The sequence below is a fragment of the Erpetoichthys calabaricus genome, chromosome 14, assembly GCF_900747795.2.
Source record: "Erpetoichthys calabaricus chromosome 14, fErpCal1.3, whole genome shotgun sequence".
Taxonomy (NCBI): domain Eukaryota; kingdom Metazoa; phylum Chordata; class Cladistia; order Polypteriformes; family Polypteridae; genus Erpetoichthys; species Erpetoichthys calabaricus.
This window is the reverse complement of record NC_041407.2, coordinates 97,067,304-97,211,482: the sequence shown is the minus strand read 5'-3', so window position 1 is coordinate 97,211,482 and position 144,179 is coordinate 97,067,304. Positions and strand designations below refer to the sequence as shown.

The following is a 144,179-nucleotide window of genomic DNA, read 5'->3' as shown; positions in this document are numbered from 1 at the left end:
GAGCATTTGGGCACAAGGCAGGATCTTGAGCGGTAGTTCAGTCCTGGGAGCTGCTAGTTTTTTTTGTTCCAACCAATTTTCATTTTACCTCAAAGTAACTTCATTTTTTAGTTCACTTATCTTTTTAATTTTTTCTACATCTCATATATGGAGGAAGTATTGTTTTCGTAAAAAAAAAGGATTTGGTTATGGCATCACAGTTGTTGGGTAAATACATTAAAAAATGTGAAATGTGGGTATTACACATTCAAAGGCCTCTATGTACCAATTTGGTTTAATATAAAACATAACCTTAAAGGATAGGTTCAGTATTATTCAGTCAGTTATTTCTTCACAAACATGGTATATATGCAGTTGCCAGACAAAATTGTGTTAGAAAATTGGGCATTTTCTATCAATTACAAAGTAAAAAAATCCTTCCTGTATGTAGCTTTACACAAAGGGCCCAATGGGGCACTGCCGAAAAATAATAGCTGAAAAGTTATCAAATATGTCTAAGACAGTTGTCAAACATTGATCTTTGTCTTGCGATTACACACACATTGTAAAATACTACATACATGTCGTTGTTGACCAAAAAAAAACCCACCAATATTATGAGAGTCAGCCATTTTAAAAAAATGCACACCACCTTTGCGTTTGTCTTTTTCATCAATAATCTTACACTCCCTGTGGAAGAAATTAATTTTGGAAATATATGAAAGAAAGAAGGAAATTTGATCCTCAACTAGGACCTCTTTGAGCCAGGAACCAGATAGGAAGAAAGTTGTTCATTTGTTTTTAATTTCTCTTCATGAGGAGGGAGCATCCCGTTACAGCAGTCTACTAAGCGACATTGCCCTGGACTGAGGTTGCCACAAAATGATCACAGAGCAAAGACAGAGAGTCATTCTTATAGATAACTGAATTTGTATAACAGTGCTGAAATAGTGCTTACTCTTATTGGTTCCTTGCTTGCATACACTGTGGTTGGTTCAGTAGCTTATACACCCAAATAAAAGTCTCATTTCTACTACATTCCTGTTCTGAAACATCTCTTAAGTTCAGCTGTTATTCTTTAATGGAAAACTGCGTACAAAACAGCTGGCAAGTCATACTGTGTACATGATACTTACTCACTTCTTAAACCATTGATGGGATTTTATTTGTTTACCAAATTATTGCATTATTCTCTTTGGGTTAATTCTGAGACAAATGCTATATATTTCTTTTTAATGTGTACTGCATTCAAAGCACTTCATTAACAAAAAGCTACGTTTTCCCTTGATGGTTCCCTTTATTCTCTCACTGGTGTGTTTTCCTCTCTAAAGACCAATCACAGTAAGCTTTCTGTGCCAGGAGGTTTGTTTTGCTTTGCTTTGGATCCACGTTTATGTAAGAATTTGCACTAGCAAACTGAAAACAAATCCTTACCATGAGAAAAAAAGTACCAGGAATATGTGATAAAATGATGATTTCTAGATTCCTTTTGTTGTCCCAAACACATTGGAAAAACTGAAGGCATGTTTTCTTATATTAAAACTATTGCTACTTCATTGGTAAGTGTTTGGGCTTTTATTTTCCAGTGGTGACCCCATGCTTCATTAACCTCCATTACAAAGCGCCAGTGCAGGCAGATAATTTTTAAAATTTAGATAGATAGATAGATAGATAGATAGATAGATAGATAGATAGATAGATAGATAGATAGATAGATAGATAGATACTTTATTAATCCCAGGGGGAAATTCACATACTCCAGCAGCAAAAAATATTAAATTAAAGAGTAATAAAAAATGCAGGTAAAAAACAGACAATAACTTGAATAATGTTCAATGTTTTCCCCCTCTGGTGGAATTGAAGAGTCGCATAGTTTGGGGGAGGAATGATCTTCTCAGTCTGTCAGTGGAGCAGGACAGTGACAGCAGTCTGTTGCTGAAACTGCTCCTCTGTCTGGAGATGACACTGTTTAGCAAATGCTTAACTTTAGAACATGATTTTGGGTGGCAAATGCATATATACAGTACCATTTTTGTGAGTGATTTCAACTTGGAAAAATACCAAATGTTCAGTTTAATCAAAAACACAGCATACAATTTAGTTTGTACATATAAATATGCATATGCTATAGAGATTTTTTTTAAGTATGTGCTTTAGTTCTTAGTCTTATCTAGTTTCAGAATTAGTGAGTCATATAACATAAAATTCTCATTTTTTTAAATTAGCTTTTTACTTGCTCACAAAGTATTGTTTTCAGGAAAAAAAAATCAACTTTTTTTTTCCAATACATTTTGATATCCCTAACAAAAATTTTGTGCATACAGTAACTTGAGACAGAATAGACCAATTCTTGAGAAATATGGCGGACAAGTTGCATCCATTAGACTTCAGAACTGATCAGGTTTTCTATCTACAATGGACAAACCAATGCCTAGTGTTATGCAAAATTAGGCATGCACATTTATTTATTTTTTAATTTTATTGAATTTATTAAAATCAAATAACATTCCATACACATAACTCGAGTTTTACAAAAAGAAGAAAAAAGAAAAAGGTTCCAAATAAATCAACCCCCACCCCTGAGAAGGATGAGCGAGATAAGCCTACGCGGCAATAGTGTAGTAAAGGCCATTCCAGCTTGTCCTTCTCCACTTTAAGCCCCCACTGTGAGCCCACCAAACACAGCTGTTAGTAGGTTAGGAGGGATTGTGACACCAAGGCTGTCTGAAAGGCATTTAAAGAAGTTGGTCCAGAATGATGTTCATTTGGTGCAGGCCCAAAACATGTGGCCCAGTGAGGCTGGAGCTTGATTGCAGCGTTTGCAGATTGGATTTTGCCCTGGAAACATTTTGGACAATTTTAAACCAGGCAGATGCGCTTGATATATTATTTTAAGTTGAATAATTCTATGCTTTGCGCATATGGAGCTCAAGTGATTTCTGTGCACTACTACTTTCCACTCCTTTTCTGAAATATTGAGTGAGAGATCCTTTGTGCACTTTTCTCTTGGATCTTTGAAAGGGAGGGACTGAAAACTAGTTTTATATATTACAGAAATGCTGTATGAGTCCTCGCGACTGAGCAATATTTTTTCTGGTATAGAGGTAGGTGGGAGGTGAGGAAAATTGGGCAGGTTCTGTTTAACAAAGTTTCTAATTTGAAGGTAGTGAAAGAAATGTGTTGCTGGTAAGTTAAATTTGGACTGTAATTATTCGTAGGATGCAAAGACGTTGTCTGTGTACAGATCTCTAAGTGATTTAATCCCGGATGTTTTCCAGGCATTAAAAACTGCGTATGTTTGAGAGGGTGGGAAAAGTTGGTTATCATGTAGAGGTGCCACAGATAAAAGCTTCTCTGTCTTAAAATACTTCCTACATTGGTTCCACATTCTGATTGAGTGAAGCACAATTGGGTTGTTAGTATATTGGTGATAACTTGTATTTATTGGGGTAGAAAGCAAGGAATATAAAGAAGTACTGCAGGATTTTATTTCTATTGCGGACCGAGCCTGTGCACATTTAAAGAGTTCAGAAGTAAGATATTTGTGTATTGCTTTTGGTATAAATGAGCCCCAGTCTCATTTCTTGACACATTTCTGCTGATTGATTTGTTGGCTGAAAGTCCTCAGTATTAGTGTGTCAGAGAGAAGATGTGCAACATTGTTCATAATGACATTCAGTTTTCTTTTAATTTTCTCCATTGCTACAACCTCCTGATAGTCCAGATCGCATCCCATAACTGTGGTTGCCCTTTTAATTAACTTGTTGATTCAATGGGACTCTCTTGAAGTGATTAAAATATGAAAAATTAACTTGCATCATTCAATTACTTTGATAAATGCACACCAGATACTGTAGTATTTTTGTGAATATGGAGAAAGTCACGTGCTGATCAGAAAATATAGATATTTTAATTCTCTATTCAGAAAAATACAGTAATGATTTAAACTGTATGAAATCTAGAAATATTTTTATTTTTGCCATAGCTTTAAATGCTGCACAATCTTTTGTTGTTTTCCTATTAATGCACCCTTTCTGTGGGATTTGCTGTCATAATTGTATCCTAACAATTAATGACGAACAGAGTAGACACAGGGACAAATGACAAAGGCTGCAGCTCCCTTGGTGTCAAACTCATAAGTAAAGAATGGCTTAAATAACGAGAACACCTGGAAAAGTGGAATTTAAATCTCAATGATGAGGATGAAGATGAAAATATTAAAAACCAAGATAAAAAAACACACAATTATCCCCATGTAATACAGTATATACTTAAATGGGAGTGAGCCAGTTCTGAATTACTAATCCCTTAGATTGGTCTTAATGGACACCTTTTTGAGCCAAGAAATAAAGCAAATGGTTTGTGGAATTTAAATAGGACTACTCATAGAAAATTTGAAGAGTACAGTGAAATTCTTTCTTGCATGTCTCACCAGCAAGCAACATGTATTCATATTTATCTTGGATCATGGATAGTGCCATGATAAAGAAGAATACTAAGAATACAGAATATTTTATCTAACTGAAAGCACACTTACATTGAAGGAATCACCTCACCTTTTATGGCAGTTATTCATGTTGGCCAGAATGTCTGCCAAACTGTCTTCAAAGCAGCACAGCTATGGGGCTGCTTATTTCAGCTCGGACAGTTGGTTTGCAGAAAAGTGCAAGAATTTAATTCAGTGGACACTTACAAAAATGAGAGCAATTTTTGCATGCACATTGAAATGTTATTAGCTTCAACTGCTATACCTTGTATAGTACTGTACTTCCCCATCAGAACTGGAGACATCCAAATCAAGATACTGTATGTCCAGCTTTAATCGCCACCTGCAACAATTAATACCAACGTATGAACAGATAGTGATTTTAGACTTAAGAGATTAAACAGTACATGGTTACCCTTTTATTTTCATGGCTGTGTGTTTTGTGTTTCTTCTAGTGTTATATGTTTTGTTTTGCAATATTTTCTTTTATAATTTAATCTTTCCGGTAAATCAGTACTCATATCATTGTTCATGAGAGGCATGTATATCATAGTTTAAATTATATTTATATGTGTATTATGTTTATAATGGAAAACGTATTGCCAAGGTGGGTTTACCTTACCTTAGATTAGGTTTTAAAATGCTTAAAAATGATTGACCGCATTTGTTCCACTCACTCTTCTTGGTGTACTTTCTGCATCTTTTGCACAAATCCAGTTTTCAGACTCATTGAGTTCAGTGGCTTAGTGAAGGTGAATTCTTTTGATCGATAAATATTAAACTGATGGGGTCTTAAAAGCCTTATTTGCTGCATGTAGTAATAGGCTGAGCAACAGGAAAGTCATTGTTAAATTGTTATGCCAACACTTATTTTTTTTTTTTTTAATAATTTAGTAAATTTTCATTTATTTTCACTGAGCAGTATATTCAGTACTGTGTGTATGGTTAAAGAGAGAGTGCTTCATATTTCCAAAGGGGAAGTTTAGGTTAAACAGAACAAGCTTGAGCAACATAGAAATACAGTAACGGCACACTGAATATACTTGACTTGATCATTCCTAGTTTTCCTCCTCTTTCTCTGTACGTTTACCATTCGTTTGTTCAGAGGTTAATGCACTTGCTGCTTCCTGAGCAGCTCCTCTTTTCTCCACCCTAGCGGCCCCCTTCTTCTCTTTTTTCGCCGGCATCTTTTTGCGTTAAAACTGATTAAATCAGTGTTTGTGTTGCAATTACTTAGTACATTTTCCTTAATTTTTCACTTAAGCTGGCACTTAAGTCTTCAATCTGCCTCAAGAATGATTTAAGATATGAAGAGGTAGGGGAAGTGACGGTGAAGGTGGTAGGGATGAGAACGGCGCCCTGCCGAGAGTTGATTCTACAATAAAATAAAAAATAGAATAACCTTGGAGGTCAATCATCACCCCGGAAGCGGATAGTAGATGTCACGTAGTATATGTGTACCAAATTTCAGGTCAATAGGTCAAACGGTTTGCAAGCTACAGGTGATTTAAGATCCTGGACAGGCGAACAGACAGCCACGGTAGCGTATTATATAAGAAGATCATAACGAACAACATCATCAACCCACCTAAACAATACACAAGAATTTAAAAAAAAGAAACACTTCCAAACTTGGCTAATCATAGAACGGTCCCAGTGAGGCATTATAAAGACATATTGCCACTTGGGTGTGAAGGAGCCCAAGCAGTGTTTCTTGACACACTACTGCTGTATAATTTGTTGCCTAAATGTATCTCATGATAGTGTGTCACAGAGAGGATGTGCAGCATTGTTCATAATGGCCATCAGTTTTGTCTCCATTATCTCCTCTGCTACTACCTCCAGGGGGTTTTAAGTTTGTCTCTTAACTGAGCCTGCCTCCTTTGATGGGCTGACCAGTTCAGCTTGCCTATGATGTGGAACCTACCAAGTACATGTAGCTAGTTCACCACATCCACCTGAATAGTGCCCGGACGTGGAGGCTCTCTGGTGCTGCTAAAATCAGTAGCCTCTTTCTTGGTTTGTGCTGATGTTGAGTTGCAGGTTATGCTCTTTCCACAAAGAAACAGTAGTTCTCCACCTGACTCCTATACTCCGTTTCACCCTCCCAGTCAACACACATCCCTTTAGAACAGAATTGTCAAGAGAATTTCTGCATGTTGGATGACCAGGCATTATATTTAAAATTTGTGGTATACATCAGGAACAGAAAAGAAGACAGGATTGTTCCTTATGGTGCTCCAGTGTCACTCACATCTGTATCAGAGACACAGTCCTTGATCCTCATAATGTCCACCATCTAGGACACCATAGGCTCACCATATTTTTTTTCTGTATGCATGAGCCTGTGTGCTTATGGGTGCTTCCTTATTATTGTTGCGTAGCTGAAACATCTACAGGGCTTTAGGCTTGTTGAGCAACAGTGTTAACATATGCAGTGTTGCGTTATGTAGGATGAAGTTCTGTTTATTCTAGTTTGTTACAGATGCAGTCTCTGGCATATTTATTGTAAGTTGAAAATGCCGTGGGTCTTATTAGTATTATAATCATGTGTCACTGCCTCTGCAAAACTCGTTCTGGCACTGCTCCTTTTCAGAAAGCAACAGCTTACCCAAATGAGCGAAAGGTAACTCCTCTGCTCAACTGAGCAATGTGCCTCTGAATTCTTACCGCAGCTGCACAGATCATATTATGCAATGACAGACTTTCTCAGTCAGCCTTTGTATGAGTAAGTGTGTCCTACTGGTGTCCCATTCAGGGTTGTTTCCCACCTTGTATACAGTGCTGCCAGGGTAGACATCACTGTTTCACTACTCTAAACTGGAAATTTAGCAGCCATAGTGTCTCCCGGTATTGACATTTTTTTTTGCTATAGAGCAGAGGTTTCAACCTTGGTCCTTAGCACTCCCCTGTGGATTTCATCTCATCTTGTTTTTATTAAAGCCATTTCCTTTTTCTTTTTTAACGGGGTAGTGGATTTTTTTGACACCAGTATACAGTCAGATATAGGTTCAGTTTTTATGTCTTTTTTTTTTTTTGCAAGGAACCTGTCAGAGGGTGAGGAGTTTCTCCATAGATTATGCATGGACAATTTTCTGTTATTTTTCTTAGTGAAGGTGAACACAAGACTGATGACCCACTGTTAGTTCCACCCAACCCTGCTCAGTATTCATTCATTGCTGCTTTGACACACAACATTCTAAAATTCACCAAATCCAGTACGGGTAGGGTCTCAGGAGACCATAGCCTATTTCTGGCAGCAGTGTGTGCAAAGCAAGAACCAAATCTGTTACTCTGTTGTAGACTCCACTTACTTGCACTAGCTTACAGAACTGCCAAATAACCAAACACACATGCATGTTCTGAATGCAAGCGGTAAATCAGAGTATCAGGAATAAGGCCTACTTAATGTTGTGTGAGGATACTCCCGTTAAACCTAAATTGTAAATCTGTAAGAATATGTGAGGAAAAAAACACATCGATATACTGTATGGAGAACCTGCAACTGTACATAGTTGCATCATGACAATTTCATTCCAAGATGCTGGATCCATGAGACAGAAGCATTGACTACCTTGCCACACAGAATATAAACTTATAAATCAAATACAATGACAAAGAAAAGTGAAAGAGGTGTAGATAACCGATCTGGTCTGTTTGAGAATTCCTAAACATTTACCTACATTTGTCAGTAAAGTCAGAGGAGTGTTTCTCCACATATTTATGTTGTTTTCAGAATGCAAAGCTAAGTCAGATAATTCTTTGGAGGTGAGAAGTATTAGGAAATGACTTCTGTTTAATATATTCATTAAAATGAAAAAGTAGCAACAGCTGTACCTGACAGCCAGGGTGGGAAAATAACTAATGAAACAATGAGCAGAGGAGAAAAAAAGGCATGTGCACAGTTCTCATTATCAGCATTAGAGGGCGCTCACAAACTTACAAACCCAGCCAGCCTCGGGGATTTGAATGGTGTGAAGGGTGTTTCTCCTTTTCATCACAATTTTTATTACATTTTGTAAAAGCTGTGGCAGCACTGGTATAACACTGATAAAGCATACGTGCATGAGCAAAATTAGGCACATTATTGTGCAACAGCAAAAGGAAACAAAATAGGATGAGCTTTCTTCAGGCTGAAAAATCAGAGGGGCAGCCTAATGGTTGGTCTGTGTGGTGATAGCACATTCTCCCCATGCTTGTGTCGATGATTCTGTGTTCTGCTGATTTCCTCCCACTCCTCAAAGCCATGAAGGTAAGGACAAATGGCAAGTTTCAATCGAGTAAAGTCAGTCAGGCAGTCATTTTACAACCTGCTATATCCTAACACAGGGTCACGGGGGTGTGCTGGAGCCAATCCCAGCCAACACAGGGCGGAAGGCAGGAATAAATCCCGGGCAGAGTGGCAGCCCACCGCACACACACCCATAAACCAAGCACACACTAGGAACGATTTAGGATTGCCAATGCACCTAGCCTGCAGTTCTTTGGACTGTGGGAGGAAACTGGAGCACCCGGAGGAAACTCATGCAGACACGGAAAGAACATGCAAACTCCGCACGGGGAGCACCTGGGAAGTGAACCCATTTGTCCTTACTGCGAGGCAGCAGCACTACCACTGCGCCACTGTGCTGCCCATCGAGTAGAGTGAATGTGACAAATGTCTTTTGTTTGTCTGCTGCTCCTGGGATATGCACTAATTTCCCATGACCCCCATTTTGATAGGTAGGAACAGAAAATGGATGGATGGAGAGACCTTCCCATCCCTTTCATACTTAAAACAATCTTTTTATAAAATGAAAACCTGAGGTATGATAATAATTTAAACAAGCAAGGCAGGGATAATTCAAAATGGTTTACAAGAGAATAGTCAAGACAACAAGGGGTCATTACAAAAACTGGAAACGTTACCAAAAACCAGAGGTCAAAACAAGCACAAAAACTGGTACTAAGCGTGGGCTGAAAACATAAAAAATTAAAAAACAAAAAACAAATTACCAGGAGAACTACATTTCCTAAGCTAAACAAACTGTCTGTCCTATATTTGAAACAACAAAGTTCAGACACTGATGTGTCCGTGGCTTGGCCTTACAAAGTTTACCACCACGATGTCACAAGCAGATAACTACAGCACACCCCCTAGCAACATAAAAGAAATGTAACTAAACAATGTCAAAAGCAAAATGCTAAAAAATAAAGACCTAAAGAAATAGTAAAAAATGATTTTATTTAACTTCTGACAATCCCATAATCAGAAGAACAGAGCACTGTGGGTTTACTTTTATAAGCAATACAAAAATTGTTTTGTCATCTTCTAATAGACAGGTCTGTTTTTTTTACTTTCTTGTATATGAAGTATGGGGAAAGTATTGTAATCGTCCAAGAATTCAACCTTGAGATTTGGATGAATCTAAATGTTTTAGACCTCTGAAAATGCCGTTTTGGAATTATGTCTGTGTGTGTGTGTGTGTGTGTGTAAACGCGATAACTTGAGTACCCTTTCACTTAGGTCAACCAAATTTTGCATACACGTATTTGGTACAAAACGTAAATTTCTGTCAACTTTTGAGCTATTTCCGCTAACCTGAAATGGTACTTTTTAATTCATGCAGCTGCAGAGTCTGATTTATTCAATTTTACTTTTACAATAATTGTTCAATATATTATTAATTTGATTTGATTTGTTGTTGATGGTTCTTTAAATTACATAATATAAAAATATAATCATTTTCTTGCAGTTTACTCCTCAAATATCCATCCCCATTTCTGAGCATATGAGAAAGTCGAGGGGAGAGCACTCCCAATTTTTTTTCTTTTCCTTTCTTGCAGAGCGGACTCCCCACATTATATTTTGGTAGTGATGACTAATAAAGAGCTGAGACCAGTGAACAATGATGAGGAAGACAGAGCTGATATAACTCCATCCATCCATCCAAGTTCCAACCCGCTGAATCCGAACACAGGGTCACGGGGGTCTGCCAGAGCCAATCCCAGCCAACACAGGGCACAAGGCAGGAATCAATCCCGGGCAGGGTGCCAACCCACCGCAGGACACACACAAACACACCCACACACCAAGCACACACTAGGGCCAATTTAGAATCGCCAATCCACCTAACCTGCATGTCTTTGGACTGTGGGAGGAAACCGGAGCGCCCAGAGGAAACCCACGCAGACACGGGGAGAACATGCAAACTCCACGCAGGGAGGACCCGGGAAGCGAACCCAGGTCCCCAGATCTTCCAACTGCGAGGCAGTAGCGCTACCCACTGTGCCACCCTGATATAACTCCACCTGTACCCAAATAAGTAAGCAACTGATGGTAAAATGTATTTAAAATAAATAATAAGATACATCTTAACATGCAAGCTGAGGAAAACATTTATATACAAGTGTATAAAATGCACAGTTTAAGTCTATTTTGACGTGTGAGCAAAGTGTGTAAATGCTTAAGAAATTTGACAAGCAAGAGGAGATCATATAGTCTATCAGCTTGTTTGTTTAGTCAATAGCTAAATTGTCCCAATATCTCATTCAGATACTTCTTAAAGGTTGTGGAGGTTTCTTCTTTAACTATATTGGTTAGTAGTTTGTTCTACCTTCCCACAACTCTGAGTAAAGCAGTGTATCTGACTTCAGTCCTAAATGCACTTCCCCTTAATTTCCACTGATGTCCTTGAGTAAGTGACTCAGTGCTAAGTTGACAGAATTCTGCTGGATCATCTTTATCAATACCTTTGAGAGTTTTGAAGACCTAAATATGGATATGGAGTCGAGTTCAACATCTTGAAATGATATCTGATTAGAGTATTTGTTAAAACAAAAGCTACTGCTACTAGATTCCTCCAGGACTGAGACAGGTCTGTAGTTGGACTGTTACTTTTTAATTTGTATTACTGATCGGGTGGCACGGTTTCACAGTACTAGCAGTACTATCTTGCACCAATAATACCTGGGTTTGCTCCTCAGGTGCTCCTTGTGTTGAGTTGGTGTGTTCTCCCTGTGTCTGTGTGGGTTTCTTCCGCATGCTCCTGTTTCTTCCCATAGTCCAAAGACATGCATATTGGGTGAGTTGCTGTTGCTAAATTTACCTGTGTGTGTTCACCCTGTGATGGACTGGAGTGCTATCCAGGTGATGTTCATGCTTTGCACCAAATAGGCTGTAGCTTCCCCGTGACCCTGCTTAGGATAAATGCGCTTGAAGATGGATGAATGGATTATATTAATGACATTGATTCTTGTATATGTAGTAGGCTTTTAAAATTCACAAACACTAACATTGAAGACCGATCAGATACAAAGAAGGCAGCAAAACTAGTTAAAGACTTGGGCAATCTTCAGAACTGGTTAATCACTTGGAAAATGCAGTTTAATTTAGAATGTGCAAAGTGTTATACACACGTGAAAAGAACAATCATTATACCGTAAATACATGATGGGTGACACTGGCCTACAACAAGAAATTTGGAAAAAGATTTAGGGGTTTCAGTTGACACAACATTCTCATAACGCAACTAAAAAGAAAAATAAAATGCTAGGTTATATTGTAAAAAAAAAAAAAAAAAAAGAGCCTCTCACATACTGTATATCCACAAAATGAGGTGCTATAGGTGTTCTTAAATAGAGAGTCACAGCACCAGTACCCAGGGTCAAAGTAGCCAGCATCTGCTGCATGGTGCATACAGGTAGGCTGAGAGGCCTGGACCTTTGGAAGGGTGTGCCAGGATTTTGAGGTGAAGTGCTCATAAGAGCCACCAGGAGGTGCTGTTTGGTTGCAGTTGCAAAAAAAAAAAAAAAAACGTTCTGTACCTGCCGTAAATATGGTGGCCATGTTGCATCTGTGTGCATTTGTGGTCACCAAGCTCCGAAAAAAGATACAGAAGATGAGCAAAGAAGAGCAGCCAAGTGTATGCCCAGAATAAACGTTTATACTGTACTGTGGTAGGGTAATGGAATTAAACCTTGTTAGTCTTGAGCAGAAGAACCAATTGAGGTCTTCAGAATTATCAAATGCATAGATATCAGAGTAGGCTGGCACTATTGACATGAAACACTCTGCATTGACATAAAATACCAAAGAATTGTAAAACAATTCAAAAAACAGAATTGATCAGCCACCCTCCAAGCCCATGACAAACACCCACCAAATCCCAACTAAACCTACAAAAGATGGCAAAAATGAGATGCCTTAACCTGTCGGAAGAGGAGATGGTAAAAGTGCTTGCCCCCATTTCTCGAGTGGGAGAAGAAAAAACAACAGGAGTTAACATTTGGAGTACTTGTCTCCCAGAAAACAGGTACTGTATAAATGTCCCAAGGATTGATCATGTGCGCATTTGACAGTAGAGGTCTTTGGCCAGCCCCATGGCATAATGTATGTGGGAGAGTAAGAGATAATAGATCTGAATATATTGACAATTTGGGTTTTTAGAGGACAGATATTACTTTTTTAAATAGGAGGAAAGCTTAATGGTATGGGTCAAGCTGTCAAACTGAGGTTATTGGTAACACTTTGTAAGCTTCTTTGCATATCTGCATATTGTGCTGCCAAAAGCTTTAAGATAAAAGAGAGTGAATGAGAAAATTTAAATAAAGGATGGGACAAGTTGCAGAAGATATACATTGCATATTTTGATAACAAATCTTAGCTGGAGTTAGAAAAAGGTGGAAGAGGGAATACCAAAGCTAGAATGTTCTGAGCCCTGAGTCAGATGAAATGTCACCAAGTGTTACAATTTCACAGTTTAATGAAAGGGAATATCGAGAAACCTCGCAGCTCTAAGTTGCCTCATTCAGTTGCCATACCAGCGTGACTAAACCACAGTCTACTAGAAGAAAATCATGTCCAGCTTGGCTCATTAATTCCCCTGCGACAAGCTGCCAGTATAACAGTGCTTTGACCCATGGATCTGCATTTACATAAGTATGTGCTGATACATTTTAGTTAGGAGTGAAGATGATGATTGTTTAAGAAGGTTTAACTTATTGATCGTGAGTAATGTACTGTGTTTTCAGCCAGCACAGTTGCTCCAATACAATAAAGAAAACATATTTTTTTCCAATATTCATAAACATTTACTTCAGCACCCCCTAGTCTGTAACACATATCACATACACTAATGTATTCAAACCTACTCAATCCATTTTTGAGGTACAGAAGGCCTTAGCCACTTACACATGTACTCACTCACTTATAGGAACAATTTGGAACCTCCAAATACATTAACAGTCGTATCCTGGACTTGGGTGATAACACTGCACCAAGATGGAAACCCACTCATGCATGGAGCGAACATGCTCACTCCACACTAGGGTTTCGCGGTATACCAGTGCTAGAAAAGTACTGAAAAACCCCAAATTTAAAATGGCGTGGTACCCATATTTCGGCTCTCCTCTCAATTCACCACCCCATTACTCACCCCTCAAAAGCTTCAGCTTTTTTCCAGACCTGAATGCTAAGCTACCATCACTGACCAATACATGTAAACCAAGCTGAAATAAGATCTGGAGTGCTCAGTGACTGGATTATCTGATGGCTAGCAACCCATAGGCTATTATTAGGGAGAACTACTATCTCCTTTGCTATCTCTGGTTGGTGCACCACCCCATTTGACCTTTCACTTTCATTAGTAATCCAGAGCAGTAGCATTTACAGTAAAGCAATGAAAAGTAGAGGCACAATGCCAGACTACATCACCTGTCAAGTACAAACAGAAATACAGAAACAACAGCAAAATGAAAGTGGAAAATATGTACAGTATTATACAGGGTGGCCCACGAAAAAGTAGCCCACGTTACTATAGTATTACTGGCGGCCTTCCGTAAAGAAAGAAAGAACTTCTGTATTGCGCGCTTTGCTGGGACACCAGCGGCAGGAAACTTTGCAGCAAAAATGTCCCGCGTTTCCTTAATGGAACCCGTGAGAACGTACGCCTCCACTATCGCGATTCTTTGTGGAATGGGATACATGTCGCTCCGCTCGTACTCACGTTCGCACCTCTACTGTTCCTTCAACCCGCCAATATGATGCCTCCTTTGTCGCCGTTTCCCCAGACTAACAGGACCCGGGGACGGGGAAGCGTGACGCAAGCCGCCAACGCGGCGTCCCCCAATAAACTCGGTGGAAGGGTTGGGTTGACAAGGTGCTACGGGGAAGGATTCACTCGGCGCGCCACTCTGGCAGGAAGGCGGGCTACTTTTTCGTGGGCCACCCTGTATATGATAGTGTCACAGTCTTAAACCACTTAATCCAAGTTCAGGTGTCATGGTGGGTCTAGACCCTGTCCTGGCAGAAATGACTGTAAGATAATGCCCACTCATACAGAAATGACACAGGGACCAGTGTGGAGAATTGAAAGCATAAGAGTGCATGGAAAATGGTGTGAACATGGAAATTCCACACAGTGACCAGATCCATGAAGTGGTTGCATTGCCTGCTGTGCCACTGTGCTGCTTATATTATGATTAAATTCTATCAATCAGATAATTGGCTGAGGGCTTTAATAATCCTGTTCATCTTTCTAAGGCAATGAGTGTCCCAAACAGAAGGCAGCTTGTTGTCATTAATATTCTGGGCCACCATCACCACCCTCTACTGTGCTTTACGATGTTGAGCTGAGTAGGTGCTGTACCAGGATGTGATACATCCAGTGATGACTGACTCCACTGTGCACCTGTAGAGGTTTGTGAGAACAAATGGAGAAATGTGAGCTGTCCTTAGTTGGCTGAGGAAGCAGACACCTGTGAGCCTTTTTGACAAGGGCTAAAATGTGTTGTCCCTGTTTGATAGTCACTCTAGGAATTTCAAGCTTCTCACTCTTCCAACAATATCCCCTTTGATGCAGTTAAAAATGTGGTTCGCCTTCTGCTTTCCATCTATGACCAGCTCCTAGTTTTTGCTGAAGTGAAGTCTTGAGATTTGTTCCTGGAACCATTGAGTCAGCAGGTAGACCTTTTTTCTATAATTTATCTTATCTTTGTAGGTAATTAGGCCTACAGTATGATAGTGGTTTCATCAAAAAATATAATGATGGAATTGTGGCTGTTTCTGGCCACACAGTCACAGGTGAACATCTTGTTCAGAGTGCTGTTTTCCATTACCACTCAGGCCCAGCCTTGGTTATGTCTACTGCAGACAGTGTAGTGGTTAAGGCTTTGGACTTCAGCACCTGAGGCTGTGGGTTCAAATCCTGCTTCGGGCACTGTGTGACCATGAGCAAGTCACCTGATCTGCTTGTACTCCAATTAGAAAACCAGAAGAAATGTAACTAATTGTATCATAAATGTAAGTTGCTTTGGATAAAGGTGTCAGCCAAATGAATAAATGCTTAAGTGTTAACTATGCAGTCCAGTTAGCTCTACAAATCTATCTTACTAAACCACAGTTAATTTATGCATGGCGGGCGCACCAAGGCGCATGCGCACTGCGGCCTTGGCGCCCGCCCCAGAGTCAAACGCATATATGCGCACTGCGGCCTTGGCGCCTGCCCCAGAGTCCAAAGCAGCGGCATCCCAAAACGCGGCGGCGCCCGCCCCAGAGTCAAACGCAGCGGCTTCCCAGAGTCAGTAGGGGGTGCCCAAAACCAAATAACACAACGTGCTGCGCCGTGGCGCCCGCCCCAGAATCAAACGCAGCGGCTTCCCAAAACACGGTGACTTCCCAGAGTCAGTAGGTGGTGCCCAAACAACATGGATAAAAACAATGAATGAAGATGCCCACACAAAGAAACCATTTTAGTTCAAATGGGGTTATTGAATTAAATGGAAACTTTACCATGCCTACGACCTGTGAACTAAACCTGAGGTAAAGTGTGCACGCCGGGTTGTACAGCCGCCCGGACGCGACCGGCCACACCACCGCATTTACGACGACACAGCCATAAAAAAACAAAAACGAGACTGCATGAAGAAAAACAATAACAGAAGCGCGTTGAAATGAACTGTCCCAGGACGCACCCAGCCTCCATGATATTTCATCACGCACCGGCTTCCCCCATGTGAATGGCCCATACTGCTTTCGCGTGTGTTGACAAATATTGCATCGGATTGGAACAGTGCACCCTGAGCCAAATCACCACCGCAAATGTGCCCAAATGTACGTGTTACATCTAGATAACGCAGTATATCAACCACAGAGCTAATAATGAGAAACGTAGCTGAAGTCATAAACAATCACCCATTAGCAAACTCTATAAAAATGCTACATGAGGTTGAATGAGAAGCCAATACAAAAGCAGAGGCGGACGGTGTGGCACCAACTACAATTGCCTTAGTGCTAATAAAGGACAAAGAACATGATCCTTGACGATACAATATTCCCATCGTTAATGAAGTGGCGATTGTGTTTCAAAGTGATGACGGTGAGCCTCCGTTTCACCGCGATATTGTCATGCATTTATGTCCTGATGGAAACAAGGCGCCTACAACGCGCTTCTGAAACACCACAACCACATGAGTCACAGCTCCAAAAAGAAACCGCTTTAGTACAAATATGTTTATTTAATTAAATGACATTTCCCAGGACGCACCCACCCTCCATGAGGTGATTGCCATTCTTGGATTTGCGATTCTTTCGAGAATCGCGGGCTTGCTGGTGGTACACTAACTTGATGTTACTGCAACCAAACAGCACCTCCTGGTGACTCTTATGAGCACTACACCTCAAAATACCTGGTACCCTCTTCCAAAGGTTTGGGCCTACCTGTATGCACCATGCAGCAAATGTTGGGTACTGGTGCTGTGACTCTCTATTTAAGGACACCTCATTTTGTGGATATACATTATGTGAGAGTCTGTCTTCTTCATGGCCTTCTAACATAGAAGGGTCTGTCGGGAGAAAAGAGGGGTGTATAAAAGGCGTATTATTGCCCATCTTTTTTTTTTTGTGCCCAGTGTATCCCATCCTGAGTTGAAGGTCAGCTGAATTTACACAGTCTGTTACAGAAAAAAGAGAACTGCTTTGTTGCGAGTGTGTGTGTGAGCGTTTTGTCCTGCCCTGTTATTTCTGTGAATATTGAGGGATAAAAAGACGGAAGTCAAGGATTGTCAGGAAAATTGTGCTGCAGGCACAACAGCCCACCCCCCCATACTAGGCTTTATTATCGTACTCCTTTTGGTGCCTTTATTGAATCACAGATACAATCAAATGAATGTTAAAGGCCGGGCGGGAGAACTTTGTGTGCCCATTTGTGAATGACAGGGCTTGTTGCCATAGAGACAAGGGGCAGCAGAGAGACAGAGACTGTGGTGAGATGGTGTCTGGCTAAGCAGAAATGCCTTGCAAAAGCCTGACCTTCCCTTTTGCCCTGGAAATGGCCCCATCCCTGCGTTCACTTACTTTCAAACAACAGGCCATGTGGAGTAAAGCTTTAGGTACGGGAGAAAAAAAAAAATTAGGCAATGGCAGGTCATTTTTGTTGCTGGCTCCAGTGAAGGGCATTTCCGGTGTGTGTGTGTGTGTGTGTGTGTCCGTCCAACATTGCTTCTGGCTGCTCCCGTTACTGGCTCAAATTAGTAGACCATCCCCACCTTTGGCTAGATTACTAAAAATCCCTTTTTTGCAAAGTGCTGTGAAAGTGCAAGGTGACCAAGGGGGCGACAGGGTTAACAGCTAGCAAAGCTTAGATTTGTAGGTCGTCCTCTAAGGTCTTTAGGCAGAGATCGCTTGTTTGTCAGCCCGCTGGCACCTCTTCCTGTTTTTCAGCTGCCTGCATCAGTCATGTGAGGAGGATGTAGCTGCGGCTCGACAGCTAAAGCGGGGGACTTCATTTCCTCCTTTTTTATCCCAGCAAATAATTGATGGGGGCTAAAAATAGACGGCACACTTGCAGCCACTACGATGAAGCCCTGAGTTTGAGAACCTGCACACAAGTTTCATTACATGAAACAGCTACTGCTATCACTTTAAAGACTAACTTCAGGACTCTGTTGTTCTTGTACGCCCCAGAGCTATCTATCGGGCTCACCCCTTGCCAGTCGTAGATGTAAGGCCATACTTCTTCTCTGTGCTGGGCTGTTAAGGCCCTTTTTTTCCAATTCTATCAATAAGGTGGGACCGGAGTGCGCAAGATGACAGAACCATGTCCTACTTCTGGTTCAGCCCCTGAATGACTCCATACACACAGTCTTCCTTAAACTGCACCTGAATACAAATTCAAAGTGTTTTACAGAAAACATATGACGATTTCTACGTTTCTTCCACTGCAAAACTGATATTTAAAGTGACTCGCTTGGGGTCAAACACTTAGGTGAGTGACGGGGATTGAAATGGCAGCCCTTAGCTTTACGTCCAGTCACCTTTCCCACTAGGCCATTCTAACTGATTAATTTATTCTGTGATTCCCAAAAAGAAAATCTCCAGAAAAAAAGTTCTGCACCATTTCTTTCTCTGCAAGATGCCATATAATTTCTGAAGAACCCCAGTTGGGGTGTGCATAAAGAAAAAGTTGGGCGTCTTGATAGGATGACAGTCACTGTAAGAGGAGATGCATGTCATTTTTTTTCCCATGATGATACAGGGCAGGTGGCTTAGCTGTTGCCTGATCCTTTATGAAGAGAAATACAGACTAAAGGAGGACACGCCAGAGGTGGCACATCTCCATTCTACTTGAGAACACACGGTCATGTGAAAGAATGTCTGGCAGCATACTGTCCCATAGACAATACAGGCAGCAGAGAAATCAACTTGAAGACCTGTGCTCATATTTATCAAATGTCTTAGAATTGAATTGACATGATTGAAGTGTTTAAAATTATGAAGGAAATTAGTCCGGTGGTTCGATACTGTTACTTTAAAATGAGTTCATCAAGAACATGTGGACACAGTTGGAAACTTGTTAAAGGTATAAATTTCCCACAAACATTAGGAAGATTTTCTTTACACAGAGAGCCACAGACACTTGGAATAAGCTACCAAGTAGCGTGACAAACAGTAAGACTTGAGGAACTTTCAAAACTTGACTTGATGGTTTTTTGGAAGAATTAAGTGGATAGGACTGGTGAGCTTTGTTGGGCTGAATGGCCAGCACTCGTCTAAATTGTTCTAATGTACTCCTAGGAATTGCACTAGAAGTCTGAGTCGTACACCTGAGTATCACTTAAGAAGTAGTTATGAAGCATCCTACATCTGCTTCCAGCATGGAGTATGAGTTCACATTTGAGATTTTTGTGCCATTTTAGACCCATTTTCCTACTCTGAGATGTTTGATAAATATGGGCACTGGGCTTTTTTTTAGGCATGTAGAATGCTCCTGGGTGAAGCGTTAATAGAGGCTACCTAGAGTATTACTGACCTGCTGTCCTCAAAGTTAAGGGAATGCCTCCTCTTACCCTCAAAGTGATTCAGGGGCAGGGGAGTGAACCTAAAAATGCTTTAAGGCCAGAAACAAAATAAGTATAGAGCTGAGAAGAGTTGAAGGCAAACACTTGAAGGCCAGAGTTTAGAGAATAATGACGCATTCTTAGTTTGCGATGGGGTAAGTCGACCCACGCAATTGAGACCAAAGCTCATACACAATGGCCCAAGGTTTAAGAGTTCATTCAATTGTAGACTTATTTTTTTCCCAGTTCTACTGAACTTTGCCCCCTTTGTTTATCCTGTTCTTTCCCTCCATATACCATAAAATATATATGTAGGGGATGTATTGTGACCAAGTCAAAATTTTGACTTTGAGTATTCACATGTTTTAGGCATTCTGCAGCATAGCTTCAGAGTGCCATCTGGCTGGTGTGTCAGGATAACTCAAAATGGAATCATTCAAACTCCTCAATCTGTGTTAAACCTGGAACGGTTAGGAGAACTGCAAGGTATTAGAAGCCTTTGAACCAATTGACTGGCTTAAATGTTAGTATTTTTGCAGACATTTCTGTTTTAACCACAGCACACCTGGGGAGGGAGAATATACACGAGTCTTCCATTTTATTTAACATTTTCAAATATTATGGCACCATTTTTTATGTCTTGACTTGCCTGATGTTTTACAGTGGAAAGGATGGCAGCACCTCCATTACCTTCCTTCCAAGCTTTATTACTTTGTTTCACACTAAATGCCCATAAGACACTGCTTCACATTTAAATTGCTATATATAAGCTCCTGGTTGATGACCTGTACCATTTTTGCATAACATAAGATAGAAAATGAAGTGGAAAGCAGAATGATGGTACATTCATAAGGCATATAAACCAAAATCTGAAACTCCTAACTGTCATTTAATGGGCTGCAGGAAATTTCATATTGCATCTGTGACATACAGTGCTCAGCATAAATGAGTACACCCCACTACATTTGTCAGAAAACCTTTAGTTTCCTTTCAGTATCAACATTGTCTATGAGGTACTGTACTACAAAATACTCCCACAAATGTGGGCCATTGATTGCAAATAAGATTTGTTAATTTGCACACTCAAAAAAGTGATTATCCTAACAAATTCATTCAAGCCCATGTAGCACGGAGTGGTGGCTCTGAGGCTAAGGATCTGCGCTGGTATCCCGAAGGTTGCTGGTTCGAATCCCCGTCAGTGCCAAAAGAGATCCTACTCTGCTGGGCCCTTGAGCAAGGCCCTTAACCTGTAATTGCTCCAGGGGGCGCTGTACAATGGCTGACCCTGCGCTCTGACCCCAAGGGGTATGCGAAAAAAAAAAACTAACAAACACTGTTGTAACTCGCTTTGGATAAGAGCGTCTGCTAAATGATGTAAATGTAAATGTAGCAAAAATGAGTACACCCCAATTATAGTCTTCGGAGAAAAGCCACACTTAAGACTACAAAAGTCCAATTAACAGGTATTCAACCACAGGTGAGTCTAATGATTCATTTAAGAGGTGTCCAGCAGACAGGTGACTATAAAAGGACATTACTTAACAAAGAAAAGCCCTTCCCGTTTCATGCTGTCAGCAATGGCTCCACATGGAAGAGAAATGTCAAAAAAATCTGAGAAAGGAAATCATTACTTTGCACAAAAAAGGTGAGGGCTACAAGAAGATCAGCAAAGCTTTACATATCAGTCAAAATACTGTAGCAAAAGTGATCCAAAAATTTAAGAAAGATGGAAGTGCAACCATCTTACAGAGACGTCCAGGCTGTCCACGGAAGTTAACATCTCGACAGGAGCGTCTTCTGATGAGAAGGGTTGAAGAAAATCGCCATGCAAGTTCACTGCAGTTAGCTAAAGCAGTAGAAAGCCAAACTGGAGTGACCGTTTCCCGTGACACAATACGGCGCACACTGCAGAGGAATGGCATGCATGGGTATCGTCCACGAAGGAAGCCTCTCCTAAAGCCCATGCACAAAAAAGCACGCCTAGAATTTGCTAAGGCCCATGCTGAAAAAGATGAAGACTACTGGGACTCTATACTCTGGAGTGATGAGACAAAGATCACTGTTTTTGGAACCAATGGTTTCAAAACTGTATGGCGTCGTAAAGGTGAGGATTTCAAAGAAAAATGCATGGTGCCTACAGTGAAACATGGTGGTGGCAGTGTCCTTATGTGGGGCTGCATGAGTGCTGCTGGTGTTGGGGAGCTGCATTTCATTGATGGTATCATGAACTCAACAATGTACTTCTCTATACTGAAGGAGAAGATGCTGCCATCACTCCGTGCACTTGGTCGTCATGCACTTTTCCAACATGACAATGATCCAAAACATACATCTAAAGCTACTGTTGCATTTCTGAAGAAGAACGGGGTGAAGGTGATTGAATGGCCAAGTATGTCTCCTGATCTGAACCCAATCGAACACCTGTGGGGAATTCTGAAGCAACAAGTTGAGCATCACTCTCCATCCAGCATCCAGGCTCTAAAAGAGTTTATTCTTGAAGAATGGAAAAAGATAGATGTTGCAATATGTCGCCAACTTGTTCATTCCATGCCTAGAAGACTTGGTGCTGTCCTTAAGAACCACGGTGGTCATACAAAATACTAGATGTAGTAGTTTTTGTTGCGGGGTGTATTCATTTTTGCTTCAACCAATTTGAGTGAAACTGAAGATTTTGTGATCAAAGTTATATTATTAACCTTAATTTCATGTTATGGAGTTTAACAAGTGTTCAATACAACTCAGCCTTGTGAAAATTTTGGACATTGTTCTTTTGTTCATTGAGCTACTGATTAAATTCGTACTTTTTAAAGGGGGTGAACTCATTTATGCTGAGCACTGTAGTATATTTACAAAAAAAGAGTATATTGGAATGAGAATTTTTGACAAAGAGCAGATTAATAAACCAGAAGAACATAAGAATTTTGACAGTTGAGGAGAGACCATTCAGTCCTTCAAGCCCATTTGTTTAGCTAATAGCTAAGCCGTACCAATATCTCATCCAGATTCTTCTTAAAGTTTGTCAAGGTTTCTGCTTTGAGACCGTGTTTGTAATTGTTGAATTGCTGACAGACATGTACATTCCCTGCAATTGAGCATGACACATACTAAGCTAACCGTGGGAATAGGAAAGTGTCCTTTGGCTCCAGTTAGGTCTGCCTCTGTTATGGAGTCCCTGCTGCTCGGGAAGCTGCCATTCATTTTGCAGTTGGAGTATCTATACTCCGGTGGGCTCTTCAGGTTGGTGGGGTTTTGCAGTATGTAGATGTGGGACTGTTGCAAATGGAGCACCAATGTTTTTTGTCAGCGGCAGCTCTCTAAAAGAGTCCAGTAACATTTGCTTATACTGTGTCTAAAGAATAAACAGAAATTGAGCTTTATAGATGTACATACAGTATATGGGTGACATGTTTTATTTGTTTACAAGATCAGGACAAATTACAGTTGTTCGCACTTGCTTTTACCTTGCCACAAAGATGGGCAAAGTGACTCTCAGTCAGAGGGGTGAGGAACTGAACCAGCAGCCCTCTGGTTTACAGTCCAGCGCGCCACTACACCATACTGTCAGGTTTTAAAAATAAGGTTGTGTTTTGGAAAATGTGTTTGAAAAAGTATCTACAGTCATGGAGGACTAGGGGTGACATCATTAGATGAGACAATACCCTAAATAACTCAGGAAAGGGAAGAGAAAGTAATTATTAGGAAATAGGAAGCATTCTTTCTATCGCAATATAGCAAATGTCAAAAGCACCAGTTTGGAGTCCCTTACATTTTTTGTTTTTTTAGCTGATGCCTTTGACTAAGTAGATGACAAATCACAAGTGCAATGTAAAATTGGGCATATTTTTCTGTAGTTGGAACATTGACAGGTATAGAGTCTCTCTCAGGGTCACACTGCAAGTGAATGTTGAAGACTGAATTGGAGGCCTGGTGTTCTACAGTCCAATGATTTAGCTACCGCTGAATTCCACCGTTTGGGCCAGTGACGGGCAGCATCAGTTTATTTTGCTGACAGTTTTAGGAACACATACCAAGATGACAACATCATGTCACATTTTCTCTTACCCACTTAATCTGGTTCATTATTACAGGGGAGTTGGAGCCTATTGGACAATATCATGGACACACGAGAAACCAGCTCTGGAGCACCAGCCCTTTGTCGGGTATACAAACTCACACACTCACATTACAGAACTGCCAGATTAACCTCATCTGTTACTGCGATTGGCTGCACCAAACCCGTTTACCTTAATCTGAATTAAGTGAGTTTTTGGGATGTGGGAGGCAAACTGGATTATAAGGAGGAAAATCCACACATGCTGAATTTAGGATATTTTAATATTTTTCTATTATAAAAAAAAATCTTAGCAGAGAGACGAGACGTGATCTTCTCAGAAGACAATTTGACATCCCGCAAGAGACACTTCAACATCCCGCGAAACAAGGCAGTGAGACAGAAGGGCAGCTGCTGTACAGACTTTTAAACAATGGACATGCAGCGCGAGAAGCAGAACACGCACCTCGGCAGCAGCAGCACAAAACCAGCAGCTGATCCGTCCGCATCTCCTTAGCGTGCGTTCAGCTTCCCCCCTTCACAATGCGAGGGGAGAGACGCGAAGTGGCAGGAGTGTAGCGCGCCTCCGGGAGGGTGGAGCAAAGCGAACGAGAACTGATCATCTCGGAGAGACACTTTGACGACACGCGAGACTAGACATTACAACCTTAGGAAGCAAAACCCGTGAGACGGTAACTTTTGCACATTATGCCGTACTTACAAAAAATTTAAAACAAGTTCACGGACATCTAACCTCACAGTTGTTGGAATGCTTTTGGCAGACACACTTCATGCTCTCCCAGCTCTTAAAACAATGACAAGCACAACACGTAGCTCGCCAGCAGCAAGACAGCAGCTGATCCAACCGTTCATGGATAATAATATACATTTGAGAATAGTGACAGATTTGAGAAAATAATGTTTTCTTTTTGTTTTGTTTATATTTTATGGTCATGATAGAAGCATCATGATTGTTATCATTTTGGAGTGCTTGGCTGCCATAAAGCTACAGTATGTGTTGGAAGGCAAGTGGTACACATCCTTTGTTATATCATGGTAGCCACATTATAATAGATCACCTTGCTGTTAGGGAGATGTCCAAACCTTGAAAAATAAAGGCTTTATTAGAGACTCCTGTTCTTAAGCAATTGTAATTTTTATGTTTTAGCTTCATCTTGGAATTTGTTTCCTATCTTTGTTTTTGTTTTTTTGTATATCCGATGATGGCAGTAGTGTGAGAATATCCCTTAGTTACAGCCCCAATATTCTTCAATTTAAAAAAACTGGTCCATCTGGACTTTAAAGGAAAGTTCTAGATAGTTATGACAACTACTGTATATTATATAGCAGCCCAGTGTTAGGGTCACAGATTTGTCATCCTGGATTTGAATCCCACAGCCAGCCACTGTCCATGTTCTTGCAATATGCTTTGTTAGATTTGTATCTTAAAGAGTATGAGTGGCATATGATCAGTCATTATTAATAAAGTGTTACTCGGAAACCAGGTGCCCTGCCCGGGACTTGTTCCTGCCTTGCGATTGGCTGTAGCAGACCTCCACACCACCACCAATGAGACCCTGTGTTAGGATACAGCGGGTTGGACAATGACTGACTGACTGACTAATTGGAACCATCACTGGTGCAGGGGTTAGTCTTGCTATCTTGGTGATCCAGCATCCTGGGTTCAAGTTTCACGTTCAGTTTCCCTCAGTGTTTACATTTTTCTCTCACGGTTAACTGTTGATTGTCTTTGATGTGTTTGTTACTACCAGCCTGTCTGCAGCTGCTTGATGCTGCTGCCACAGGATCTGGACCCCCATGAAGCAGGTTTGAGAATTTTATTAAACGGTAACAGTGTACTGCACAAAAATTCAAAAACAGCCCCCCGACTATGTGCCCACTAAAAGCCTGCAGGCCTTGAGGGTGCATTGCAGATTGAAAGAACGCACACACTCACAAAGACATGGGGACAGTTTAGAATCAGCAATTAATGGCACAGCTTTCAGATGTGGAAGTAAAGCGAGTACTCAGAGGAAAACCCACACAGACACAGGGAGAATGTGCAAACTTCACACAGATGCAGAACGGTCGTGGGATATAAACTCAGATCTCTATAGCTGTGAGGCGATAGCACTAACATTCTTGGTTACCAATACATTTTGGCATTTGGAACATTTCTGTATTGCCGCGACTCATACTTATTGACAACTTTTATGGTTGTAGTCCGTATAGCGTCCAGACCCAGGTTGTGATTCTTGATGCAATACATAAAAATCAAACTGATGCGGTAATGTTCTCTGTTTTGACGCAGATTAGGAAAATATATACCCCTGCACCCCCAATCCCTTCAAAAAGAGAGACGGCACATCATTTTTAGAATTTTTACTCATTTATTTTAGAAAGAAAAAAAAAACAAGGGCAGGTGTACAATTTGAAGCCTTCTTTTGTTGTAGGTCAGCAGGACTGAAGGTTTGAAAAACAAAACATAAAAATAAAAACACGGACCATCGCCCAAATCAAACTCGGTGTTTTTTTTGTTTTTTTTTAATTCCTTATTTTTGGCATCACTGGACACCAGCACTACAAGCCAGCACAACCCAGCCTCTACCCGAAAACTTAAATGTAAATTAAGAAAATAAATCATTTCAACACCTTTTTTTTTTTTTTAATAATATAAAGGTCCCACCCCACCCACTTTCCAGTAATACACTCAAATAACAGCAGGAACTTTTTTGTCACTTCTATTCACACAGCCAGGCCGTAAAATACTATCTACGTTACACGTTTAGAACGTGAAGACAACGACGAAAAAATATAAATATATACACATATATTAATTTTCAGGAGCAAAATGCTAAACTCGAGTGCAACTTGCATGAATAGCTGGCAGCGGAGCCACATCTTGGTGCCTGGCCACCTCAGGATCAGTGTGTCCAGCTTCTAGTAAAAGCAGAAAACAAAGAAGAAAGGTACCTGTGACTTCAAAGTCCACATGGCATGGACAGAACCATTAACATGAGCCAACAGAGAAAAAAATTGAAAACAAAAAAACACCAGCTTTGCCCATATTTTGCCAGCTTCATTCAGTTAGTTGTTCAGTTCATCCTCAAGGCGGTAATAAAAAGCAGTAAAGCAACAGCATAAAGGTAAATCAGCCTGCAACCACCTCTGACTGATGAAAGGTGGGCACATCTAGGGACAGTCCTTCTGCTCTGGTCTGTGCCATCAGGGCAGCTGGGGAGGCTTTTTATAATCTGAGAGAAATTTCATTGTGTGGCATGAAGTCTCAGATCTTTGTGATTCTCATTTGGCAAAAAAGAAGCCCAAATGTTTTCTTATTAGCTGACAGGTGGGTGGGTGCAGCAGGAGGACATTCAACTACACAGCAATTTGAAATTTAAACATGATGCTCCAGTTCAGACAGGGAAGAATAAAAATGAAAAAATAAGAAAAAAAGACTGGGCAGCATAAAACAGTCCCCTGTCATCCACCCTACCAGACAGGCTTCGGCTTTACCATGGCAGCTCCCACGTGCCAGCTTTCAAGTCTTCCAGTTTGGCTCAACCCTGCTTTTCCAGTATTTTGTTCCCCTCGAGTTAAAGAAGTTTGTTTTCATTTCCTCTATTATTATTATCTTGAATAAAAAACAAACGGGGATGGGGTTGTTTTAGGAAAACCCATTTCCAGTGCATATGCTTCAAGGATAAGGGGTAAGGAGAGGGCTGGACTGGGCTTTCGCTCAATCCTTGTTATAACATTGAACAAAAAAAAAACGGCATAAGGTGCGCTTGCCAGTTTCAGCACCACGGGTCACAGGGTCGGTCGCAGATGCTGTCCACAAGAGGCAACTGCCGTCGCCCGTTAGCTTCCCCGCATGTTGGGTCTGCTGTGGTCCCTTCACAAGAGGCAGCAAGTCCTGAAATGAATGAAAACAAACATATACACAAATTGACATTAGAGTAGCAGGGCCTCATCTTTTCAGTACCACTGCCTTGCTTTAGAGTGGGCGTGTGGGCATACACTCACACACACACTGTACACCCACCTTTCAGAATACCAGCAGACTGAAGGAAATCGCCTCGCTTAAGATCCTCCACTTCCTCAGTGAAATGAGGCTTTTTAAAAGGCATTTACTGAATTCATTTACATAAATTCAAGTCCTAAATGCACTCAGAAGGAGCCTCAATTACCAAGAGGCTATTTGAAAAACAAATGTGAACAGATGGTAAAAAAAAAAAAAAAAAGTGTAAGACGACTGTTTAAATGAACAATGTTTTGGCACACTGGAATATTCAGTAAAAGAAGTGGCCTATCCACAAGACTGCAAAGAGACAGATCCCACCCTAATTCCAGTGAAGTCACTTCAGATGACAAATAATGTTGCAATATTGGACATTAAGAAAATGAAAAACTGTTCCGGCCAAAAAAATGTATACATTAATATCTGGTATAGTAGCCCCAAATAAGAATGTGTGTGTAAGTAAGATCCTAAGGGATTGTCGCCTGATCTAGGGTTGGGTTCTGACTATGATGCCCACACCATCCTAAATTAAATGAAGTGGGTTCGAATATGTCATCATATCCAGTAGGAGTACTAGCTCCCTGAGTTTCCAGGTCTTAAATAAACTAATTAACTTTCCAGGCAAGTTTGTCAGACGAATTAGACAATTTTCCACCCCAAACGGAGGATAAATAAAATCGGGAGTGCTCTCTCCTCGACATTCTCGTATACCCAGGTATGGGGATGGATATTTGAGGAGTAAACCAAAAGACAATGATTATATTTTTATATTATGTACATTAAAGAACCAACAACAACAAATGAAATCAAATTAATAATATACTGAGCAATTATTATAAAAGTAAAGCTGAATAAATCGGACTCTGCAGCTGCATGACTAAAAAGTAAAGTACCACTTCCGGTTAACGGAAATAGCCCAAAAGTTGATAGAAATCTACGTTGTGTACCTAATACTTACAGTATAAGTGAAAGCGTACTCAAGTTATAGTGTTTACACACACACACATAGACATAATTCCAAAAATGGTATTTTTGGACTCAGGGAGATCTAAAACTGATCTAAAATGGAGTTTTTGGAGGATTCCAATACTTTCCCTATACAAGAAAGTCAGGGATGTCTAAAACGTCGAGATTCATCAAAATCTCAACATCAAATTTTTGGACAATTACAATAAAATAAAATGTAAAACTCTATGAAAATAAGCACTTAGCTTTTTATAGCTGAAAGAAGCTCATAGAGAAAGTTTCACATACTTCTTCTATTGATAAACTTCCCAACGTACTTTGTTTTGTAGTATTTAGAGGTCTTTATGGTCGTGCTGAAAAAGTGGGGAATGAAAAAGTAACATATTCAGTAGGCATGAGAAAATATTTTGTTGTATTGACTTCCACGATACAGAATACTGGTATTACAAACTGTCAGCTTGTATTGACTATTGAAATATGACGGAAAATGAAACACAAAGGCAAACGGAAAAGTCTTTCGACGAAATCAGGAGGTTTAAAAATCCGATTGAAAAACTATACACTTGCACTTAAAGAAAACTGATATTCCCTGTCTGTATAATGATGGGAAGGTTGAAGCTTTCAGCGCACAACATAGAGACTGCGGAAACATGAAAGTGGGCTGGGACTGCAGGTTATGCGTTTTGCACCCACACTTAATTTAGTGAGTAGCATTCTCTGATGAGTATGGCCAATAGCCACATTGTTTCCCAGATGCACCTCTGAATCCACGGACTTGATTTCAAACTGATCGGGACTGCCAAAGCTCACACTTAACGTTTTAGAGCAGGTTTCACTATATACTCAAGCTATAGTTTCTGCAGATATCATGAGCTAAGGATGTGAGAACGAGTGCTTGTGACATCAATGCATTTTTCACTGATACTGATCTAGAAATAGGAGTAGATTTCAGCATGGAGGAATCATACAGCAGTGGATCATACAACAGCAATCCTGTAGCATGGCGGAGGATGAAAGCAGCCAACTTCATAGTGCTTCTTTTCAGGTCTCTCCCAGCTACCCAGTGAGTGAATGAATTCAGCTGCTAGGGGATATTGTGAGGAAGTCACAAGCTTCATGCTGAATGTCGATATTCATTTTTCGTAAAAGGAATTGTGATATTAAAAAAGGTCTTTATAGGTTTAGTCAGGAACCACAGTTAACAAAGTCAGTAAGGCATTCAAGCAATTATTAAAAGGGCAGCCGCTGTTGAAGCAATGTTTTATATTAAATCAAAAAAACAAAAAGATAAAATATAAATTTTAATAGTTTTGCACTTCAGTAACTTTATATTATAGACTTTTTAGAACATTAGAACAATCTAGATGAGACAGGCCATTCAGCCCAACAAAGCTTGACAATACTATCCACCTTAATTCCTCCAAAATAGCATCAAGTCAAGTTTTGAAGGTCCCTAAAGTTCTACTGTCTACTACACTACTTGGTCATTTATTCCATTGTGTATGTGGTTCTCTGTGTAAAGAAAATTTTCCTGTGTTTGTATGAAATTTGCCCTTAATAGGTTTCCAACTGTGTCCCGGTGTTCTTGATGAACTCATTTTAAAGTCACAGTCCCATGTAATAGGTTTACGGGGTCTTTGCTGTCACACATACAGTGTGCAGTGGAAGTTTTACTTGCATGTGGTAATCCAACATGCAGCTTGTCTCACGTTACTGCAGTGCAAATATTGTGTTAATATTTAAGATTATTTTATTCAAAAAAGAAAAATTTTACAAAAAACATCCTATGTTAAAACTTTTGTATTTGCGCGCTGATTTTATGAATGTCTTATAATATGAGTAGCACTAAACATATTACTGCACTTCTTTTATGAAAATTTCATATCGTGGGAATACTGTAGCGTGAAGCCTGAATCGCAATAGGAATTGTATTGCAGGCTAAGTGTATTGTCTCATGCCTAATATTTATTCATCCCTTGTTATCTGATTCTATTCTATATCAGAGTACAGGTCAGAAAATGAAAAAATGGGAGATCAGTAATCTATTTGCTATTATATTAAATAAGAAAGTAACAATTTGGTCATAGCCCATAAGAAAACTCTTGACCAGTTGCCCCCAATATTGCAACAACACTCTAAAACACCCATATAACCATTAGCTCTTGATTTCTCCGTGATAGAAAACAGTTCATTCATCTATTACCTAATTAAGCAACTGCTAATGAGGCCATTAACAGGAATATTTCTCCACATTTGCCTTTGTTTGGGATATGAGAGAAAAAAAACAGGCCTTCACCTCACTTGTGTGCACACCACCTGGCCAACCAGCATGGCAGATTCATCTCAAGGTGCAATGTTTTATGCAGTTTATCGGGGAAGGGGTTTGGGGGCAGAAAATGCATAACAGTTTTCAACTGTTATAACTTTTTGGGGACTATTTTGCAAGATTTTATGGATGTTTAATGATGAATGCATGACATAGCAAAGAGGACAAAATGACACAAGACTATGTTTATAAAAGCACAACTTTCAAATTTTTTTTTTCAAAGGTGCATTGGATGAAATTTGTCTTATAAAAAAGTTTGGAAACCAAATTTGTGGTAGAGTGAATTGTCAGGTAAAGAAAAGTCAGATAAAGAGGGATGCTGTATGTATCCTTTCTTATTAGCAAGGGTATTCAGTTTCTGTCCTTACATAATTTAAAAAGGCCCTCCAGCCTGTTAGAATTCCACTGATGTTGCTAGAAGCATCTAGCCTTCCCCAAAGCTGTTACAATTGCATGCATGGTTATAGGTCTGTCCAGAATATATCGAATGACTATATTCACAGATGATAGCAACACATCAAAACATTGCAAGAAATGGCAAAAAATGGTTATGCTCACAGACAACAGCAACACACTGAAACACTGAATTCTGCAGTTACTTTATATCGAGCAGTGTAACATAAGGGGTAAGGACATCTTTTTGGTGACAATATAGCAATATACTGTATGGAGCAGGAACTGACAGAGACTGTCTGTCTCTCACTCTTCTTACAGGCTTTGTAGTGACCCATTATGATTAGCAAAATGGCACACGGAGGTTTTTTATTTGTTACGATAGGTGTTTACCTTTTTACCAACATATCTTTAGCTGAGACCTTGATCTACAAAAAAAGACAGAAAATGAATTGCTTCTGTCATTGAAGAGAGTATGCAATCTATAGCTCTTCTACCTTAAAGCAAGCAAACATCTTGCAAGTGAGAATTTGTACAAATCCTTTAAGATGACTAAATGGAGGTCAAGTTGGTTGGCAAATTCTTGCCCCACTTGATGTAAGATCAGAGCACCCTGGAAGAAGTGAACCACATTTGTACAAAATGGAAGAGTTACTTTCTTGAGCAAAATCAGACTTGTATGAGGAGTCAGTGGGCTACTGGGTAGCACCATAGCAAAATGCTGGCAATTGGCCTAATTTTCATACTGCACACCTATGTTCTTCTGGGAATTTATACAGCAAAAATTGCATAAGAGCATCATGGCCTACATTACAGCCAGCAGGGGCTCCATAATACCATCTGTCTTACTTAGGGGGTGATGCCACACCTGTTAGGCCAGATATGCTAAAGAGGATTGGTAAATGTGGCACTAAAAGCTCCATTCCAAAGTTCTTCACAATATCATTGAAGACTACTTGCTCTGGTGCATCGTGGGGCAATGAAGCATATTTCCAGTTTAATTTATAATGAGACTTGAGGAGAGAAAATGTGATGTGAGAAACCAACAAACACACTTGAGTACATCAAAAGTGCATCTGGAGAAACAGGAGGGCCAAATTCTTCAGGACATTGAAGGTTAAATAGTGACATCATTCCTACAGAAAAATAGTGGACTTCAAGAGGAAGTTAACTAGAGATATGCTTCTTTATCCAAAATCTAGTTGAAAGCAACAAGTTATAAAGCTGCAAGAAATCTTGAGATATATTAGCCATTGACAATTCAATCCAGCTTAATATGTAAAGGTTAAGATGTTTCTGCAAAAACAGGCGTACATACTTCTACCTGCATGGGTCAGGTACCACTACGTTTGAGGTTCTGCGTCTGATTCTGGGCTCAAAGCGGCCTGGGCCTCCTTTAGGGACAGGGTGATCTCCTCCTCGGGGTCATAGTAGTAGAACTTACGCAAGTAAGTGAGCAGTGGCCTGTTTAAAAAAATAAGAGAGAGACAAATTAGTTCAGGCAACAGCAGCAGAGCAGAACCCTACTGTGCTGTGACTCAGGCTCTTATTGTCACTATGTCTATATCAAAAATGCTAACTGCCCACCCCCAATAAATACACTCATCCGATTAAAAAAAAGGAAAAAAAAAAGAGTATATTTTATATATTGTACATTATTGAATAAACTCTTTTCAGCAAAGTACTGGACCAAACAACACCCATTTGTTCCTTTTGTATATTTATACTAGCCAAAGTACTCAGAGTTTTTGTCCAGGTATATTTGTAGGATAGGTTATGAAAGGGAAGTGAAGGTTTAAGTGTTTTTTAAATGGTGACCCAGTTTTTATTGCTAGCTGCCCCATTCATCATCCACACTGCCTCTCTATCAATGTCTCTGCTCTTGTAAGTCCAATTGGATTCCAGAATTGTGGCAACTCCTTGTGGGTTGTAACCATGAATGCTGTCATGTCTGACTCTTCCTTGTAGTTCAAGTGGACAGTTCATAGTGATTAAATTATGAAGAAGATCCGACAAAGCAGAAGTTAAACAACAATTCATTGGTTCTCTTTTGTGTTGTGCTGTACTTTCACTCTCAATCGAGCCTCACCCAATATCCCCCTGCAGAAGCACACAATACTCATTTTTAGAAGCAGCATGCAGCATTGCCCAGGTAAGAAATATTAAGCTCTGGTCATTTTGTCTGTGAGTCTGGCTTGTCAGTTTGGTTGCTTTACTTGCTCTTAGCCAACAGGTGGCACTGATGTACAAACTTTAGCATACTTTTGGGGGGTGGGGTGTCACTGGGACTTTGGGTTTCCAAAGTAGTCTATCTTGTCTGTATGGTTCCAGACTAGCATCTATACAAGATTTTGTCCAGATTAGTCAAAGGGTATAGGAATGAGACAGATATTCTATTCACCTTAATAACAGGAAAAGTGTCTGCATGTCTGTCCGATTGCTGCGTCTCTGTCATTCTAGTGGATGGTGCATCTCTGACATTAACACTGCTTTTATGAATCCCACATCAAAATGGCATATAACAGACGTATGTGCACTGCAAATGTTAATACTGAGGTCTACATTGACTACTTAGATTTCAACCCCTCTTATATGGGTAGCATAGATAGATAGATAGATAGATAGATAGATAGATAGATAGATAGATAGATAGATAGATAGATAGATAGATAGATAGATAGATAGATAGATAGATAGATAGATAGATAGATAGATAGATAGATAGATAGATAGATAGATAGATAGATAGATAGATAGATAGATAGTTTTTATCTATCTATCTATCTACAGTATATGTTAGAATTACTAAATTACTACTAAAGTTGCACCAATCATGCTTTTTGTGGCTGATATCATCTCTGACTTCTTTGACAGATTCCAAGGTTTTGTGCTATCAGTAAATATCCCGTGACAACTGAGATCAATAAAGGAGAGCTAAAATTTAGCATATACACAATGACTAATACATTGAAAATCATATGCTTTCTACAATTTCAATCTGTAAATAGCATCTTTCCATCCATTTTCTTGCATGTGTGGCCTAATTGTAGGATGCCAGAACTGACCTTGGAAGAATTGGCGCTAAACACCTATGTGAAGTTATTATTGCTACTAGGGGGCTCTGCCCCCTGCTCGCTTCGCTCGCCCACCTCCGGGTTTGGTTTACCGGATATACAATTTAAAGAGATTGTTATTTTCAAAGGAATTGTTACATATTGATAAACATTTTCACTTTTACTTTAAAACTTTTGTAAAAACAATACTGTCTATCTATCTACTGTACTTGCCCTTTATTTCCAGCCCTGGGCATGGTTAAATCTCTTTCTCACAGGACGTATAACGCTGCTTGCGTTGTGAAGTGGGGGGGGGGGGGGTATCTGAACGCATGCTAAGGGGAAGCGGTTGGACCAGCTGCTGGCTTGTTGCTGCTGCTGGTGAGCTGCATATTCTGATTGTTGCACTGCACGTCGATCATTTAAAAGCCTGTACAGCAGCTGTCCTTTTGCCACTTCACGTCTCTGCCACTCGCATTGTGAAAGGTTTGGCTGAACGCATGCTAAGGAGAAGCAGTCAGGTCATCTGCTGGCTTGCTGCTGCTGGCGAGCTGCGTCTTCTGCTTGTCGCTTGTTGTTATTTTAAGAGCTGGATGCACATGAAGCGTGTCTGCCAAAAGCATTCCAACAACTGCTAGGTTAGATGTCCGTGAACTTGTTTTAAATGATGTCTCACCGTCTTGTCTCGCGTGACGTTAAAGTGTCTCTCGCGGGATGTCAAATTGTCTTCCAAGAAGATCACGTCTCATCTCTCTTCAAATATTTTTTTTTTATAATAGATTTATTTAGCAGAAGCATTTATCCAAAGCAACTAACAAAGCAAGCAATAATACACACAAGAATGATTAGAAGGTGCAAGCATCAAAAGCAAAACAGAATGAGATTACCGAGCAAGAAGTAGTACTACCACCTAATTATACCTGCAGCTAGATTAAGACAAAGAATCAGCATCTCGTGCTCTTTGTCAGTACAACAGCAACTATCCCTTTAGAAGGGAAACTAAGCATTTACAAAATATTTGATGAAATGGTGTATTTTTAAAAGATGCCTGAACATGAGTATGATGGGTGCAGTTTGAATAGACAAAGGGGCACCATTCTACAGCTTTGGAGCAAGAATAAAGAAGGATTGTCCAGCCTTAGCATGTCTGGCAAGAGGAAGGATGGTCATCAGACGGGCAGATGCACATCAGAGACTTTTTGGAAGGTCATATGGAGAGACTAAAGACTGCAAATACCGAGGAGCAGAAACATTCCGAGAACTATAGGTCAAGACCAGAGTTTTGAACTGGATCCTTGCAGCATCAGGAAACCAGTGCGGAGACTGAAGTAGAGGAATAGTAGGAGTGACACGAGGAACAGAGAAAACCAGTCAAGCTGCTGCAGTGCAATGTGAAAGGGCTGGAGAGGGTCCGATAGAAAAAAGTTTTTTTTTTGACTGTGTTAGGAATTGAACTTCAGGCCTCAGCTTGGACACACAGCATCAAACCGACAATGAAGGTCCATAGTTATCAGCAAGTTGATGCTGGAATGCACTGTATATTTCATTTAAGTTCACTTGACTGCGTACATGCTATCTTTTATTATTTGAAACTGCTTTATCCAATACAATGATGAGTTGTTTTAATTTCCTCTCGTTGTGGTTGGAATCGAGCCTTTTCTTTTTCAAATCGCTGGCTGAAAAGGCCACAGCCGCCTTCAGCATGTCAAGGGACTTTTTCATCCAGTTATATTGATTTGTATCCTTCTGTGTTTGCGGCTTTAGGTTCTTACTTTTTGCTTTCACAATGCTAATTTTCAAAGCAAACTTTTCTTGCTTATACGTGTGTATAACCGTTACTTGCATGGGTCACATGACCTTGCAGTGTTACGCTGTAATGGACAGCGAGAGCATGTTTTTTAAAATGAAGAAGATGTGCGTTCTGTGTTGTGCTGATGATTGATGTATTTCAGTAAAGCTCACCCCAGACCGCAGTTCTAACTTTATTTTTCTTTCGCAAGCAGCAATAAGACTAAAGATCAGTTGAAAACAAACAAATCACAAGCATGCTGCTGCAAACTGCTTCAAAACAGCAACAAGTTAATAATTTTTATTAAAACACACCTTCATGATTGAAAACATCTTAGGACAAATCAGATACTTTAAGCTGCTTTAGAGTCATCCTACATCTGGCCTTCTGCCTCATGTGACATGGTGGGCCTGTGTCAGCAAACAAAGACTTGGGGCACACATAGCACCATACATGAACCACTACTTAGGGAATGCTCATTCTGTTCATCTAAACACACCCAAACCGGCCCGTCAACCAGCATTAAACATTAACCAGCTATTTTCACAGGATCAAAGTAACAAACAAATGTGGCCTCCCCTGAGCTTAGCAGCTTTTGCAATAAAAACCAAGTGCAAATGAACCACATTTCAGTAAGTATTAATTCTTATTTTACACACTGTCCATTCATATGTATTCCCATAATGTACAGTATTTATTTGTGCTTGCCTCTTACCAATCATTAATCATTAGCATAATAAATGTTTATAAAAAAGAACAGTAGCACCACAATGAATCCTCTCAAAAACATTTCTGCTGTTATGGTTAACAGTTTTTATTATTTTTTTTGTGGCTTCCCCATAATTAATATTTAGGGGTTTTGGAACTCAAGGATGTTTTTCATTTTATGACTATCTGGAAAAGTTAGTAAATGTTTAGCATGACGCTGTGCTGCCGTCTCTATTTTGCAGTGGGTGCCGTCATTTCAGAGCAAAGGCTTCAGGTGTTTCCATGGCGATCGTTCTTCCCTGCCACAGGAGCAAGAATATACAAGTTGACGTGTGCATTTCCGCAGAATCTGAGATTGAAAAATAATTCCTTGTGTAGAGTACTGATGAAAAATCTTCTTAAATTGTCTTCATGTGGTTAGAATTCTGTTCTGGTTATTACAATAATTTTTGTGATTTGGTTATCAAATTAATTCTGACATCTGATCAATTTGATCTTCGGCATTGACCTTAACTTGTGTGGTTCTTGACTGCACTCACCTTCCGGTCCTTATCACTGAAACTATGCAGTCTCAATTCAAACCAGTAAAATAATGCACGGATAAACTGTACCTATGATGCTATGCTTTTTTAACGGTATAGACCACCAGGTCAGGATACACTTTGTTTTCTTTTCTTTACAGTTTGAGCACAGCCAGTTTAAGTGACTTGTACAAGGTCACAGAATGAGGCAAAGTCAGGAACTGAAGTGGTAAACTGGGGTTTAAAAATAGCCAGGATTGGCGACTTTCGCTTTCTCTGGAGACTCTGGACCTGTAATCATCTAGTTCAGGGGTGAGCAACATCGATCCCGGGGGGGCCACAGTGCCTGCATGTTTTTCTTCCAACTCAGTTGCTTAATTAGAAACCAATCCTTGCCAATAACAAGTCTTATTTAACTTCATGGCTTGTTAGTTTTATAACTCAGCAATGTCAGGTCATTCTTATATCACAGACTTTTTCCTTACTAAGGATATCATCCAAATGATTTGAAGCCTACAACGGGGGAGTAATTCTCAGTGTTTCAATTTTTTCTCTTCAGTTTGTTTCTAAGTATTTTATTAAACCAAATCATGCATGAGGAATACACTCAGGTGTGTATGAAAACAAGTGAGATGAACAACTGCTAGGTCCTTTGTCATTTGCATCTTATTGCTAATAAGGGGCCATGAAAACAGTAAATGCACTGTTTAAGACCAAAATAAGTGATAATGATTTGAAATCTTAACAAGTGAGACAACTAAAATGAAGCAGAAAAATGTCACGTGAATATCAGCAATAATTAAGTTCTTATTAAGTTAAACATCTGGGTTGGAACAAAAACCTGTAGCCACTGCAGCCCTCCAGTCCAGAACTGACGTTTTTTTTCACCATTACTCTAGTTTATTTACTTCATGACCATTGGGGTGGGAGCCACTCCATGAGAGAGTACCAAATTCTCACATGATATACGAGGGGGAGTCAAGCTAAAGTTAGAAAATGGGATTTATCAGTAAATGGATCAAACTTTAACAAAGCTGATCATGTCATTTCTCAATGTGATCTCCACCCTTTTCAATGCACTTGCGCCACCTGTCTGGATTCCAGCAGAATAAAAGGTTTTGTCTTGTCCTCGCAACCACTCATGCACCTGAGTTATTGTCAAACACTCCATGCCGAAGGGGACTACATTCACTAGTGCAGGTTACTGTGACTTGCTGGAGACCAATGTGAAGCCTGCTATTCGATCCAAGTGGTGGGGACCTTTAATGAAACACACTGCTAAGAACACCAAGGCCTGTCTGGAGAAACTGAAGTTTGACATATTGCCACCTCCTCCTCATTCGTCAGATTTGGCACTGGGCGATTTCCACCTTTTTTGACCACTAAAAAAACATCTGGGTGGTCGTCGATTCAAGACGGATGATGACGTGAAGAAAGCGGTGCACAAATGATGGCGAGGACAAGAAAAAACCTTTTATTCTGCTGGAATCCAGGCACTTCCAGGCAGATGGCGCAAGTGCTTTGAGAAGGGTGGAGACGACATTGAGAAATGACATGATCAGGTTTGTTAAGGTTTGTTCCATTTTCTTATGAAGCCCATGTTCTAACTTTAGCTTGACTCCCCCTCGTAACATTTACAAACCCACTCAGTCTAACTTATGATCACCCCTTGTATCGATTATAACAGGGGTCGCCAACTCTGGTCCTGGAGGACCACTGAGGCTGCAGGTTTTCATTCTAACCCTTTTTTTTTAATGAGTGCCCTGTTTGTGCTGCTAATTAACTTCTTGTCAATTCATTTTAATTGATTTGCTTTTTTAAGATTTGTTTCCCTGAATTTCTTCATCGTTCCTCTGAATTGCTTCATTTCTTTCCTTAAATGGCACCCAAACAGAAATGAAATGTGAAGTGATGGAGCCAACAGAAGACCAACTAAGTCAAGGCAAGAAACTCCAACAAATTTCACTCCAACCAGCTGCTTAATGAGGTGCCGATTCTTGTCTTTAATTAAACCCGCTCTTTAATTCCATGGCTTGTTGCTGCTCTTGTGGTGCATTTGCAGACATTTCCAAAATTGTTGATTTTCTCTTACTAAGAGCACTGTTAAAATGTTTTGGGCATTCCTGAGACCTTCATCTTATTTTCAGATACTGTATGATGGACACCAGTTGTTTTGGCTAATTTTATATCTCATTATTGTTTAGCTGCTAGTTGAGAAAAAGAAACAATTAAGGGGGCTGAGTCTTCAAGAGCAAGTCAATTACAATTAGTTCAAAAGAAGTTAATTAACAGCAAAAATAGGTCACTTATTAAGAAAAGGGTTGGAATGAAAATCTGCAGCCACGGTGGTCCTCCAGGACAGGAGTTGGCAACCCCTGGATTATAAGGCAGGGTAGCCATCCTGCACAGGGCACTAGTCCACTGCAAGGCCTACTCATACATGCACAATTGGAGTTCTCCACTTAGTCTTACAGGGTTGTGTTGAAGAAAACATGATGAGAACCGCAAGAAAAGCCTGTAAAATCTACGTAAATTATATATACAGTATATGTATCACATTGAGCATTTTCAATAGTGAAACTCCAAGTATCAATTCTTTTGATGCAAAAAACATGACTCCCAAATAACTATCGTGTAAGATGAATGTAAAGTGACAACTTTTTTGTGTAGTTTTAAATTAGATTGTTTTTAGTTTTTCTGGGGGTCTTTGTTCGAGCTGCTAAGGGAAAAAAGGATGTGGTTAAACCATGAGGTTAGTGAGGGGAAAGATATGTCAAGCCTATGCTGTTTGCAGATTCTGAGATATACCCATACAATGATAAAGATGGTACAGCAAGGAAGCGGTAATGCAGTTGACGTAAGATAAGTGATGTGGAGCAGACTCAAAATACCAGCTATACACACCATGAACACAAAAACAGGCGGCCATTAAGGCACTCTTAAATGCGTGTGAATTATGTCATTTTATAGAACAAAGCCAAAGGGAGCAGAAAAATGTTTTACTGGTGCAGCTGCCTGATGAAAGTGGACTGGGCACTTATCCTGGCTCTGCCTTGTGTTGAGCTTGCACTTTCTTCTTGGGTCTCACTCAAGGTATTGAATTTTACATCCCAAAGACGTGTTTTGGCTTGAATGGCAATTCATAATTGTGTGTGAGTGAATGTGCCCTGCGATGGAAGTGGCACACCATCTAGGGCACGGGTGTCAAACTCCAGGCCTGGAGGGCCGCAGTGGCTGCAGGTTTTCATTCTAACCCTTTTCCTAATCAGTGTCCAGTTTTCACAGCTAATTAACTCCTTTTCCCTTCATTTTAATTGCCCCGATTTTAAGGATTCAGTCCTCTGCATTAATTCATTTCTTCATTAAATGGCAGCCAAACAGAAATGAGATGTGAAACAAGCCATCAGATCACCAGCTAAACTGGAATATCAAACTCCAACCAGTTCCTTAATGAGAAGCCAATTCTTGTTGTTAAGTATACCCATCATTTAATTCCACGGCTCATTGCTGCTCTCATTCTGCCACAGCAGAGATTTCCAAAACTGTTGATTTTCTGTTTTTTCCAAGAATGGCGTCAAAATGTTTTGGTGACCTCGGAGATCAACCTTACTGAGACCCTCACCTTTCTTTATGTTCAAATAATGTGGTTAAGCTGGTGACGTGGCAGCTTGTTTTGTGTCTCATTATTGTTTGGCTCTTAATTAAGGAAAAAGAAACAACTAAGGGGTCTGAGTCAAGTTAATTAAAACAAAGGCAAAAGAAGTTAATTAGCAGCAAACAACTGGTCACTGATGAAGAAGATGGTTAGAATGAAAACATTCAGGACTGGAGTTCGACACCCCTGGTCTAGGGTTTCCGATATTAAAGATTTCAGACTTGATGAACAGCATAAGCAGAAAAAGTGTGGATATGGTAGGAAACTGTTATAGAAAAGCAAGATATGTTTTTAATAATAAAATTAGAATATCATTAATTGAGGGTACAGTAGACTCCCCGCAAAGTCGCGGTTCAGAGTTTGTGGCCTTAGTCATTCGCAGATTTTTCCTTACAACCTAACTAATAATTGTTAGCGGAAACCGCAAATATCCGCCACAATTTTATGGCCTTTTTTTTGTGGCAATACTGTACTGTAGAGGCTAGGGATCTGCACTGGCATTCGGAAGGTTGCTGGTTCAAATCCTGTAAATGCCAATAGGGACTCTGCTCTGTTGGGCCCTTGAGCAAGGCCCTTAACCTGCAATTGCTGAGTGCTTTGAGTAGTGAGAAAAGCTCTATATAAATGCAAAGAATTATTTTATTATTAGAGAGAACAGGAAGCAACCGTAGAAGTAAATGCGGCTTGGGATGGTGAAAGTAGCTAATAGAATTTGAAACTGCAACTCCCAGCAGTCCCTGCAGTGGCTCTGATTGGTCTTCTGCTGAGGGTGCAGGGGCTGTTGGGGTCAAAGGATGTCAGCGCGGCTTTTAAAAAGGGGGCCGATGACCAAAAGCAAAATTTTGTAATTTGTGTTTCAAGTTCCTGTCTGTCTGCCTTCTGTTGGGTTACCTGTACTTATTTGTTTTGTCCTGGATCATTTCGTGGTTGTCATCTGGATTGTCTGCTGTCTGTCTGTGTACATGAGGACTGTAAGTGGATTCATAGCCATCCTGCGAAGAAAGGAGTGCTCCTGAACCCATCTTCACCATTTCAGGAACTAGCGGTAGGACTATCTTTATATTCCCATTCAACGTGCGGATCTCTGGACTATCTATTTTCATCACTACATTTCATCCATTGCTGTTTTTTATGGACTTTACTGTGTGTGTTTTGTTGGTGCTTTGTTATATTTAATGTGTAATCGCCGTAAAGGGAACAGGGGTGGTATCGTTGTTTTTGTTTTACATTCTTGGTTTGCTTTGTTTTTGTTTCTGTTTGTGAGTGTGTGCGGGTCGGGCCAAGGCTGGGTGTGTCCCTGGAATCTCCACCATAAAAATAAATAAATCACCGTCTTCTCAACGGTGTGAATCTTAGCAGCACCGGACCGCTACAGCGTTATCCATTTCTCCTTGCTGCTGATTGACTGCTACCCTGTGATACATCTCCAGCTGAGTGTTCTTGTGTTTTACGTTTTGTTCTTCTTAAAGCCCCAAGATGCTGTCGAAACGCCCCGCACCTTCAAAGGCTTCTGGCAATGAAAACGCGCTTGCATGAATTACAGTACATACAGCGTTAACATCTGTATTTTATATTCTAGCACTGCAGGAGACATAGCAGTACAGTACTGTGCAGTAGACGGGTTTACCTTTACATTCATTTTTTTAGGTAATGTTATTAAGCTGAATTTGAAACGAAATTAAAGTGTTTTGGGGGCATATTTCGGGTTTAAACTATAAAAATAGGCATTTTTTTAACCACATCCAAAATTCAGTTTTTCACAATTCGCGGGTGCTCTAGATCAGTGTTTCCCAACCTCAGTCCTGGGGGCACACTGTGACTGCAGGTTTTTGTTCCAACCAGCTTCTGTTTTTAATTGGACTCCTGGGCTAATTAAGTGATGTGTTACTTCCCAAGTTCTGTGTTTTGGGAATAATATAGAAATTAGAAAACTAAGTTTGGTAAAAAAATAAATAAATATATATATTAAAATGTACCAAGCACTTATATGGGAATAATGTGTTTTTCTCTTTTTAACAATATTTTCATCGTGATTTTCACTCTACTTTTCTAGGTGTTCTAATTGTTTAGTTATTTACTACTTAGTGGGTCTGATGCTAAAGTACTTGCAGCCTTTGATTATTCCGTGTTGTTTGCTAGCGTGTCTGCTCTGCTAGTTTTTAAATAATAATAATAAAACATTTTATTTATAGATAAAACTAAAACTAAAATACAAAAATTAAAATCAGACAGAGCAATTGTAATCAAAGAGAAAAAGTAATCTTAAACAAATGAGTTTTAAGTTTAGATTTGAAAAGTGAAAATGATTCAATATTTCTAAGCTCAGATGGTAGCGAGTTCCAAAGCTGGGCAGCAGAGCAACTGAATGCTCTGCTCCCCGTAGTGGTAAGACGGATGAAGGGGACAGTCAAGTGGATGGAGGATGAGGATCTAAGGGTATGGGAGGGAATGGCATCATGGAGGAGGAGGTCAGACAGATATGGAGGGGCGAGGTTGTGGATAGCCTTAAAAGTTAGTAGGAGAATTTTGAATTGAATGCGGAACTTAATTGGAAGCCAATGAAGCTGCTGCAAAACGGGAGTGATATGGTGAATAGAGCTGAATATGCTGAATTCTAGACCAGTTGAAGCTTATAAAGAGATCTGTGAGAAAGACCAAAGAAAAGGGAACTGCAATAATCCAGACAAGAAGTGACAAGGCTATGAACAAGGATAGCAGTGGTGTGGGGAGCGAGGGAGGGGCGAATACGATTAATGTTACGCAGACCGGGAAATGTTATTGATATGGGACTGAAAGGATAAAGTACCGTCAAGGATGACAGCCAGACTCTTAACCTGTGGGGAAGGGGAGACAGAGGAATTATCAATAACAAATGAAAAATGATCAGTTTTGGATAATGTTGATTTTGTACCAATGAGGAGAACCTCAGTTTTGTCACTATTTAATTTAAGAAAATTTGAAGAAAACCAGGATTTGATTTCTGCTATGCAATCAATAAGTGAGGAGGATGGAAAGGAAACAGTAGGTTTGCTAGTGAGATAGAGCTGGGTGTCATCAGCATAACAGTGGAAGCTAATGTTATATTTATGAAAGATATTACCAAGGGGAAGGAGGTAAATAATGAAAAAGAGGGGCCCCAGGACAGAGCCCACCTGAAGTAACAGTTGGGATGTGAAAATTTTAAGCTGAACAAACGGAGTGTGGCCTGAGAGGTAGGATCTGAACCAATCTAGTGGAGTGGGGGTAATGCCAATCAACAACAAGAACAACATTTATTTCTATAGCACATTTTCATACAAATAATGCAGCTCAAAGTGTGTTACATGATGAAGAAAGAGACAAAAGACAAAATAAATAAGAATTAAAATAAGGGAACACTAATTAACATAGAATAAAAGTAAGGTCCGATGGCCAGGGAGGACAGAAAAAACAAAAAAACTCCAGAGGGCTGGAGAAAAAAATAAAATCTGCAGGGGTTCCAGGCCACGAGACCACCCAGCCCCCTCTAGGCATAATTGAAGATAATCTATTGAGAAGAGTAGTGTGACAAATAGTGTCAAAGGCTGCACTCAGATCAAGGAGGATGAGAATAGGAATTAAACCAGAATCAGCTGCCATAAGGAGGTCATTAGTCATTTATATAAGTGCCGTTTCTGTACTGCGGAGGGGACGAAAACCAGACTGGAACTGTTCATACAGATTATTTTGAGATAAATGAGAATGAAGTTGAATAGCCACTATTTTTTCAAGAATTTTGGAAATGAAGGGTAGAATAGAAATAGGACGAAAATTACTGAAATTAGTAGGATCGGCACCAGGTTTTTTCAGTATTGGGGCTATTGCAGCAGTTTTAAAAGATGAAGGAACAGTTCCAGTAGTGAGAGAAGAGTTGGATTATAGCAGAAATAAGAGGGACCAGAGAGGGGAGGCAGGCTTTGACCAGAACTGTAGGGAGGGGGTCCAGTTGACAGGTGCATGGCTTAGATTTACTGACAAGATCTGAGATTTCTGAGAAAGTACGAAGCTGAAAAGAGGAAAATGAGTGAGTTGGTGGGTGAATTTCAAATGAAGTACTGGAGGAATCCGTACAGAGAGACTGGTGAATCTCCTGGATTTTTTCATTAAAAAAGGACATAAGGGAATTGCAAAAATCAGTTGAGTAAAGGTGAGAAGGTAAAGAATCTGGGGGTTGTGTGATATTATTAAGCAGTGAAAACAATGACTTGGTGTTGCCTTCATTGGAAGAAATAATGTGAGTATAATAGTTAGATTTAGTTTGGGCAATACAGTCCTTGTAATAAAGTATATGGTTTTTGTACATCTCTTTGTGAACAAAGAGTCCAGTTGTTTTTTTTTTTACAACTGTTCAAGTTGCCGGCCTTTGGCTTTCAAAAGCCGAAGTTCAGGTGTGAACCAGGGAGCAGAAAAGGAGAAAGAAACAGATCTAGTTTTTAATGGAGCGACAGAGTTAAGAATACCATTAAGTCCAGTGTTATAGTCTGAGACCAGTTCTTTAGGAGTGGATAAATTATGAATGTCCGTAAGGGAATCAATACTAGAGGAAAGGGAGTCTAAGCTAATATTCTTAATATTACGGAAAGACATGAGACGGGAAAGCTTAGTATTGGAAAGTGCAAGTTTAACATTGAATGAAATAAGAAAATGATCAGTTATGGGGAGGTTATCTGCAGTAGAATCAAGCGATTAATTAAGCATTTAAATCTATAGCAAAAGCAGAAATATTTCTAAATGTCATATAAATGTAAAAATCATGCTGCTGTGCTTTTCTGAATGTAGAATAAAAGAAAAATAATACCAGATAATTAAATGAGATCAGTGCTATCAGGTGTTGTTACTGATTAGGAATCTGGTTGGAACAAAAACCTGCAGCCACAGGGGGTCCCCAGGACCGAGTTTGGGAAACACTGATCTAGGAATGTAACCCCCGTGAATTTCGGGGGTGTACTGTATTTCTAAGGAAAGATGAAGGTAAGAAGGTAAAATAAAGATTCAAACTCCAAATCCACCTCCAACCTACAGTAAGTTATCAGTCCATACAAAACAACAAGAAATAAATGCTAAAATTAAATATGCATAAACTCTTATTTTGACTTTCGTCATCTTGGCCTGATATAACAATATTAAAGCTAAACCCAGAAAACACACCATTTCCTATAATCACTGGTAGCCATCTCCCCACAATGGTTTTACATTTCTGTCTGTAAAGATATAAAGATCTTCCACGACTCCTCACACCTTGCACAACCTCCTTTAATCTGGTAGAGGTCTTAGTCACTTTAAGACCAGGACTACCGGATTTCATGATAAGGATAACCCACAAGCTGAAAGATGCATGAACTTAACAACCTGACCTTCGTGTCTTCTTTGCTATTTTTATTGATACATTTAAGTTTGGTTTTGTGAAACTGGTAGATTGGAGTAGTGATTACTGTTGTGTTTATATTGTACACTTGCGCTGGCGTTTTATTTATATAAAGTTCTTCAAATGAAATTCCAAGAATCTGATGATGTTATGCCAATATGGAAGCATGTTAGAGCCACAGGGAAGAAAGAAAAGACACAAAGAATTAAAAAAAAAAAAAAATAAATAACCAAAACTTTTGGCACCCAGTGACTTGATATCATGATTAAAGTCAAACATTCTACCATAACAATGAAATTTCGACTATAATCCCATAGCTAATTTTGTGATTAAGGACGAAATGCTAAGATTAAATGTGATCCCATGGTTCGTAAACCTTGTGACCTGCAGAAACAGAAGAAAATAACTCCCATAAATACGAATGTGACAATGCATCCAAATCCATGCAACGGTTAAAAGGTGGATTTGTGAATGTTACACATCAGTTGAAATTGTTAAAATTTATGCCACACCTTTGTTTCCTCAAGATTCTCTACCATCATTCAATGTCTTGATTCACAGTGCTGTGTTCATATGAAACACCATTCACCTTCAAAACCACCACTGTGACAGCTTTGTAAAATCTGTGGATAAGTTCCACATATGCATATTCCACGTCTCTGTCTGTGTGGCGTTGTTCTGGTAACATCTCTCAAACTTGAAATTGTTGAGATAAAATAGTTTACAGCAACTTTCAGATCCAACCACAAGACATAACCACTGAAGCTATCAGTGCAACTGTGAACTACAAACTCGTATGGCTTCAGTTTATTATAAGAGTCCATATACCACAGCACCTTTGCACCTTGGCTGTGAGAGCACCTTTTTCTCTGCCATCATGTCCACCTAAACTCCAAGTCTTCAGGGTCAATCAGCTCGATCAACTGTCTCACCATGCCTTGTATAACAACATGCCTTCTTTGGATGGCTTACTGGTCTTACCACGATACCCCTGCATTTGTCCTTTAGTGGCATTTAGTGATTTATGAAATCAGCTACAAGATTAAAGTTGAACTTTTCAGTAATGACTCACAAAATGAACAATGAGTCAAAATTGAGATTTTTTTTCTCTTCCCCGTGCTCTTAATACATGTCCCTATGCCAGAAAATTAACAATATACAGATAAAGCTTCAAGTAATATAATGATTTAAAACTCAGTATACAGATAATTTGTGTGAAATATATAATCTTAAATTGGTATTATGTAAATTAAACAATGGCTCAAAATAATTGCAGATTTAAATTGAGCAAAATGTGAAACATCCTTCAACTCTATCATAAAGAGGATATTTGCTCAGATTTAGACTTAAGTGGATGTAGATGTAAAAACATTAACATTTTTTAATCCTTGACTACATTCAGGCGTTTTTTTATATCCAAGTATTTACCCGTTCATTTTTCTAAACCATTATAGGGTCACAGGTACTTTAGACTCTGCCCGAATTATTGTGTGTGAGGCACTACACTACAGGTCACAACTACATTCTTTGGGACACTAACTCTTTCAGGGCGGATGTTGACTTTTGTCAAATGGAAGAGTTGACAATGGTAATCAACTGTAAACTGTGACAAAACCCACCATTACATTTTATTTGGACTCTCATTGCTAGAAGGAAAGTTAGATTCATTGGTTTGACCGAGATTCCCTGCACTCTCGTGAGTAGCAAGGCGCACACAACGGCAAAAATGGCACTGACATCTGGCAAGAGATCAAAGCGAATGTGTAAAGCAAAATACTCCGTGGACGACGTTGTTGCCCGTTATCTCTGAACTGGACTATGACTTGTCAGACTCAGGTTTTTGATACAAGCAATCAAAGATGAATGTCAGGTTCCAGCTTCAGCTGATCAGTCCCCAGCTAGTTGTGGTACTGACAATGTTCGCCAGGGACAGCCACAGCATGCAGCAACAGATGTTTTATGTTGACTTCTGAGTGAAACCATTGCTTTTTGGAAAAAATATTCAGCCCTCAAAGAGTTAAAGTTACCAATCATTTTGACAACATGTTTTTGGACTGGCTTGGGCAATGCAGCAAAAACATAAGACGATATTTAAAATACCACATTTGAAAAAGGCTATTCAAAATCCAAAGAGTTATGAAATAACACTTTTTATTCAAGATTAATAAAAATAAAGAGACCATCCAAGTACCTAATTCCAGTCATCAGTGATTAGGCTTTTATAGTATCTCAAATTCTAAGCCAGAATGAAATTACTACAGATAGATGGATGTAAATGGCACTGTATGATAGACAGACAGACACACACGAAGGTCAGTCTATCCACACTGCCTGGCTTTTGGGCTCTGCGGTGCAATGCCATTCCTGAAGGAGCTCTTTTTCTGTCCAGTTGCTGAATCGTTAAAAGTTAGCTTCATATCTTTCCCTAGTGCTAGAGGACCCGTGACACTGTCTATATTGGCTAGTTGTCCTAATTAGACAGACCTGTCCCTAAAGACCAGTCTAACATGTTGCATGGTTACAGTGAGCAGCAGAAATTAGCTAAGATGTTTGGCAAAAACACAGTCAAAGAGCCGGCAGACAGCCCCAGGTTAAATTCAAATATCTTTTGTCTTAACAGAAAGAGCAAACTAAATCTGAATAAGAAAAACCTTCGAAAGCAGTAATCTGTTTTCAAAACAGGAGATTGCTGAAGGAATTTTTCTTTTTCTAATTACACAACCTTTCCATTTTATTGAATAGAGTTTAGACGTGCTCTCTACATGGCACCACCCATTTATTTAATGTGCCACGCTCTGGTGTATGCATACCTGCATCCAGCATCTGCTTGAAGATAATTCTGAAACTCTTCTTACTGCCAGGTTAACTGATGTAAAACATTTTCGTTTCTAGAGTTCTCAGTTATGTGATGGTTACATGTGTGCCTTTTGTCTGATCAGACACTGCGACAACACCTGTAACAATTTCTTTAAAGAGTAGCGTGGTGGCAAAGCGGTTAGTGATGCCTCCTGAAAGCAAACTGTAGATGGACTTTGCATGTTCTCTCTGTGTTTGTCTAGATTTTTCTCTAGATATTCCATTTTTTAATCCCTCATTCCCAAAGACATGCATGATTTCTTAGCTGGGAACTGTAAATTCACAACAGTGTGTGTGTGTGTGTGTGTGTGTGTGTGTGTGGACTATGCAATGGTCTGATACCTTGTCTGGCATTTTTTCCTGCTATGATAAGCACCAGCCCCCCAACAACCCAGAATTCAATTATGCAAGCTATGAAACTGTATGTAGATATGTCATCAATTGTAACTCAGATGTTGTAAGTCTCCTTGGATAAAGGTATCAGCCAAATCTACTCTACAGTGATCCCTCGCTATATCGCGCTTCGCCTTTCGCGGCTTCACTCTATCGCGGATTTTATATGTAAGCATATTTAAATATATATCGCGGATTTTTTGCTGGTTCGCGGATTTCTGAGGACAATGGGTCTTTTAATTTCTGGTACATGCTTCCTCAGTTGGTTTGCCCAGTTGATTTCATACAAGGGATGCTATTGACAGATGGCTGAGAAGCTACCCAACTTACTTTTCTTTCTCTCTCTCTCTCTCTCTTGCACTGACTTTCTCTGATCCTGACGTAGGGGGTGTGAGCAGGGGGGCTGTTCGCACACCTAGACGATACGGACGCTCGTCTAAAAATGCTGAAAGATTATCTTCACATTGCTATCTTTTGTGCAGCTGCTTCCTGAAACGACATGCTGCACGGTGCTTCGCATACTTAAAAGCTCGAAGGGCACGTATTGATTTTTCACTGTTTATTTTCCTCTGTCTCTCTCTCTCTCTCTCTCTCTCTCTCTCTGCTCCTGACGGAGGGGGTGTGAGCTGCCGCCTTCAACAGCTTTGTACCGGCGGTGCTTCGTATACTTAAAAGCCAAACAGCCCTATTGATTTGTTTGCTTTCCTCTCTGTTTCTGACAGCCTGTGCTCCTGACGCGCACTCCTTTGAAGAGGAAGATATGTTTGCATTCTTTTAATTGTGAGACAGAACTGTCATCTCTGTCTTGTCATGGAGCACAGTTTAAACTTTTGAAAAAGAGACAAATGTTTGTTTGCAGTGTTTGAATAACGTTCCTGTCTCTCTACAACCTCCTGTGTTTCTGTGCAAATCTGTGACCCAAGCATGACAATATAAAAATAACCATATAAACATATGGTTTCTACTTTGCGGATTTTCTTATTTCGCGGGTGGCTCTGGAACGCAACCCCCGCGATGGAGGAGGGATTACTGTATATATCTATAAAATCCTAAGCCTAAAAGTGCAACGATTTTGTGCAACGTTTTTATGTCACGCTTTATTTTAAAACCTACATATATATGTTTGGTACCATTCTTTTCAGAATTTATCGAACTTTAATGTGATGTTATTAGATTTTCAGATTCTTATTCCGTTTTTAAATTATAAACTAGAGACTTTGTGCCAATAGATTTAACCAGGCCCAGGGCTGGAAATAAAAGACAAAGAGTAGATGACAAAGACAGCTGCTGTACAGACGTTTAAATGTTCGAAGCGCCACATGAGATGCAGATCATGTGGCACTGCAGCAGCAGCAAGCCAGCAGCTAATCGAGTAAAGAGGAGGTAAAAAAAAAAACTGCATTTGTTTCCCATTGTATCACCGTTTAAGAGGGGGTTTCAGAGGAGCAACCGCGTCTCCTTGGGGTACGTTCAGCCCCCCTCTTCACAACGTGAGCAAAGCGAGCAGGGGTGAACCCCCTAGTAATAAGTAATAATAATATTTGGTCATCAGAACCAGTAATGGACACAACAACCAATGAATGTGGGAGCAAGTCTTGCTTATTTAGTGATTCCAGGTCAGGGTATAACATTTAGGGGCTGAGATACCTTTCCTACACAAAAAGCCAAATGAAATATAATGACCACAGGAGCAAGGAACAGTGGAAGCCACTGACAGAATATTATGCAAACTTGCTATCTGTTGTCAGGGTGGCACCAATTTAGCTTCATTTCTCCAGGAATCCAATCCACTCATCCGATGGACTTTATCCACAATGAGTTAGTGTTAACATGAATGAGTGAACTACCCTCTACTCACAGGCAAAGCACGTACAGGCAGGAATACAAAGATGGGGCATCTTATGCAGTTTTATTAAATTTGAGATTAATTTTGATGTCTAGCAGATATTTAATCACGTCAACCTGTCTATATACTTCAATGATTTGTACAGTTTCCTCATATATCTCGCACTTACGTGTGATCAACAGACTGGCAATGAATATTGACTTACTTAGGCAGTGGCAGCTGTGGCAGGTGGTCAATTCGCACCAGTTGGCGGATAAGGAAGCGACAAAGGTGCTGCAGAGAACGGACATTGCTGAACCGGGAAACAGGATAGAGGAGTTGCACTGGAGTAGGAGGAAGACCTGCAAAAAGGGAGATGATGAGCAAAGACTCAAACGATAGATCATTTTAAATTATGTAAGTAAAAAAAAATGGGTATGTTTTATAACAGGTTTACATTTCTTTTGTAACCATGTTTGTGCTTAAATTTAATTAAATCAGGTTTTTCCTTTCATAGTCTAAAAGATATAATATTAACTCTTACTCTTCAGGTCAAACGTTACCTATTTTTACCACGCTTCTTTTAACTTCACCAGTTTGTTGTCTGGTACAAATCTTGTAATCAATATTTAACTCACTTCCTATTGTCCGAATGACTTGAAATTTGCACACTTACTCACGTCTGATGACAATACATGAATCAATAATCAGTTTCACAAATTGATCAATTAATCAATGTTAATTAAGAAATGAAATTTTCATATGAAGAATAGTTCAATATTTCACCAACAGATGGCGCTAGTAACAGATAGAAATATTAAAGGAAGTGTTAAAATATTGATTAGAAAATTATACTAAAACAAACCCAAGACTAAAAAGTTGAATATATATATATATATAAACATTTAAAAAAAAAAAACCACGCTTATATTAAGTTAAAGTGTAGTAAAAAATAAAAAATAAGTCTCTCAAACACCACTTGGGCGCTTTTCATCAATCAACATTCAAAAAACACTTCTTAAAATTTAGCAAAAGCACCCACGAGTGATGTATGAGAGACTTATTTTTTACTTTTTACTACACTTTTTAACTTAATGTAAGCGTGGTTTTTAGAAAGTATTTATATAATATATATATATATATATATATATATATATATATATATATATATATATATATATATATATTTTATGTTTGAAACTGGTAAAAGTACCGTAATTTTTATCTGTTCAGGATGAAACTTTGTGACTTTCTCTTCTTTCCCCCAAATTAACAAACAGTTAAAAAAAAAAAAAAAGTTAAAGCTAATTTGTACAGCTTCTGAAAAAATGTTACATTTCCATGTCTTTTGGGTCTGTTCTGACCCACCCTTGACTTTAATGGATTTTCCACTAGATGTAGGATAGTTTGTTTGTTCACAACCCATAAAACACCCAAAATGTCATCTTTTCATCTCAGAATTTGTAAAGGCTTTTAGTATAACGACCTGGCTTTACAAAATGCAAAAAAAAGTTTCCAAATGTCAAATTTTTGCATAAGTGCTACACATTATGAACACAGTAATCTCCTTTGGGTCACCATTGACTCTGATGGATTTTCCACTGCATTTAGGGTAGTTTGTTTAGTCACAACACATAAAAACCACCTTCTTTACCACTCATGATAGGTGGACTATTAATTAAGTACACTGACTTTACAAACAGCAAAGAAACTTTCCAAATGTCACAGTTTTCTACCAATGATGCACATTTTGAACACTGCCATTTCCTTTGGGTCAGTTTTGAACGACCATATTTCTATATTTTTTTGAGCTTCTGTAAAAGCAAAATTTCTTTTTGGAAGAAATACAAGTATTGTCAAGTGGATTTGAGTCTCCACTTAGGGTACCGTTTATTTACATCCCATAAAAACATCAAGTGGATTTTAGCCTCCATTTAGAGTACTGTTTATTTACATCCATTAAAACATCCTAAATGCCATGTGTTCTAAAACTTAGAATCACTACTACAATTTAAGATGGTCAATCAATATAAAGTATGTTCAGGGTGAAAAACCTGACATCCAGGGCCCTTAAAAATAAGTGTAAGATTCAGGACAAAAAAGACCCGAAATACACAGCATTAAGTTTGCACTCAAAGAAGCTATGAGGGTCAAGTTAGCCGGTGACTCTAAATTCACCCGCTGGCAGTGCAAGCACTGTAGGCCCAGGCAAACATGGCAACCCAAATATCATAGTGTCCTTGGAAATTCCCATTACTATAAGTTGGCCCTACCATCAATCTCATCATATCCACAGTTTCCCCACTTTTAGAAAATAAAATCCTCTCGTGTCTGTACCTTTGTAATTACTAGAGAGGTGCAACATATTTACAACTCATTACCAGATGGATTATCAAATACGTTTTCAGTAGAAGGGAAAATGAAGTAACATAAAGAGAATAAAGAATCTCATCATTTTTATTGAAGTAGTGACTCGAACAGGACTGGTAGGACACTTTTAAACTTGAATAACATGTATATGTGATTTTCAATTTGATGATTTATAGCAGCACTTTCTCTGTAACACAATTAGCAGGACATATATAAGCTGCTTTTATAATTGACTCTGAACACAGTAATGTTTGCCTGAGATCAATGATGAAGTGAGTGAATAATCTGCCAGTTAATGTTTTGCTAAAAAGGGAAGAATATTAAAGATAAATCATCAATAACATGCTAAATTTTTCATTTTCTAAAATGGAAGTTGGCAGCCTCCATTTAGCCACTTCCTGCTTGCTTGTATCTTCCACTAGATACCACAGATGAGATGGGATGGGATATTTATAAGTGCGAGTATACAGTAAAGATATGAATGAATCAGGCCTTCACTGAATGGAAGAGGGGTCACTCAAACAATCCCACAACAGAAAATACAATTACCCAGACAAATTAAAAAACAAGAGGATGAAGAAGTGTCCCATTACAATGGATACTGAACAACATGTGATGATGCATCCTGCCATTGGTTGCAGATTGGCAGGGCAAGGTTAGAACTTACAGTAATTAATCTCTGTCTACTAAAACTTGGATAAAAGATTGGACCAGAGCTACTAATAGTCAGTCAGTCATTGTCCAACCCGCTATATCCTAACTACAGGGTCACGGGAGTCTGCTGGAGCCAATCCCAGCCAGCACAGGGCGTAAGGCAGGAACAAGCCCCGGGCAAGGCGACAGCCCACCACAGGGCACACACACACACCAAGCACACACTAGGGACAATTTAGAATCGCCAATCCACCTAACCTGCATGTCTTTGGACTGTGGGAGGAAACTGGAGCGCCCTGAGGAAACCCACGCAGACACGGGGAGAACATGCAAACTCCATGCAGGGAGGACCCGGGAAGCGAACCCAGGTCTCCTTACTGCGAGGCAGCAGCGCTACCACTGTGCCAACGTACCACCCAAGCCACTAATATTCATCTAACAAATGGCGGGGTCTGTGAGATCTTTGCTGACAGCTAACAAGATTATGGTTGCTCAGGCAAACAACTAATTCTAAAGTAATGTTATGATAGATAACAATGGCAAAAAAAAATGGCAAAGACACTATAACACAGATTGATAAAACAGGCACAATTTGCTTACCAGGCACCCTGGAGCGCAGAAAGTAGAGGAACTTGCCATTTTTGGAGTGCATGATGGCCCGCTCAATGAACTCCACCACAGACTGACAGCGGTCCTCAAACTTCGGGTGGCACCAGAGGCTGAAGGTCCCTGCAGAGGCAGAAGTAAGACTTGTTTTTAGCTGAAAAATGGGTCAGGATAAGAGTGGATTAGAGTTCACACAGCATATGCAACACCCATTAACACTGATCCCCAACCAAACCCATTTATTCGTTTATCTAAAGGGGTAGCAAGTAAAAAAAAATTGATAACCAGTTATAGTATAGGTGCAGAGTGGGATTCATCATACTTTGTCAATTTGCTTTCAGACAGATGGAAATGTTCCTTTTAACCACAACGACAGCTGAAATAAGGTTAATGCACAGGGATGCCTGGCCGACTCTCTGGCAAGGAGAACAGCTTAACAGTATAGAAGGAACTGAACTGCTGCTTCCCTGTATTCAGATGATTTAAGCATAAAAGTAGCACACCCACTAGGCAGATCCCACATGGGCTGTCCCAGACATGATCTAACAGAGAAAACCCAGTGTCACACTCAGGATATGCTAGAGGGTATTATAGCTCTTAAGTTACAGTATCTCGTAAATTCCCAAGTGGACCTAGAGAAAAGCCAAGCAAAATGACACCTTTTATTGGCTAACTAGAAAGATTACAATATGCAAACTTTCGAGGTAACTCAGGCCCCTTCTTCAGGCAAGATGTAATCAAGGGGCCTGAGTTACCTCGAAAGCTTGCATATTGTAATCTTTCTAGTTAGCCAATAAAAGGTGTCATTTTGCTTGGCTTTTCTCTACATTCATAATGGCTAACACGGTACAACACCCTAGTACTACAAGTGGACCTAGAAAACATTTTTCAGGATAAGTTGGCCTAGTCTGCCTAGCTTACCATACCGATATTGTGTGGATAAAAAACAAGTTTTAAAGTGGCTTTGTCAATTCTGTGTTAACAGAAACAATTAGAATTACTAAACACACCATATATGTAAAGACAATTCCAAACAAAAGCTGCAGAAATCCGGTTTTAATAAGGAGTTACCTTATTACATTGATTCCATAACCATTGTTTTGACATCATTTTAACAGGCCTAACAATAAATTAACTTTCAAAGAATGTCACAGGCCAGGGACCTAGATCACAAGAAGTGATCCAACATAACCCACACCCTGTCCTTCATTGCTGTAGCATTTCTGATCCAGTATTTCAAACAGTATCTCCTGACTGAGCCTACTGTAAATTCCCAAACATGACATACCAAAACTACGGAGTGTTTTTGAGGAATCAAGACAAAAGGTACCAAATGTCAAGTGGGCAAGCACTCAATAATGAAAAGTGGCACTAAAAGCATTCCATTAGGTGGCTTCCATTAGGTGAAGGGTAATGTGAAGCACACCCACCAAACCCAGGTTTCTAATATCTCATCTACAGCTATGTAAGGCCGGAGCTGTCCCAGCTATATGCTTTCTGTTAGGACAGAGAGTTATTGTGGCTATTGATGCCCCCAACTTCCTATCCTGTCGTGTCTATCCGTTGGGATGGAGAATAAGGCACAAAATGGACCAAACAGTCTCCCATTAAAGAATGCATCAGCTCGCTTTACTACACTGTCACTTCCTGTCCAGATCATCTTCCCGGGCAGTGCAGACAACCAAGGCGTTCAACCACAGATGATGCACTGGGCCTTTCTGATAAACAAGCAAGACGAATAGGAAGTGCAGAAACCACACAGCCTATGCTACCACAGCAGCATGCACCTGCTGGACAGTGCTCGTCTGTAGGAGACAGATGTTGTCTTCATGTGCTAGACCAAATCATTGGTATCAGGCCTCTCCTTGAGGTGTTCAGAACACTTTTTTTCTTTTCATTGTTATAGCAGAGGTCATGCTGAAACAAGGAATCTGCAAGGGGAGCCACATACACACAGAAACGATACTGTTAACCAATATTGCCAAATAACTAAGCTGTTTAGTGTAGTGATTTGTCACGTTGTGCATATAAAGCATTTTGTCCACTATGGAAAATACTATTTAAAAAATACAGCGTGAAATGCTGACCGAGCTTGGTGGGTCAGGATTCTTGCATGAGCTTTTCCAATTGAGCCAAGTTGGATTTTTTTCTGCCCGTTGTGAACTCTGATGGTGTATTTGAACTATTCAAGGAACCCAAATGAAGACCAAGAAAGCCAAAAATATGAATAAAAAGTGTTCTAAAAGAAATGTCATCAGCACCAGTAGAACAAGGAAAAGTAGCAAACAAAATGATGGAAATAAGAAATCCAAGATGCCCTTGAGCCCCTGTAGGGATTCTAACTACCAAGTGGGGATCCCTGGTCCTCTTTCCTATATTTACAGTGCCATAACCCTTTGCACAGTGGACTGTCTTCCTTCCACTGATTGAATTCCTTATACCTCTACTCTCCATTTAACACTCACTTGGCTGGCAGCAAATAAGAGGCTTTATACGTCAAGCAAACACAGTAGAATCTCTTAGGCCATTTACCTAGAGCCCTCTCTGGAGGCCCAGGTACTCCTAAGCTCCAAACACCACTTGAAGGGTCAGGCCTTTCATAACTTAGCTAGTCTTTGACAATAGCTAGCAGGTGACCATGAACAACAGAGGAAAAAGAAAAGTCTTGCCATTCTTTAGTAAGTTGGGAAAAATCCTTTCTAATGGCCAGTCATCACCCACTACCTTTAAAGTATGCAAAGTCTCTGGGGTCTTTAGCAACCCCTGTTAGAACAGCTACGTAATGTAAACCCATTTGAATTTTGCTCTTAGGGCCTTTCAGAGCCCTGTTAGTGTTTAATGGTTCACTTGCTACCCCTCTTAATATTCCACCAGCAGGTCTGCAGTTTGATACTTGTTGGGCTTTAGGGATCAGTTGCTATATTAAGCCATTATCCCACTGCAAAATATTCCTAATGAACATGACCCCACAATTTTAGCTTTGTAATGAAATAATCCCTCATACCCAGGAGTCATAAAATCTCCACTCCTCTCCAAATTAGTATAGTCCATCTCTGCCTTGTCCTTACCTCTGTAGTGCTCCATACGTGTGTGGTGCGTAATGCTTTGAGAGCGGAAGCTCAAGCTCAAGATGTAACGGGGATCTGAGCTATCTCTGACAAGAAATGAGCCGTCTGGCTTTCCTTTGAGCTTGACTTCTGCATCCTCCCATGTCATGGGACCCCAGTACCAGCCGCACTGCAGAATAAGGGGGTGGGGTGTGAAGGTAAAAAACGGTCAGACAAAGATTTGGAGTAGTTAGCACACAAAGGCAAAAAAGGAGATCATGTCCTACCTTTTCCAGCTCTCTCAGGCTAGCAGCAAAGCTACTAGACACAGACCTGCTTATAGGACAGTGAAGGGCCTGTGGTGGTAGAGACTGGACACTTGAGGAATGGACATCGCTCTGCAACGAGGAAGGAATAGGAAGGACCCGGAGAAACGTATCTAAAAGAATCCAGACACAGGTAGGTTAGGATAAATGGACAGCTTTGTGCAAATATAATAACAATGTCCTGTTCTCTAGTTGCGTCAGAAGCACCACGTTAACTGGACTAATGAGACAAGATGTGAAACATCCTACTGCTGGTGCTATGGCAGCAGTGACGCTAGCCTCATCTATGGCAGGACCATGACCCCGTGTGCAAGAAATGGTACAGAAGCACCACCTGCTCTCCATCCCTTCAACTAGGGACGTGACAACACCTCAACTGCATGGCTCATTCCACAAGTTAATCCAGCTGCTGGAGGGGCTCAAAGAGATTTCTGCCAAAGCGTTCCAAGCCAAGCAGTCTCCTCGCCCATATACTAACTTTAATATGCGTTTCTTTAGTCTCAAGAGTGTCTTACCATTGAGGCTGATGCTATGCTGCAGGGTAACATGGGAAGAAGAAGGAGGCAGAGGGAGAGACTGGAAGGAGGCCCCCATAGGGCCGTCTAGGAATGGCCCAGGCTGCGGCCTGCTTATATCATCTGTAACAGAAGACAGTTTACAAGTTCAATGTGTACGTCCCACACCGATCAGCTCAGTGTCCTCCTGCATTGAATTTTTAATTGCGCACCCACACCGACACAGACACACACACACATTCTGTGTATGTGTAGGCATAAGCATACGCACAGAGCCCGAAAACAAAGAGGACCCAGGTGGAGCAAGGAAGCTACTGACAAAAGGGGGCTTGGCTTTATACAAATTCAAGGAAATTGCTGAGCTCTTTGAGATTAGACTTGAGGCAATACCCACCACAGGCTGGCAAAAGCATTGTCTGCAGGCTGCAGCAGCCCGAGAGGGTGCCAGCTTATAACACCACAGAGACGAGGTGCTGTCTGCAAAAAAAAAAAAACTGCAAGTATTACTAAGTAGATTTCACTGTCTGCAGCAGCCAAAAGAAGATTGCAGCCATGGAGCACCTCCCATGGGTACTACAAATGAGACAAAAGAGAGACACCTGCACACAAAGAGTAAATATGAGAGGGCATCATCTAGAGAAATGGAAGGGGCAACAGGAGAAGAAGCCATCTGCAAATACTGTTCCAACAGGTAGAGAGGCCAATTCATGCAAACACTATACAGATAATATGCATGGAGATGATCACCCGCAGACAATATACTAAGCACTATTAGGATAAGGTGTCATCCACTAAAATGGAAAGAATGAAAGAGAGAGGGGAAACTGCATCAACATTAACGCTACAACAACAGGGCACAGAAAGATGATCACCTGGAGACACTGCAAATTGTATATGTGGAATGAAAAATCCTGCAGACAATGGACAATGCAGACAAAAACAGCCCATTGTGATGACACTATACAAGAGTAGCAAGGGAGAACTTTCTATAGAAAATATATGGAAAGCAAACATGGAGATCACTTCTACGCCAGCTGACCCAGCTTTATTACAGAGTGTCTACCACCTCCAAACTTAGCAAACAATTAGACAAGGACAGCCCAACTTGAGTCCATAAGCCACCAAACAGATTCACAGAGAAGGCAATACAAGCCTTTAAGAGTAGGTGCCATCTAAAGACATTTACATGCACTTTAACAACCAGGCAATTTAGAAAAACCCAGTTTCACAAATGCCACGTATACCCTGTAGCATGCGGCCAGGGCGCCTTCACAGTGGGAGGACCGAGGGAACAAGCAACTCTTATTCTAGTTAGAGAAATCGAGATATTGGTCTCGGAGAAACCTGGGTCAATACACGTAGATTTCTCTGCAAGCAACCAGTTATATGGCCGTGTGAACCCTTAACTGGATTACACTTAAAGATTTCGTACTTCTGCTTATGTCCTTTGCACTTTGTTAGGCTGTGCATGTCTGTGACCACCAGTCCTTGCTTCACACATGTGTCCAGCAGTCACGGTAGTAAAAGTTGAAAGTGTCCACAAAGATCAATTTCCTGAGGCAAATGCTCAGGTGAGATTGTGTTATTCCTTCTTCTGGCTGTAATAATCTGTCTCCATATTTCAGAAATTGCTAAATTTATGTTGATGAGCTGAATGTATTGTGTTAAGCTCAGCAGCACACTCTCAGGAACAGATTCAAAGTAAAAAGTGCATTACATAGCCCAGTTACTTTTTCAAGCAGTACTCATTTAACTGCAGTGAAATACCTATGATATTTTTCCAAGAAGCACTTGATGTAAAGCAAGAAGCAAATGTATTGGTACGCCTTTGCAGGGCTCGATTGCATAGCCAAGCAGAAAAGACTGTGTGATCTAGTGACACTGCAAAGTGTTCATACCACGAATCATCCAAGGCTCAGGTTGCAAATGGAAAAAGAGGATGGATGTTATTATTTCACATCACACAAAGGACTAAACGTGTTTATAAAATGCAAGACAATAATCACATTTGGCTGTGTTTCGGTTGATTTCATGAAGGTTCATATACAGGTTAGGATTTAATACCAAATGCTGGCAGTTTTTCATGGAAAAGAAGAAAAAAAGTAACAAACGATTTGTAACGCATTACATTTTACAATAAGTAACTATGTAACATATTTAGTTACTCTATTTTGTAAGCAATGTTTTAAAAGTAATGTTCCCCATAGTCCTCTGTACTCATTTTCAGATTCACAGCGGCAGGTGACGATGTTTAGTACTTTTTTGCGCAGTTTAATAACGTTGGAACATTTTGCCAAGGGAGAACACCATAACTGGACTCATTCGTGTAAATTGAGGATTTTAAGAGGCCAGGTTTCTGCCTTAACTGGGTTATTCACCCCATCCTGATATTGCATGTGCACATATAAATGCACTCATCGAGAACATAACAGAAGAGTAGGATCAAACTACAGATACTGCGCACACACACTACGTAGACGAGTGTTTTAAAGTTAATGTGTACTTCTTGCAGGCCCTGCTTAAGTAAGAGAGACAGAGGACAGCTGACTAGCACAAAGGGTCCTCCAAGGTTCCTATACTTTGTCTAAGTCACTCAGACAAGCAACACAGAATTTGCCAGGCCAAAGAGCCATGGCTGAAGAGACCACGAAAGGCACCACCTCTCAGCTCATTCTTTGAATAACCTGTCAAGCAGCATTTGACAAATGGCAATTCTAAAGTCGATAATTCATCTGAATTATTTACACAGTTAAAGTGACAGCAGATACTGCAAAGATTTGAAGCATTCAGGTGTCAGGTAACAAAACTAAGAGAGGCCCTGAATTACATAGGATGCTATGCTGTACGCAGTAAGCAGCTCCTTTGCTTAAGTGATATGGAGTGGTGAAAAACCACAGAAGAACACTAGAAAACTGGCTGTGTACCAACAGCAGGATGCAAAAGCCAAGAACAGAGAGTGAAAAAGAAAGATGTCATCCACAGGCTTCAGTAAGTACACAGATGGAGATTACAGGATTGTACTGAATAAGAAAATAAAATGGACCCTGAACACTGACCCCAAATAGAGTGAAAGCAGTAGCAGATGAGTGATAGCCTCGGACGAGAAAGAGGAGAGTAAGATGCGGGACATCTGTCTGCTAACAGGAAGAGCACCAGCCTAATCCCAGAAAATGGAGACAGAACAGATAAATGGCATGTTTACTTACAACTAAGTAGAAGAGAAGCAGGTTTCCACAAGAATGAGGAGACAGGCTGGATGAATACGCTCCTCGTAAGAGAATGAGGAGATCAAGAAGAAGACAGGCCAACTCCACAGAAAAATGAGGAAGGCAATCAGTCCAAAAGCAGAAGCAGAATCAGGAGAGACAACACGTGAGTGGCATTTTCACATGAGAATGAGGAGACTGAAGACAAAAGCCAGCAGTCTGTGCAGTAGTGAAAAGTGTTGAGTACATGAGTGACAACATCACGCTAGAATGAAGAAATCAGCAGCATTAGTAGTAGAACAATTGGACCACGATGATGAGTAGCAACCTTGTGGTTAAAAAAAATCAAACTGCTTCATAAAATCAAAAAGACAGTCAGCAGTCTGTACAAAAATGGAAAAAGCAACACATGAGCTACAGCCTCAAACTAGAATGAAGGGACTAAGCAGATAAGCAGCAGCCTCACATTAGAATGAAGAGACCAAACTGATGAGCAGCAGCCTTACTCCAGAAAATATCAACTAAGTTGATGACCAGCAGCATCTTACTAGAATGAAAGAGCCAGGCTTTCTCGTAGGAGAAAGAGGAGATCTAAAAAGAAGAGCAGGAGTCTGTACAGTAATGAGAAAAGCAAGCACATGAATAGCAGCGCTCACACAAGAATAAGGGCCACTAAGCAGATGAGCAGAAATATTACAGTAGATTGAAGAGACGCCAGCTGCCTTGCAGGGACGTGAAGACACCAAGAAGATGAACAGCACCTTCTCATTAGAATATAACAGAAAACCCAGCCTGCTAATAACCACACACAGGTCAGGCTTACAGGCTTTCCGATTTGCTAGGGCAAGAAGAGTAACTTGCCATCCACATTTCCCAAATCTGGACCAGAAAGCACAATCATTTTGCTTTTCAAATGGAAATGGAGGCCGACAAACCTCTCACACACACACACACACACACACACACACACACACACACACACACACACACACACACACACACACAGAGGGAACAGGAAACGGATCCAGTACCTAGCAAGCTGAGGCTGCGTCGAGGAGGGGGAGGTGGAGTCGGCGGATGAGTTGAATTCAGACCCCGTCGGGAGATGTCCACATCCACCAGAGATACTGTTTCACCTGTTGGAATAAACAAGAAATGTAAAAGATTTATTCTGTTAGATCAATGCAGTTATTGTAAACACAATGGCAATACCTTACTGATTCACTTTACATGCACATACTCTTTAAATCTGCACACAAACAGTACAAGTGACTTGCTCAGGGTACGCATCATACTGATTACTGTCATTTTGGAAAGAAGTGCGTGACAGGCATGTTTTCGTACCGAGATGAAAAAGACACAGGTACTTAATGACAACAAATTCTGTTTTTAATGGTTTGATGGAAGTTGACTTTTACACATACATCCTCTGTCAAGTCTGCAGTAGCACTTTGTTGTTTCAGCACTTCATGGCAGACTCTGCATAGCATATCCTGCTGCACCACTCCAATGATCAGAAACTACTAGTGACCTTATGTGCTTGATAAAACAGAACACTGCATGTATTTTCAACCTTTAAAATTCCACTGGCACAAACGTAATTCAAAAACTAATGTGTTTTCCTCCTCAAACAAATTGCAAAATTCTAGGATTGTACTGAAAATTTTAACTTGGAGGACAATGACGCAGACAGAGAAAGTAGTCACAGTGTAATGGATGATAACGTGGGCCGCATTCTCATCCTCTTGCTGTTGAGACCAGACTTTATTATGAAAATTGAGAAGTCAGGGGAGTGTTTCAGACAGAGATGTTTTAGACTCTTGATCTTGAACTGTGAGTACTGCTTACTCTTGTGTTTGGCAGACTGTGGCAAACAGATTATTCTCATCCAAATAACAATTTTATTAGCAAATTAGAACAGGCCATTGAGCCCAACAAGTTCATTCATCCTATTCATCTCTGTTATCCAAAATAATAATCATTTTGAGATTTGTAGGCCGTCTTACTCTCTTCTCTATCACATTACTTGGTCATTTATTTCATGTGTCTGTGGTTCTTTGTGTGAAGAAAAACCCATGACGATTTGCACCAGATCTGCCCTTAACAAGTTTCCAATCGTATCTCGTGTTCTTCTTGCAGAATTTATGTTATTTTATTGCCTTTGCTGAAATTTAAGTGTTGGAAGATTCATCAGTGGTTTCTTTCTGCACAGGCATTTTCTTGATGCTTGTGCCTCCTTACATTCAGCAACTTATAGTCACAGACATTAACCATTACATAGAATAATTTATGTTTCCTCTACTTACAACATAGTAATCAAGATACTGTACTTCTGTTATAGAAGTCTCACGTTCATTAGGAGGAAAGGAAGAGAGAGAATTTTAGACTTCAGAAAGTCTCACTCATAAATAACATGATAATACATGATAATAAATCTGATCTTGACCTTATATGGGAAAATAAAGTTCAGATATCTTTAGCTTAGCAAAGGAGAGAAAGGGGCAAATCACAAAAAAAAAAAAAACAGTCCACACTCAATATTTTTAAAGGTGAACAAAGAAATGGGCATGACAGTACCCAAACCTCAAATAGTAATCCCCACACACAAATTTGTCAGAAACCGTTAGCGGATAGGGTGCCAGGAAACACAGAAACAATATATGCTATGGCATAATAAAACCAAGAAATACCCTTTAGCTCTCAAAAAACAAAGTGTGACTGTCTGTTTTGTAAAAGAAGATCTGAAAAGGATAGTTTCATAAACTTATTCACCACATCTTTGTGTCAAGACACTACACCACAGTTCCCACTGTGTTGCAGCAGCAGTTTCAATGCCAACACATTTATGTTCTGTACGATATGACTGGATTCTAAGAAAGGCTCTGCTCCATGCATCTGGATTTTCCCAAGTCTCAGATATAGCTGCTTAAGATTTTTGAAATCTATCTAGCTCTCTCTCTATTATATTATATATATATATATATATATATATATATATATATATATATATATATATATATATATATATATGGTTGAAATAGTTTACTGTCAAATAATGCAAAGAGTACGCGACACGTGTTTCACCCTAATTCTGGGCTCATCAGGCGTACACACTCTACTGCACTCCCTCTCGGGAATCGAACCTCGGACGTCAGCGCCAGAGGCGAAGCCCCCTAACGTTGCGCCACGGCGTGTGGTTCGTTTATTTGACAGCATGTAGATCGGGGTGTGGGATATGGCCGGCCTGTCACCCTGGCCAACACCCCCAGGCCGCCAGATGGAGCTGTCCCTGCTGCATGGAAGTGCCCCGAATACCAGCAGGGAATCATGGATGATGGAGTTTTCCTTTACAGCCCTGCTGGATATCACAGGGGCCAACAGATGACGCTGCAGGGAGGCCCAGAGAGTTGTTTGTGCCCTATAACCCGGAAGTTCGTCATAGGCAAGTTCCGGGGTTGAAGAAAAGGACTTTTTATCTGACCCGGAAGTGATAAGAAATCACATGGACTGTAGGATGGGAAACACTTCCGGGTCAGGGAATATAAAAGGACTATGGGAAATCTCAGATGTTGAGCTGAGCTGGGTGGAAGGGTGGGCAACGCGTCTGGGAGTGGAGGATTGTGTTTATTGTTATTTGATTATTGATTTATTATTGAGTATTGTGGAGAGGAGGGTGCTTTGTGCACATTTATTATTATTATTATTAATAATAAACTATTATTTGGACTTTTATCTGGTGTCTGACGTCTAGTTTGAGGGTTCAAGGGGTCACGGAGACCCTTAATCTGTCACAGGGGTAATTACATTCACGTCATTCGTAGTCTGTGTCAAAATCTGATTGTATGGGTGGTTATCTACCAGGTAACGCTTGTGGTTGGCCAGCAAGTCTGCTAACATCCGCCACGGTGCCCCTCAGTTGTGAGAAGCAGATTATAGAATGGTTGAAATAGTTTACTGTCAATAATGCAAAGAGTACGTGACACGTGGTTTCGCCCTAATTCTGGGCTCATCAGGCGTACACACTCTACTGCACTCCCTATAAATAAAAGCCAAATACCTCTGACTCACTCATCACGAAATTTCCCAAACCATGAGGATTTGGGACTTGAAATTTGAATGTAGGTTACCCTTGGCCATAGGTGCTCTCTACGAAACGGTTTAAAAAATTTTGTGGGTCAAGCGCGAAAGCCAAGTTTATAACTTTAAAACTTTATTTTGTTTTTTTACATGGGCACATGTAATTTTGTGGAACAGTTGCTGGGATGTGTTGCTTGGTTACTGGAAGTGTGGTCAAGCAGTGTGATGTTTTAAATGGGCAGTGCAGCATTTCTGATGCCTCCAAGATTGTTGACAGTGAATTTAGTGCGTTGTTGTGTTTTGAGAGACTTACAGTTTAAGAATACTTTGCAATCTTAGTACGACTATAAATTTTGCATTTGTGTTTTGGTTTGTGATTTTTTTTACACCTCCCGGTTTTGACTTTCACGTTGTGTGCAGCTTTGATCACATATAGCAAACCTTTCTTGCCAGGTCTTTTGTAGCAGGGAAATTTGAGTTTGAAAAAAGGAGGTTGGCCCTGCCTATGTTGTGACTCAGCTAAACAAAGTTTTTTTGTCTGGCCATTAAACAACAAAAAAATAAAAAAATATATTTTGCCTTTCCTCTCTGGCAGAACAGACATCACATGATGATGTCATTCTGGCCAGTCTAGAGTTTGATCACAATGATCTCAGTGTCCATGGTTATATGTTTTTGGTGGCAGTCCTATTTAGGACTGAGCCGTTGTGCTCTACAATTATACAGACTGCGTTTCCAAAGAATTTGTTAGCTTTAGGAAACTTCGTTTATTTTTTTGGGCTTTTGACTTTCACTTTGACCAATTTTCTTTTCAACTTTTGAGCCCATTTAGCCCATCTGTTTGAGGTCCTGATTTCTTGGATGCTCTTCTTGAATTTCATCTAAATGGGACCACTACCTTCACTCATTCAACTACTCAGATCTCTTCAGTCACCTTTATGAATAAATCAAATCAGTGAAAACAGTTCTTCTCGAGGTAAACAAGAACAAAGTGGCAACATGACATGTTCCAGTCCGCCAACATTTCTTTTTAAAAGATATAGGGGAAAAAGACATAGAATAATAAACATAGTCAACAACTATGCAATGAGGATTCTGGTCAAACGGGATAAAAACCCACTCAAGGAAAACATTCTTACAAATGTGGTCACTGACTAATGGGTGCACTCAGAACCTCCCCCAAACTATGCGACTCTTTAATTCCACCAGGGGGGGTAAACGTTAATATTTAACATTAAACATAGTTATTGTCTGTTTTTTTCACCTGTATTATTATCATTCTTTAATTTAATATTATTTATTGTATCAGTATGCTGCTGCTGAAGAATGTGAATTTCCATTGGGATTAATAAGTATCTATCTATCTATCTATCTATCTATCTATCTATCTATCTATCTATCTATCTATCTATCTATCTATCTATCTATCTATCTATCTATCTATCTATCTATCTATCTATCTAATTCTTTCCTTATGTGTATGGTGAGCTGGTAGGTTGGTTATGTTATTCAACATGGGAGAGTAACATTGGCCATGTTGTAGTCAATTGTTTTTACTTGAAGCAAACAGCTTAGATGCATTCTTTCTTTAAAACAGAGCAGATTTTTAATTTAAACAATTTTTATTCAAACAATGCAAATCACTTCAGTACCAACAGTAGTCTAAGAATATGCAAAATTATAAGGTACGGTTTTCCACTTAAACAAACGGTGTGATTTTTTTTAAATAGACAAGCAATACAAATTTATATTTTAACAATACACTTTACTGCAAAGACTAGCTTATAAACAATGAATCATAAATATCGTACTCCAGAGGTGAAAGGTGAGACTAACAATGCCGAGGGCATCGCCTGAGCAAAATAATTGGGGTGATTTGTGTTTTAAGTGTGTTCACAAATTATTTATTTTGAGGACTTAATGACTACTTTTTTGAAGCAATGCTCACAAATACCATCTTTTAAATTTGCTGTTTCTAGTCTATCAATGGGTTTGAAATTGAAATATGTACATTTTTTCAGTATGTGTTGAGCTGCACAACTTCATTACCCATAAAACCTGGTGTATGGGTCACTGTGTGGTTGTTAAAAGCTAGCAGTTCAGCACAATGTGCAAGTGCCTCTGGCTACTGTCCGTCTTCTTTGTCCGTAATTTAAGAAGTCAAGGCTTGCTGTCAAAAAACAGGGCCTGTTAAAGCTTATTAAGGCATTCCTTGTGTGAGTTTGGGCTGTACAAGAAATAAACTGTTGTTGTAAAATGCACTGAAGATATTAGAAATGAGTACAAACTGCAGAAGTCATGTACAGCTTCTAAATAATTTCAGTCTTCACTGTCACTCCTTTTTGGTATTCTTATCCAACGTGGGAAAAAAAGCACTAACTGTAGTTAAAGGCAGAAACTGTCCAATAATTGTTCAGAACAATGTTACCCAATGAAATTGTCGTTTGGGGTTTTGTAAAGCTTTTAGGCTCAACTTCTCTGATCCATACAGGTAGTGTCAGTGATGACTACATGTTGTTTATCGTTGTAGTGTTTGTCGTGTGCATATTCTTTATATTCTGCTTGAGGACATTTAACCAATGGATTCTAAGTGATTAAAATTTTGCCACCTAAAAAAAGAAAACAATACACAATAACACGAGTACTGTAATTCAAATTTTACACAAATGTGACATTGCATTAAGCCAGTTAACCAGCTACAGCTGCAAGCCTGCTTGCATGTACAATTGTTTTACATTTACTTTAACTACCAAAAATGAGACAACTGTCTGATGCCCATTTGGCACCCTTTTTGTGCATGATGATACCAGGATAGCCCTTGGCCCTCCCACGCCCTGAGCCTGATTAGGAGGTTACAAAATGGATAGAAGAACCTTTGGTAGGATTTTTTTTATGATTAATAACAAAAAATATGTATGGTTCATTTCATATTGTAACAAAATAAAATGCAAAGGTCAAGGTGGTGAAGTAAAACAGTTGCACAGTAATCTAATGAGCGTCAAATCGGTCAGATCATAAGCATGTCACCTCACAACTATCTAACGCATCGATGCACACAGTTACATGAAAGCAAAGATGGCTATGAAGGTGAATACCTAAAGTCTCAATCTAAAGGCACAGGGCCACACATCAACACACTAGCTTATACAAAGTGCACCTCACATATGGTACACTAATTCCTTACTCGATTTTTCCCTGCAGGAGCCATGTTTTTAACTAGTTTCAGTGCTCCTGTACTTCAATACATAAGGACAGCAGATGAGCCCAAAGTTGCTTTTCTACCTGCTTTCTGAAAAGACTCCACCGGACTGATTTTATTGAGGACTGTAAGTGCCTTGAAACAGATGAAATTATGATCAAATCAGCTTGTAAAATAAATATTCAGTCTTTATTTTTATAGTAGCTTGTATCAAGCCAGTATGCATATTAGGATGGCCCTGAACAAGTAGAGCACACCAAACTGACCCTTAATTTCTTCTGTATTGGCATGGAAGAGCTATGTGGCACTAGCAGTATGGTCACTTATATGTGCAGCGGTGGTCACTTAGTTTGGCACTGGTAGGAGGAGGAGGAGAATACTAACAGTGCAGACATACATATTACACCAAGACCAGCGCGTTAGAAGGGGAGACTGTAGCAAACTAGCAATGGTGTGTGAACTCTAACACTCGTGCCCCCTTGGTTGAAAGGGCATGGGCCTGACATTCTACAGGAGGATATTCAACATCTGTATGATGGTTTTCAAGCCAGAAAGCAGCACGGGAAGGTTGTACCAGTCATTCATATGCTGTTACACAAGGACATCTAGGTACTGAACAAACACGTTGTTTCACCTTGTGTGTGTGATCATGTCTCAACACACTCATATCTGAATCTCAGTTACTATGGTGCCGACATACATTGTGTTCTTTTTCAGTTTTGATTTAGAGTGTCAGGAGGTAATTTGCGACAGAAAGGTATCAGCAAGATTGAAAGGGAAGGTCTACAGGACTATAGTGAGACCAGCTATGTTATATGGGCTGGAGACAATGGCACTGACCCAGAAAGCAGGAGACAGAGCTGGAGGTGGCAGAGGTAAAGATGTTAAGATTTGCATTGGGGTGTGACGAGGATGGACAGGATTAGAAAAGGGGGACATTAGAGGGTCAGCTCAGGTGGGACGGTTGGAAGACAAAGTCAGAGAGGTGAGATTGCGTTGGTTTGGACATGTGCAGAGGAGAGATGAGGGGTAATACTGAGAGAAGGATACTAAGGATAGAGCTGCCAGGCAAGAGGAGAAGAGGAAAGCCTAAGAGAAGGTCTATGGATGTGGTGAGAGAGGACATGCAGGTAATGGGTTTGTAACAGAGCAAGATGGCAAGGACAGGAAAGAGATGGAAAAAGATGATCTGCTGTGGCAACCCCAAACGGGAGCAGCCAAAAGAAGAAGAAGATTAAGAGTACAGACAGCATCTCTGTTGTTAGTCATTAAGCACTAAAACATAAGTAACATGATAGATATAATTTGTCACATTTCTCTCACCTATCTATTTCTTTTCTCGGTACTCAAATGTGGTACTTGGTGCCATAGCCCACCTGCCAAGTTGTTTTGCCTGCCTAAGGTAAAGTCATCCCCGATGGAGGATTGCAGAATCGTGGGGTTAGAGCGATCCTTTCATTGGATTGTCTGGCCAGCACTGTTTTAGCTGTGGAATGGCCAAATGGGGGGAAGCAGCTTCATGGCTGAGGTCTCCAGAAACTCTAAACAAATCCAAATCATATTATGCGATATCATCTACTGTTAAATTCTGCTCCATACTTGTAATTTTTTTATTTTTATACTGAATTGAGGATTTGTTCTGTTCTGTGTATTGTATTGTATTGACCCCCTTCTTTTTGACACCCCACTGCACGCCCAACCTACCTGGAAAGGGGTCTCTCTTTGAACTACCTTTACCAAGGTTACCTCTTTTTTTTTTTGGGAGATTTTCCTTGTCGTCCTTAGAGAGTCCAAGGCTGGTGGGCTGTCAAGAGGCAGGGCCTCTGTTAAAGCCCATTGTGGCACTTCTTGTGTGATTTTGGGCTTTTCAAAAATAAATTGTATTGTATTGTATTGTAGTATTTTCTAATGCTGATCTCTTGCCTATCATGGCGCACTAGTGCTTCTGACAGTTGGGCAAGTTATTTCACTCAGCTATGCACTTTCAAAAATTAAAAATTAGAAGTGTTAGGGGAAGTTTGGCTTGGCGATTCAAGACATAAACTGGCTGCTGCACTGCAGTGTCCTCTATATCTACATCTGGCTAACAATAAAATGGTCAACGTGCAAAAGGACAGGTGGGTGCATGGTGTGGTCTCAAACAAATCATCCATGGTGCGTGCTGGAAAGTGAAAAATGTTGAGAGCATTTGGGGGACGAGGATACAGATGTCCACTCAGATTGCACCTTTGGTTTTGCATAGTTTCCACCACCAACTAGGCACACTATCTTTGGCTTTTTGCAAGCTAACAAATACAATGCTGACCTTGGGATACCAGAAAAAATATCTCTTTAGCTGAAAATTTATCGCTGGCAGTATTTATTACTTATTTACTCGGGCTGCACAAGTCTGTTGTTCAAAACAGTAACTGATAGAATAAGATAAGTGGGGGTCAATTATTTGGCAAACGTCTGAAATTGTCCAAAACCTGATACCAAAATTAGGAGAGGTAGACCTGTAATTCTTAAATTATACTGTACCTTATTCTTTTGTTTTCCAACAATCATTTTGTTCAACCTTTTATAGGATTGCTTGCATAGACTATGAAAAACACCTACTGCAAAATTTGAGACATGGCTTATTCTTTAGGGAAATCTGTTGGGGATGGTTTTAATTTTCACTGAGATATCTTGAATACAGTGCACTTAGACATTATTTGAAATTTCAAAAATCTCTTGTTCAGAAACAATGGTGAATTTGCAAACTTGCCTATCATAATTCAGTGCAACTACGAATTAGTTTACTGTGTCATTTTTACCTTGAGAAAGGTTACTTCAACTTGTGTATATATTTTTTATTTTACACATTCAACAAAGGCTCCTAATGGAAAAACAGAGTAATATCTGCAGTCGTGCAGAGAAGCAAGTGCACCTTGCTGTCTGACACGTGATGGGTTGACGTCAGATGTAGAGGGAATTGATATATTGCTATATAAGAAGGGTATGATGTTAGATGTGTATTTTTTTAACTCAATTCACTAATAGTAATACTCCTTATTATTCCATACAGTAGTAATAATATCACCGTCCCTTACTGTAACAGAATGCAGGGGTAGACCTCCTTATATGCTAACAGTCTGCCTCTGCCTGCACCCCATCCCGTGCTCGTCTTTGCTGACGCACAGCATTTTGCACAACCTCAGTTGCAGCAGCTCTGCTCCTTGAAATTGAAGCAGGCAGGTGACATGATCTTTCTGTCCATAAAAGTAAAAAATGCAAGCAAGTAAACTTATGTATGAAAGATGGCTTTGTGACACTTTATGCTGCAGTGACCAAACATGTACTCATGTTTGTCTGTTACACAAAAAAAACCAACGTCATGGCTGCATTATCTAAAGATTATAATGATTCAAAATGTAGTTGACACTGTAGCTTATTTGCAAAGTGCCACAAGGATCCCTCTGTCTATCATGTTCGGATGTAGCTAACAATTATTGCTTGAAACTTCAACACAGATTTTAAATCTCTATCGAGTACTTTTTGAAAAAAAATGATGAAGAAATTTGGAATTACAATTAGCCATAGAACGTTCACATACAACAACTAACAATAGCACAGGAATCTTTACATCACTTTAGTTGGCATCAGCCACATAAACTTGTAAGGTGGTATTTTAAAAACCTATGGTATGTATACTACTATTACCATTCTGTTATCCCTAGTTATTTTTTAAATATGACTCACGGTTACAAATAAAGTCACAAACATGAATTTTGATAGCAAACCCTTCAATTAAGTGCCTGTAAAATTTTAAGAGATGCTTTAACTTTCACATCAGCTAACCGCACCTGAATTTATGCCATACATACTTTTTTTTAATATTTATAGTTAAATGGCTCAATACAGCTATGCTCACCAACTTCTGTTTGTACACAGAGTCCATAATCACTATCTTCATTAAATTCTCATATGTGACCTGAACAATTCAGAACCACAAAGCACTATAGAGAGGTTGGTAAAGTCAGCTTGGAATTCTACTGGCACAGAGCTCCCTTCTGTTTAGGACATAGCTAACACATGCTGCCTCAAGAAGACAAATGGTATTAATAAAGAATGCACCCCTCCTGCTCTGTCACTTTTCTTTCTCCCTCCACTCTGTCAAATGAGGTAAGACCATTAGCACTTGCACCACGAGATTTGGGGACAGTTTTTACCCTTGGGTCATAAGGCAACTCAGCAGCCACTCACACTGACAAATTGCATGGGTTTTTCTTGTATCTGTCGTCAGATGTTTGTAGGTTTAAGTTTTTTTATTATTTTTATATAGCACATTTAAAACAACTAAAAGTTGACTAAAGTTTTTTACGTGTAGTAAAAGCTAATAGTAAGAAATAAAAGCACAAAGAATTACAAAATGTATGGATGTATTTATACTATATATATATCTTAATACATAATCGCCTGCCTCCTCACTCACGTCCATCCGAAGCCGAGATGCGCAGTCGCCTTCTGCGCAGCTGCCGAAAAACCTTACGAGACCGACATTCAACCCAACATCGCGGCAGGCGGTGGATTTATGGCCGCAAAAAAATTCAAAGAGAAAGGCGACTTCGATTAAAGCTCTTGAGGCCTGAAAGGCGATTTCGACTACAGCTTGAGGCCTGATTACGCATTCTGATTCAATTACGCATTCATTTTATACACCAATATCAAGGTTTGTGGTGCTTCTACTTATTACTAATCCATATTGTACTGGAACATTCATCATTCAATAATATACTATAGGCCTGGAAAATTCATCACTAACAGTACAAGCCTGTACAGTAATGAGTAAAAGCGGACTACAATCATTACAAAACAACTTCTTCGTTACTTATCATTTGTTCTTCATACACTGCTGACACAAACTCGTGCCCGTTACATCTTACGTTGTCGAAACGGACTCTTTGTCTAGTGTGTATATAGTATATATATATATGTGTGTGTGTGTGTGTGTGTGTATACCATGTATCTACTCACGGTATAAGTCGGGTCTTGAAACCTGATAAAGATCGACCATAACATCAGACCCCGACTTATACACCAGTTCAAAATACAACATTATTTACATTTTTTTTACATCTTCTTGCCTCCTCCAATCTCGCATCAGTTTCTCAGACAGCACTCGAATTTTTGTTGCAGCAGTGCACGTTACCAATTTGCTTTCTGCCTACTTCAACGACGTTTAATTTAAAACCAGCTTCATATTTTCTTCTGATCAATGCTCCATCATAGATAAGGGATGCTCTTACGATAAGGTGTATGAGGGTGTGACATACAAAAAAACAAAACAGTGCAGACGTCGCTTCAGAATAGTTCCTGTATCTCCATGGTGGATCACGTAGGCACAATAGAGACAGAGAGAGGGGTTAGGAGCACACGCTGATACAGCACATTGCCACACCCACATAGAAAAAAAAGACAGTGGGCTCCGTGGTTACTCTCTCAGGTGGGTGTTAGCATATCGATCGATAGATAGATAGATATGAAAGACACTATATGTAGATAGATAGATAGATAGATAGATAGATAGATAGATAGATAGACAATATATGATAGATAGATAGATAGATGATAGATAGATAGATAGATAGATAGATAGATAGATAGATAGATAGATAGATAGATAGATAGATAGATAGATAGATAGATAGATAGTTAGATAGATACTTTATTAATCCCAAGGGGAAATTCACATACTCCAGCAGCAGCATGCCAACAATAACTTTGTACAATGTTAATCTCTTGGACCAATTGCGTGAGTTTTCTGCATTCGACTTATACGATCAACATTATACAATACCAGAAATTGTACAGTAAAATCAAGTCCTAACTTATCCACAGGAGAACTTATCCATAAGTATATATGCTATATATACTGTATGTATACACACACGCACAATTATATATACATAAACATATGTACACCGACATACATAACTCGTACATACACGCACAAGAATAAAATGAACACGGTATAAATAATGTGAATAGAAAGATTTAAACACTCAAACACATAAGGTAAAAAGCAAGTGAATAAAAGTGCTTTTTAGTAAAAACGTAAAACTTTGAATTGTGGGTACCAACCTTATTGTGAGGGGCAGACTGTTCCAATGTTTAGGACCAGCCAACGAGAAAGGCATTATCGTCCATCAGCTTTAACTGTGCACGTGGGTCAGTAAGAAATAACTGATTTGAAGACCTCAGCTGCCAGGTTGACATATATGGATCAAGAAGATCATCTAAGTATGGTGGAGCTGACCCATGTAAGGCTTTAAACACAAACACTAAAATCTTAGAATTCACACTATAATTATTAACAGGGAACCAATGAAGAGAGGCCAGCACCGGAGTGATGTGATCCGTTTTTGTACTATACTGATGTTACTAGTAGGTGAGAGACATGCAACTAAGAACTTCATTGTGCTATGTACATACAAAAATAAGTTTGTACTTCAGTTTAAGCAACTGACACATGTGCAGAGACACTGCATCAACCACAAAATATCTGTAGACACAGGCGGTACAACACAATAATGTCCTTTGACACACAGAAAAAACCAGACAAGGTATTAAAAAAAAAAAAAAAAAAAAAAATTACAAAGTTAAAAGTGCACCAAAACCCCCTCCCTAAAATGAGTCCAGATTGACTAGAAATTGAGACCTCTGTACCATCAAGATAAGAAGCTTCAAAATGAGAGGCAGCCTTTCAATTCACGTTTTGTTAGCTAATAGCTAGAATGTTCCAGTATTCTGGAATACCATTTGTTCCAAATTTTATAAATAAAAAGACAAATATGCAATAAGTGATTGACTGCAGTGCTTTGGGGTGGGAGGTGGTATCTGATTGGCAGGGTATGTTGTTTCAGCCCCCAAGCCCAGGCCTTCCTTTTCACCTATTACATTCTTACAGTGTGAGGTTCCACAGTGCCAGAAAGTGGCAGTGTGGTGCGTGTGGTCATTTGTGTAAATAATTGTATATTATTAAGAATTTTACTCTGTTATGTGCTAGAAACAATAAATCTGAACCGTCCATATTATTACTTTATAATGAAAGCCTAGTGTCCACCTGCATGTCATTACTAAGATTGGCAATAAAAATCAACGCCCAATGTTACATCGGCTGCCTGTAGTATGTGGACTTGAACAAAAAATTTAAACAAATGTTAAACAATGTAAAAAGGCAGATAGTACGTGAGGCCACTGAGAAATAGAATGAAATCCACAAACCAATATGCCCTTTTTTATAGTGCTGGGTTGTTCTTATTTAGAATATGGTGGGGAGACAGAGAGAAAGACTGAGAATGGTGTTTTTGGAGAAAGTAAAAATAACTAATAACGGTTTCTTGTCGATAAATATTTATTCTCAGTTAGAGGATCTGTACAGAATTTTTTCAAAACCTGGCTGGATCTAATCATTATTATTTTAGAATAAGAGAACTAACTATTACCTGCATTTAATTCCCTTCTCCATTTTTTATTTACCTATATATTTATTTCTCCCTTTCTTTTATTTATTGTTGCCTTATTAAAAAGCCCTAAGCAACTCTCCTTTGGCTTAGCTCTCCTTCTCAGGGGTGGGGGTTTGGTATGTCTTCAATTTTGTTAGGTTATAAATTGATCTATTTGAATGGAATGATTACAATAAAAATTAATAAATAAAATAGAGAGAGAGAATGGTGTTTTTGGAGAAAGAAAAACAATAACTAATAACGGTTTCTTGTCGATAAATATTTATTCAAGTCCATTACAAGAGGAGGCAGTTATGATTCTCGACTTTGATACCAATACAGATTTGTGCTTGGTAGCAATTTTAAACTAACCTCGAATGATTTCTTAATCATTTTTTTAACTTTACAGAACACTAGGACAGATGCCGTCCCATGTAATATGGAATCTGTTCATCATCTCCACATACCCAAAACCTGCCCATGCCCCCCACTCTCCACCCCACGTTTCAGTTGCTTTGCATGGTCCATGAATTAATAACCCCATGAAAACCTGCCTACGGCCTAGTTTCAGGCATAAATAATCAACAGCAAATTATTAAGAAACAGGTTCATCCTGTTACATCACGATTGACAGGTGACAAGACCACTCTGAAAACAGGCATTCTGAAATAAATAGTGCTGGCATTAGGAGACACTGTGACGGATGGCCGGGGCTCATGCTTGGCCGGGACGCCCATGCAACATATGTACCAGGGGGACAAGGAAGGCAAACCCAGTATCTCCCCCTGGACACTAGATGGCAGCTTCCCTGGGTTGCAGTGGTGCCTCGGACTCCCCCAGGGCTTCATGGGGGGTTGGAGTTCTGTGCAGCCCTGTTGGGTTCCGCAGGCGCCGCCAGGGGGGTGCTGCAGCAGGAGCTGCTGGCCCCTTTTGGGCACTGGTTTCGCCACACCCAGGTACCCAAGAAAAGGAGCCAGAGTCGGGTGGAAGAGGACAAGGTTGCCTGGGGAGGAGTGGTGGTGCAAGAGAGAAAGGAATGTTGTGTTTGTCGTTTCAGTTTGTGCTTGGGAATGTGTTGTGGGCTGGGGGGTAGGGGAATACGGGGAAGACGTGCCCTCCAGCTGATGAAAATAAAAGTTTGTTTTATTTTCATACGTGCCTCCCGTGTCCAATCTGTGTCAGGTCAGGTGCTTGTATAGCGCCTTGTTACACCTCCCACTGTTAAATAAAAATATTCTTTAAAAATAATAAACATTTTGAAATAAAACTACTATAATTAAATGTAATGTATTTACATTATTGAAACTATATATAATGATGAAGTTATATTTCAGAGTAATTAGGTTACTTTTATTTAATTATGCATTATTGTCTCAATTTAATGACTCATTTATATATTTTGCTGCACTTCTGATTATTTCATAACTGCCTATTTATTTAATTTCATTTAGCACATATAATAGTCTATACACAGGTCAGATGAATTGTCAGTCAGTCAGTCATTATCTAACCAGCTCAGTGCTGAACAGGGTCGTAGGGGTCTGCTGGAGCCTATTCCAGCTAGCATACAGCGCAAGGCAGGAACAAACCCTAGACAGAGCGCCAAACCCTAGACAGTTCGCCAGGGCGAACGTAGGGTTACCAATTCACCTAACCTACATGTCTTTGGACTGCGTGAGGAAACCCACAGAGACATGGGGCAACATGCAAACTCCATGCAGGGAGGATTACCCGGGACACAAACCCTGGTCTCCTTAAATGTGAAGTAGCAGTGCTATCACTGTGCCACCGTGCTACCCTCAGATGAATTGGAATTGGTAACTTCTCCCTAGTGTGTGTGTGTGTGTGTTTCTGTGCTTTCCACCCTGCAATGGGACTGGCATGCTGTCTAGAAACTGTTCCTGCCTTACGGCCATTGACTGCTGGGATAGGCTCCAGCTGTCCCATAACCTTGTCCTGGATAAGCAGGTTGAGAAATTGGGTGGATGGCATTTCAGATAATGTCACAAGTGAATACATTTAAGTTGTCAAGGCTCATCTACATGAATGGGTAGCTTGTTCCAGATTCCGAACAAACATTTTATATAAACAACCATTTCCAAGATTCCATCTCGAGTAGACTTGCACTTAATTTCCCACCTGTGTCTTTGAGCACATCGATCAACAAGCTGACTGGTGTTCTAAAAACAAGCGCACCATCCACTATAGTAGTTACAACATGGTATTGATTGTTACTGATAGACAGAACAAGAATACCGAGGATATTGGTCCTTTGTTGTATGGATGATGTTTTTGTATAGAAACTGTGGCTTACAGTCAAACTTAAAATTACAGGGCTGGTAGTTCAACTCCTACTAATGGAAATTTGTAGGTCCTTGAGCAAGTCATTTAACCTTCCAGTGTTTCCAGAAATATTTAAAACAAGTGATCTGTAATTTCCTTTATATGAAAAGCATCAGTTCAATAAACAAATCAACAAATCAATTCATTTATGCAAAACATTACCAAAGTTTTAGAAAGTGTTCAATACAGCAAGGAGAAAGAAACTGTTTAAAAGTACAAATCTCTATTTTAACTTCTCACTCCACCATTACATGGCATGCTTGGACTAGAAGGTAATGTTTACCTGTGAAAACAGGGCTGAAGGAGGCTGGAGAGAAGGCACTTTGTGTTCGGGTCAGCCTGGGTTTCCTGGAGGAAAAGGAGAAACAAAAAAAAAGATATTTGATGATTTAATGCCAGTCAGGGGGACTTCAAACAAAAGAGCACAAAATAAGATTCACTTGTTATCAGCCGTCAGAGGGAGGAAATAATTCAGCCATTCATTCATAATGCCTACATTGCGCTTCACGGATATGGCCTTAACAATAAAATGATATAAGAAGAAAGTGTGGGGGGGGGGGGGAAGGACCGTTTACTGTATATAACTCGTTTGCTAGATGGAAATGTAAATCAAAAAACTGGATATTAAGGTGAATGTTAAATAAGTTAATTTTTTTTGTAAAAAAATGATGTAGCTCAAGAGTGCTTTACATGATGAAGAAAGAGAAAAAAGACAAAATAAATAAGAATTAAAATTAAGGGAACACGAATTAACAATAGAATAAAAGTAAGGTCCAATGGCCAGAGGAGGACAGAAAAAACTCCAGATGGCTGGAGAAAAAAAATAAAATCTGCAGGGGTTCCAAGGCCACGAGACCACCCAGCCCCCTCTAGGCATTCTACCTAACATCAGTGACCTCAATCAGTCCTCATGGTATTCAGGGTTCTTATGGAAGAATTTGACGATGACGGTCATGGGGACTTCTGGCCTTTAACCCATCAATGGAGGGATATCACGGTTCCTTGATCAGGTGGTGGTGGCGCAGATCGTAGATAGTACCCACAATCACACTCTCTCTCTCATGGACTCTTGCAAAACTATATGTAGCAGTTAGGATCATACAAAAAAAAAATTCCAATTCACTCTTACATTTCCCACAATGTTCCACAGACAACGGTCACTTGTGTCATAGGCTATGGTCCCAGCACTCCCCAATGCTACTGACTCTTCACAAACAGCTATGGAGTAACAAGAAAACTACTCTACAATTAGAACATAAGAAATTCGACAAATGAGCGAAGTCCATTCAGTCCATCAGTCTCGCTTGTTTGACTAAAAGCACAGCTGTCCCACAATCTCGTCTAGATCCTTCTTAATGGTTGACAAGGCTTCTGCTTCAACTTCAGGATTTGGTAGTTTGTTCTCGATTCCCACAACTCTTTGCATAAACAAGTGCTTCCTGGCTTCAGTCCTATATGCACTTCTCTTTCATTTACACTTGTGTATTTGAGTACATGATTCACTATTAAGTTGAAAGAATTCTGCTGGATCTACTTTATCAACACCTTTGAAAATTGTGAAGACCTGGAGTAGGTCCACATGCAGTCTCCTCTGCTCAAGACTAAACAGGTTTAATTCTCAGAGTCTATCCGAGTAGAACATGTCCTTAAGTCCAGGGATGCACCTGGTCGCTCCTCCCTGCACAGCCTCAAGTGCTGCTATGTCTTTTTTGTAGTGTGATGACTAGTACAGTTTGAGCATAATGCTCCTTAATTTTGTACTTAACAGTCTTTATGATAACACCCAACATTTTATTTGCCTTTTTAATTGCTTCTACACATTGCTCAGATGATGAAAATGTGTCATAATAAACCCCTAAATCCTTTTCAGAGGTTGCCTCCCATAGGACAGTTTTTCCAATCTTTTGACATTCCTTTTGGTCACATATAACACTTTGCCCTTTTCTACATTAAACCGTATTTTCTGAGTCTTCATCCAATTTTGAAGATTGTCCAAGACTTTAAATCGTTTTTCCCTGCCTAATACAATTGCCACAATCATCAGGACCATGATGCAACTTGTTCTTCCAGATAGGTACATGAGAATGTACAGAGTGCAAACCCAAAATCTGCATTGCTACCTATTCTTGTGTTACCAGTGCAGCATTATGATGCAGTGATAATTTAGAAAAATTAAAAGACAGCTTCCAGAATCCATGATGACACTCATACTTGTCACTTCTCCATTGGTCTATTAGTAGGATCTCAATTGGAAAAATTGGAGGTATATTTATTACCTAGAATCACCAGATTGCACTGTGAAGCCGACTCCTCAGTATTACAGCATAATTTATTCTACTTTGTAGATAAAAAAATCAGTCCTGTTTGAAATGGCATTTGGCCATTATATTGTATTCGGAGATACAGCAACACCTGCTTAATGAGGTGCTTTGCTTTTTTACTATTGAGAAAACGCAGCCGATCTTTCATTTACTTTTCGTGCTAATTGGGCAGCAACGGAAATGAACACTGCCTTAACAGTAACCACCAAATGAGTACTGACCGGGGTACTTGATGAAGTGGGAAGACATAATGCCATAAATGGTATCCCTAGCTTGTGAACGCAGTATCCCCCCCATCAATATGGTAACCACAACTACAATTTATTGCCTTACTCTCCCTTCTCCTATAGATATTAAGCCAGTAACGGTCAATTTTACACTTCTCATAATTCACAGTGTCATCTACTTGGCTCCAATCGAAATCAGGGCAACGATGGTCAGAACTGCACTTCACACAATCTCTGGCATTACGATATTTTTTTAAGGGCTAGTTTATACTTCACGCTCAGAATACATAAGCACACACATCGTGGCTGCCACGCGTTCCCAACATTCGTTTGACGCGTCCTCTGAGCAGATCCTCAGAAATTAACGCAACGTGTGCACGAGTTGCAGTACCAGCAAAAAGTTGGGGGGTGCAGTGTGGTAAAAGTTAGAATGTGACGTCAGAGTCTCTGGTTACTATCTACATGTGACAGAAAGCCTCTATGCGGATCCTACGGGATCAATGTGCGCGCTTCGATGTTTGATGAATGGTTCAATGTGGTGAAGCAAAATGCCGATATACAGATGCATCCATGGCGCTTTTATATTCAAGTGTCACATATTCCTGATCGTAATGACACGATACGTTTTAAAAGTCTCACATACCATCTTTTGTGCCGTCTTTTTTTCTGGGGCTTCCTCCTGACCCGACAGCAGCGGCAAACAGCAATAGATCACCACACAGAACACATTAAATGTATAATATTCCAACTCTCTGCATATTTTGAATCCTTACATTTATATTTGATATCACTTTCATGATGAAATGCATTAAAGTATGTATGTTACATATAAATCGTTAATTTCGTTTAAATAATGAATACTGTTAATAATTACACACATGGGGGTGACACGGTGGCAGAGCGGTAGCACTGCTGCCTCGCTGGTATTCCCTGCCTGGAGTTTACATGTCTGCGGTGGGTTGGCACCCTGCCCAGGATTGGTTCCTGCCTTGTGCCCTGTGTTGGCTGGGATTGGCTCCAGCAGACCCCCGTGACCCTGTGTTCGGATTCAGCAGGTTGGAAAATGGATGGATGGATGGAGTTTACATGTTTTCCTGCTGGGTTTCCATAGTGTGCTCCAGTTTCCTTCCAAAGATATGCAGATTTGGTGACGCTAAAATGACGCCAGCGTGTATGTGTGTGCTTGTATTCACCTTGCGATGAGCTGATGCCCTATCCAGGGATTGTTTCTGCCTTGTGCCCATTGCCTGCTGGAATGGACACATCCCTGAATCGATGGATTTAATCATTAAACATCATTTTCAGAGATATTGTGGTAAGGTGTCATTGGAATTTAATGGGTGTTCCAGGCAATTCACAACACCGTGATGATATCTCACACTGCCACTTGGTGGATTCCTCCAGATTTACATAAAGTACACGCACAAGTATAAACAGTAAAACACTTGTGTAGCGGGAGCGTCTGTTGGAGCATGTGTCGCATCACGTGAAGTATAAACCTGGCCTAACAGTGCCTGCAACAGCCTTTATTCCCACAATCCACCATGTCACTGCCCGAAATGGAGAAATGACAGTAATATACAAATTAGAGAGCAGCAATGATCATCAGAAGTACGGCTTCCAAAATTTCTTCTAACTCTGTCAGGGTACAGGTCCCATCATCCTTTATGTCTGTGGATAGACCAATGAAAGCCACTGCTTCAACACCCACAAATTATTCCAAACACTTGTTAAATTCAAAGCAAATGAAGCAAAACAAGGCTAAGCTCTGACATGCTGAGTCTTAACTAACGGTATTTAAACAAGCTAAACTCAAACATGAGCTCCCACAATTCAGATTGCTCTTCTGCCTTTCATGTGCCTTGCTGCCAAGTCAAGCCCACACATTGTGTGTGTTGTAAGTGACAATTTGTCAACAAATTCATATTCATCTATGCAGATTCACCTAGGAATGGCTCCGCTTCTCGGCCCTGTCCTTTGGTCTGTGTGGACTATTTTAAAGCCATGGACCTTGCTTGGCCTGCCAAAGCCGATAGGTAAAAAAAAGAAAAAACAACCCACACACAAAAGAATCAATCTGGATTTTTGTCAGACGACTAAACACAAGAAGATGGCAGGTGTGACATTTACATGTTCAATGATCCAAACTGCAACTCTCGCAAACGCAACAATAGCTTATCTTGTACTGCAGAGTTGAACAATTACTTTGCTCTAAATAATAAAAAAAAGAAAACTGCTAAACCTCAATAGGCGGATTATAATCAATATTACAAGACAGTCTGTGGCAGAGATAACAATCGAGCAGAAGTGTACTTTATATTAATTAGCACACTAAGCCGCCACTGCTTACTTAGCATGGCCCAACCCGTAGAGATGAGCCTGTCTATGATATCTCAGATTTATTCCCATCTCAGTAAGGAAGCTGCAGCTGCGACTGGGCCTCACATATTTGGCTATCTGCAGCTCCACCCCCTCATCTCAACAAGGGCAGAAAAACATCAAATCAAAATCATCCTTGGGACTGGACGGGTGCGGCGTGGAGTCAAACGCGGATCACTGAGCACATCCTCTCAACATTGTAGCGTGCCAAGACACGCACACCACTGAGTGCTCCTGTCAGGCCTGTCAGCTCTCATCAGATGGCATGTCACTTATAGTAATGGGAGGTGGGGTGTGGAGGAATAGGGGCAGACGAGACCTCCCACGGGTACATATCTACCAGGCAGACTGGTGCACAGCGGCAAATGCACGTTACCCCAGGAGGACTTGCATGTTGAGCGGTAGCCACATTCCTGACTGCTTTTTACAGATGATAGATACACCCATGGAGGAGAAAAAAAAAAAAAGCTTTGGTGATCGCCTCCAGGCCCTGCTGCATTGCTTTCAGAGCTGCCACACAGTTACGCTGAAACCATTTGATTTACTTGACAAGAGTTCAAACTAGGCGCCTGACTATACACTTCCCAAAATGCACTTGGTTTTTTTTTTTTTTTGCAGTGCTGCATGCTGTTTTCTTCGGTACACAGGAGAGCACAGCTTATTCAAGCAATCCCCTCTATATGTACTTGAGCAGAAGAATTCAAGATACAGCTAAGAGAACTGATGTCATCCCAATGTTCTGCACTGTCTTGAGTGTTTCAGAAGTTACAAGGAAGAGGCCATTTTCAATTTAAGTTTCATCTCGGATGAATACTTCAGTGCACCATAATGAAGTGGGCTGGCCTAAAGGCCGTGTGACATTCGGCCCGTGATCGCCTAATGTTAACATATACTCATTCCAACTAGCCTAAGACATGTTCCAAGAAAATCAAACAGATTTGAGTTTGTCTTTAGTTCAGGGTTTCTTAAACATTTTTTTTTTCTCGCAACCTAATCTTACCCTTTTTAGTGTCTTTGAGACCCAATCCACGATGACTTTCAGATCTTTGGGGTCCCCTTAGAGAATTGCCACCAAAAGTCAGATGATGTGGGTTCCTCCTTGAGGAGTCAGCAGTGTTGATTGGTTAAGCAACCTGTCATAACCCATCGTGAGAGACTGCAAACTGCACGCCGCCCATTAAATACAATGGTGAGTCTCAACACAACAGCGGCAACCCGTGACCCAGTTGTCGTGTCAGGCTTGGTGTAAATGAGTGCTGACAACCAATGGCAAGTTCAATGCATATAATGCAGCAATGAGGAATAAGAAACGCAGTTCACATCACAAAGAGAAGAGAATCTCATCGGTCTGATGTCTCAAGTTTTACATACTAAAACAGAATTTAAAAAATGAAAAAAGTGGGGCAAATATTGCAGTTGGCCTCACTGTAACCCTTTGTACAGCGTCAACTCTGTCAGGGAGCACACTATTGGCTGTCACAACCTGAAAAGTCAGCACTCAAGTTGTCAAAGTAGACATAGGCAGCGATTTTCAGCGGTTTAAATTGGCATGGTCTGGCTGACGAGATCAGCGACTGCGAGCAGCAAGTCTGACATACACAACGAATACAAGTCGCATTATGTGACATTGGCTAGCACTTAACAAGCAGCTTTTCAATTTAGCCATTGCCTAAACCAAAGTCCCCACACCTCATGTTTGCAACTAATAAATTACCAGTTCACCCTCCCATACCCTTTATGGGCAATGTGATAATGGCATACTGAGTAAGGAGAATGAAACCTAAAAGATCCACGTTAAAATTCAAAATCTGACAGAGACTGATTTACCTCATCTTATTGGCTCCAAAAGTGAGGTGAGGTCTGCTGAAACGTGTGTAGGTTCCCAGGCAAAACCAAATCCAATTAGATACTAAGTTTCCTACAAGTAGATTGGATGTGGCTAAAGTCCTTGCAGCTAGTTTAGGTGTGGCCAACGAATGAATAGATAGATAGATAGATAGATAGATAGATAGATAGATAGATAGATAGATAGATAGATAGATAGATAGATAGATAGATAGATAGATAGATAGATAGATAGATAGATAGATAGATAGATAGATAGATGTGAAAGGCACTATATGATAGATAGATAGATAGATAGATAGATAGATAGATAGATAGATAGATAGATAGATAGATAGATGTGAAAGGCACTATATGATAGATAGATAGATAGATAGATAGATAGATAGATAGATAGATAGATAGATAGATAGATAGATGTGAAAGGCACTATATGATTGATAGATAGATAGATAGATAGATAGATAGATAGATAGATAGATAGATAGATAGATAGATGTGAAAGGAACTATATGATAGATAGATAGATAGATAGATAGATAGATAGATAGATAGATAGATAGATAGATAGATAGATAGATAGATAGATAGATGTGAAAGGCACTATATGATTGATAGATAGATAGTGTGGTGGATTGCCGGCTTTCGATTCCGGTTCTCACCCCCAGGCCGCCAGGAGGAGCTCTCCCAACAGCGTGAACGTTCCCCGAGTTCTAGCAGGGCCTCATGGACTATGTAGTTTTTATACGCAGCCCTGCTGGATACCTTGGGGGCCACCAGGAGTCGCTGTAGGGGAACTCGGAGGCTCTTATGTGCCCTATAACCCGGGAGTACGTCATGGTCACGTGACAAGAAGATACGATGTGCTCCCGGGTTGAAGAAAAGGACTGTTTACCCTGACCTGGAAGGGATAAGGAATTGTGGACGGATTGGACAGGAACACCTCCGGGTCAGGGTGTATAAAAGGACGATGGGAAATCCCAGACGTTGAGCTGAGCTGGGTGGAAGGGTGGCAACGTGTCTGGGAGTGGAGGATTAGTTATTGTTTGTTGATTTATTGATTTATTATTGAGTATTGTGGAGAGGAGGGTGCTTTGTGCACTTTATTATTAAAATAAATATTCATATTAGGACTTTTACCTGGTGTCTGACGTCTAGTCTGAGGGTTCAAGGGGTCACGGAGACCTCTATCTATCACAATAGATAGATAGATAGATAGATAGATAGATAGATAGATAGATAGATAGATAGATAGATAGATAGATAGATAGATAGATAGATAGGCATGAAAGGCACTATATAATAGATAGATAGATAGATAGATAGATAGATAGATAGATAGATAGATAGATAGATAGATAGATAGATAGATAGATAGATAGATAGATAGATACTTTATTAATCCCAAGGGGAAATTCACAAAGAAAATACTTGAATAGACGAGCCTCGGCGTGTAAAAATCCATTTCCAAGTAGTAAAAAAGTGTAAAAGGTGTCCAGGGAACTAGTCCACATAAAAGAAAGTGGTAGGAGTTAACAATGAAATACAGAAAAATACAGAAAAAAGGTAAAAAGATAGTCATACACGGAGCTGCTGGAAAGGCTGCCACATGCGGTGGCACCTGAGCCATCAATGAATGTCCTGGTTCATTCTTTGCCCAAAGTCTACTAACCTATGAAGTTCCCAGGTTAGCCACTGTTGTGGCTGGGACAGGTATGGAAGCCTAATGTCCAATGTCTTTGAAGGCAGGAAGGTCCCTTACAGCACAAAGTGTTATGAAGTCAAGAAGACCCCCAGCTCAAGCAAGTTGCTATGCCTAAAGCATTTGAAGATCAGCTAAGGCAGGGGTGTCCAAACTATGGCTCGTGGTCCATTTTTAATTGGCCTGCAGCAAATTCTAAAAATATAATGAAATATGGCCCACACACGAAACTTGTTTTTACCTGTATTATACTTCTTAGGTTTAACACAAGGCGGAGCTACTGTCTTGATCAAGGCAGCGTCTTCGCAAACAAGCGCAACCAAAGAACAATTTTGCTACGGGTGACCAAAAATGGCAGAACCAAAGAAACACACAATAGCAAGTAAGTACAGAATATTTCCGACACGGTGGGAAAATTAATAACTCTTCCTAGAAGTCAAGGGCAAGTGTGTCTGTTTGATTTGCAATGAAACTATTGCAGTGATGAAAGAGTATAATGTGTGTCGACACTACGAAACCAAACATCCGACCTGCACGTCCTACACTGGTGACGAGCGAGAACAGAAAGTTAAGCAAAATGGCAGCTAGCTCAACAACAGTATTTTTTCCATGCTGACAACACACAAGAAAATACCACATTAGCCAGTTACGAGGTCGTGCAACTCCCTGCCCGTCAAAGGAAACCTTTCTCAGATGGTGACTTCATAAAACAGTACCTAACTAAAGTCGCAGGAATAATGTGCCCGGAGAAAATGCAGGAATTCAACAACGTTCGCTTGTCCAGAAATGCAGTTGTGTGGCGAATTGAAGATTTGTCAGCTAACTTAAAATATCAAGTGTTAGATTTTTACTCAATTGCATGTGAGGAGAGCACTTTGTAATACAATAAATGAAAACCCATTAATGGAGAGCTGTGATGCGTTTTTTTCTTTAAGCATATTCAATTATGAAGCATAATTTACCTATATTTGATTGATTTTCCTAGCTTAATACACAGGAGGTGAGGCAATATACCCCACCTCTAGTGGGTGGCCCAGCCCTTCGTATATTTCTCTGTATGTGGCCCCCAATGAAAAAAGTTTGGACACCCCTGAGCTAAGGTGTGACCCAGGATGACCCTCTTTCACTGAGTATCCAAAATCTATGTTGCCAGGTCAGTCACCAATTTTCTGAGCGTGTTATGCCATATCCTACATGACATGTCCCAATTCCTAAAACCTTTGAAGACAGAAAAGTCACACTTGCAATGGCTCAAACCAGTTCCAGTTTGGTCCAGTAAGGTCCTGGTGTACTGGGTGCTCACAATCTATGTCAGTGGTTCCCAACCTTTTTTTGGCCATGCCTCACCTAGGCCTCTCTAAAATCATGATGTCCCCCACTATAACATATACAAGTCAAGTTGGGGAGCATGCGAGCATGCACTGGTACAGTGTGTTGCCGCACCCACTACAGAACGAAACAACTCAGGATCCTGGTTGGCAACACCCCAGGCAGACACGCGGTCCAATCCCACCCTCTGGAAATGACCCTCTATCTGCTGCAGCCAGGTGTTACGTGGGCAACCCCTTGGCCTGGTCCAGCCACTTGGGTCCCCAACAATGAGGATCTTATGAGCTGGATCACCCTCAGGGAAACGTGCCACATGACCGTAGTGCCGTAACTGATGCTCCCTCACAATGCAGGTAATGTGCCTCACTCGGGACTTCATGAGCAACCACTCATTTGACACAAAGTCAAACCAACGGTACCCAAGGATTTTCCGAAGAGACACATTACCAAAAGGAGTCCAGTCTTCGTCTCAGGTCACTGGATAGCATCCATGTCTCGTCACTAGATAGCAAGACAGGAAGCACCAGGACTCTGAAGACTTGTACCTTCGTCCTTTTGCATAGATATCAGAAGTGCCACACACCCCTTTCCAGCAACCTCATGACCCCCCATGCTCTCTCAGTCCGTCTACTGACTTCATAGGAACAGTCACCAGAGACATGAATGTCACTGCCAAGGTAAGTAAACCTCTTGACGAGGTTGACACTCTCTCTGCAGACAGACACACTGCTGATGGCCGTGCCCAAGAGGTCATTAAAGGCCTATATGTTGGTTTTTATCCAGGACACTCGCAAGCCCAGACACTCAGACTCCTCACTCAGTCTCTCGAGTGCCCCAATCAGAGCCTCCATTGACTCCGCAAAGATCACAGCATCGTCAGCAAAGTCAAGATCCGTGAATCTTTCTTCACCAACAGATGGACCCCATGACGTTGCCCAGCACCGAGTCCATGCAAGCATTGAACAGAGTAGGAGCAGAACACACCCCTGATGAACCCCAGAATCAACTGGGAAAAAACACAGAGATTCTGCCTCGACTCTGCACATCACTCACAGTACCAGTGTATAGGCCAGCCATGATATCCAGCAACCTCGATGGGATCCCGTGAACCCTCAGGATGTGTCACAGGGCATATACCTTATTATTTATATTTATATATATATATTGTCACACACGTGCGCATGGGAGGCAGCTAAAGGGCTTGAGTAAGGGCAGTTCCGAGTCATACCGGGATGTAGCAGAGTGCACCGACTCTTTTTCTCCCTTTCCTGTCGACCATTAACGGGAGATTCCACCTGGCCCTCTTGACGTCACTTCTGGGACCGAGCCTAAGGAAGGAGAACTTGCCGGCTCCAGCCCCTGTGATGTCACATCCGGGTTCGAACCAGTGGCTGAAGACCTTCATGAGCCCGACCCCTTTGACCTCACTTCCTGTCTTCCCCTTTAAAAGCCTCCACCTTTTCCCTATTCCCTCAGTTCTGTTCTGGGCTTGGTTTTGTGCACAGCAGTGCTATCGTTTCAAGCGTCAATTTGCAGCCATGAAACCAAATATACGGGTGGCTGCCCCACACCTTGCTATGGCTCTTTGTGGCTTTTGTGACAATATATATCTTATTCTTATTATTACCTATTCAAAAAGTAAACTCCTACTCACGTGGAGGAAGCCATTAATTTGGTCTAAACAAGCTACCAAAAAACATGGAAACAAAAGAGGGAAAGGATAGTTGAAGTACTGACTAAAAAATTGTTAAAAAAAATAATATTATATGAAGTAATATGAAAATACAGCAAATACAGTTTTGAAAACATATAAGAGACGTGATATTCACAAAAATAAAATAACTTTAATGACAGGTTTTTGTGTAATATTTTGATCATTTTATATTTTTGTTGTTATATTGCAAAATTTTATAATTATTGTTACAATTCATCCATCCATCCATCCATTTTCCAACCCGCTGAATCCGAACACAGGGTCACGGGGGTCTGCTGGAGCCAATCCCAGCCAACACAGGGCACAAGGCAGGGAACCAATCCTGGGCAGGGTGCCAACCCACCGCAGGACACACACAAACACACCCACACACCAAGCACACACTAGGGCCAATTGAGAATCGCCAATCCACCTAACCTGCATGTCTTTGGACTGTGGGAGGAAATCGGAGCGCCCGGAGGAAACCCACGCAGACACGGGGAGAACATGCAAACTCCACACAGGGAGGACCCGGGAAGTGAACCCAGGTCCCCAGATCTCCCAACTGCGAGGCAGCAGCGCTACCCACTGCACCACCGTGCCGCCCTGTTACAATTCATATTATTTTAATGGTAAAAATGACCCAAGCCGGTTGTAAAATCATAAATTAAAGGGTTCTTCACCATCCCATCTATGTTTATATAAATATATAAATGTCTCTGTAAAAAAATAAAAATTTTGTTTATTTTTTTCTTTCATTTTTAACAGTGAATTTCTGTTTTTACGTTTTATAAAATTTTTAACGTACCTAAATTCTTGAATTGCCCCCCTAAAAAAATCTAATTGCGCCCCACGTTGGGAATCACCGGTCTATGTGATCAAGAGGTGTCTAGTCTAGGTCAAGCAGATTACCCCAAGTGCTACATGTCAAGGTGAAGTGTCTGAAGACTTTGAAGCCAGGGAGCTGCTACTTCAGTCAATGATTACTTGTGTCTAAGGCAGGTCTCCAGAAATCCTACATGATGGAGGCCAACCTCTGCAGTCACTGAAACCCAGCTCAGGTGTGGTCCTGGTTCACTGTGTACCCAACGCCTATGAAGCCACGAGTTTCCTGGGTCAGTAACTGAATATCTGATATGTGTCCTGGGCAGGTCACCCCAAATCCTATGCAAAATGTCCAAAGTCTCTGCAGCCAGGAGTGTTCCTACTCAGCTAATGACTCACTGTGGACTCTGCTTTGCAGGGATTCAGCCAAAACAAAGAAGAGAATGTAACAGGTGCTTTGTGCCACTCATTTTCCCTGTTTTAATTCACAATACAAACGGCGGAATTTCTCTTCTTCTGGCTTACTATAAAAGCCCAAGGGTGATAAAAACATCAGTGAACATACCCCGCACCATGACAAAAGATAATAATTCCAATTCATTTTTATCTTGCAGATAAAAAAAAAACTTAAAGTAACAGACCTTGAACTCATTATTGCTTCAACTCATTATCCCCTAGGGGGTGATGCGGCCCCCACAGTTAAATATCAGTTCTTCTTTTTCTGGCAACGGTACACAAGAAAGGAAAAAAAAAAAAAAAGACCCTTTCAGCTTTTCTGCACACACAGCAGCTTAGTGCTCTTTTCAAGAAGAAAGTCGCTATATAAATAAAAGATATCGTGATGATCTCCCAGCAGCACCTTACAGAGCAGACAGTTCAGGTGTTTTTGGGGCAGGCAGCCTGCCTGACTGCCTGCCAGCACTTCTCCGCGTTTAGTATTCATCTCCGGGGACCTTGTGTTTGATAAATGCTGCCAGAATCGGCAGGCCTCTGATGTCATGGTAACCGGGCTTATTTATTTAAATTATCCTTGTATAAATGCAAAGGCAGCTTTAATGCTGCAGGAAAATAAAGAAAGCAAGTGTTAAATACAAAAAAAAAAAAATCATTCTACAAACCCCTGTGACTCGGAATGTGGGAGCAGACAAAGAAAACCGGGGCAAGGTTCTAGAATGCAGATGGATCACTGAGAATAGAGCATCATCCAATAGCTGCATTTTCACTGATGATACAGTATGTAGTTCTACCACATGATACTTGATAAATTAAGAAAAAATAATAAGAGAGTAAGGTAAAAAAAAAAAAAAAAAAATCACAATGGTTTACATTAAAACAAAGAGAAGTAGGGGAAAAACAATAGAACCACTCCAGCCCAGCCTTCTTGTGGAGAGTAAATTACATCACCCTGTTAGGATCATACCAGTCATGAGGTGGGCTTACCCACCCATAAGGAAAAAGGAATGAGGGTTAGTTACAATGTCAGCCAGGTAACAAGCATGCGTGGGACTACATCTTGGCAGTAGGCTGTGAAACATTAGTTCATTAGTGGCGAAGGAGTTGGAGCTCATGCCAGTCATAAAGCACCACCTTGATAAGGTGACACTCACCACTATGAATGGTGCTGAGCGCAGGAGGACACAGTCTGGCCACAGATTGGCCCGAGGCTCTTGAGTTGTTTCTGGGTGGGTGTACACAGTTGCATATCCCCGGCTGGATGTTGTGCATTTAGAGGTTGTACTATTGGAGTAGGTTGTGATCTCAGTATGAAACCTTTTAACTGCTTACATGTATACCCTATCACGCACAAGCGCATACGGAACAGCTTAAGGGTCCGACGTGCACTGCGACAAGTCGTGCTAGGGGACAACGGCGCGGTACTCTCAGAAAAAACGAAGCACCGCCGCTGTGACTTTTCCTGGATGCCTAAAGAAACCAGCCACTTCCGGGTCCCTTCCTGATGATGTCATTTCCCCCATCCACCACCACGATTTTTTCCCAGCATCTCATCGCTTCACTTCCATTCCCACCCTATAAATTATCCGCCTACCAACCCTCAAATGTCTGTTGTAATTTTGGAAAGAAAACACTGACCTATATACTTTACAGTATACGGGGCCAAAAACCACAAACCTTTATGATTGTTTGTCTTCTTTTACAACACCTTACCCCGGGGTGGGCAACATCTGTCCTCGAGGGCCACAGTGGCCTTCTGTTTCAACCTAGTTTCTTAATGAGAAATTGGTTATTGCTGATGAAGGACTTATTGCTCAAGTGAAATTTTGATGCTTCATTTTAGTGGTCTCGCTTTTTAAGATTCCCCCAGGCTTAATTGCTTATTTTAGTCTTAAACATCCACTGTTTTAAAGGCTCCTCATATATTATATATATATATATATATATATATATATATATATATATATACATACATATACACAATATATAAGTCAATGTGTGTGTGTCTGTGTGTGTGTGTATGTATCTATGTTCCAGCATCACTTCTGAGAGGCTGGAGCGACTTTCATGAAACCTGGTACACATGTTTCTCAATGGTCGACTAAAAATACTGGAGGGTGAAATCGCACCCCTGTTGCTTTTGAAATTAAATAGAGTTCTACGCGTGCAAGTGTGTGGATCTGTCCAGCCCGGAAGTGAGACATAGAGTCGGGGTGAGGTCTCCGGCTCCGAGAATACGCAAGCGAGGCCAGCACATCAGCAAAAGGAAACCTCCTAAGAAAGACAGTCGTTTAGCTGCTAATGCACAAACGATGCGAGCACATAGCAGAGAGATGCCCAGAGTAGTTCTGACAATTTCAATACTTTCTAGGATCCCGTGCTGGCTTACACAGTTTATATATATATATATATATATATATATATATATATATATATATATAAAATCCCTATGTGCGTCCAGGTGTCCGTGTGTGGGTGTCTTTTGGTGAAGTGCGCATGCGCGGGGCGCGGTGCGATATTACTGTCAGAGAAAGTTAGAGGCATTTTACGGAAATACAAACCAGTATTACTGCGAGAGGAAATTAAAGGTACACAATACAGTGACGCATATTACAGCCACATACAAGCCAGTATTACTGTCAGAGGAGATTAAAGGCATATTACTGACGCGCACGCCTGTATTACCGCTAGAGAAAATTAAAGGTATATTACGGACGTACAAGCCAGCGGACGTACAAGACGGTATCCTTCAATAAGGGCGCGCACAAAAAGGCGAGCCTCAAAAGGGCGACCTCAAATGGGCGCAGCGAATAAAGGTGTGTGTAAATAAAGATCTGCACCATTGTTGCTCTTCACATATTCCAGAGCCATTTGAACTAAATTATCTATGAACGCCTTTATTCGCTGTGCTCAATTGAGGTCGCCCTTTTGAAGCTTGCCTTTTTGTGCGCGCCCTTATTGAATAGAGCCGTACAAGACAGTATTACTGTCACAGAAAATTAAAGACACACAATACACGGCGGCAGCCCACGAAGAACGGTCAGCTCAGCAAGTAAACATCAACAAAAGAAAGGCTGAAAGACAAAGAAAAATACGACCGACAAAAAGAATGAGGTCAAAGTCCCTTGCCGTTTAATATAGACTGTTCCTACTAATGTTTATGCACTACTGTTCTAGCGCCCGTTATTGTAACGGGCTAAATGACTAGTATATATATATTAGTATAGCATCACTTCCGAACAGCTGGAGCGATTTTCATGAAACTTGGTACACGTTTCTCAATGGTCGACTAAACATACTGGAGGGTGAAATCAACCCTAACCCACCCCCTTCTAGGTAGTGTGGGGGGTGATCTTGCAGTCTTGTATGTATGTTATCATCCACTTGACACTCGGAACGACCACCAGATGTCGAACTGGAGGTGACTGCCAGCATTCTTTATGTTTGAGCACCACCGCGCCCGCCTGTTGCTTTTGAAATTAAATAGAGTTGGCCGGTTCCAAGTATCAACTGGATGATAACATACATACAAGACCGCAAGACAAGCACATTAGTGAGTCTTTATTGTTTGTTAATTTATTCTTATTTTTAAAGTTGTGTTTTTTTTTAAATTATGTTTTTCTCAAACAATTAAAAAAAAAACAAAAAAAACTTTATTTTCCTACCCGGGCAACGCCGAGTATTTCAGCTAGTTAGCAATAAGATGCAAATGACAAAGGAGCCAGCAGCTCTCCATCTAACTTGTTTCTGTTTACACCTGCGTGGATTCATCATGTACTATTTGTTTTAATAAAACACACAACGGAAAAATGTGACAGACTGAAAATGATCCGTTTTAGGCTTCAAGTCATTTAGATGATATCCTTGGAAAGGAAAAAAAATCTACAATATAAGAACCTAACATTGCAGACTAACAAGCTATAAAATTAAATAAGGTCTGAGACTGTCAAGGATTGGTTTCTAATTACACAGTTTGTTTGGAAGGAAAACCTGCAGCCTGAGGCGGCCTTAGGGGTGTGCGGGGCCTCGGGCTGACCAACCTCACGCAGGGCCAGTTACGTCAAATGTTGTTACCGGCATGTGTGAACTGTATAAACTTGCGCACGAATTTAATAAAAATAATGTTAACATACACCAGATTTTCTCATTACAGTATTCAGCTAAATTTTTGCAAGATAACGCATAGATCTTAATCAAAATATAACTGGAGAATATAACTTGACAAATCCGCTCGAACAGAACACACAGGCCTCAAAAGCAGGGCCACCATTGGCACAGGGCCTAAGGTGGTCGCCCCACTTGCCACCCCCCACACACCGCTCTTGCCTGCAGCCACTGCAGCCCTCCAGGACCGACATTGCCCACCCCTGGCTTACACCTAGTCAGAATATTTAGTCTTCTTTGAGATGTTTTTTTTGCTGTTAATCTTACTATTTCTGCACTTTGTATATTTTTCAAGCATCATTTTTAGTTTTTTTTAAGATATACTTATTTTTATCACTTTATTTATGTCACCTCACAGACATTAATGAGAGTCTTTTTTGTCATTTGCACCACCATTTTACGTTGTTTCTTTATGTTTGGAGCCATACTGTGCACTTGTTGCTATACCGGTTGCCAGCACATGTATAGCGCCATCACACTTCAGCACATGAACTCTCCTAGCTTTGAGATTCAATGAAAAACCTTACTGTGTTTATTTTGGGTTGGGGCCTCTTCTTGGTTACACTGCACCACATTTCATTACAAATCTTATCTCTGTCTTTTTTGGTTTAGTTTGCAGGCTTGGTTAGGTTGCCCCTGGTAGTCTGACTACCAGTTGCCTTTCCCAAGAAAATCTCTTTTTATCCTCCTTATGTTCTCTTAAAATAATATTCAGGCATGAGCACATCAAGTCTGTTCCTAACATTGGTTGTGACATTCGGTACTCTGTAATCGTACTGGGAGATTTCAAAACACAAGTAGGGAATGATAGAAATACTGAGTAGGGCATGATTGGGACATTCAGACTGGCTTGACTTGAATCCAAACAGTAAATTGCTATTCGATTTTTGTGCTGGTCATGGATTGCCCATTATCTAAGTCCATACTCTCTGCACACTCAGATAAATAAAAGTTACCAAGCATTTATCCAATCAACACTTGCTGGTTAAAAGGTCATAAACTGAGTAAATGACAGTAGCAAAAAATGCCCAGTGGTGTTCAGGAAGTATCTAGTGGATGCCTTGTCCACAAGCTCTGAAGAGTTTACGCTTTTCAAAACCTCAGTAGTGGAGTTAGCAGGTTTCTGAAAGTTGCTCGTTTCCTGTCACGGTATCAATACTGGTGGCCTCCTGATGTCAAACCGTCGCGTTAAAGGGGGACGGCTTGCATACAATGTTTCCAGGATCGTCTCTGAATTTCATTGAGTGGAACTGGAAGGCAAAGAAGGCAGCAGCTGCTCTAACTGCCAAAACGTTAGAGGAGTTCATGGAGAACGACCTTTGGTTTCAAAGCCACAAAAATTCATTGTCTGTGGTAGAGTAGTTCTGGTACACACCACAAAGGTTGAATCAGGTTCAGGTTTATTATCATGTGTGCATGGTGGAGTGAAATTCATACTTTCATGTCTTCTCTCTCAATCCACATGGAGAGGCAGCAGTTTTACTCGGAGTTCATGCAATGTCTTCATTGAGAATGAGCCCAGCAACTCTGCACAGGAATCTCATTTCAGCTGCTTTTATTCATATTGTTTTACTTTTGACTGATCACCAACGTAAAATCAAATCAAAATGAAGATCGCCACCTCCAGATCTAATGCCGTCTTCACTTGCAATGGACATTGTTATGATTGGTAACTTTGCATTTTTTTTTTAGATATTTGCAGCTAAACTGGGGTTTTTCTATCCAGGGAATTTTATTTTGCTATTAGTTTCTCTCCATCCCCCTCCCTTTAAAACCTGATCATTTTTATTGTCTCCTCACAATGCCATTTTGGACTGCTCATGGGTTAGGGTTAGGGTTATGTTGTAGTAGGAGCACCAGCCGTTGCCTAAGTAAACTCTCCCAGATATCCACAGGAGTGTCCAGCGAGTGTTGCCATCGGCACAACCTATAAGTTCCGGAACATGTAATTTATCTACGTTTTTCAATAAAAATACTTTACGAACGATTCTCTGTGTCTTTCTGATCACGGTATTCTGACTTTCTTTTCGTCCAACAGTTTCTGGTTCTAGTCTTACTTTTCAAGCCTGGCATATGATTGGTTTGTCTTTTTGGTTTCAACTCCTGCTCATAATTGTTGACCAAGTTTCATCTCCTGATCCTATAGTTTAAATCTTTTTCATTGTCTCTTGTTGAGACAAAACAGAAATTTTTACCAACTGTGACATCACACCTTCCCATTTTATTCTGTTCCCATGCATTTTTCGGACATAGTATTGAGAGAATCACATGGTTGCAAATTAGAGATGAATTTTATTAACCTACAGTATATAATTTGGTTTGTTTTGTCATTACAGACACATCAATAAACTACCCCTATTTCCTACCTCAGCACCACTAGTTCAGATGGAGTGGAACAGTGTGAGGTTTTTTGTGGTGGCTGGAGTGCCAATCCTGCCACTGACCCCCAGGTTTTTCCGTGCAGGTTGGAGGTCTTACATGCAGGGCTGGATGCAGATTAACGTCATACCCAGGACGGAGCAACTGCAGGTTAAGGGCCTTGCTCAGGGGCCCAATAAAGTAGAGTCACTTTCGGCATTTACGGGATTCGAACCTGTGCAGTGCAAATCCCTAGCCTCAGAGCCACCACTCCACCCCTAATGTAGTAATACTGATGTTAAATGAAACCTGCTTGTTATGTGAATTTCCCATTGGGATTAATAAAGTATCTATCTATCTATCTATCTATCTATCTATCTATCTATCTATCTATCTATCTATCTATCTATCTATCTATCTATCTATCTATCTAGTGAAAGCAGAAAACACAATCTTATCCCTTCTCTCCTTTTTATACCTGTACTGTACAGACTCAATGAGAGGTAAGAGTAAGAAACTTAAAGAAAAAGTAACAAGAGGTAAGACGTGGCTAGGAATTGCGCTGAAAGTTCTAAAATATGAGCTGTCTGAGCCCAAAACACTAATTGAAAATCAAAGTTCTTAATCAAAAGCAGAAATCGAAGCTGAAAGTTTCAGAAAGGTTAGCATGCAGTTGCTCAAAGAATTCTAATCTGGGATGACCTGAGAATGCATGAGATGGCCTTTGTATGTGGTTGACACAGTGGTGCTACATGTCGTGTATTCCCAGGGAATTCGGAGTGTGATTGCCATAGCACTGGATGATGCTATTGTAGAAAAATTGCAGCTCCCATAACAGATAAAATGGTGTTGCAGGATAGTGGTTTAGCCCCTCAGTATGTGTCCGAGCTGCTGCTTCCTTACACTCCTGCCCGTGCATTAAGATCATCGGACGCTAATTTACTCACTGTACCTAAATACAGGTTAGTAACTATGGGTGGCAGAGCCTTCAGTGTGATGACCCCTAAAATTTGGAATGCTCTTCCTCTCAGCCTTCGTGAGGAAAAATCTATTATTCATTTCAAACTCCTGTTAAATACACATCTTTTCAATGAGTATTACTCATTTTGTTGTATGTGATTTCTATTGTTTTGTTAATGTGTTTATTGAATTGTAAAGTGTCCCTAAGTGTGTGAAAGGCGCTACATAAATAAAACTTATTATAACTATTATTATTATTATTAATTCTCAGATTCTAAAAATTCCAAAAAACATTTTTAAGAGAAAAAGACATGTTTGCAATGGATTCCTCCAATAAGACAAAAAAAAAACCAGAAGATATGTATACTTTGTCCAAACACTTCATTAAAGCCCACCAAAAATTAAGAAAAAACACCCATAATAACACATATGTAGTGGCGATTCTGTGCAAGAGATCAGCTGATATCAACAGGAAGCGTAGTGCTCACAGTGCCCAGAAATTACCTCTATGCGGTAGACTAAAGGAGCTCTCCATTTAGCTCATGATGTAGTTAGATCACTTCTGAGCCAGACGTTGTGGGTTCACGAGTGACCACTGGCAGGTCACTAAAGCTCAAATATTCAAACAGATGCCTCGTGGTGGGAGTCTACAGCAATTTACTTGGCGATGAGGATGGGATTTGCATTGTAGATAGATAGATAGATAGATAGATAGATAGATAGATAGATAGATAGATAGATAGATAGATAGATAGATAGATAGATAGATAGATAGATAGATAGATAGATAGATAGATAGATACTTTATTAATCCCATGGGGAAATTCACAAAGAAAATACTTGAATAGACGAGTCTCGGCGTGTAAAAATCCATTTCCAAGTAGTAAAGAGTAGTAAAAATGTGTAAAAAGTGTCCAGGGAACTAGTCCACATAAAAGAAACTCCAGCAGCAGCATACTGATATAAAAAACAATATTAAAGATTGATAATAATGCAGGTAAAAACAGACAATAACTTTGTATGTTAGTGTTTATCCCCACCAAACCCCCCGGGTGGAATTGAAGAGTTGCATAGTGTGGGGGAGGAACGATCTCCTCAGTCTGTCAGTGGAGCAGGACGGTGACAGCAGTCTGTCGCTGAAGCTGCTCTTCTGTCTGGAGATGATCCTGTTTAGTGGATGCAGTGGATTCTCCATAATTGATAGGAGTCTGCTTAGCGCCCGTCACTCTACCACAGATGTCAAACTGTCCAGCTCCATGCCAACAATAGAGCCTACCTTCCTCACCAGTTTGTCCAGGCGTGAGGCGTCTTTCAACTTAATGCTGCCTCTCCAGCACACCACCGCGTAGAAGAGGGCGCTCGCCACAACTGTCTGATAAAACATCTGCAGCATCTGTTTTGCAGATGTTGAAGGACGCCAGCCTTCTAAGGAAGTATAGTCGGCTCTGTCCTTTCTTACACAGAGCATCAGTATTGGCAGTCCAGTCCAATTTATCATCCAGCTGCACTCCCAGATATTTATAGGTCTGCACCATCTGCACACAGTCACCTCTGATGATCACGGGGTCCATGAGGGGTCTGGGCCTCCTAAAATCCGCCACCAGCTCCTTGGTTTTGCTGGTGTTCAGGTGTAGGTGGTTTGAGTTGCACCATTTAACAAAGTCATTGATTAGGTCCCTATACTCCTCCTCCTGCCCACTCCTGATGCAGCCCACGATAGCAGTGTCGTCAGCGAACTTTTGCACGTGGCAGGACTCCGAGTTGTATTGGAAGTCCAATGTATATAGGCTGAACAGTAGTGACGCTGCCCAGAAAAGTTGAGGGCTGGCACATAGAGAGAGATCAGCGGACGTCACTCGGAAGCACACTGCTCACACTGTTCACAAATGACCTCTGCCTGGTTAACTAAAAGATCTCATCTGATTTTAAAGATCTGATGCATTTAGACTGCTTCTGAGCCAGATGTTGTGGGCTCACGATTGACCACTGGCAGGTCACCAAAACACAAATCTTTGAACCGAGATGCTTTGTGGTGCAAGTTCACAGCAGTTTATTTGCAGTATTCAGAAATGGAATACTGTGTCGCCGACTAATGGAGTTACTTCTTTAGCTCATGCAATAAGGAGCTCACTTCCGAGCCAGATGCTGCAAGTTCACAGTTGACTACTGACAAATCTTCAAACTGAGAAACTTTGTGATGTGAGTCTATGGCGATTGAACACTTACAACCAATTTTGTACACCATTTGCAAACGGACTAAGGGTTAGATGCTACCTGGAAGGAGCCTGAAAGGCCCACCAATATTAGGAACCATAAAGTCTGGCCCGTCAGTCAGAACCAATGACAAGTTTGTGCAGCACAGGCACAAACAAGCAATCACAAATGACAGCTTTGACGTTTAAAAACAAAAGAAATGTTTGTTTCATTTTGGCATGTTTTTGCTGGGTATCACTTTTGGCAACCTGCTGGTAATGAAAATAAAAAGCAATGGAAATGCAAGTAGCTATTACATCCCACCAAAAATAATGTGACTGCCAAATACCATTTCTCGCTGAGCTAATTATTCCCAGGGCCATAGTGGTTAGCACTGCTGCCTCACAGACCCCACACTCTAGGCTCGAGTCAGACACCCCATTGCGTGGAGCTCGTATGTTCTCTCCAAATCTGTGTGGGTTGTCCTCCAGTGTGGTTAACTGGTGTGCATGAGTACAGTTTGTGCATGTGGGTTTTACAATGGATTGGCTTCCCGTTTCCTGTCTTAAGAGTCCAATGCTACCATATTAGACCTGTGACCCTATTTTGGATTAGCAATGTTATGTTGATTATTTTTTCCGTTGTATAATGGAATAAGCCAAGAGGTCAGGACATCACAGCGAATTCAAGTAAGAAAGTTATCTCTGATTTATCCTACTGTGAGCTACCACTTTGAAGGGCATCCAGGTGACATTTCCTACTGAGATGCTCATATTTCCCATCAGAATAAGGTCACTGTTCCTTCCCTGAAGAAAGTGATTCACTCTCTGCAGGCATGGAGGACGCACCTCTTAAAGAGGATGAGGTATGGATGACACTAGAGGAAACTGAGATTGACCAACAGATTTCTGTAGTAGTTGACAGTATTGCAGGTGTTTTGGTGGGTGGTGATGGTTGCAAAGACAGAATTAAGACAGTGTTTCTCAACATATGGGGGTGCAAGATATCTACTAGGGGGGAGTGAAAAAAAATGGAAATCAAAGTAGAAGCTATTTATTGAAACAAACTTGTTTATTGCAACTGTTTATTGTAGAGAAATCACACAGAACATGTCGACTATTGGCTCTGTGGTATTAGTGTAAATCAGGGGTGCCCAACTCCAGTCCTGGAGGGCCGCAGTGGCTGCAGGTTTTCATTCCAACCCTTTTCTTAATTAGTGACCTGTTTTTGCTGCTAATTAACTTCTTTTGAATTCATTTTAATTGAATTGCTCTTGAAGACCCCTCAATTGTTTCTTTTTCCTTAATTAGCAGCCAAACAATAATGAGATACCAAATGAACCAAAACAGGACCAGCAAACTGTGACCATCATACAATATCTGAAAATAGGTGAAGGTCTCAGGAATGCTGATCTGCTCTTAAAAAAAAGAGAAAAATCCAAAATTTCGGAAATGTCAGCTATTGCACAACGAGAGCAGCAACAAGCCATGGAATTAAAGAACGAGTTTAATTAACGACAAGACTCAGCACCTCATTAAGCAACTGGTTGGAGTGAAATTGGTTGGAGTTTGAGGCCCTGACTTAGTTGGTCTTCTGTTGGCTCACTCACTCCACATTTCACTTCTGTTTGGGTGCCATTTAAGGAAAGAAATGAAGAAATTCAGAGGAACGATGAAGAAATTCAGGGAAACATGTCTTAAAAACCAAGTCAATTAAAATTAATTCAAACGAAATTAATTAGCAGCCAAAACAGATCACTAAATAAGAAAAGGGTTAGCATGAAAACCTGCAGCCACTGCGGCCCTCCAGGACTGGAGTTGGGCACCCCTGGTGTACATGACCGCAAAATCATTCCACACGTAGGGGACGTAATGATGTAGAATACGGGAAGTGTGGAGAAACTGTGAGGAAATAATGGAAGGCTAACGCTGATCTCTAAAACGGTAAGCTTTAAAATTGCTGCACCCTTGGTAAACGGAGCAAAGTACGCAATTGATTATATGTTGTTTTCTATTCATTTATTCTGTTTCACTGTAAAATTTAAAAAAATGTATGTTTATATTTTTTGTTTGTAGTTTTCACGGTGCTCATGATGGTACAACACCATTAATAAAGAATGTAAAGTTTGAGACGTGATTAAAGATAAAGGCACCTGTCTGCGACTCTCTGCGTGTCGATTCAATTAAATCAAGGGCTGCTACAACTAGTGGCGTCACTTGTCACTTCAGGACTCATCTACACAGGTGTATAGGCCTGTCCGCCCGTAAGCAAACGTCATAATTCAAGTTACAACTCATCCCTCTCTCTTACCGTTATACGTAACTTTTGTAATCGCTAATATGACAGTTACTGTTTTTAGAAATAAGAAGTGATCATATTCTTATGACTATTTATAATATTTGTAACTTAATTTTTATTATTGTCTAATGAAATAATTTAAAATGTGGAATTATTAAAATTACTGAAAAATTTCATGAAATTTAATGAAAAACGAAATAATGTTTGAATTTTACATGTATTTTATCACATGCATTTTAATTCTAAATGTGTCACATGTGTGACTGTATATTTTGATGATAAAAATACATTAGTGATGCCCCAGCCTGTTCCAGTGTTGTTGGGTGGATGTCAGCATAATCAAAAATCTGAAAATGTGCATAAGGGGGGGGGGGGGTAGCCACAAAAACTAATATGAAAAAATGGGGCACACATGGTAAAAGGTTGAGAAACACAGAATTAAGACTTTGGCCTAATTTACAGTTCCTATCCCATCACCTGTCATTATTTCAGCCCCTATTGACAGTTACTGAGATAACAGGTATAAGGTGAGGAGATGAGTTTCTTTTCTGCAGGAATTCAGTGCTTATGCGCTATCCAACTCCATTATTGTTCTGCCTACAACGCAGATAGATGAATTAGAATTCTGCCATCCATCAAGTAAAATGCGGCCTCTGACGTTTGGATATGGACATCGTGGAAAGCTTGACAGGCCTCCGCTGTGGCTTCAGCTAACTGGTGTTGCTTAATGAAGCAAACACGTCAGCTGTCATTGCAAATACCGTGGAACAGCGTGGACCTTCTGAGCACTCCGCTCCACTGCCTTTTGCGCTGGAGTCGGAAGTGAAACTGAGCAATACCAAAACACTCTCCATCTCACTTCCTCTGGGCTTTGTGTCGCACAAGTGGCCTGATGTGCGCCCGCATCTCCGCACAAAACACTCCTGTCACAAGACTCAACGCTGACTCCAGTTGTCAAACGTTTAAGCTTGTGACAGGCAGAAGGCTAAGTGTGCACAATCACACAGGACAAGGGGACAAGTGCAAAACTCAGTTAAAAAGATTCAGATGGAGTGGTTATGGAGTCCGCAGCCTCCACTTAAGCAGAGAGGACGTAATGGCAAAGGTTCACAAAAGGAGCAAAATCCTCAATACTTTGTGTTCTGTGCAAAGCAAAACCACATGCTGGTATTTCTTTCTTTGCCTTGCCTAGCAAAAGTATTTACTCCCTTTGAAATTTTCACATTTTATTGTTGTACAACATTACATCACTGTGGACAACAGAAAAAGACTTTAACGTCAAAGTGAAAACAGATCTCAGCACAGTGATCTAAATTAATTACGAATATAAAACACAAAATAATTGTTCTTGTAAGTCTTCACCCCCTTTAATATCACACCTTTAAATCAGTCACACAATTAGTTCAATGGAGGTCAGCTGTCTTATGCTTGTCTGAAAGCAACTGCACGTGGAAGGGCTGACTTGGGGTGAGTCAGTATGGCGGCCTAAGCTACACAATGAATGCAAACGAACACACCAAAGACCTCCATGAAGAGCACAAGTCAGAGGATGAGTACAGGAAAAATACTCAAGTCTCTGAAACCCCATTAAGAAATTAAAAGGATGGCATGGCTATAAATCTGCCTAGAGCAAGCCGTCCACAAAAAGTGACCGTCCATGCAAGGAGGTGACTAGGGGAGGGAGGCCACCAAGAACCCAATGATAACCCAGAAGACGTTACACGCCACAGTGGCTGAGATTGGAGAGACTGTGGAGACAAGAACAACTGTCGCCCAAGTGCTTCATTAGTTGGAGTTTATGGCAGAGTGGCTAAGAGAAAGCTAATATTGGAAAAAAAAATTAGAAGGCAGATGGTAGACCCTGAAATCAGCTGGAAGAAGGTTCATTTCTTGGATGAGACTAACTGAGTTTTTGCCACCAGACTACACTGCACGTCATAAAAAAAAAAAAAAACAAAAAAAAAACAAAACCCACACATCGTCCCCTACCATGAAGTATGGTGGGTTCAGCATCAGGCTATGGAGATGTTTTTCTGCAGCAAGCCCTGGAGAAGGACCTTCCATCCATCTATCCATCCATTATCCAACCTGCTATATCTTAACACATGGTCCCATATCCTAACAAGAAGTGTCCCATTACAATGGATACTGAACAACATGTGATGATGCATCCTGCCATTGGTTGCAGATTGGCAGGGCAAGGTTAGAACTTACAGTAATTAATCTCTGTCTACTAAAACTTGGATGAAAGATTGGACCAGAGCTACTAATAGTCAGGATATAGCGGGTTGGACAATGACTGACTAACTACAGGGTCACGGGAGTCTGCTGGAGCCAATCCCAGCCAGCACAGGGCGCAAGGCAGGAACAAACCCCGGGCAGGGTACTAGCCCACCGCAGGGCACACACACACCCACACACACACCAGGGACAATTTAGGATCACCAATGCACCTAGCCTGCAGGACTGTGCGAGGAAACCCACGCAGACACAGGGAGAACATGCAAACTCCACGCAGGGAGGACCCGGGAAGCAAACCCAGGTCTCCTTACTGCAAGGCAGCAGTGAAGGTGAAATGAATGCAGCAAAATATTGGGAAATCCTGGAGGAAGACATGAGGCAGTCTGCAAGAAATATGCACCTTGGGAGATGATGTGTTTTCATGACAGTGACCCCAAGCATAAAGCTAGACAGGAATGGCTCAAAAACATTAATGTGAATGACCTGGGGTGGACAACTCAGCATCTAGATCTTCATCCAACTGAATTTGTGGCTGGGCTCGACAGAAGTTGTGGACTGATTGAGGTCATTTATGTTAGGTAGAATGCCTAGAGGGGGCTGGGTGGTCTCGTGGCCTCGGAACCCATGCAGATTTTTTTTTTTTTATCTCCAGCTGTCTGGAGCTTTTGTTTTGTTTTTTCTGTCCTCCCTGGCCATCAGACCTTACTTTTATTCTATGTTAATTAGTGTTCCCTTATTTTAATTCTTATTTATTTTGTCTTTTATGGGTGGCACGGTGGCGCAGTGGTAGCGCTGCTGCCTCGCAGTTAGGAGAACTGGGTTCACTTCCCAGGTCCTCCCTGCGTGGAGTTTGCATGTTCTCCCTGTGTCTGCGTGGGTTTCCTCCGGTTTCCTCCCACAGTCCAAAGACATGCAGGTTAGGTGGATTGATGATTCTAAATTGGCCCTAGTGTGTGCTTGGTGTGTTTGTGTGTGTCCTGCGGTGGGTTGGCACCCTGCCCGGGATTGGTTCCTGCCTTGTGCCCTGTGTTGGCTGGGATTGGCTCCAGCAGACCCCCGTGACCCTGTGTTCGCATTCAGCGGGTTGGAAAATGGATGGATACTTTGTCTTTTTTCATCTTATAAAGCACTTTGAGCTACATCATTTGTATGAAAATGTGCTATAGAAATAAATGTTGTTATTGTTCACTCGTGATTCCCCCATAACTCCCGACAGAACTTGTTCAGTTTTGCAAAGAAAAATGGGGGAAACTGGCATAGCAGATAGAGAAAAAGAGATCTGAGCACACCGACTCAAGGCTATCATGGCTGCCATCTAGTAAATGAAGCAGATCAAGGAGTTTGTGTTTTATATTTGTAATTAATTTTCACCACTTTGCAGGGATCTGCTTTCACTTTGACTTTAAAGGGTCTTTTTCCTGCTGATCAGTGTCAACAAAGCCAAATGACATCCACTTTGATTCAATGTTGTATAATAAGAAAATAGGAAAACACCATTTTTCAATTGAATACTTTTGAAAGGTGTTGCAGTTTATTTTTTTTGCTCACACTCTCTAGCTACAACAGACACACACTTTTGTAAAAGAAAAACTTGCAATAAAATGCTATCTACAGTCAAAGATTTGCAAAGAAAAGTTAAAATATTAATTGGGACTTTCCATCCATCCATTGTCTCCCGCTTATCCGAGGTCGGGTCGCGGGGGCAGCAGCTTGAGCAGAGATGCCCAGATTTCCCTCTCCCCGGCCACTTCTTCTAGCTCTTCCGGGAGAATCCTGAGGCGTTCCCAGGCCAGTCGAGAGACATAGTCCCTCCAGCATGTCCTGGGTCTTCCCCGGGGCCTCCTCCCAGTTGGACGTGCCCGGAACACCTCACCAGGGAGGCGTCCAGGAGGCATCCTGATCAGATGCCCGAGCCACCTCATCTGACTCCTCTCGATGCGGAGGAGCAGCGGCTCTACTCTGAGCCCCTCCCGGATGACTGAGCTTCTCACCGTATCTTTAAGGGAGAGCCCAGACACCCTGCGGAGGAAACTCATTTCAGCCGCTTGTATTCGCAATCTCGTTCTTTCGGTCACTACCCATAGCTCATGACCACAGGTGAGGGTAGGAACATAGATCGACTGGTAAATTGAGAGCTTCGCCTTGCGGCTCAGCTCCTTTTTCACCACGACAGACCGATGCAGAGCCCACATTACTGTGGATGCCGCACCGATCCGCCTGTCGATGTCACACTCCATTCTTCCCTCACTCGTGAACAAGACCCCGAGATACTTGAACTCCTCCACTTGGGGCAGGATCTCGCTACCAACCCTGAGAGGGCACTCCACCCTTTTCCGGCTGAGGACCATAGTCTCGGATTTGGAGGTGCTGATTCTCATCCCAGCCGCTTCACACTCGGCTGCGAACCGATCCAGAGAGAGCTGAAGATCACGGCCTGATGAAGCAAACAGGACAACATCATCTGCAAAAAGCAGTGACCCAATCCTGAGCCCACCAAACCGGACCCCCTCAACGCCCTGGCTGCGCCTAGAAATTCTGTCCATAAAAGTTATGAACAGAATCGGTGACAAAGGGCAGCCCTGGCGGAGTCCAACTCTCACTGGAAACGGGTTCGACTTACTGCCGGCAATGCGGACCAAGCTCTGGCACCGAACGTACAGGGACTGAACAGCCCTTATCAGGGGGGCCGGTACCCCATACTCTCGGAGTACCCCCCACAGGATTCCCCGAGGGACATGGTCGAATGCCTTTTACAAGTCCACAAAACACATATAGACTGGTTGGGCAAACTCCCATGCACCCTCCAGGACCCTGCTAAGGGTATAGAGCTGGTCCACTGTTCCGCGACCAGGACAAAAACCACACTGTTCCTCCTGAATCCGAGGCTCGACTATCCGACGGACCCTCCTCTCCAGGACCCCCGAATAGACTTTTCCAGGGAGGCTGAGGAGTGTGATCCCTCTGTAGTTGGAACACACCCTCCGGTCCCACTTCTTAATTGGGACTTTAAATTATAAAAAAAGAAGGAATTTTCCCAAAAGGAAACAGATTGGAAAAAAGAAAAATAATTTACGTACTGTATTTTATTTCCAGTAATAAACTGAAAGGGAAAAAAAATTTGAATGAGAGCCAAGGAGGTGACCAGCAAACTGGGTGACCACAGAAAGTGGCTATTAAACCAGGCATGCTGGTGGTCACTGTGGAGTTCGTCTGCACATTCTGTCCGTGCCTGTCTGGTATTGCAATTCAGCCCCAATGACCTGCAAGTTAGACAAACTGGTAACTCTGTATTATGTTCCATTAAAAACTGTACACAACTTACTTAGCATATCACAGCCCAGGAAATGAAACCAGAACTCTGAGAATTATTGAGGTTTGTGAACAGGAAATGCCATCACACATTTGTGCCCTCTTCTGCTTTTATTGTTGCACAATACCCAGCAGTGCATACCGCCTTCCACCCCTCACCAAGATTTTAAGCTCATGACTGTGGTTGATGTGTACAGCCATGAAGGTCAATGAGTGACGGTCATACTACCGGACACTGCAGATGATTTGTTGTCATGTGTCGTGTCAAGTTGGGGAGCATGCACTGGTACAGCGCGGTGCCGCACCCACTACATGACGAAACAACTCGTGATCTCGGTTGGCAACCCCCCAAGGGAGACACGCGGTCCAAACCCTCCCTCCGGAAATGACCCTTTATTTCCCGCAGCCAGGTGTAACGTGGGCGACCCCTTGGCCTGGTCCAGCCACTCTGGTCCCCAAACAATGAGGATCTTATGAGCTGGATCACCCTCGGGGAAATGCGCCTCATGGCCATAGTGCCGTAACTGACGCTCCCTCACAGTGCAGGTAATGTGCCTCATTCGGGACTCCATGAGCAACACAAAGTCAAACCAGCGATACCCAAGGATTTTCCGGAGAGACACAGTACCAAAGGAGTCCAGTCTTCGTCTCAGGTCACTGGATAGTGTCCATGTCTCATAACCATACAACAAGACAGCAAGCACCAGGACTCTTCCTGTTGTCATGTGTGCCATTTTAAAATTTTCTTACAAAAGTTTCTCCCTGATGCGTGCCATGTTGCAACATATACTTGTCAGCTGTATGCCAGTCTGAAGTACTGCTTTCATACAATACTCTGTAAGCAATAATCCCATGTGCCATGCTGACGTGTGCACTCCTCAAATTTTCTTCACCCACATCCATCTCTTACCCTGACTTGCACTCTTGCTCATGCCGTGGGCATTCACTCAACATCTTGTTTCACGGACGGATATGCACTTTGTTCCACCTTTTTCTTTGCAGTACTGTAGGTGTTCAGGATGTTTCACTGAGGCACGTTGTAAAACTGCATCCCGTGAAAAGCATATTAGTAAAAGAGAAGGATGAAGGAAGCAAACCATCCAGTTCCATGATAACCACCCTTATGATCAGCTGGTAAAGATGCCATCTGTGTTGTAATTCAGGGCAGTTTCAGCAAAGGGGTATTATGGGTGCATTATTTTTGAGATTTTACTGCATTCTGCATGTTCTCCCCACGTCCATGTGGGTTTCCTCTAATTGCTCAGGATTTCTCCCACAGTCCAAAGTCATGCAGGTTAGCTGTATTAGTGACGCTAAAATGGCGCTAGTGGGTGTATGGTGTGTTGTGGTTTTACAACAACAGTACAGTTACAGCATGACGGTGAATGTGTGGCTTGATTTCCGCAAACAGTGAAATATCACATCCAGGCTTGGCCTCTCAGTGTGCATACAGTGTCTCAGTGGGTGTAGCCCCGCAGTGGGTGTCTACAACCAGACCCTGCTGGGTTTGTTTTGTGTATACAGGAATGTGTTTCCCTGTGATGGACTGGCACCCTGTCCAGGGGATTGTTTCTGCCTTGAGCCCTATGCTTGTCAGGATAGGTTCCAGCTCCTTGTGATCCTGGTTTGCATTAAGCGGGTTAGAAAATAACATGACATGACACATGGTGTGGTACTGGAGTAGTTAGTTTTTATCTTCTTGCTAGTGCTATCATCCAAGTGTCATACAGGGTTTACACTTCTTGTGGGATTCCTTTGTCGTTGGATGAAGTTATAATTACAAATCCTATTTAAGATGGGGACATGGTTTAAGGCAGGGGTGTCTAACTCCAGGCCTGAAGGGCCACAGTGGCTGCAGGTTTTCATTCTAACCCTTTTCCTAATCAGTGACAAGTTTTCACTGCTAATTAACTCCTTTTCCCTTCATTTTAATAGCCCTGTTTTTAAGGATTCAGTCCTCTGAATTGATCTGTTTCTTTATTAAATGACAACCAAACAGAAATGAGATGCGAGACAAGCCAACAGATGACCAGCTAAATTGGAACGTCAAACTCCAACCAATTTCACTCCAGCCAATCTCTTAATGAGAAGCCAATTCTTGCTGTTAATTAAACCCGTTATTTAATTCCATGGCTTGTTGCTGCTCTCATTCTGTCACAGAAGACATTTCCAGAACTCTTGATTTTTGTGTTTTTTTTTCTAAGAACACCATTCAAATATTTAGGTGACCTGAGAAATCAACCTTACTGAGACCACCTTCACCTTTCTTTATTTTCAGATATTGTGTGATGGGCACAGGTCAGTTGGTCATGTGGCAGCTCGTATTGTGTCTCATTAATGTTTGCCTGCTAATTAAGGAAAAAGAAATAACTAAGGGGCCTGAGTCACGTTAATTAAAACTAAGGGAAAATAAGTTAATTAGCAGCAAAAACTGGTCACTAATGAAAAAGATGGTTAGAATGAAAACCTGCAGCCACTGTGGCCCTCCAGGACCGGAGTTCGACACCCGTGGTTTAAGGTTTCTAAATAAATTCTAACAAATTACTTTCTCAATATAAGAAGTTATTTAGGGAGCGACGATTTTGGGCAATCAGGACCTTTTTGGTTTTCACACTTTTTCAGGCTTTGTCAAGAAGTGTAAATGTATTTTCTTTTGGCTTGTTTTTGCTGAGCACTCTTTGGCCATACCCCTACAGCTTCATTTCCTGGTCCACCTCTATAAAATCCTTTATTCATCTGGACAAGCACTACTGCTCATAACACACTTGTACACCAGAGCCAGTTTCATGCCACACTCATCCTAGCAGCTGCAAACAGTTCTCAATACGTTTAATATGGTATTTATGGATCAAGTAATACTCTGGGAAGATCAGGACTACACATGGTGTCAGCAGTGGGATCAGAACCAACAACCTTTTAGTTTTTATCATAGTATCCAAACCACTAGATCACAATGTATGAGTAAAACACATAAAAGATCAGCACCTCAAAAAGGGAAATCATTACTATAAATAACCGGAGAAATGTCAGTTTCTGCAGAAATGACTTGAACGAGCTCATCCAAGTAGAGAGAGCAGCAGAAATACAGGAGAAAACAGGGATTTTAATAAATGCTTTCCCCTACGTTTACGTCTTTTACAAGGTAAAATGGCTCGGTTAAAAAACTGTCAAAAGATAACACAAAGACATACTGTATTAGCCCCCCCCAGTCCTCTCCCTTTAGACCAGAGGTCTCACACTAGTTGTCATTTTCTCCCACTAAGAAGGTATGTCAAAACCCCAGCAAGAGATCGGTGTCTGGCTTGGATTGTGATGGCATTAGTATGTGGGAGCTGAGACAGAGGCATATTGATTACACTTGTAATGGGGATTAAAAATTTTTTGGTTCATTAAGCAAGACTCGTAATACCTAAGGTGAGTGCTTTATGTAGATAAGGTGTAGCTTAAAAGTGAATAAACTGTGTGACCAAAACTATGGCTATATGATAGAGCTCATAAGGGAAACTAGCATTACATTTAATTGTGTGTATTCAACCAAAACTTTAGCAAAAAGGTTTGCAGAAAAGCTGACAGGACAGTAATATCCAACTGCACAGCCACATGGACATACGTTACCACAGGTCTACACCAGCAGGTTTAGGATGGAAGTTAAGGTTAGGGTTTAGTAGGGTTAGCGTGTACTATAAACGGTTACTGAACGTTAGGGATTAGTATTGTAAAGGTTAGAGTTTGGTGTGTGTTTAGTATGTCAATCAATTTGATTTGTGCTGACCTATGAACTTCTATCACCAAACTGCTGTTCTAGACATGTGGTGACATCACTTCCATCCTGAAACTGCTGGCATAGACTTGTGATGACGTGTGGTGCTGCGGCTCTGCAAGTGGATGCCTCTCTAACTGACAGGCAATGACATTGTGCTGTTGGGGGATGGAGAGACAGGCCGAATGAAGACAAGTATTTGAAGGACTACAAAGATAAAATAGACATTTTTGAAGACACTGTGGGCCAAGCTTGAGACCACTTTAGAAACAGGATCTGCTAGATCCGCTCTTCTTTTGAACCATCACCTGAAGAAACAGAAAGGGCTAAACAATATGTTTTAATAGTGTGCCAAATTCTGGGATATGCAAATGAGATGTGAATACTGGGAAGGATATGAAAATGTAAAGCAAACATTAGAAAGAAGTGTTATCCGTTAGACTGTTGTTATGTTTAAGTTCAGATAAACTAACCAGTGTGTACAGTGATCCCTCGCTATATCGTGCTTCGTCTTTCGCGGCTTCACTCCATCGCGGATTTTAAATGTAAGCATATGTGAATATATATCGTGGATTTTTCACTGTTTCGCGGATGTCTGCGGTCTACAGTACGTGTGCTTAATCAGTTGATTTGCCCATTTGAATTGAAACAAGGGACTCTACTGGTGGATGGCTGAGAAGCTACCCAATCAGAGCATGCGGTTAAGTTCCTGTGTGCTGCTGATTGGCTCAGCGACGGAGTGCTGCATTAACCAGGAAGTACTAATCTCACTCATTCAGCATTAACGTGCACAAGCGCCAACAGAAGATGCAAATGATTGCAGAAAAGGTAAAAGTTTTGGATATGTTGAAGGAAGGGAACAGCTACACCGCTGCAGGACACCATTACGGCATCAATGAGTCCACGATTCTTTTTATTTAAAAATGAGGAAAAGCATGTAAGATCTACGGCCGCAGTGTCCTTTAACCAGGGCGCTAAACGAGTTGCAAGTGGACTTGATAAGGCAGTAGTCTGGATGGAATCTGCTTTACGGATTTGGATTGAAGAGTGATGGAAGAACAACAACGGCGGTGCTACACAGTCGCCTGAAGAGGCTCCTTTAGAAGAGCTGTAACGCTCTCCTTTGTTGTGCAGTAAAATTAAACTCATTGTTATCGGACAAGTCGTCGTGTCATTGTTGGTGAGTAACCATAATTAATTATTTACGTACAGTACTTATTACATGTACATAGTTTAGTGTCACTGTACACACATTTTATTGTATACAATTTTTCTTACGTTGTACGTATTTATTGATGGTGGCCTGTTTGTCGTAATGGCTGTAACATATGTGATATCGGAGACGCTCGATATCTTTAAAATAATATTTAGGTTTTACTGTGTTTACATACATAATTTCAACGAATCTTACCTAATATCTAAGAGAATACAAAGGGTTTATGCTGTATAATTGTGCGGGAAATGTTTATAATAGTGTGGGAGAGTTTATAAGGGCTTAAAATGTATAAAAATAACCACATGAACATATGGTTTCTACTTCGCGGATTTTCTTATTTCGCGGGTGGCTCTGGAACGCAACCCCCGCGATGGAGGAGGGATTACTGTATATGCTTGTAAGAAGACATGAAATGAGGGCTTCTGTTTAGTTTGGTATTTTTCAAATCAAAGTTATTCCTTCACAAACATGCTGTATATGCATTTACCACTCAAAATTGTGTTCTTAAAAGTTAAGCACTTTCTACAATTAAAAAAATATATATCTTGGTCCGCACTGACGCTTTACATTGGAGGCAATGGAGCATAAAGAAAAAGCTTAAAAACGGACCAAATACATCCATTTTTCAATTTTTCTTCTGTTCCCTATACAATTCATTGTAAAGCGCCAATGCAGACAAGTTTTTTTTTTTTTTTTAATTTATAGAAGGTGTATAATTTTCGAACACAATTTCACGTGGCAAATGCATATATACCATGCTTGTGAAGAAATCACTTTGATTTGAAAAATACTGAATTTAGCCCTAAACTGGGCAGACTCCCAGTCCCACCAATTTGGAGTTTGCAGGCTTTCCCAGGCTCTGTTTTTTCCCCTTCCAGATCCCAAATGATGTGCATGTTAATTAATTAGCCTAATTTAATTTAGTTAATTTAATTAATTTGACTGGTTAATTTTCTAAATTGGCGTTGGGGATGTGCGAGTGGGTCTTTCCAGTTTGGTTGCAGCTTTTTTTGACCCCAAGTTGAGAGTATGCCAGTTTGAGAAAGTTATATTAAGACATAAATAGGAATCTGTACCAAACAGGCTGTCGTCCACAACCAAGTATCTAGACAAGAAGGGCACAAGTGAGGGAGGCCATCATGAGGTCTGTGGCAGCACAAAATTAATTTCCGTCTTCTAATGTAGAGAGAGGCGAGAGTGCACATGGCAATAATCACCCCGGGTGTTACGGAGAAGTGGCAAAACAAAAAGCAATTGCTGAAAAATTGCTCTTCAGAAATGTACTTAAGTTAGCCAGAGGGCATATGGGAGACAAATAGACCAAATAGAAAAGCTTTGCTCAGTCTGATTAGACCAATTTTTTCCCCTAGCTTTACAGGGCCTGCCCTGCTCTGACAAACTAAGGGAATTGAACCTCTTAAGCAAACAAGGCTGTGTGGGGACTCGTTCCACACCTTTACAATTCTCATAAGCATCGATAACGTTGATCCAGTAGAATTCTTTCATACAGATAGTGATTAATATACTAGAGGACACCTAGTGGAAGTGCACTAAAAGTTACAAACCACTAAGTTCTTCACAAAAAGGGTTCTGAAATTCAAAGGTAAACTACTTACCATGTTTCCCCGAAAATAAGACCTACTCCGAAAATAAGCCCTAATCAAGATCGTCAGCTGAAAGGTAAGGTGTATAAAGCCAGGTTTATACTTAACGCGATGCGACGCATGTGCCCGAAACAGCCATTAAATTCCGAGGACACCTTGCCACAATATCTCTGAAACGGATGTTTAATGATTACATCCATCAATTCGTGGGATGCACCCATTCCTGCAGCATCGGCGCAAGACAGAAACAAAACCTCTGGACTGGGCATCAGCTCATCGCAAGGTGAGCACAAGCAGACACATACACTGGCGTCATTGTAGCTTCACCAGATCCCCAAACCTTCATGTCTTTGGATGGAAAACTGAGCACACTGTGGAAACCCACCAGGAAAACATGCAAACTCCAGGCAGGGATCACAAGGGACGTGACTCCCTGCGAGACAACAGCGCTACCGCTCTGCCACCGTGCCACCCCATATGTCCTCACAGGTGGCACAGTGGTAGTGCTGCTGCTTTGCAGTAAGGAGACTGTGGAAGATTGTGGGTTCGCTTCCCGGTTCCTCCCTGTGTGGATAGCGCTTTGAGTACTGAGAAAAGCGCTATATAAATGTAATGAATTATTATTATTATTATGTGTAACTATTAGCAGTATTCATTATTTAAACAAAGTTAACGATTTATCTGTAAAATGTAACATACACATTTTAATGCATTTCATCGTGAAAGTGATATCAAGTTTAAATCTAAGAATTCTAAATGTGCAGAGAGTTGGAATATCAGACATTTAATGTGTTCTGTGTGGCGATGCTGCTTGGCACTGCTGTCAGGTCAGGAGGAAGCCCCAGAAGCACGTAACGATTTAACAACTGGATCGGTTTTAAGATGACGTTTACGACAGTCTACTTTAATGACAAAGTAAACTATGGGATTAAAGAGGACATTTCGAGTTTAAAGCTGACATTTCCACTTTAATCACAAAATAAACATTTTCATTATGTCCTTATTTTATCTTTCTCTGGGGCTCAAATACGCCGCCGTATATTCTGATGGTACTGTAAAGGTGCAAAAAAAAAAAAAAAAACATGAACAGAACATGGTACGTGAGACTTTTAAAATATATCGTGTCATTACTTTGGGGAATATGCAACGCTTGAATATCAAAGCCTGCGGTGGGCTGGCGCCCTGCCCGGGGTTTGTTTCCTGCCTTGCGCCCTTTGTTGCCTGGGATTGGCTCCGGCAGACCCCCGTGACCCCTGTAGATAGGATATAGCAGGTTGGATAATGGATGGATGGATGGATGGATGGATGGATGAATATCAAAGCACCACAAATGCATTTGTATGTTGGCATTTTGCTTCACCACATCGAACCATTCGTCAAACATCGAAATGCGCACATCGATCATGGAGGATCCTAAAAGCGGCTGGAGTAGCAAGAAATTCAGGGTTTGAATGTGGAGAGTTATGATGATATTCCAGAAGAAGAGGACATAATAATAATAATTCTTTGCATTTATATAGCGCTTTTCTCACTACTCAAAGCGTTCAGCAATTGCAGGTTAAGGTCAAGTTCCTTTTTGGCATTTACGGGATTCGAACCGGCAATCTTCCGATTGCCAGTGCAGATCCCTAGCCTCAGAGCCATGACTGTATTTGGATAAATATACAGTATATTGTTCTACGTGAATAAATATAAGACATCCCCTGAAAATAAGCCCTAGTGCATCTTTTGGAGCAAAAATTAATATAAGACCCTGTCTTATTTTCGGGGAAACACGGAAGTCATGACAGCGTTATTTGAAAGAGACATTGGTCCAACCAAGCCATTAACCAGCCAAACAAGCCTGACTGGCCGAAAAGTCTCCTCTTGTCTTTCAAAATCCTCGTGTTTTTAATATTGTCAAAAAAACAAAAAGGGGGCAGCACTCCAGCTCGATCGAACACATGAGGAGGAGTTGAAGGCTGCTGATAGTTCTCATCTCGACTGGATAAACTTGAGCTATGTGGAAAGAAGAGTGGGAAGAGGAAAGGCTCACGTCTCAGATCTACTAAATATTCAAGATACAGGTGTAGAATTTTATTTTTCCCTTGTGTGGATCAGTAGTAAGAAATTCTAATTAAATATGACAATACCATATTGCAACACAATAAAAATAGACAACATCCAAAAGGGAGTGAACACCGTTTATAGCCAACATGGAGAAAACAGCACAAAATTATGAACTCCTTATCAGCGTTTCTTATCCATATTACTAACCAAAGGTTGTAAACCGGATGGACGCAGGACGCAGGGCGCATCAAAGCCCATGCGCACTTCAACAAGCCCGCCCATAGCTAACGACACAGCCACAGAAAACACAGAAACGAGAAGGTTGTAAACCGGATGTCACGCACACTGCTGCAATGCAACAAGCCCGCCACCTGTAAACTAGACCTGCTCTAATCCACTGTGCCAGTAATGTAGATCACATAACGGTCATTCAGTTTGGCGCCCACCCCAGAGTCCAGAGTCAAACGCAGCGCCATCCCAAAACGTGGTGGCGCCCACCACAGAGTCAAACGCAGCGACTTCCCAAAACGCGGCGGCTTCCCAGAGTCAGTAGGTGGCGCCCAAATAACACAACGTAATGCGCCGTGGCGCCCACCCCAGAGTCAAACGCAGCGGCTTCCCAGAGTCAGTAGGTGGCGCCCATACAACACAACCTGTTCACTACACTTGCTCTAATCCACTGTGCCAGTAATATAGATCACATAACAGTCACAGACTCTAACCCAGCGGCTTCCCAGACTCAGTGGCTGGCACACGAACACCACAACCTGTACACTAAACTTGCTGTGCTCCACTCTGCCAGCAGTCGGTGTTAGCAAAGGTAACGGAATCACGTCTCCACAAAACGAAACCGCTTTAGTACAGATATGCTTATGTAATTAAATGACATTTCCCCAGACGCACCCAACCTCCATGATATGTCATCCATCCAGATATCGGACGGAACAGAAACTGATTGCCATTCTTGGATTTCCGATTCACTAGCGAATCGCGGGCTTACTTGTTCATTTAATAACACAATGGCTTAAGGCAGCAAAATCAAGACGTGTAATTCAGTTCTTTTTTGTATAGCACTCTTCACTGATTACAAGCAAACTGTATGCACATATTTACAACTGTAATGCAACAACAACATACTACGAACTAAGCCTGACAAACGTTTATATACACCTGCAATGTGTTGGTCTGACCACCTTCTGATTTGGATGCTTGATTATAATGATTCCTGTTTGGAATTAATGTGCGAGTGTGGGTATGGAATTTAAAGGAGGACATACAAGATAATCCATCACCGTCATTACACGGCCCCTCAAAGCCTAGTTGCCAGTGTACCTTAGCTGTCGTGACAAAGCAGCTTGCCCTCTTATGTCTCTCTTTCAGAATCATCCCACTTGCACCCTTGACTACATATGGCAGGGAAGGGCCTAAGCACCTCCAAAAGAACATCTCTAGATTTATGCCTGGGGAATTACTCTTAACAGACATCTGAGAAAAGTGCCCCTTTCTCCATCTGTTCTTAGTAACTCCTACAGGTGCACGGTGAAGTCACATCACGGTATGGCACCCACTCGGCTCAAGAGCATAAAGCACTGCAGAGGATGGTGAAGGCGGCACAGAATTTTACTGGCGCCCATCTGCCTTCTGTTTGGAGACATGCACAACACTGACTGACGAAGAAAGGCAGAGAGCGTTATTGAACATCTCAGCACAGTTGTTATTCTCCGACTTCTTCCTTCTGGCAAACGGTACAGGGCCACTGGCACTCACACCAGTCCACACATTCACAAGGTTACTGAACGGCCAATCCTAACACCAAATTTTGTAACACAAAAAACACACGGCGTGAGATATACATACACTATGTAGTATTCTATGTATACACTATATGTGTGTGTGTTTTTTCTTGGTATTATGTTATTGTCAACTGTTCTGAGACACACAAGCAAAAATTTCATAATTCTCTGTACACATGACAATGACAATTAACTAACACTTTAACAGACCTACTGTATCCTAGTCTCCATTTTAAAATGCCTCAAACTATCCCTGGGCTATTTGCTGTGGGCAGCAGATCCTCTACATCAGGGGTGTCGAACTCCAATCCTGGAGGGCCGCAGTGGCTGCAGGTTTTCATTCTAACCATCTTCTTAATTAGTGACCAATTTTTTTCTGCTAATTACTTCTTTTAATTAACTTGACTCAGACCCTTTAGTTGTTTCTTTTTCCTTAATTAGCAGCCGAACAATAATGAGACACAAAACAAGCCGCCACATCTCACAATATCTGAAAATAAAGAAAGGTGATGGTCTCAATAAGGTTGATCTCTCAACTCACCAAAACACTTTGACGATGTTCTTATAAAAAACAGAAAATCAACAGTTTTGGAAATGTCTGCTGTTGCAGAACGAGAGCAGCAACAAGCCGTGGAATTAAATAGCGGGTTTAATTAACAGCAAGCATCAGCGTCTCATTAAGGAACTGGTTGGAATTTGAAGCCCCAGTTTAAGCTGGACATCCGTTGGCTCGTTTCACATCTCATTTCTGTTTGGCTGTCATTTAATGATAAAACAAATCAATTCAGAGGACTGAATCCTTCTAACATGGTTGTTAAAATAAAGGGGAAAAAGGTGAATTAGCAGGGAAAACTGGTCACTGATTAGGAGAAGGGTTAGAATGAAAACCTGCAGCCACTGCGGCCCTCCAGGCCCGGAGTTTGACACCCGTGCTCTACATCATCCTTCTTGGCTTACATACTGTGACCATGACATATCATGATTCTGAATGAGCCATGCCCCTGTGCAGTGCCCCCTATTCCTGCTCAGTTAAATGCCACTAGAGTAACCGTGGCAATGCCTGTTTACCCACATACGGGGCATCTTCCCTATCCTATCACATTTTGGTACCCCTTCAACCCAAGCATCCTCTTCCCTGCTGAACAATCTTTCTTAGGAAACTCAGCAGAAACATGACATAAAACTCTCAAACCCTGTTAATGCCGTTCAGGGTTACAGGAGAACAGAGCCTATCCAGGCAGAATTGGGTACCAACTCTAGTTAGGATGGCACAGGCCCAATTTAGAATTGCCAATCCAGAAAGCAAGTTGCTTACAGTCCATTACTTAGGGTTGGCCAGTTGGGTCACAGATGTCCCTCATGTGTTCTTCAGCACAGTTGGTTTGACTGTGAATCCCATTTCTTATTTTATTGACTTTTTGTCTTTTACTGACTTCTCCGCTGGTCTCGTTACCTTCATATGTTCACCCATTTTCTGCCCTTTGCTGTTCAAGAACAAATCAGCTTAGTCAGTTTCTTCACACGGTATGAATTACCATCAGTGTTTTGGCTGCACAGACAATGGAGTGGGCCTTTCCTTACTTTTCCACTATTAGGTGAATGTCTTCTCAGTTTCTAAGGCAATCACTGTCCTTTCATTTATCGATTTACTAATTGTGGTTATTGTCCATAAAGAGTTTCACGCACACGCTGTTAGTTCAGTGGCTTCTTTCTGGAATTTTCCCAATGTTTCTTTACCCTTCTTGTAAAATTCACACCAAAACTTCTTGCAGGCTTTACTACTGAGTTGGACCGTGTGACCTGCAGGGGGCGCCACTGAGCCCCAAACCCCAGACACAACAGCACAGGCACAGTCTCAGTCACAAATTCCTTAATGCGAATATGTCTCCCACCTTCTCCACTCCACCCAGGTGAGCTTCGTCCAACTACTCTCCCAACTCAGACTCCCCGGGTGAGGTGGAGCAGCTTCCTTTATACTGGACCTGGGAGTACTTCCTGGACACAAGGTCAGGTGAAAACCTCCCCATGATAGGAGAGTCTGCCTCCAGCAGCTTCTCCATGCCGCACCCAAGGACCCCAACAGGTTCACCCACCAAAACTACAACTCCCATGCATGGGGGTGACGCCATACCCAGTGTACTGGGGAAGTACGTGGCCCTGGGAAGCAGTCTCCCCCTATCCATCAATCATAACGGACTCCCACCTAGGTAAGGTACCACTAACCAACCTGGTCAGAATGCCCGTCCACCCACATCCTTCCATTAAAAGTGCCTCCCAGCCAGGTAAGGGACCATTCATCCCGGCTGGGATGCCAACCAACCCATGTGGCCTATTATGATCTCTAAAGTAGTTTGTTAGGTGGCACAGCTGTTAGTGTTTTTGCCTCACAGATCCAGTGTCCTGCCTTTAAATTCCAGGCCTGTAATGGTCAATAATCCATCCATCCATCTTCCAACCCGCTGAATCCGAACACAGGGTCACGGGGGTCTGCTGGAGCCAATCCCAGCCAACACAGGGCACAAGGCAGGAACCAATCCTGGGCAGGGTGCCAACCCACCGCAGGACACACACACCAAGCACACACTAGGGCCAATTTAGAATCGCCAATCCACCTAACCTGCATGTCTTTGGACTGTGGGAGGAAACCGGAGCGCCCGGAGGAAACCCACACAGACACAGGGAGAACATGCAAACTCCACGCAGGGAGGACCCGGGAAGCAAACCCAGGTCCCCAGGTCTCAAAACTGCGAGGCAGCAGCGCTACCCACTGCGCCACCGTGCCGCCCATGGTCAATAATATACTTTTTAAATTTAAAAAAAGAAAATGGATGTATATTTAAAAACAAAAACACATTGATTTGAGTAAAGCTTACTATCAGCTGTTTGGAATCCTAAAAACTGAGTTGAATCAGGAATCAGTCATCACAGACACAATGTCACTGCAGTGCCACCCACAATACTTCAAATCAAAGGGCATTCGCACTACTGTGCAGTTTCAGTCCGGGCATCTAAATAAACCCCACAAGGCTTCCCCCAAAAACAAACCTCCGCTCCTTGCCACTCTCGACCTGGCACACTATGACTCATAAACTCAACAAGAACTGCAGAACAGAAGGCCAATTTTCTTGAGGCTCAAATCAGTACTAATCTGCATTTTGAACTCTGAAAACGGGGGCACTACCTTCACGGTTAAGACGTGGGGCAAAGCCCAATGGTGTGTTTAAGCTTTCAAATCCATAAGCTAATAAGGTAGGCTGGCAACAGAGAAGACTTGTGGGCATGGAGAGAGGCCAGCATGGCTTAGCATGGGTTAAGGGGTGAGCCCTGACGTGCCCAGAAGGAGTGGAGACTTCATCAAACAAGTGTGGGCACACAAACAAATGCCAGCAGGCATGCTGGGGGGTAATTGGGGGGTCCTTGCACCTTGCTTCCCTGACCATCTGTCACTCTTCGATTGGCAGGAACATAAACGCACATGCATGCCAAGGTGACAAAATAAAAAAAAAAAAAATTCAATCCTGCTCTCCTCCTGGGCAGCAGGATACAGTTGCCCAGTATCCAGTTATCGATCTGCCTGCTTGGCAGAGCTGCGGTAGCTCAGAGGGGGTAATAATCTCAAAGAGCAAAGTGGCAACGGCCGACAGATGACTAGCAGCAGGTTCCCTTTTCTTTTCGGTCTATTTTTAAATCTTGATTTTGCATTTCCCCTGCCTCCAGACACCTTTTATTACTGTAACACTTTCATCGAGCGATACCACACGGACCTTTTTTTTTTACTGCCTTTATTTGTCATTGACATACCACACAGTTTAGTTAAAAGGAATGCAGCAATGGCTGCCTCTGCTTCATCCTCTGGGCAGCATGAGGAGTGTCATCTTCAAGACCACCTAAAGACAGAACATCTTGATACCAGAGGGGAGAAGTACAAAACAGGCTTTGGATGTTGGGCTTCATGATATGCATGTTAGGTTAGGTTAGGTTAGGTTTCTTTATTTAGTCATGTTTACACAGGACAACATGAAATTTGCCTTCTCAGTTGCATCTAATAACAGGTAACAGACAGAATGAAATAAAACAGACAAATAGAAATAAGAAAGCTTAAGGTAAGGCAGTTAGATAAAACATATTTACACCAAAAAAAAAAAAAAGGGAACAGGATATATATCAAAACCTTAAACATTATCTCCGATATTTCTTATTGAAAAGTCGTATGGCACTAGGAAGAAAGGAGTTTCTGGAGCGATTTGTGTGGGTTTTCAAAGCAACTATCCTTCCTGATTTACTGAAGTTTAGTTCTACATGTAATGGATGTCTGTCATCAGTTGAGATGATTTCCAGTTTCTTTAACATTGCCCTCTGACACACACTAGTCAAATCATCTACATCAGCCCCAATAACTTTAGCTGCATACTTCGTAATCTGCTGGAGCTTTTTTGAGTTTTGGTTTGTCAGACTATTAAACCAGGCAATGAAACTGAAAGTGATCACGGACTGGATCATACTACGATAGAAGGACAACATGAGGTCCTTGTCTACTTTAAATAGTTTGAGTTTATGGAGGAGAAATAAGCGCTGGTTGCATTTAGAAAATAATTTTTTTGTATTTGTATTCCAGTTAAGATTGTTATCTAGGTAAGTTCCTAAGTATTTATATTCAGTCACTATTTCTACCTCCTCTCCCAGAACTACAATAGGTGAACATACAGATTTCTGTCTCGTAAAATCAAATATCATTTCTTTGGTCTTTTTTACATTCAGAGTGAGAGAGTTTTTATTGCACCAGTTTACCATACAGTCCACTTGATTTAGATAGTGGCTTTCATCCTCCCCAGATATGCATCCTATGATCATGGTGTCATCCGCATACTTAATAATGGAGCAGTGGTCATTGTTCTGTCTCAGGTCACTTGTGTACAGAGTAAACAGTAATGGTGATAAGACACACACACCTGTGGACTTCCTGTGTTTGAAGGAAGAGCTTCTGAAAAAGTGTCCTGAACTTTAACTGTCTGTGAACGATTTAAAAGAAAGTTCTGAATCCATAGTGTGATAAATGGGTTTACATTCATACTGTTTAATTTCCCAATCAGTATATGAGGCTGTATAGTATTGAACGCTGAAGAAAAATCCAAAAATAGTGCTCTGACATATGAACCAGGCTGATCAAGAAAGGTATAGATGTTGTTTACTAACAAGCCTGTTCTTTTAATTTGGCCCATCTCCTCCATATTTAGTGAGTTAGTCAGTCAGTCAGTCAGTCATTATCCAACCTGCTATATCCTAACATAGGGTCACGGGGGTCTGCTGGAGCCAATCCCAACCAACACAGGGTGCAAGGTAGGAAACAAACCCCGGGCAGGGCGCCAGCCCACCACAGGGCACACACACCAAGCACATACTAGGGACAATTTAGGATCGCCAATGCACCTAATAATAATAATAATTCATTACATTTATATAGCGCTTTTCTCAGTACTCAAAGCGCTATCCACACAGGGAGGAACCTGGAAGCGAACCCACAATCTTCCACAGTCTCCTTACTGCAAAGCAGCAGCACTACCACTGCGCCACCTGTGAGGACTGTCTTTGGACTGTGGGAGGAAACCCATACAGACACGGGGAGAACATGCAAACTCCACGCAGGGAGGACCCACGAAGCAAACCCAGGCGTCCTTACTGTGAGGCAGCCGCGCTACCACTGCGCCACCGTGCCGCCCTGGCCTGATTAAATTTTACAAAAAAAAAAAGTAATTTAAACTTTACTTTTAGTAAATCTTCAACAGGCGTTTAGCTCTCATTTCATTGGCTGATCCTACACTGTCAAGTAATAGTTCTTTGCATTTATATAGCGCTTTTCTCACTACTCAAAGCGCTCAGCAATTGCAGGTTAAGGGCCTTCCTTGCTGAAGGGCCCAACAGAGCAGAGTCCCTTTTGGCATTTACGGGATTCGAACCGGCAACCTTCCGATTGCTAGTGCAGATCCCTAGCCTCAGAGCCACCACTCCGTGGTGAACTTTGAAATGAGAGCTAAACGCCTGTTGAAGATTTACTAAAAGTAAAGTTTAAATTACTTTTCTTTTTTTTTTGCAAGTGATCGCATATTTTAAATATTTTGTCGCTTCATGGTTGTGACAGTGCACACTCTGAATGACAGCAAAGAAAATAAAGGCTGATTGATTGTTAATGGATGTTCTGGATCACCATGACAAAAACAAAAAAACCCTGGGGCAAAACCTAATGGGGTGTTTAATCTTTCAAAAATAAGAACACCAGTAAGGTAAACTTGGGGGAAAAAAAGACAGACTTGTAGGCATGGCGAGAGGCCAGCATGGCTAAGCTGAGGTTTACCGGATTCAATGATGCGGGCACAGGACAGGAGGACTTAGACAAAACAGAGAGGGTGGGCGACAATCGGCACCAGACGTCTGAAGGTGAAAAATGACACAAGAATGTCTGGGGTGGACGACGCATCAGAGTCACAATGTCAGATCAGCCTGGCAGCTGACTGAACACGCAAAACGCTATAAAAATTCATATCCAGGAGAGTGAACACCAATTGCTGAACCGCCTTGAAAGGGAACAGTCACATTTTTAGGGCTTCTCATAGCAAAAAGTACTCATTCATCCAGGTGCTTTGAAAGAAACGCTGCATGAAAGAATGCAACGATTTTTATATAAAGCGCCAGAAAACAGCTGACGATGAGGTCACTGGTCCAGTAATGAGCTGGGTAAGGAGAAGAATCAACGCTGTTTAGAGTCACCGGTGTCTTTGGGAATTTGGGAGGAAAAGTGTGGTACTTAAAAAGAAGAAGAGGCACACAGGGAGAACAAGCAAAGTTCACACAGGCAACAAGTGAGTGCAGGATTCACACCTAGGACACTGGATCTGTGAGGCAGCAGCACTTACCACTGCTCCACCATGACGCTCTCATAAAGTCATTCTATCGATTTTCTTTTGTATTTGTATGTATTTTATATGACAATGAACACTTTCCGGAAACAGAATGTAGTGTTGGAAAAGCAACAGCACAACTCATTCCTGCCCTACAGCTGTCAGGTCAGGTCAGGTCGGGGAGCATGCACTGGTACAGCATGTTGCCGCACCCACCACACAACGAAACACCTCGGGATCCTGGTTGGCAAACCCACCCCAGGCAGACACATGGTCCAGTCCCACCCTCCAAAAACAACCGTCTATCTGCAACAGCCAGGTTGGACCCTTGGCCTGGTCCAACCACTTTGGTTCACACAGCAGTGAAGATCCTGTGAGCTGATCACCCTCGGGCGAATTGCGCCAAATGGGCGTAGTTCTGTAACTGACGTTTCCTCACAATGCAGGTCATGTGCCTCATTCGGGACTCCATGAGCAACACAAAGTCAAACCATCGGTACCCAAGGATTCTCCGAAGAGACACCAAAGGAGTCCAGTCTTCGTCTCAGGTCACTGGATAGCATCCATGTCTCACAACCATATAAAGACAGGGATCACCAGTACTCTAAAGACTTGGAACTTTGTCCTGTGGCAAAGATATCGAGAGTGCCATACACCCATTTCCGGCGACCTCACGACCGCCCCATGCTCTCCATAACTATCCACTTAAGTGTAATATAGTTAATTGAAGAAGGGGTCCGAAAGGCACACCAGCAGCATCGGGTACAAGACTTGCACTCACAGAGCTGGTGTAATCCCTTCAGTAACTAACCTTGCGATGGACGCCTCAGTCTCCTGTACAAGCTACCCAAATAGAGAAAGCCGAGAACGAGGGAGTCAACCGGATATCAGAAACCAAAAGAACAAAAATGAATGTGTATCCCCCTCAAAAAAATATATAAATCATTCCAGAACTCCGAAAGAATAAGCTAAGCAGACAGCTTCGCCTTCTCATTAGGACATTAGAAATATTTTCGACGTGAACAGACCATTCAGCCCAACAATGCTTGAACAGTCCTATCCACCTAATTCCTCCATAGTAACATCAAGTGCAGTTTTGAAGGTCCCTAAAATCCTACCGTCTACCACACTACTCGGTCACTTATTCCATGCATCTGTGGTTCTCTGTGTGAAAAACAACTTCCCAATGTTTGTGCAAAGTTTATCCTGACCAAGTTTCCCATGGTGCCCCCGTGTTCTTGTTGAACTCAATTTAAAGTAACAGCCTGGGTGCACTGGACTAGATCATTTCATAACTTTAAACACTTCACTCACGTCGCCTCTTGGTGTCCGTTTGATTAAACCGAAAAGGTTCAGCTCCTTTAATCTGTCCTCATAGTTCATCCCCTGCCGTCCTAGAATCAGCTCCATGACAGCTTGGTGTTTTATTTCCTGATGCCAGCTTCACTTCCAATGCACGTGTTTTATATCAATTAAAACAAAAGAAAAGTGAAGGCCATTGGGCTCCTCTCGCTCTCACGAGGTTTTCAAGCCAAGCAGGTATTGTGCAATCCATTATTCTTACAAATCACATCCAACTCTTCCAATCCTTACAGCACGTTTGGAGTGTATGAGTGGGCCCTGTGATGGACTGGTGCCCCACCTAAGGCTGTTTTGTACTTTGTGCCCAGTGCTTCTGGAATATTCTCTAGTCTGCTGCGACCCTGAATTTAACTAAGTGAGTTGGAGAATGGTGCATATTTTTGAAATCCGTTCCTGCATTCCCCTTTTTTGTATAAATATTTTTTGCATTAGTATACCGAGCCGGCCTAAACAGATTCAAAAATGAAAGGCTGCATGGATTGTTACCCTGGCATCCTGTCCAGGGCTTAGTTTCCTGCCTTACGACAACAATTGGTTACTACATCTATGGCAATGCTTTGGAAGCAGCAACTTGGAAAATGGATTATTATTATCGTCATCGTCAACATGATCATGAACAATAATAATTCTTATCCTTGTCATTATCAAGAAAAATAATAACAATAATAATTATCCATTTTCCAAGTTGCTGCTTCCAAGGCAGTGTCGTGTGAAATTGCTCTTGGGATCCATGTCTAAGCAATTCTATAAAGGGACGGGGTTGGTGGGGGGGGAGAGAAAATGAAAGAATTAATAATAAATAGTTTTCTTTACAAACAGTGATGTAGTTGCTGGAACATCAGCTCACTGAATATTTTTTTTAATAGTAGACATGTTCTTACACTGCAACTTTTTCGTAATAACATTCATAAAGGCCATTTCCTCTTGGGGATTAATAAATTGGAACAAATCAAAAAAAAAAAATCAAATATTAATAAATATCCCAGGACTTCATACTCAATTTTTAAAAAATGTGAAATGTCAGAAGTGCACATTTTACCCATTTAGGCTCATGCAACATTTTAGACTTTTAATGCCATACAGTTATTGTGCTGTGTATTATTTTTATTTTTTATTTTTGTTGAATGCCAGTCTGCCCAGATCAGCTTAGACACCTCAAAGGTATTTGTTGTTTGATGAGGGGAGAAACAATTAATTCACTGAAACTATTTTAGCATAAATCTGCAACTTAACAAAATATGACAAGTGAAGCGATTGGAAAACTTTCTGAAGGCTCAGTGTGTTTCGAGTGTGTGTGTGTCTGTATATGTATTTTATAGGTAAAGGCCGAAAACTGGGAAGCTGGAATAAAATATGGCTTTCCAACTTTACCCGGGTAATCTTAAACTTACCCAACTCTGACTAGTTAAAGATAAATTTTTGAATAGCTTAACCCGTGGGTAGGTCACACTTTACCCAGATAATGCCCGATTTTACCCGGGTAATGCTAGGTTCATCCAGGTCTTTTAGATAATGCAAGCTTTAACTGGGTAATGCAAGGTTTATCTAATTTCTAGCTCTACCCGTAACATATACAGTATATATAGGAAACAAACTGTGACAGGGTCAAAATTTAAAGATAAATTAAGATAATTTAAAGATAAATTTTCGAATAGCTTAACCCATGGATAGGTCACACTTTACCCAGATAATGCCCGATTTTACCCAGGTAATACTACGTTCATCCAGTTCTTTTACATAATGCAAGGTTTACCTAATTTCTAGCTCTACCCGTAACATATACAGTATATATAGGAAACAAACTGCGACATGGTCAAAATTTTGACTTTAACTTGTCAATGGGTTACAAGTTTTAGGTGCTCTTAAACACAATTCAGCCACTTTCAGATCAACATGTGTCTGTCTGAAAACACGGTAACTCAAAAACAAATGTCACCTTCCAAATGACACCCTTTGGAAATAAGAGACGTCTATAGATGTTCGGTAGATGAAAAATGATGTTGCTTGTTATATTGTTTTCATATATCGTAGGTATTTGAAGTTTGTGTTTTCAACACATTTTAGGCATCTCTGAAAACAATTTGACTGCTGTGGTAGCTGTCTGTGTGTCAGGATTACATAGATAGATAGATAGATAGATAGATAGATAGATAGATAGATAGATAGATAGATAGATAGATAGATAGATAGATAGATAGATAGGAAAGGCACTATATGATAGATAGATAGATAGATAGATAGATAGATAGATAGATAGATAGATAGATAGGAAAGGCACTATATGATAGATAGATAGATAGATAGATAGATAGATAGATAGATAGATAGATAGATAGATAGGAAAGGCACTATATGATAGATAGATAGATAGATAGATAGATAGATAGATAGATAGATAGATAGATAGATAGATAGATAGATAAAGGCACTATATGATAGATAGATAGATAGATAGATAGATAGATAGATAGATAGATAGATAGATAGATAGATAATCACTCAATTCAAATGAAACCTGGCTCAATTATTAGTATTTACATGGCAAAATGCTTGAAGCCAACTGATTTTGAACAAAATCCCTTCAGTAGATTTTTGCTCTGCATAAAAAATGATTTTGCATTTTTTGTGCACATTGACCTCCACATTTTATGCCTTATGTAAGGAAATGCATGTGCTGGACACATTAGATATTTTTGCGTCATCATTATTATTATTATTATTATTAATGTAATATTCTCAAAAAAGCATACTCCAATTAAGGTTGTAGATGGCAAAAGCCTATCCCAGTAATGTTAGGAATAAGATATGGAACCAACCCTGGACAGGATATCACTTCATCACGATATTATTATTATTATTTTTAATAAAACCCCGAAATCAGGTTTCTCAACATTAAAAGAATAACAGACACACATTTAATCCAATAAAGTGTTTTTCAACATTTGAATCTCTTTTGTCTTCTTCACTACATTTTTGTATTGGCGAATGTTTCTAAAAATGCCACAAACCGGTCATACAAGGCAATGGCCATCTTACCACCCCACATAGCTTGCCTCTCACGTTTTCACTGCCAAACAAGTTTTAGTGGTAACTTCTTTGGGTTTTTAAATTATATTAGCCCACTGCTAAACATTTGATTGCAAGAGCATTAAAATAGAAGCTTGGCCCTTCCAGGATACTCCGCAACTTTTTTTTGATTTGTTTTAAACTTAACTGCACTAAAGGTCAGTATTTGACCAATATGAGCAGGCCCATCCAAATTTTTGATATTCTCGATTACAGCTGTAAGACCCCTTTTCATGCTCCTGTGCTATTGGTGTATCATTCATAATAATATTCAACCCCCCAAAACACTCAGTTTGTTGGCACATTAAAATAAAGGTCAATGAATGACATTTGGCCCATAACTGACTCTTCAAACATTTTCAACACATAAAATTTATTTTGCATCTAGTTTACTTTTGATTTGAATTAGTAGCTTTATATATAGTGGAAGAATGTCATAAAATAAAGTGTCTGCCGTGTCACCCTTGTCTGTCATCTTGGTATGTACCCCCATTGATAATTTTATTATTCATTAATAATATTTCAATTTTTAAAACAAAATAAGAATGAGAATTTGGTATTTTGTTTCAGGCAGAATGTATTGATGTTTAAATTTTTTTTTTATACCAAATGAGTCCTAACAATTTGGCTTTTAATTATTACCACCCGTGGAAAATACTCACTGCCAAACATTTTAAATGAAAGTGACCGGCCCGGGTATTCTTAGGTAGGCTCTATTCTTTATAATGTTGCTTTTTTAAAACCCTAATGCCACCTCGTTTCACTTAATGAATCTAAGAATTACAAGCAGCGGCCGCTGCAGCACTGTACCTGTCCGCCTCCGGGTCCCCGCCGGCCGAATCCGACACGTCCCCCAGGCTCCTCACGGACACCAGCTCCACGGAGTGCCGCTTGTCCTGCGGCTCGGTAGCTCCGCCACTGCACGATTTGGTTCTAAACAGTTTACTCAGGCGGATCTTGAGGGAGCCTTTCCTAGATTTGGCCGGCACCCTCGGGCTCCTGTCCTGCTCCATTCCACCGGTAGCCGCAGCGAGAGGGGAGCTGGCGCAGCGGCCCACGCGGCATTTCTGGTTGAGCTCCTGCTGGGGCATCGGGAGTTCTAGTGTGGAGCCATTTGGGGAGGACGCCCCGGAGATGGCAGGGCTCACCAAGCTCCCGGGTCGCTGCTGAATTACTGCCGGATCTCGGTAGCCAGGGCAACAGCTCTCCCCGGCTCGACGCAACACCAGTCCGGTTAAGCCGGCCATACCGGCTCCTGGTGATTCCTCTACCCGGTCGCTGTCGTTTCCACTGGTCAAATCATCACCGGATTCCAGTCCCTCCAACACTAGCAAGGCATCGCTGGTCTCCGTTGGATCCTCCCCGGGCCCGACTGTCATGTTCGCCGGGGCCAAGAGCTCGTGACAGAGGCAATGTGAAAGGCTGCCTGCCTGCAGCAGCATCTTGGATGCCTGCTCTACCCCGAACTCGCCGAATTTTGTGACCAGGTCGAGGACGGGATCCCCGGAGCAGATGTCGCTGTGCTCAGTGGCTAGTCTGTGCCGCGGGCATAAATCTGTGGGCACGGAGACCTCCGTAGGACCGGAACTAGTCAGCTTTACCCGTGGGTGCAGGTGCCATCTCGGAGACAGGGGTTTTGGTGGTCGTGGCGGCAGCATTCCTCCACTGCATGCAGCGGTGGCCCCTGGCACAGCTGGCCTGTCCGGTGAATAGCCGTGTTCTTCGGGCCCGTCGTCGCCGTTCCCTTCCCCCGTGCGCAGCAAGTTCCGAAATACCATAAGCTGTGGACGACCGGCACTTATCGGCCGGTGAGTAAAATCGGACATCCCGCTGCTCAGTGGAGCCGGTGGCAGCGGCGGTGGAGGTGGAGGCGGTGGCGGTGGCAGAGGAAGAGGTGGTGAACAAGATGGGATCTGCATCGGCCCCACGGCAGGTGTCACGGGCCGGCAGCCCGGGCCTTGCCTCTGTTGCTGAGGGATCGCGTTGACAGCGCCGCTAAAGTCAAGTTCAAATCCGCCTTTGAGCAGAAAGTGGTGGTGGTGGTACTGGTGATGATGAATGTGGTGGTGGTGATGATGATGATGGTGAGGCAGCCCAGCTGGGCTGAATCCGGTGCCGACGTTACTGCGAGGCAGGTTCCCATTCTCCTGATCCAACTGATCGTCTTCGGCGGCGGCAACCAAGCGCATCAAAACGAAGTCGGGAGACATTTCTTGCGCGCCGTCATTCATTATTTTTCTGTTAGGATAGCGTGTAATAATGCTCGATAATCCTCTCGAAAAGCTTCTCTCCTCCTTGGCTTAAAAGAAAAAAAAAACTATTTCAATCGCGTCTTCAGCATAGCTGACACGGATCTCCTTTTAATTAGAGACATGAATCTGTTCTCTTATGCTGCCCCCCATTAGCTCCGCAACATCAATAAAATACATGCACGGCTAATAAAGGCAAATCGCCGCCGCGAAGCTGTGTGTCGGGGGCTTCCTGGAGCGCATCTCAACATTCGAGCTGCCGTTCGGCGCTGACTGAGCCCCACCCGCGCCGCCACTTCCGCAAATTCAAGGCTCCTCCGCCGGCCGCGCTCCAGTCTGCAACAAGAAGCTGCGACATGTCGTGCCTCCTCGGCTTTTGTCTTCTTGCATTTTTTTCTGCCTTTTTTCTGCGTCCTCACGTCGGCCGAGTTTTTTTTTTTAAATTCAATTGTATATTTTTTTACATCGTGTCTTTGTTTCAAGCTGAGAGTTAAATCTCCTAATGGTGTTGCGCGGTAAAAGTCTCAATGTAATATAATCACCTTTGAAAATAAAGATGAACCGATTCATCCAAATACCTCAGTCATACTTTTAGAATATGGTTTTCTTGTTTGTTATTTATAGATCTTTCCAAGAGGGTTCCAGTAAGAATAACAGTTTCACAATCATTTTGTTTTTACTCATGTTTATTTTCTTAATATACTTATTGCAACATATTGTGTGTCAAGACCCTCCTGGGATAGGCGTCAGTCCACATGATCCAGTATTGGAAAAAGTGGGCATAGGGCATGGATGGGCCGAATGCATTCTAAGTGTAATATAATAATATGCGCTATGTGGTTAAAAGTTTGTGGACACCTGATCATCACACCTATATTAACAGTCAAAAGTTTGGACACACAGATAATTTTTCACATTTGCATTATTCTGCACTAATGATTACATTGTATTTCAAAAGTATTGTATGATTTTGCAATAATGATTGTGTTATATGGCAAAAGTATATGCTTCTGTAACATCTTTCACATCTTCTATGCCTCAATGAAGGCCATTGTGGTGGCCAGTGCGATTTTCTGCACTTTGCTGTTTTGGGCCAGTAAGATCACTTCAAGAGAGGACCACCGAATCAACAAGCTGATTGAAAAGGCATGCTCTGTAAACACTGGCGGTAGTAGCGAATTAAAGAGTTAAAACTGAGTGCCATTATTAACAATGTTGCACATCCTCTATCTGACACACCAACACTGTGGACTTTCAGCCAATGAATCACTAAGCAGAAATGTGTCAAGAAACGCTACGGAGGCTCCTTTATACCAACAGTTAAACACCTGCATAATTTGTCACTTTGACTGGGACTGCTGATTCAGATGTTGTCTTTCTTTTAAGTCATTCTGTTGTATACTTGAGTGGAGTTTGTGGTTCTGTAAAAAGTCAGATTTCCCACAGAGACGCATCAAGATCTATTTAAATGACTGATTCTTAATTTATTATTCACTTGGGACTGCAGAGTCACATTTTCAGCAGTCATTCCTTCAGTGTCTTAAAGGTGAACTCCCTTAGCTTATCCTTAACTAGCAAAATACCCGCGCTTCGCAGTGGTGAAGTACTGCTTTAAAATTTTTATTAAGAAGAAAAGTAAACCTTTTTAAACTGAGGGAAAATATACCAATAATTATTTGTTAAGGATCTCTTTGTATACCACGTTGTCAGTTCGGCCCTCCGGTTGTAATATGACCTAGCTATGCGCTGAGCTCACTCTTGAGCATGCAACATACAGTTGGCCATGTGAAAAGCAATCTTGCCTCAAATCAATGCCAACCTTTTGTAGAGTCTGTCCGTTAGACTTATTAATTGTCATTGCGAAGCAGAGCCTTACTGGAAATTGGAGGCGTTTGAATTGAAATGGGTTTCATCGATAACTTCGCATCCAGCTTTTGAGAGTTTAAACATTCATAAACATCAAAGTGTCCACTACTCAAATTGTCACCTGTGAATCTAAGATGTTTAAGAGGCATTGGCGGTTGTCCAAAGGTGTAAAATATTTGGCCATTTCGGTACACTTGAAAGCGACAACCGAACGATTCAGCGGCAGCCATCAACTCACATGCAGAACCATAGGTGAAGGGCTTAAGCATTTCACTCTTGTAGTGCTCCTGTATAGTATAATTATCTCTTGTACCGTCATCAGTCCACACCTTGAACTTGTCCCAGTCATTCAGTACATAAGACACAATGTTCCTCCGGATATCAAGAGTGAGCCTGATATGGCCGTGCAGTATGTGACACAGAGAATGGAAAAGGCAGTTGCCATCTCCGGGCATGGAAACCACTCGGTAAGTGACAGTTCTTTGATCGATGGTGATCACCTCGATAGACATGTTAATGGGGGTACGGCTGGAACGATAAAGGAAATTGGTACCTGAACAATGTAAACTAAGTCTAAAATACCTACAGAATAACTATAATCGTAATACCGTGGCGAAGCAAGGAAGGGAATGAAGAGACTGGAGCGACGGACGATCTTATATAGGCAGGCAGCCAACTACGTGGGAGGCGTGGGGATGGGGGACCCAATGCCGCCTCACACGGTGACCGAGCTGCAGGCTATGAACGTATATATGTACGTAAGTAGGATTCAGTTAGCATTGGGAACCTGCGCACCAAATTTCTTGAAGATGGGCCCATAAGTAACAAAGACCGTTGGAAAGTTCAATATGGCGGCTGACAGTGGCGTCATACCACCGAAATAAGTACGTACATCATTTTCGGTTAGCGCAGGGAAGCAGCCTACCAAATTTCGTGAAGATGGGGCCATAAATAAGAAAGTTTAACATGGCGGATGTTGTGGACCGTTATGACCGTTATGCGTAGAATTTCAAAATGAAACCTGCTTAACTTTTGTAAGTAAGCTGTAAGGAATGAGCCTGCCAAATTTCAGCCTTCTACCTACACGTGAAGTTGGAGAATTAGTGATGAGTGAGTCAGTGAGGGCTTTGCCTTTTATTAGTATAGGTTAGTCACTAAAAAAACAAATTGGTCATTAGAAAATCCCTTGTAATTGCATTAACACCGCTTAAGACCTGTTATTCTGTTCACTTGAGTTGCAAGATGCTGGCACTTCTAAAGTTCAGTTCTGGGTTTAGATAAAAGCTAAAATGGTTCAGTTTCTCAGAATCTTCTTTTCTCTGTTATAGATGACACTGGTGTTTGTCGTGTATTTAAGGAATAAAACAACTGAGGACCTGTTTGATTCTCACATTACACACTCTCATGTCCTTCTCCTCCTATGCAGTTCTCCATCTGGGCCATCCCCTGCTTTTTCTATCCTGGTCAGGCGCAGGTCACTCTCTACTCTCAAAACAGCAACAGACAACTTTATATGAAATCTTCAGTTTTTTGGCAAATGGTCCCTTTGAAATACGTTAATTCTCCTGATATATAAATAAACATACACCGACATGTTTCTTGAGAACGCTGATGCATGTTGGCCATTTTTGAACACCGAACTGAGCTTTAGGAAGGCCAGTACCTTGTTACCCAAGTGAACAGAACAACAGGTCTAATGCATTTACAAGAGTTTCTCGATTAACTGATTAGCATTTAAAATAACTAATAAAGGATGAGCTTTGACATGTGACCATTAGGACATTGAAGGAATGGCTACTGAAAATGGGGCTTTATTGTCATATCTATCTATCATATTAAAAAAATCTTGCAACGAGACAAGACTTTTTGGAAGATTTTTTCAAGTCCCATGAGTTGAGACTTTGGCCATGAGATTTTTTCAAGTCATGCCCTCCTCTCACCTCTCATTCGTGTGAATGCTTTTGTCAGATACAGTTCTTGCTCTCTCAGGTCTTATAAATTGTAATGTTTTTCTTACTTTAAGTTCCCAATTAAAGAATACATATCTTATTGAAGTATTTCATCACGAAGGGTTATCAACAGTAAAAATGAATACACGGGCAATCCTAGCAAATTGGTGAAATGCGTATCAATAGACTGTGCTGAAACAGTTGGTGGTGATGGTGCGGAAGATGAAAACAACAACTTACAATATCACGAAGAATATCTACAACCGTTAACACCGTCCGGTCTTCCACCGGCCAAATTACTGTTGAAAGGAGGATGTATCCAAGAAAGGTAACGTAGTACATCATCAGGGGATAACGTTAGACAACAAAGGAGATCTTGATATGCCATTCGTATTAAAATGTTAACAGTTTCCTGTTAGCCAAACAGAATGAAATCGTATTACGCAACGAATAACTCTAATGCAACATGAAACATAATTTACATTCAAATTGTTATGTTTTCCTATTTTTTAATATGGTTAATTACTCGCTGTAATGTAAAATAGTTAGTAAATTGTACATCCAAATCCCCATACATGAGTGGCAGAACCACAAAGAGGCTAGTGCATGGCGCCAGCATGGAGGTTGGCGAGCAAAGCGAGCAGGGGGCAAAGCCCCCTAGTATGAATAATAAATTAAACATCAGTCATTTCAAGCAGTAATAGCCATTTGCCACACTAGTAAAGTCTTGGCAGTATTTGTAAAATCAATTTAATGGTATCTTGTTAAAAAAGGGTTTCAGTTTCAATAATAAACATAACATTTTGACTGTATAGAAGGAGAATGGTCATCCCGGCCAGGTTGGAGCATGGATTATTACCTGGATGGAAGGTCCGAGATGAACGATGGATGGATTGGCTGGCTGGGCAGAAAGATAACTCTGTGCCTAGCTGGTATAAAATAATGGATGGACCAGCAGCCGGAACTAGGGAGTGAGTGGTTCCATCCCCCTTGCGTTAGGTGGCAGTGGTCCTCTTATGAGAAGCCAGTCAGTACACCTACCAAGCTGCACTTCTGGACTCCATTTCCCCTGCACCCCCAGGCTACGTTTTTCAGGTGTGTAATTTGACATGGCCCAGCGATGGTATCAGTGACTGCAATCAGCAAATCTGACATACAGTACCAAACAACATCCATCCATCCATTTTCCAACCCGCTGAATCCGAACACAGGGTCACAGGAGTCTGCTGGAGCCAATCCCAGCCAACACAGGGCACAAGGCAGGAACCAATCCCAGGCAGGGTGCCAACCCACCGCAGTACCTCACAACAACAATCCTATAATGTGACATCAGCTTTACTAGCCAGGGTTTGTTTTTTTTTTATGGGGATTTCCCTCTCTAGTTGGCCTTTTTGAAACTGTGCTGTACTTTCATGTTTGGGCACTCTCGAACAGCATATCACCGCTATAACAGCCTCCACTCTTCTTTCCACAAGATGTTTAGAGCGTGTCTGTAAGAATCTGTGCCCATTATGCCAAGAGAGGATTTGTCAGGTCAGGTACTGATTGATATTGGAAGAGAAGATCTGACTCACAATCAGTGTTCCAGTTGATCCCAAAGATGTTTAGTAGAGTTGTGGCCAGGGCACTCCACAGTTTAGTCGAGTTCCTCTATGTATGGTCCTGACTTTGTGCACAGGGGTACAGTCATGCTGGAAGAGAAACGTGCCTTCCACTTCTTGTTACCTCTGGCTGGAAGAACACAATTGTGTGAAACATCTTTGTATGTTGTAGCATTAAGGGTACCCTCAAACCTGACAAACACCTCCAGACCAGTATCCATCATCTACCAACCTTTACATTAGGCACTGTGCAGTTCAGAAGATAGTGTTCTCCTAGAATCCGCCCAACCCAGAAGCTTCCATCAGATAACCAGATAGTGAAGTGTGATTCATCACTACAGATAAAACACACACACACACACACACACACATTTCTACTGCTCCAGAGTGCTTTACATCACTCCAGTCGACACTTGGCATTGCACATAGTCATCTTAGGCTTGTGTGCAGCTGCTCAGCCATGCAAACTCTTTTCATGAAGCTCCCGACCCACGCTTCTTGTGCTGATGTTGCTTCCGCAGGCAGTTTGGAAGTCTGTTGTGAGTGATGAAACAGGGGATAGGCCATTTTGACACGCTATGCACTTGGCGGCCCCATTCTGTGAGTTTGTGTGGTCTACCACTTTGCGGCTGAGCTGTTGTTGCTCCCCGACGCTTGCATTTTACAACAATAGCGCTTACAGTTGAGCGAGGCAGATCCAGCAGGACAGACATTTTACATACTGACATGTGGTAAAGGTGGCATCCTATAACAATGCCATATTTAAAGTCTTCAGTGTGACCTGTTCTACTGCCAATGTTTATTAAAGGGGATGACATAGTTATGTGCTTGATTGTGTACACCAGTTTTTGATTTTTATATACTTTATTAATCCTTGAGGGGAAATTGTCTTTTCACATGGCATTTGGAGGTCAGAGTGCAGGGTCATAAACACATACACACTTATATACAGTATCTCACAAAAGTGAGTACACCCCTCACATTTTTGTAAATATTTTATTATATCTTTTCATGGGACAACACTGAAGATATGACACTTTGACACAATGTAAAGTAGTCAGTGTACAGCTTGTATCACAGTGTAAATTTGCTGTCCCCTCAAAAAAACTCAACACACAGACATTAATGTCTAAACCGCTGGCAACAAAAGTGAGTACACCCCTAAGTGAAAAATGTCCAAATTGTGCCCAGAGTGTCAATATTTTGTGTGGCCACCATTATTTTCCAGCACTGCCTTGACTCTCTTGGAGATGGAGTTCACACGAGCTTCACAGGTTGCCACTGGAATCCTCTTCCACTCCTCCATGACGTCATCCCGGAGCTGGTGGATGTCAGAGACCTTTGTCTCCTCCACATTCCCCACAGATGCTCAATAGGGTTTAGGTCTGGAGACATGCTTGGCCAGTCCAGCACCTTTACCCTCAGTTTCATTAGCAAGGCAGTAGTTATCTTGGAGGTGTGTTTGGGGTCGTTATCATGTTGGAATACTGCCCTGCGGCCCAGTTTCTGAAGAGATGGGATCACGCTCTGCTTCAGTATGTCACAGTACAAGTTGGCATTCATGGTTCCATCAATGAACTGTACCTCCTCAGTGCCGGCAGCACTCATGCAGCCCCAAACCATGACACTCTCACCACCATGTTTGACTGAAGGCAAGACACACTTGCCTTTGTACTCCTCACCTGGTTGCCGCCACACACGCTTGACACCATCTGAACCAAATAAGTTTATCTTGGTCTCATCAGACCACAGGTTCCAGTAATCCATGTCCTTAGTCTGCTTGTCTTCAGCAAACTGTTTGCGGGCTTTCTAGTGTGTCATCTTTAGAAGAGGCTTCCTTCTGGGACGACAGCCATGCAGACCAATTTGCTGCAGTAGGCGGCGTATGGTCTGAGCACTGACAGGCTGACCCCCCCACCCCTTCAACCTCTGCAGCAATGCTGGCAGCACTCATATGTCTAATTTCAAAAGACAACCTCTGGATATGACGCTGAGCACGGGCACTCAACTTCTTTGGTCGACCATGACGAGGCCTGTTCTGAGTGGAACCTGTTAAACTGCTGTATGGTCATGGCCACCGTGCTGCAGCTCAGTTTCAGGGTGTTGGCAACCTTCCTATAGCTGAGGCCATCTTTATGTAGAGCAACAATTCTTGTTTTCTGATCCTCAGAGAGTTCTTTGCCATGAGGTGCCATGTTGAACTTCCAGTGACCAGTATGAGAGAGTGTAACACCAAATTTAACACACCTGAGACCTTGTAATACTCACGAGTCACATGACACCGGGGAGGGAAAATGGCTAATTGGGCACAATTTGGACATTTTTCACTTATTGGTGTACTCACTTTTGTTGCCAGTGGTTTAGACATTAATGGCTGTGTTTTGAGTTATTTTGAGGGGACAGCAAATTTACACTGTTACACAGGCTGTACACGGACTACTTTACATTGTATCAAAGTGTCGTATCTTCAGTGTTGTCTCATGAAACGATATAATAAAATATTTACAAATATGTGAGGGGTGTGCCCACTTTTGTGAGATACTGTATATATATATATATATATATATATATATAAACTCCACAAAGAGCAGCCACCCATCTATTATTTTCTTGGCTGCAAATTGTAATTAAATGATAGCACCAGGAGTCCAAAACAGAACTGAGGGAATAGGGGAAAGGTGGAGGCTTTTAAAGGTCAGAATAGGAAGTGACGTCAGAGGGGCCGGGATCAGAAGGGTCTTCATCCATAGGCTTGAGCCCAGACATGACATCAAGGGGGCCAGAACCAGAAAGGTCTTCATCTATAGGTTTGGACCTGAAAGTGACGTCAACAGGGCCAGGTGGAATAAGCCCATGAATGGTCTGCAGGAAAGTGAGAAAAAGAATCAGTGCATTCTGCTACATCCCAGTCAGATTCAGAATTGCCCTCATTCAAGCCCTTTAGCTGCCTCCCATGTGCATGTGTGTGACAATATATATATTAATAGGATTCCATCTAGCCTAGGTCAGCCACATTTTAAATAGATCACTCTTTGGGAAAATGACAACGGTCTTATTTATACAGAAGACAGCTGAAAATAGACCCAAATTAAGTGCCTTTCCAGATGCCAAGAAGCAAAAGGAAATGAGTAAAACATAGCAATGGGCAGTTTTTAAATATCAATATTGGTCTCGACAATGACATGGGGTGGACATGTGAACTCCACTCATGTACTGAGCTGCACTGGCAGCAGTTAATAAATGAGACTGGAATTAGGGGACAGGCCGCTTGTTACGATCAAGCCAGTGTTCCTCCCCGGCTCGAGTTTAAAGTGCTTCTTTTTGTCTTGTTTGCTTTCTTTTTGTTATCATTAGTTGCTTTTTTTAAATATTGTTCTGTTCATTTATCATTTAATTATTGATATATTTTTATGGTAATTTTGTTCAATTTCTTCTATCTGTGTTTTTCTACTCTTTCACGTTCCTTTTATTTTGTAAGTGTACCCGCCCCCCAAGGGACGGGACCACCTGTCAGTCATAATTAAAGGGCTTCCCCTAGCCCTCTAAAAGCAAGCTGGGATTTGAAGTCCAGTGTGTGTGGTTCATTTTAAATGCACTCTGGAGGATTTGGGTGGGTCTTGTAAGCATTGTGTCATCTTGGATTTTTTGATCTGATTCTTGGATTATTCTAGTAGCTTTTAATCTGGGACTTGTTTGCTTTGGACTGCCTTTTTGACAAATCTTTTTTGGTTATTTTTGCTCATGTAAGATACTGTTTCTTGTATTTGTTCTACTGTTGAAATAAATCCTCTTTTCCTGAAGATGTTTTGTTGCCTTGCAGTATAGAAGCCATGGGTTTACGGTGTTCCCCTTTCTAATGGGACATTTTGAGTGTAATTTGGGACATTTCAGAATGTATTTTTTGAACTTTGATTTTGATACACATTTTGGCCCAGTGCAGGCTGATATGGAAGCTTGGCTGCCTTCTGTTGTGCCTTCTGTGGGCAGGCTGGTGGGACTGAGGCCTACTTCCCTGGCTGTTTTTAAAGGCCTCACAGCACTTTGCCGAATTTCTGAGATAAATCACAATACTGTGTTCAGGGTTAAACTAGCTGAGGTCATCACCTTCCCAGAGGAGATGCATCAAAAAGCACTTGAAGGTCTGGTTTCAGCCTACACTGCATCAAAATACGCTTCACTATCAAAGTTCAAAAATATGTTCAGTAATGTCCCAATACTTCCTCAAAATGCCCCACATGATTTCCCCCACCTTGCACCCTCCACAATGCTGGAAAAAATATGGCTCAATTTCGAGGAACTAAACACTGTTTCCGCAATATATAAAATCTTATCAGAGTCCCTATCTTTCAAAGATCCAAGAGGACATTGGGAAGAAGATCTCTTAATCAATATATCAGAAAAGGAGTGGAAGGTAGCAAAGCAGAGAATTCACTCGAGTTCTATATGCGCAAAGCATAGAATTATTCAACTAAAAATTATATATCAAGCCCATCTGTCTCGCTTAAAACTGTCCAAAATGTTTCCAGGGCAGGATCCAACCTGCGAGCGCTGCAACCAAGCTCCTGCCTCACTGGGTCACATGTTCTGGGCCTGCACCAAACTAACATCATTTTGGACAAAAATTTTTAAGTGCCTCTCAGACAGCCTTGGGGTCCCAATCCCTCCTAACCCACTAACAGCTGTGTTTGGTGTTCTTCCAGATGGACTTGAATTGGAGAACGACAAGCAAACGGTGATTGCATTCACTACACTTTTGGCACGCAGACTTATTTTGTTAAATTGGAAGAATCCTGATTCTCCTCTGATAAGTCAGTGGGAAACCGATGTTTTATATTATTTGAAATTGGAAAAAATCAAATTCTCAGTTAGAGGATCTGTACAAATTTTTTTCAAAACCTGGCAGGATTTAATCAATATTATTTTAGAATAAGAGAAATAACTA

The 144,179-nt window shown here is 41.1% G+C and overlaps 1 protein-coding gene across 3 annotated transcripts; it reads right to left on the bottom strand.

Annotated features, from left to right (window-relative positions):
• Positions 1 to 27,455: 27,455 nt before the first annotated feature.
• On the bottom strand, positions 27,456 to 134,215 carry socs7 (suppressor of cytokine signaling 7). 3 transcript variants are annotated; one of them, XM_028819996.2, is made up of 10 exons: positions 132,383 to 134,215; positions 79,816 to 79,880; positions 63,476 to 63,580; positions 59,239 to 59,361; positions 58,685 to 58,836; positions 58,419 to 58,587; positions 55,345 to 55,473; positions 51,947 to 52,082; positions 32,862 to 33,001; positions 27,456 to 27,747 (listed from the first exon to the last, which is right to left on the bottom strand). In XM_028819996.2, exons 1-9 carry the CDS (start codon positions 133,801 to 133,803, stop codon positions 32,881 to 32,883), a joined length of 2,421 nt encoding a protein of 806 aa, XP_028675829.2. In that variant the 5' UTR covers positions 133,804 to 134,215; the 3' UTR covers positions 27,456 to 27,747; positions 32,862 to 32,880. The 3 variants fall into 3 exon arrangements, with proteins under 3 accessions (XP_028675829.2, XP_028675828.2, XP_028675830.2); XM_028819995.2 differs by having other exon boundaries at positions 32,856 to 33,001; positions 132,383 to 134,212; XM_028819997.2 differs by lacking the exon at positions 59,239 to 59,361 and having other exon boundaries at positions 32,856 to 33,001; positions 132,383 to 134,214.
• Positions 134,216 to 144,179: the final 9,964 nt, after the last annotated feature.

Bases quoted from the DNA above. Each gene is read 5' to 3' on its own strand.
- socs7 (XM_028819996.2), bottom strand. From the start codon at position 133,803: ATGAATGACGGCGCGCAAGAAATGTCTCCCGACTTCGTTTTGATGCGC. The intron at 58,837-59,238 runs GTAAGACACTCT...GGATTCTTTTAG, and splicing joins GCATAGCATCAGCCTCAATG to ATACGTTTCTCCGGGTCCTT. The intron at 52,083-55,344 runs GTAAGCAAATTG...CCCTTTTTGCAG, and splicing joins TCTGCGCTCCAGGGTGCCTG to GTCTTCCTCCTACTCCAGTG.